The 141,423-nt window shown below is 37.0% G+C and overlaps 15 protein-coding genes across 17 annotated transcripts; 6 read left to right on the top strand and 9 right to left on the bottom strand.

Annotated features, from left to right (window-relative positions):
* Positions 1-2,518: 2,518 nt before the first annotated feature.
* LOC106659905 (protein regulator of cytokinesis 1-like) lies at positions 2,519-5,957 on the bottom strand. The gene is made up of 11 exons (XM_014382663.2): positions 5,575-5,957; positions 5,194-5,326; positions 5,014-5,112; positions 4,812-4,952; positions 4,623-4,739; positions 4,233-4,550; positions 3,901-4,124; positions 3,665-3,809; positions 3,431-3,589; positions 3,106-3,366; positions 2,519-3,033 (listed from the first exon to the last, which is right to left on the bottom strand). Exons 1-11 carry the CDS (start codon positions 5,586-5,588, stop codon positions 2,740-2,742), a joined length of 1,905 nt encoding a protein of 634 aa, XP_014238149.1. The 5' UTR covers positions 5,589-5,957; the 3' UTR covers positions 2,519-2,739.
* Positions 5,958-6,836: 879 nt separating this feature from the next.
* Positions 6,837-10,990, top strand: LOC106654145 (DNA replication licensing factor Mcm2). Its single transcript, XM_014373909.2, has 15 exons — positions 6,837-7,138; positions 7,211-7,371; positions 7,452-7,615; positions 7,688-7,767; positions 7,843-8,025; positions 8,088-8,299; positions 8,363-8,555; positions 8,628-8,831; positions 9,058-9,289; positions 9,353-9,603; positions 9,671-9,835; positions 9,917-10,237; positions 10,312-10,494; positions 10,565-10,720; positions 10,799-10,990. The coding sequence occupies exons 1-15, from the start codon at positions 7,136-7,138 to the stop codon at positions 10,925-10,927; spliced, it is 2,637 nt and encodes an 878-aa protein (XP_014229395.1). The 5' UTR covers positions 6,837-7,135; the 3' UTR covers positions 10,928-10,990.
* Positions 10,991-11,091: 101 nt separating this feature from the next.
* On the bottom strand, positions 11,092-12,197 carry LOC106654223 (zinc finger CCHC domain-containing protein 10-like). The gene is made up of 3 exons (XM_014374035.2): positions 11,980-12,197; positions 11,717-11,860; positions 11,092-11,637 (listed from the first exon to the last, which is right to left on the bottom strand). Exons 1-3 carry the CDS (start codon positions 12,015-12,017, stop codon positions 11,334-11,336), a joined length of 486 nt encoding a protein of 161 aa, XP_014229521.1. The 5' UTR covers positions 12,018-12,197; the 3' UTR covers positions 11,092-11,333.
* Positions 12,198-12,332: 135 nt separating this feature from the next.
* On the top strand, positions 12,333-15,940 carry LOC106660354. The gene is made up of 4 exons (XM_014383293.2): positions 12,333-13,614; positions 14,017-14,176; positions 14,260-14,602; positions 14,798-15,940. The coding sequence occupies exons 1-4, from the start codon at positions 13,518-13,520 to the stop codon at positions 14,861-14,863; spliced, it is 666 nt and encodes a 221-aa protein (XP_014238779.1). The 5' UTR covers positions 12,333-13,517; the 3' UTR covers positions 14,864-15,940.
* Positions 15,932-19,659, bottom strand: LOC106659339 (leucine-rich repeat protein soc-2 homolog). The gene is made up of 2 exons (XM_014381850.2): positions 19,295-19,659; positions 15,932-18,976 (listed from the first exon to the last, which is right to left on the bottom strand). Exons 1-2 carry the CDS (start codon positions 19,427-19,429, stop codon positions 17,357-17,359), a joined length of 1,755 nt encoding a protein of 584 aa, XP_014237336.1. The 5' UTR covers positions 19,430-19,659; the 3' UTR covers positions 15,932-17,356.
* Positions 19,660-22,048: 2,389 nt separating this feature from the next.
* On the bottom strand, positions 22,049-30,540 carry LOC106659767 (polypeptide N-acetylgalactosaminyltransferase 2-like). Its single transcript, XM_014382451.2, has 10 exons — positions 30,084-30,540; positions 28,213-28,400; positions 28,020-28,139; positions 26,976-27,074; positions 26,281-26,348; positions 25,791-26,042; positions 25,412-25,627; positions 24,935-25,154; positions 23,501-23,711; positions 22,049-23,427 (listed from the first exon to the last, which is right to left on the bottom strand). Exons 1-10 carry the CDS (start codon positions 30,171-30,173, stop codon positions 23,158-23,160), a joined length of 1,734 nt encoding a protein of 577 aa, XP_014237937.1. The 5' UTR covers positions 30,174-30,540; the 3' UTR covers positions 22,049-23,157.
* Positions 30,541-34,519: 3,979 nt separating this feature from the next.
* Positions 34,520-36,341, top strand: LOC106658634 (protein fuzzy homolog). Its single transcript, XM_014380700.2, has 5 exons — positions 34,520-34,845; positions 34,935-35,327; positions 35,400-35,597; positions 35,673-35,872; positions 35,968-36,341. The coding sequence occupies exons 1-5, from the start codon at positions 34,768-34,770 to the stop codon at positions 36,326-36,328; spliced, it is 1,230 nt and encodes a 409-aa protein (XP_014236186.1). The 5' UTR covers positions 34,520-34,767; the 3' UTR covers positions 36,329-36,341.
* A 10-nt stretch (positions 36,342-36,351) lies between these two features.
* On the bottom strand, positions 36,352-39,503 carry LOC106658705 (inorganic pyrophosphatase). The gene is made up of 8 exons (XM_014380825.2): positions 39,260-39,503; positions 37,806-38,041; positions 37,601-37,687; positions 37,463-37,526; positions 37,314-37,376; positions 37,023-37,236; positions 36,843-36,952; positions 36,352-36,632 (listed from the first exon to the last, which is right to left on the bottom strand). The coding sequence occupies exons 1-8, from the start codon at positions 39,462-39,464 to the stop codon at positions 36,601-36,603; spliced, it is 1,011 nt and encodes a 336-aa protein (XP_014236311.1). The 5' UTR covers positions 39,465-39,503; the 3' UTR covers positions 36,352-36,600.
* An 86-nt stretch (positions 39,504-39,589) lies between these two features.
* On the top strand, positions 39,590-42,603 carry LOC106660208. Of its 3 annotated transcripts, none has more exons than XM_014383129.2 (7): positions 39,590-39,608; positions 40,527-40,615; positions 40,695-40,928; positions 40,996-41,184; positions 41,253-41,784; positions 41,854-42,130; positions 42,203-42,603. In XM_014383129.2, the coding sequence occupies exons 2-7, from the start codon at positions 40,543-40,545 to the stop codon at positions 42,344-42,346; spliced, it is 1,449 nt and encodes a 482-aa protein (XP_014238615.1). In that variant the 5' UTR covers positions 39,590-39,608; positions 40,527-40,542; the 3' UTR covers positions 42,347-42,603. The 3 variants fall into 3 exon arrangements, with proteins under 3 accessions (XP_014238615.1, XP_014238605.1, XP_014238624.1); XM_014383119.2 differs by lacking the exon at positions 39,590-39,608 and adding an exon at positions 39,759-40,439; XM_014383138.2 differs by lacking the exon at positions 39,590-39,608 and having other exon boundaries at positions 40,546-40,615; positions 40,717-40,928.
* Positions 42,592-45,702, bottom strand: LOC106659352 (uncharacterized protein C18orf63-like). Its single transcript, XM_014381913.2, has 8 exons — positions 45,566-45,702; positions 45,354-45,492; positions 45,118-45,295; positions 44,853-45,030; positions 44,681-44,777; positions 44,210-44,488; positions 42,913-44,140; positions 42,592-42,816 (listed from the first exon to the last, which is right to left on the bottom strand). Exons 1-8 carry the CDS (start codon positions 45,700-45,702, stop codon positions 42,635-42,637), a joined length of 2,418 nt encoding a protein of 805 aa, XP_014237399.2. The 3' UTR covers positions 42,592-42,634.
* A 205-nt stretch (positions 45,703-45,907) lies between these two features.
* LOC106657886 (ATP-dependent RNA helicase WM6) lies at positions 45,908-50,215 on the bottom strand. The gene is made up of 10 exons (XM_014379618.2): positions 50,111-50,215; positions 49,224-49,452; positions 48,813-49,033; positions 48,436-48,619; positions 48,243-48,361; positions 47,037-47,168; positions 46,821-46,967; positions 46,500-46,637; positions 46,297-46,414; positions 45,908-46,219 (listed from the first exon to the last, which is right to left on the bottom strand). The coding sequence occupies exons 2-10, from the start codon at positions 49,426-49,428 to the stop codon at positions 46,206-46,208; spliced, it is 1,278 nt and encodes a 425-aa protein (XP_014235104.1). The 5' UTR covers positions 49,429-49,452; positions 50,111-50,215; the 3' UTR covers positions 45,908-46,205.
* A 1,291-nt stretch (positions 50,216-51,506) lies between these two features.
* On the top strand, positions 51,507-54,603 carry LOC106650123 (ATP-dependent RNA helicase WM6-like). Its single transcript, XM_023461068.1, has 10 exons — positions 51,507-51,620; positions 52,279-52,507; positions 52,698-52,918; positions 53,112-53,295; positions 53,370-53,488; positions 53,587-53,718; positions 53,900-54,046; positions 54,113-54,250; positions 54,318-54,435; positions 54,498-54,603. The coding sequence occupies exons 2-10, from the start codon at positions 52,303-52,305 to the stop codon at positions 54,509-54,511; spliced, it is 1,278 nt and encodes a 425-aa protein (XP_023316836.1). The 5' UTR covers positions 51,507-51,620; positions 52,279-52,302; the 3' UTR covers positions 54,512-54,603.
* On the bottom strand, positions 54,529-55,636 carry LOC106650141 (U6 snRNA-associated Sm-like protein LSm4). The gene is made up of 5 exons (XM_014367990.2): positions 55,468-55,636; positions 55,362-55,403; positions 55,168-55,266; positions 54,922-55,105; positions 54,529-54,839 (listed from the first exon to the last, which is right to left on the bottom strand). Exons 1-5 carry the CDS (start codon positions 55,468-55,470, stop codon positions 54,757-54,759), a joined length of 411 nt encoding a protein of 136 aa, XP_014223476.1. The 5' UTR covers positions 55,471-55,636; the 3' UTR covers positions 54,529-54,756.
* A 1,569-nt stretch (positions 55,637-57,205) lies between these two features.
* On the bottom strand, positions 57,206-60,350 carry LOC106650132 (WD repeat-containing protein 82). The gene has a single exon (XM_014367977.2). The coding sequence runs from the start codon at positions 59,721-59,723 to the stop codon at positions 58,776-58,778; it is 948 nt and encodes a 315-aa protein (XP_014223463.1). The 5' UTR covers positions 59,724-60,350; the 3' UTR covers positions 57,206-58,775.
* A 2,652-nt stretch (positions 60,351-63,002) lies between these two features.
* LOC106658271 (venom metalloproteinase 3-like) lies at positions 63,003-67,144 on the top strand. The gene is made up of 14 exons (XM_014380540.2): positions 63,003-63,266; positions 63,341-63,401; positions 63,474-63,697; positions 64,036-64,128; positions 64,980-65,133; positions 65,304-65,406; positions 65,498-65,627; positions 65,694-65,836; positions 66,104-66,156; positions 66,274-66,382; positions 66,458-66,601; positions 66,654-66,780; positions 66,857-66,964; positions 67,058-67,144. Exons 1-14 carry the CDS (start codon positions 63,141-63,143, stop codon positions 67,091-67,093), a joined length of 1,611 nt encoding a protein of 536 aa, XP_014236026.2. The 5' UTR covers positions 63,003-63,140; the 3' UTR covers positions 67,094-67,144.
* Positions 67,145-141,423: the final 74,279 nt, after the last annotated feature.

Consider the following 141,423-nt stretch of genomic DNA (forward strand, 5'->3'; position numbering starts at 1 on the left):
CGTTTCCAATAATTCATTTCAACTCACCTGCGCCAATGTTCGTGAGTCAGAGCATACTAACAAAATAACTTATTACAAATTTCATTAAGGGGACAAGACAGTGTTTCGAGCTGATATTTCAACCGCTATTTGATTAGCCATATAAATCGAAATAGTTAAACATTTTTTTTCTTGGTAGTAAAGTAAGTTCATACTACCCCTGATTGACCAAAAAAAGCTCCTACCCGAGCTACGAAATCCTAATTACATTACTTTTTTCATAATTCTAAATATTGTGATTGGATTCACTGACCACGCGATTCTGACATGAGTTCTTCGTCAATATTGATCCGTGGGTTGTGAAAGTCTTCAGAAAAATACCCTCATCCACTTGAGCGGAGCAGAATTTAGAAAAATTGTGTACAGCTCAATTTACGCGTCAAAATACGAAAAATTTTAAGAAAATCAATATTTTATCAACTCTAAATTTTGTATTAAAGCTATTAGAAGATTAACAAAAGTTTTTTTCAAAATTCTGCCCCGTTTAGGTGGATGAAGGTAATTTTCTGAAGACTTTCACAACCCACAGATCAATATTGACGAAGAACTCACGTCAGAATCGCGTGGTCAGTGAATTCAATCACAATATTTAGTATTATGAAAAAAGTAATGTAATTAGGATTTCAGAGCTTGGGTAGGAGTCTTTTTTGGTCAATCGGGGGTAGTATGAACATATTTTACTACCAAGAAAAAAAAATTTCAACAATTTTGATTTATCTTGTCCCCTTAAATCTTCAAAATCCGTGACTCTTCACTACTGTTAATGTAAAATCAATAACAATTTGTCATTCAAGTTTTTCAAATAAATTTTTCAAACGAAACCAAGAAGACTTGAGTCATGCAAACGCGTAAAAATGTCTTTCGTAACAGTAAGAAAGAGAGAGAGAGAGAGAGAAAAAAGATCGACAGGTATATGGGGATGTTGTCAGATACAACTATTGAATTAGGCTATATGTAATTGGGTGAATGCAGGCTCGAAACCAAACGCCTTAGCGTGGGCGTTTATTTCCAACGATGCTACGTATTTGAGAACAACACCTGTGTGGAGGGGGTAAAACTTGAACGCAGCTTTTTGATAAGGTGAGAGTGAACAGGTGCGGCGACGTTCGAATCAGCCGAGCACATGTAGAGTAGGCGTTATTGTACACGTATGGGCAAGTGGCTCGTTTGGGACGTTAGCTCCTCCTACCTGTTTTCCCGAGACAGGTTAGTCATTGTAATTCCGACTCTTCGAAGGCTTTACACTCGCACCAAATTTACTATCTTCCTGCAGAAAGCATTGGCCGTACCGATACTTACAATTCAACTCATCATACAGCTGATGGTGACTTCATTATCTTACATTAACATAAATCATGGTCTCGGACACATTTTTTTCTAAACGAAAATTTTGAAAACTTATTGTTTTTAATATTTCATTATTCAATACTTTAAAAAAGAGTCGGATTCTTCAATAATTTTCGAAATTTGATGCAAATTGAATAAATACGACAGATTTTAAATTTTTGATTGCTTCGGTAAGTAAACAAAAAATTTCACAAAATCTATGTATATGTACGGAAAATTGGTGAAAATAATTTTTTTAAATCATAATGGCCATCGGATTTAAAACTATTTAAAAAATTTTAAAAATTTGTTTTATTGATTTTTATATCTTTGTTGTAATCAATTTTAAATACTTTAAATACAACTTAAAGCTTACATAACAAAAATTTTCAATACATTTTTACAAGATAAGCGTTCAATAATGGAATTTTTAACGAGAATGATTAAGTTTAACTTTATAAAAAAATTGTTACTTGTGGCTGTTGAAAGTAATTGATAAATATTTAATAAATTTATTCTCATTTGTAAAAAGATTTGTTTATTTAATATTTTTAATGCAACGTGTAAATTAAACTGGAGACAAAATTTTTCTGATTTTTTTTCTACATAATAGTTTCTGTAATAAAAAAAGTAAATTCCTTCACCATTGTATTAAAGTTAATAAAAATATTTAATAAAAAATTTCAATCTAAAATAATTCAGCATACGAAAATTGTATTGACTAAAAATGTTTGGCTTACGCAAATAACGTCAATACTTTTCATTTCATATGTATTCTCATAGAACTAAATAGCCGTTTGTTCTCTTCTTTCTAAACGTTAAAAAAAAGGATTGTTTTAATTGACTGACTTTTGACATTTTTGAGTTTACAAGAAAAATGAGAAATAAATTACAGATTGTTGACGCTTAAAAGCGCTTATTTCATTGATCTATTTACTTTAAATTTTTAATAGACTGGTTATTTTGCAACACCTGAAATATTGATTAAATGATTCAGAAAGTAAAAATACATTTTTTATTTTCGACTTGATACTAAATAAAATGGTCTTTACTATATGTACAACAAATTGGACGTAATATAATTAAAAATGTTAATGTCATAGTAGTATCAATGAAATTGAATTTTTCAGTAACAATAAATTATACTACAGTTATTATTTAATAAAAATAACGAATGCCTACAGTTATACTTTATAATATAAAATAAATTTTCTTAAATAATAACTAAAATGCATTGTAATAGCAAAAAAAGCATAGTATAGTACTGCTTTACGTCGATTGCAGTTGTTTTATAACATTAACAACTTTTACAATTATCAACTCTTACAATTATTACTTTGCAACACTTTTTTTCGAAAAAGTGATTAGAAAGATTTAATGCGGCGTTGCTACTATTTTAGGGCTCCGTGGAGTGCTTCGAAGTGATCGCGCATTGCTGGAACCAGCAGGTGTGCTAGCAACAACTTTCCTTCTAACTGGTTTCAAAGGAGTTTTCATGGGAGTTTTCATAGGTGTTTTTATGGTCCCCATATTAGATCCCTTTCTTAAAACAGTTTCTTCTGGTAAAATTGAACTTCTTAGTTCATCCCGATTTTCTAAATGTTCTTGGAAATTTCCATAGGATGATACTGATAGCATGGTATCATTTTTTGATCTTCGAGTCTTCTTCTAAAAAATTGTTTTCAACATAATTTTTTTGGGCATTTTTACAATAGATAGGTCATAAAATAATTTACTAACCCTGCCACTTCTCCTTACTTTATTGACGACAAGGGTAGGTTTATGTTTTTCTGTGCTAACCATACGTTTTTTATTGGATGTATTTGGTGATACATCATAAGGCAGTTTTCTTTTAGCAGCAGGAGTCATTCGAGACATATTTGATGGACCAGGTGTTCGAAGTCTATTAGAAGCAGGAGTAACACGGAGCATACTTGCCCCAGGTGTGCGTTTTGAAGTACTTAAAGGTGTTTTTTTAGCAGACTTATCTTTTGCTTGTTTCTACAAGAAGATTGACATTTAATTATAAATTCTGATTGAAACCATAAAATCAAGTTTTACTTACTCTTGCTAGTTTTAAATTTTCTTTTTCAACTTCATAATTCTCACGTTTTTCATTCATGTATTCTTTCAAAGACAAACCATGAACTGTAAATGCTTTTTTATTTAATTTTTCATAATCTTCAATTAATGAATCAAGTTGAGCTTCAAGTTTAGGTAATTTCTGTAAATATGAAAGTTGCAAAAATGGTAAGATTAATACCCAAAACCTATCAAGATTTTTTCAAAATTTTATTACCTTTTCAGCAGCTTTTCTTTCTTTTTCCTCCATTAGTAATTGTCCACCTCTATTATGATAGCGATCAGGATCATTTGCTCTTTGGTCCAATTCTTTTAATTTTTCAAACTGAATTTCCCATTCATCCAAAAGTTCAAAAATTTTTCTTTAAAAAAGAAATGTATATATATATTTATATATAAAAAATATTTAATCATTTTAGAATAAATCAGGTACTTTATGTACTAAAATCTTACTTATTATTATTGTAATATTTTTTTAAACTCTCTGCCTCCATTTCATGTAGTGTGAGTAAATCATCTGTATAAGTTTGACATTTCATTGCTGTGAAAGATTTTTTCTGAAGTTCACTAAACTTGCATAGCTTCCAGTAGTTTTCTATTTCACATCTCACTTTTTTGACATAGTTTGCAACATTTTCACTTCGTTTTTCTTTACATCTTTTTATTTCAACATTTAACTGAAAATAGCATATTATTTTAATATGAAAGAGATAATGACTTTCTTCATTTTGAAACAATAATTTATGTACATAAAGTCCAAATTAAATGAATTCTAATTAACTTACAGCATTTAATGTTATCCGACTATATCCTGTATAAGTTTCCAAAAAATGTTGACGGTGTTCAGCTGGTTCATCAAGGTAATCCCACAATGCTTTTAAAGTTTCTTTTTTTTCTTGAGCTTCAGATTTTGCTGCATCTACTTGTTCTTTCAATCTTTCTCTTAAATCTCTCAACAAAGACATATTGCTTGGTGAAAAAACAAAGTTGTTGTGATCGTGACAAACCATTCTTTCAAAATTTAATGCAGGAGTAGCTTGAAGATCTTCCATCATTTTTAAAATTGACCTTCTAGAATCTTTAAATAAATCTGATAACCGAGTCTGAAAAAACAATGCAAAATAATTTTATTTTCATATCAATAATATATTTTTTTGGTAAAAACAAAATTATACCATTTCCATTTCTTGTATGTTCAAATAATTTTCAAATTCTTTTATTTCTTGCTCTGAAGGTAATGCATTATTGAAACCAACAATTTTGGCACCAATTTTTTTACATATTTCTGATTCCTAGAATATAATATAACTATCAATAACTATACATTTGAAAAGTTTAATATATACAATAAAATACTATTTTACCTTAGCAAGAAGCTCTTCTATATATTTTAGACGTTGATCTTTTAAATGTTGCAATTGGTCAACTTGTTCTTTTAAAAGGATCTCCAGCTCTATAAGAGGTAAATCATCATAGGCTTCAGTAGCGAAATTTGTACCTAATTCCTGAAGAAAAAGTATAACTATTAATTCAGTTCATATACTTTTGTGTCATACATGACTATACCTTGGAAATTTTTCTCGCTGTGTGAATTAAAGTTTTTACATTTTTTAAGAGGTCTTTTTTCTTTTGATTAGATTCTTCTACCATATCCTTCATCAATTCCTAAAAATTACATTAAGTAAGATGATATTTAGTACAACACATTTATGGAAATTAATAATCAAAAATATTCTTGAAATTTACCACTACATGGTTGAGGACTTGATCTGCATAGGTAGAAAGAATTTTTTCTCTGTACCCTGTTTCTTCCCATATGTCAAACAATTCAGAAATTTGTTTAGCACATATAGATTTTGCTTTTTCTATTGTATTGTCTCTATAAAATAGTAAAAAAATTCGTATGACATAAATGATGTATGTATAACAGCAAAAATGATTTGAAACTATTGTTAAACTCGATTTCAATGTTAATGCAGAAATATATAGTTGGAATGATCAAAATGTCCATCCTATATTAAATATTAGTTGATAATATTTTTTAATATTGAATTTTATATTGGTAACTGATGGTTAGGACAAAATAAGTGGACGGGACCTGTCCGTTAGCATAGTAAGTATATTCACCTGATGGAGCTCATTGTGATCAGTTTCTAAATCCTTTAGTCCAGTTACAATACAACATTAAACAAAATTTATCGGTATCAGACGAAGTTACATTTGTTGTTTACGAGTTTCGACGTTGTATGTTTACTAATTTAACCCACCCCGCTTGCCCAAAACTGTTAGATTTCACGACGAGTAGGATCAATCACGAGATAAGTTTACGCGCGCGTTATTGCATTATGTTCGTGTACACATACTACTGTATAGCTATAGAAGATGACCCAGCGCAACGGTAACGCACCGTTTGGAATTCACTAACGTTTATCCTGTTTTAAATTTGTACACGAGGCGCATCCTATTGGTTGAAACTCAACTCTGTCAGGAGGCTCATATGTGAAATGCGGGTCATTTCGAATCCAAATTACCCAGATACTCTTAAACAACTGACTTCAGCGCAGTCTCGTGTTCGAAATTTTAGTTATAATTAAATTTGAAATCCTCCCAAAAGGAGGGGCCCAGGGCATGTAGGATTACATTCTCGTATTCAATACCTACTGCTATTGCCCTCTCGATGTCTTTTTTAACTTCAAAACTTTAAACATATAAGAATGAAAACTATTCGAAAAAAGTGAAATTTGCGAAGAAGAAAAATCGCGTTGAAAATGATCCCTTACGAAACCGTTAAATGCGTTTAATTTTGTCTTAAACGATATACTTCAAAACTTAGGGTTTTTTATGGACTGAAAAAATCGTGAAAATTGACGAGCATTATTTATACTTTTTTTACACAACTTTAAGTCTAACAATATGAATTACAAATATTTATTTTCTTAACTTTTAAGTCTTGCTGTTTGCTTCACTAATAAAAAATAAAGTAGTAGTAACCCATGCAATATCATTTGTGAATAAAAGTTTATTAAATTTTTAAAAATAACGATTTTGATTTAGGATTCTTAAACATAACAGTTAAAATTAATGTATGTAAAAAACTTTCATTTTTTAATTGAAATTGTTTTTTATTATTACATCTTATGATCCCGTGAAGCCTCGTTAAGCCATAAAAATTTCAGTTGACTGCGATTTAACCATCGTTGTTGCAGGCTAAAGTTCAAGTTTCAGATAAATTTGTAAAAAATTTAATCTCATTTATTTAAATATTAAGGAGAATACAGAGATACGTTCAAATTTTCTGCTTCATATCAGACGAAATGTATAAAATCAATTAAAAGTTGAAAAATGTATTTATAACAGTATCGAATTCGTTAACTACTTTAATCGGAAAATAATATCAAATCTCGCATGTTCACTCGCATTTTCAATGCTGGCGATACTTGTTCCAACACTTCCAACTTCCAGTGGCTGTAGAGCGGCACCACTGATCGAATTTTAACCCCCACTTATTGTAAAAGTTTTAGCCGGTTGCCGCCAATTTCTGCTTGTTTTGTGCGTCTTGTGTGACTGTAAACACACTAGTTGCTGTTCCTTTCAAGTTTTTTTTCTTTTTTAATTCGATTTAATCGAAGGGTTTTTTACTGTTTTAAGTTAGATTTCCGCATACTTAGTTTTCCATTTTTTGAAAAAAATGGTAAGTTTTTTCTTTATTGTAAATTTCTCTGATCCTCTAAGATGAGGCATTCAATTATTGTTTTATTTTAAGAGTCAACCGAGTTCTCCAAGAACAGATAGGCTTGAAGCTGCTACATCTCCTGCTCCAGATTTTGATGAACCATTTGAAGATGAAAGCCGTTTATTGGGTAATGATGACATAAATGAGGAAGAAGAAGATGGGGAAGAACTCTTTGGAGACAACATGGAGGCGTGAGTATTTATTCAACAACCACCTTCATTTTGAACTTTATTAAAGGAAATCTAATAACCATGTTTTTGAATTTCTTAAGTGACTATCGTCCCATGTCAGCCCTCGATCGTTATGATCCTGAAATTGTTGACGATGAAGATTACTCTGAACTGTCTCAAGGAGAACGTGCAGCTGCAGAAGCCGCCATGCGTAAGAGAGACAGGGCTGCAGGCATTGGTAGAGATGACAGAGATCTTCTTTATGGTAAATTATAGATAACATATAAACTAATTCATGTTAGAGTATTATTAGTAATATATCATTTAACTTGATTAGATGACAGTGACGATGAGGATCTTTCTCGTAAACGTCGCAGAGCAGAAAAAGCTGCAGCTGGAGAAATTGATGAGACTGAAGTAAAATGAAAAAAAATTTTATATTATTATGTCTTAAAAGAATGCACTTTAATTTTTTTTTGCCTCATTCATCAGATGACAGAATCAATTGAAAACTTAGAAGATACAAAAGGATATTCAGTAAAGGATTGGGTAACTATGCTTGCTCCAAGAAATGAAATCTTCAATAGGTTCAAGAACTTCTTAAGGACCTATACTAATTCAAAAGGGCTTCATATGTACAGTGAACGCATTCGACATATGTGTGAAAGCAATCAGGTAATTAAAAAAAATTAATTAATATCTTTCAAAATAGTTCAAATAATTAACGTTTATTTTAGTCAAGTTTTATTGTGGAATTCCCCGTTCTTGCTAGCAAAGAACATGTTCTTGCTTATTTTTTACCTGAGGCCCCATTTCAAATGTTGGAGATATTTGATGAAGTTGCTAAGAATTTGGTACTCACAATTTTTCCTAGTTATGAGAGGGTTACAACAGAAATACATGTCAGAATATCGGAATTACCTCTTGTTGAAGAACTGCGTACTTTTAGGTAAGATTTAATAATTATTTTTAATAAATATTACAATAACAAACTATTTTTTTAAATGAATAGGAAACTTCATTTGAATCAGCTAGTAAGAACATTGGGTGTTGTAACAGCTACAACAGGGGTTTTACCGCAATTGTCAATTGTGAAATATGATTGCAGTAAGTGTGGATACATTTTAGGGCCTTACACTCAATCTCAAAGCCAAGAAATTAAACCTAATAAATGCCCTGAATGTCAAAGTAGTGGTCCATTTATGGTAAACTTTTACTATTAATTGGTCTTAATTTGTCAAGAAGACTATATTTGTAATCACTAAACCATTTTTCAGATTAATATGGAGCAAACCATATATAGAAATTACCAAAAAATTACAATTCAAGAATCGCCTGGAAGAATTCCTGCTGGAAGAATACCTCGAAGTAAAGATTGCATTTTATTGTCTGATTTAGTAGACCGCTGTAAACCAGGAGATGAAATAGATTTAACCGCCATATACACTAACAGTTTTGATGGCTCTTTAAATACTGAAGAGGTAAATGAAATTTTAAAATTAGCTTTGAAAAAAAATTGTTTTTTTCTATAAATATTTCATTTTTTTTTCAATTTTTCTCTTCAAAAGTATATAAATAAAAGTATAAGTCTTAAAAAGTACATCTGAAGATTTTTCAATCTGTTACTTTTATTCATATTTTTTATATTAATAAAGTTATTGCATTTGATAGAGAATTATATTTCAAAATAATATTATTAATTTACAGGGTTTTCCAGTTTTTGCCACTGTACTTTTAGCAAATCACTTACAAGTTAAAGATTCTAAAGATATTGTTGATTCTCTTACAGAAGAGGATGTCAATAATATTTTGAAACTAAGTAAAGATCCTCACATTGCCAATCGAATTGTTGCTAGTATTGGCCCATCAATTTATGGTCATAAGTTCATTAAAAGAGCATTAGCTCTATCAATTTTTGGAGGAGTTTCAAAAAATCCAGGTAAGTTTGCTTGCATTTGACATGATGCAGTTATTATAAATTGAGTTTTTTAATTTTGTGCAGGTATGAAACATAAAGTCAGAGGAGATATAAACATATTAATTTGTGGTGACCCTGGTACTGCAAAATCTCAATTTCTTAAATACATTGAAAAGATAGCTCCAAGAGCTATTTTTACAACAGGCCAAGGGGCATCTGCTGTTGGTCTTACAGCCTATGTCAGAAAATCTCCTATGACTCATGAATGGACTTTAGAAGCTGGTGCATTAGTACTTGCTGATAATGGTATATGTTTGATAGACGAGTTCGACAAGGTATATACATTTTTTACTTTGAATTAATCATTGAAATTTGGTTTTAAAATTGTTTATTCTGTACAAGATGAACGATCAAGATAGAACGTCAATTCATGAAGCTATGGAGCAACAGAGTATTTCTATATCCAAAGCTGGTATAGTTACCTCTTTAAATGCAAGGTGTGCCGTTATTGCCGCATCCAATCCAATTGGAGGAAGATATGACGCTAGTTTAACATTTTCTGATAATGTAAGGTTTACTATTAATTAAATTGTAAAAAAATTTTCTTTTCAATTCGTTTTATATATGTTCTTACATTTTTTGCTTCAGGTTGATTTATCTGAACCAATCATTTCTCGTTTTGATATTTTGTGTATTGTCAAAGATGAAGTAGATCCTATGCAAGATAGGCACCTTGCTAATTTTGTTGTCAATTCACATATTAAACATCATCCATCAAATTTAGAAAAAGTAGTACCATCACAACTGGAAAATAGTGCAGTCAAAGAGTCTGATGAATTTGAACCATTAGATCAAGATGTTTTAAAAAAGTATATTGTTTATGCCAAGCAAAATGTACACCCAAAATTAAGTAATGTTGATAACGATAAAATTGCCAAATTATACAGTAAACTTAGGCAAGAAAGTAAGGTAAAGACACTCGCATTGCAGACTTTCAGAAAAATCAAAAGTCAAATTAATCTAGATTTTAAAAATCATTTTAGATTACTGGAAGTCATCCTATTACTGTACGCCACATTGAAAGTATTATACGTATGGCAGAGGCTAATGCCAAAATGCATTTGCGTGAATTCGTAAGAGAAGAAGATATAAATTTGGCTATTAGAATGGAATTAGAAAGTTTTGTTGAAACGCAAAAGTATTCTGTCATGAAAGATATGAGACAAGTAAGTTAAATCTAAATTAAAATTTTTAATTCAATTGAAGTTTAACTATTTTTGATTTATTTCTTTACAGGCTTTCCATAAATATTTAACATATGAGAAAAACCACAATGAATTGCTTTACTTTGCACTTCGAGGGTTAACATTAGATGCACTGGCATTTAAAAAAGCTATGAATAAAGATGCTATTACATCAGTAGAAATTCCTGAGAAAAGTTTACTTGAAAGGGTAATATATATGTATTATATGATTATAAATAATTTTTAATGAGTGAAAAAATTGTATTAAAAAAAAATATTTTTTCAGGCTAAACAATTCAAAGTGTATAATCTTGCACCATTCTACAAAAGCAACTTGTTTTTGTCTAATGACTTTTCATATGATTCTAAAAGAAAAGTTATTGTACAAACTCTGCATACTGTTGATGAAGATTAGTTTTTTAATCATTTTTATTCATGTACAATCATATTTTTAAAAAAATATATTTTGCTTTCTTTATTTTATTTGTATATTTACTGTTTGCTGTGTTCCTTTTACACAGTTTCTAGCTGTATCTCATCAAAAATAGTCAATTTTGATAAAGAAAACTAAATAGTTACTAGATTACTTTTAGTTTTTGCATGATTTTTTCAATAATGATTATAGAAAAATGTATTCATTAATGTTTTTCGTTTTATCTATGAATTAGAAAATATAATTTTTCAATTGTTGCATTTTTTGCATGAATCTTTTCAAAAAAAAATTATTTAATCATCTTAACTACTATAAAAGCTGAGTGGTGTTCATTGTTAAAGGTATAAAATGGTAATTTAAAAATTAATTAAATTACATCTCATGAATTTCAATGCCTTCTTTTTTTCTTATTTGACTTTGATTTTTTGGCTTCAATACTTGAAGTGCTACTGTCACTACTAGAGTCACTGCTATCTGAAGAAGTACTGGAGATGCTATCACTTGAATCAGATTCACTATTAGACGAACTACTGCTACTCGATGTGCTACTGCTACTATTACTATCACTGTCACTATCGCTATCGCTGTTGCTATCACTGTCACTGTCACTGTCGCTACTTGTGCTGGATTTATCCTTTATTTTAAGTTTAGAATTAGTAGACTTTTTTTCTTTTGATTCTCCTTCTATGGCTCTAAAAGTAAACGAACAATCTTTAAACGATGTATATAAAATGAAAAATGATATAATACGCGTTAATATAATATACTCACTTAGCGGGTGCTTCCAAAGATTTTTTTAATTGTACAGTTCGCGAAGAACGGTGCAGATATTTTCTTTTTCCCTTGCACTCATAGCTCCAATGTCCCATAGCGAGGCATTTTTGGCACCTAACATTTTCCATAGCATATGGATCTCTGTAAATGAAATTATGAAGGAATCATAAAAAATTTGAAAATATTTCAGTAGCATTTCAATATATGGTATAATATTCATAAAAAAACGTGAAAAATGTACAAAAAAATATTATACGCACGGCTTTTTCGAAAATTTAGTTATTATTCCAGAACTCATTATGAGATCGTTATGATGAAATAGTGAAAACTAAAATCGTCTGAAGTTGATAACTATTGAAAACTTGAATCTAGGACCAACTTCTTGTTTTGGGTTATATTTACAGAAAACTTGCAAATTGGAATATATCCTTTGTGTCTATATTCTTTATCTAGTCTAGAATAAATGTACGTATTACAGTGTATAAGTAAGCCACGGACTCAGTAGTCAGTTGATGAGAAATAGTTAACCTCCAGAATATATTTAAGCTAAGTTAGTTTCAAATTTTACCACAAGGATTGGCACTGTCACTTATTTCTTCTGGTACTCAAAAAGGATTATTATATTTACTCCTACATTTATGTAAGAGAGAAAGTTTAAACTCATAATTTATTATAACTGCATGCGTTTTAATCATAAACATTACTATTTGTTTGTTTCAACAAAAATAGAATTTGAAATGGAACAGATGGAGAAATCCTTCATCTAATGACGTCTGAATTTTTTTTTTTTGCTAAATAATTTAAGTCTTAACACTCTCAACTTTCAACATATATTTTATTTCATACTTTGATAATTTAATATAAAAATAAAATATAATGATCGGCGTTCTTCATAATTTCGTTATTCAACGCTTTTCGCTCGGGATAGTAACAACCGGCTTCCAACAGATGGCAGATCGCTATATCTGTGCATGCACATTACGGCCGCATCTTTTAGGCTGTTATGTATTTTTACCAAAGCTAAAAACATATTTAAAAATCTTCGTGGCTATGGAATTCACATTTGAACGCCAATAAGCTGTACTACTACACTGCTGCATCTTCGTTTAACAAGAAGCTTGTTTAGTTTAAATATTTTCGAAATATTTTGAAATTCTTTTTACTGGTGCACACTTCTGCGCAGTCTTATAAGTTATGACTCTTCAATAACGATCGAGAGATAAATTTTGATTACTATAAAAAATTATTTAAGATTCCACGATTTTGTTCCTGGAAAAAACAAATGATACTACTCTAATACATTAACAATTGGATGATAACAGTTTTCGATTTTATGACAATTTGATATTGTGTCGAATGTCAAAGTGTGCTACTTAACGTTTAAACTAACTTTATTCAACAGTATCAAGTTAAGACTATTAACAAGTTACTCTGCAGTGATTTTTATTGTAACTTTTTGTGCTCTTTGTTTAGTGCTCTTTTTTTTAAGTGCTATAATATGAATATTGAGAAAAAAACTCAATTATTTAATATGCATTTGAATAAAAGACATTTAGAATTGGTACAAAAAAAAGTCAGACTGCAAGTATTGCAAGATTTGAAAACCAATAATGGTATAATTATTCAGCGGAAGATGAACATTTTAGAGTGCGAAACGCGTGAACTTGTAAGGAAAAAACTCCGTACTTAAATATTTTTAAAAATCAAATAATACATCAATATATTACTTGAGGATAAAATTCAAAAAGAAGTGTGGGATCTTCAAAATCAGCAGTGCAATCAAACTTGGAATTTTTCCATGAAACACAAATACATTTCGATACTAAATGAGTTGCCAAATTTTCCAAAAGAAGTTCCTTTTGCTTGTGGTTGCAATGGCCGTAATGTTGAAAAAGGTTGATCGTACATTACATTCTCTTTAAAGTTAGAAGAAATACAGTCTACAAAAATAATTTTTTTACGTAGAATTTAATAGTAAACTATGTAAAAATATTATTTGCACGAGAATTTGCTTTTGAGTCGTTTAGCCAATCAAATAAAAAAAAAATTCTACATTAAAAAAATATTTTTAATTTTTTCTTCGTAAACTTACCAATCTACAAAAAAAAATTAACAAATTTATTTAAACTATTTCTTAAATGATTTTAAAAAGATGTGAAGATTTTTAATCTCTTACTTTTCATACAGATCGTTAAAATTATCCGTCAGCATGATTGAACAATTCATCCATCCATACTAAAAAGTTTCTTTATTCTTATTAGACGTAAAATTTTTATCTATATGAATTTTTTATTTAGAACGAAGAATAAATCCTCGGATTCAAGAACTATCGAAGGAAATTGATAAATTGGAAACTACTTTTGAAATAGAAAATGGTGGTATGTTAAAAAGTGACTTGACCAAAGCTGATATTAAATTGCAGAGCATCACCACTGATGAAAACTTAGAAATACAAATGTAAAACGATTATAATTATAAATCGATTATGGTGATCCAAATTATTATTATTATTTAATAATCAAGTTTTTATTTTATCACAGCTTACAGACCTCTTTAGTTACCACAGAAAAACGAATTAGTGCCTTGCAAAAACAAATTCAAGAAAAATTTGATTTAAAAAACATTAGGAATACTTATTCAAGGGATGAAAAACTTAATAATAATTCATTTCATACATGTACTAATTCAAGTGTATTGGAAGTAAAAAAACTGAATATTAATTCTGAAAAATCACAATTACCTTTTAAACTGGCAAATCAAAGATATAAAGAAAATAACCATGGATTTTTAACAGCTAATAATTACATAGAGAAATTGGAAGAACAAAATAAATTGGATAAAACTTCGTCTCTCGAGCAAAAAATTGGTATTGTTGGTGGTAACGTAAGTACAATGATTATTCACCACGCGAAATAGTATTTTACTCCTTACAATTGAATATCATATCACAACGGTTGAGATTAATTGGGTTAATAAGAATTCATTTATTTCATATAACTTTAATAATTTTTACGTCAGGTTTACTTTAAAAATTATTTATTTATTATTCATGACATAATTTATAATACATTTTTTCAGATTCGAAGTAAAAAAACATTTGTGTTCAAAACTAGAAGTCTCTTAACTCAAAAATCAAAACATTAATCATGAAAAATACAAGATTAAGAAACATTTAGCATACAACGACACAGAACATTATAGTATATTTTATGAATATTTATAGTAGTCTGATTTTGATATTGACATACATTTCTTCAAAGTCTAGAGCGAGCATAAAATTGTTCATATTTTATAAATTTTTTTCTCAGTACACCATCCGAAAAGACAGTTCATCTCACTTTTTTCATAAGAAGATACTAACTGTGAAGATGAACTTTTTAAAAGGCATTTTCTAATAGTTAGGCAGTGCCATAGGTCTATAAAAAAGTTAGTGAATTCTCAGAAAAAAAAGAATTTTAATTTTGACCCTGGTTTTGAAATCACCTTAAAAATCCGAAAGCTCAAGATTCTTTAACATCATAAGTTAATGACAATTCGTTTTTTCGCAGCCAATTAATTGCACTCCATTGTGCAACCCTTTCTTAGTTATACAGTCGGTTGATTTAAAAAAAACATCGTGTTTATAAAAATAATTGAAAATAATTATTTTGATTATAAAAAGTTTGAATTACTTATAAATATCTGAATAAATTGTTAAATGTTTGTACAATAAAAAAGCGAGTCAATTACTTATACCCATATTTTTAAAATAAGAATACATTTTGCAAACAAACAAGAAAAACTCTAATTTTATCATAAATATTTTCAGTAATTTAAATACAATATTTATTTTCAATACTTACATTAATAACTTTCGAAAAACATGTAAGTGTGTTTTCTTCATTTTTTTCTAATTGATAGGATCCAAAGTATAATAGTATCTCCAAACATTTTATTTAAAATTGTAATTAAATCTTTAGTTCTGAAGCCATAAAAATTACTTTTTGTGAGTTATAAGAAATGTACACAACATTTATTTTGTTTCAAATATTTTTACTATTCAATGATCAAAAACAGATACACTTATTTACCGAACAGTTTTTTTATCAGTATGCACTTTTTGATATAAACTTTTTTTACTCATTATGAATCATTAGAAGATATTTTTGCTATGTAAGTAATTAAAAAAATATAAAATTCTAACGATAGACGATAAAAAACTTTAATCATCGAAATCCATGTGTCAAATTTATAAAAAATTGTTGTGCATTTTATGTACATGTGTGAATAAATTTTGTAACATACATTTCAACTTTGCTAAAATCTTTGCCTCATAAAAGAGATCAATTATCACAAATTTTTTTTCTATTTTTTACAATTTGTTTTTTTACAATTTAAAAATTATGTAAGAATATTTCAATTTTATGAGTTTATCAACAAGCATAAAACCTGATACATGAACTAGAATATAATCACATTTTACTTTTTGAGATCTATTCTAAACACATGAAGTATAACACATTCAACTAAAAAGTTTTCTTTGTAATATTTTTTTATATTATAACTAAATAGTAAAGTTCAGAAAGCTCTCCTTAAAACTTGACACTTATTTATTTATTTTTTACTTATGATTCATATATTTTCTCAACATTTTACTAATATTAACATAAATTGATCATATTATAATTATAAGTAGTATGATGATAGATTCATGCAGACATCTGGTTTTGAAACATATTTTCTTTTAAACTATTATAATTATTTTCATAATAGTGGTCTGAAAGTGGCATGAATTCAGTTTTACTATGTTTAATAATTGTTTTCTCTTTTTGAGTAAATTTTTAAAAATTCTCAATTTTTTTCATCCAGGAGCATTCAAAGCAATCCAGGAATTGACAAATGAGCCTTAAAATTTAGAATAGAAGCTATGAGTAGAATTAGTAATGAGTAGAATAAATATCCTATAATTAATTAAATACCCTGAGCAACAATCATTTTTGTTAACTTCACTAAAAACTGTTTAATAATTGACACATCTTTATTTTGTATTACAGTGATAGTTATGTACATAAATGTTAATAAATATTTTTTTCGCCTTACACAATTGTCTAATGAATTAAATACAAAATATTAACTAATTAATTAGTTTATGATTTATTTATATTCACTTATAATTTTGTGGGTCATTTATAATAAAAAGAATTATAAAAGTAATAAATGCAAATAATGCAAAGTCTTTAAAGATAATTTTTGCAGCAATTTCTACAGCAAGTATCAATTATCATAAACAATGTTGTAAAAAATATTTTTCTGAACTATGAGTAAAAGTATGAGCACAATCAATATTTTATCTTTGTATTCAAATGAGAGATCTATGGTTATTACAATTCTTATAATAGAAATATTTATTAAAATATAAAAATTATAAAAAAATTATAAATTAATCAAGTTATACCAAAAGATTTAGGAACATTAATCATCAATTTGTAGTTTTGAAACAATTGATATAAATAAATTAAGAAAATAAAACAATCTTTGATTGAAATTTTTGTTAATGATTGATTTGTATTCTTATAAATTGGTAAATTTTTTGAAAAGTTGTCTAATCATTATAGAATTTTAATGTTAGTATTCAACATCCTTAAAGTTAACATTCTGTTACATTGATCTATAAGGACCTTGCATTTTAAGATATTGAATAACAAGAGAAGGTCCACCTACAACGATTTCTGAAGGTATTTGTGATAAAGGACAATTTTCAATAGACATAATGCTAAGATTTGTGCAAAGTGCAAGTTCAAAAGGTAAATTATGCAAATTTGCATTGTCATTGATGTAGAGAGAATCTAAGTTTTCCAAAGTTCCAATTTCTTCTGGTAAGTAGTTTAAATTATTTTCCCCAACACTGAGGTATGTTAAATTTGTCAAATGGCCTATGGCCCGAGGTAATGAAGTGATCTGGTTTGATTGTAATATTAGTTTCTGTAAGTCTCTTAGAAAGCCAATTTCATTTGGTAATGATTCAATTTTATTTTCTTCAAGATCGAGAACTCTAAGTTTACTAAGATTAGCTATACTTGAAGGAATGCGTTTTAATAGATTATTAGATAAAATAAGAATTTCTAAGTTTTGAAGATGCTGTATGTCATCAGGAATTTTAGTTAATTGATTGGTACCAAGATTTAATTCAACCATATTTATCCAGGTGCCTGTGTCTAATGGCAAAGCTGTCAAAAGATTTTCTTTCATGTTCAATTTTGTTAAATTTTTGGCCCTTGAAAATATTCCATAAGGTATTTTATCTATTTTATTATGTTCAAGATTGATAGAATGAACATTTGTGAATTGTGAAGGTCCACCTGAGGGATAAGCCATGAATGCATTTCTGGACAATGTAATTGTTTTTAAGTTTGATAAGTTGGACAGTAAACCATCTGGTAGCTGACAAACTTGATTTCCTTCAACACTAAACTCATCCATCAGTTTGCAATTCGCTAAAGACTTAGGAATAGTAGTTAACCGATTGTATCGTAAACCTAATCTTGTAACAGCAATAAGATTGCCTATTGCGTCAGGAATATCTATTAGCTCATTATGTTGCAGATCAAGTGTAGACAACTGAATACAATTACCTATTTCTTTTGGTAAATGCTCCAAATGATTATGTGATACATCAAACGTGACAAGATTGGTAAGTTTTCCAATACCAGCTGGAAGTTCTTTAATTTTATTTTCTCTCAAACTTAACATTGTCAAGTTTGTCAAGTTACAAATATTTTCATTAACATATTTAACTCTGTTAAATCGTAAAAATAATGTAGTCAAAGATGTAAGTTTATATACTACATCTGGGATTTCATTGAGCTTATTATGCCTTAAGTCAAGAACTCTGAGTTGTTTTAGATTTTCTAAAGTGTCTGGCAAACTGGTAAGTGAATTTTCACTGAGAGCTAAAGTTTTCAAATTTGTTAAATGTCCAATTTCTGGAGGAAGAGTTACTAATTTATTACCGTAAAGATAAAATTCTACAATATGCGTCAAATCCTTTACACTGTTTGGTAAGTTTGTAATGCTTGATTTACTGAGATCTAACCGTTTAAAACCTTCATCTCTACATCTAATAAATTCTTTGGCAACATCTAGATCAGCTTGAATTGGTTTACCTTTTTTTATTGTAGGTTTGGGTTTGTTTGATTCTGGATGTTTCACAGTTACAGTTTTTTTTGTATCACCAGAAATCAAAGTGCTCGAGAGCTTTTTATCTTTCATATCTTTATCCTGTATGAATAAAAATAAAATTAATATTTCCTTAAAATAGAAAAATTGTTTTTCAAGAGAATGAACACATTTTTTTGAAAATTTTTAAAATTAAATAATATATGATGAACTATTAGTAGCAATCAGTTGGAAATAATTAAATTTATTAGTTCCCTACTCATATTTTATTCCTATCGCGTAAAATTGCACCAAAACTTCTTACTTTCCAAATGAGTTTGCCAATGTAAATTTGAATAGATGAAAGCATTAGATAATAAATAAAAAATAAAACAAATTGTCAACCGTCATAAATTAGATATTAGAAATGGAGTATCTGACCTGTGAAGTATTAGTGGCAGCAAAAGGTTGAGTGTCCTTGAGAAGTTCACAAACTTCGGGCATGTTATCGCTTGCAGAGGCGGCAGTAGGTAAGCCGCAGCCCTCTAGATACTCCGGTATATCCTGTTCCTTCATAAGCGTATTTTTAAGTTCAAGGTAAATACAAATTAAATCGAGTAAATCAGACAGTTGCTGTCAACGCCGGTTTTCAGCTCAGTCGGATTTCGTATGAAGCAACATCTACTCAAATTATATTTTATTGACTGCAACCTTGACTGTCTTGAGGTGATAGCACAATGTTACTACGCTATAGGCGTGTCTTTTCTAATATACACTTATAGTAAAACTTTTATCATAGCATAGACCGATCGAATTCTACAAATTTCCGAATACCACAGAATGGAGGAGCTTTGGACCGTGGACGTGAAAGCAATGACGTTCGCTGGCTATATACTGTTACTTATTGCTTGACAGCAGATCACTAAACCCGAGAATACTAAACTGACAAAGCTCAAGTAGCTAGGTAAAGCAGTGATTCAAGCTGCAATAAAGTGTACAGAAAAACTTTGTTCCTACATAGAAATTTATGGAAGAAATTGTCGATTGAATGATTCAGCGCCCTCTATAATTATATCGAGACTTTGAACTATTGGACTGCTGAGTGCTGAGATGAGAGACTGCTGGGTTATACTAAGAAGTGTTGCTTCAGCCTGCAAAGTGCAATAATGCTGCACTCCTTATGTACACATATTGCCAAGTGCGGTGCGGCTAACGCAGCTTGAGCAATTGTCCCGTTGGCCTACGAGGCTCACGGATTCATTTTTATCACGTTTTATGTGTTTACTTCATTGTTACAGATCATCAAGAGGAAAATACTTATGATTTTTCTAAAAACTCAATAAAAGCGACAATTTTTTTATGAAATTAAACGTACCATGAAATGATTAGAAAAATTTTTTTCGTGTTAATGAAAACTTTGTTTTTTTTAATATAGGGTAAACCTCCTAGTATCCAACCACTTGGTAAAAATTCTTACTTTCTTTACTTTTAAAATTATGCATACCAAATACGTTTAAAAATTTTTTAATAGTAAATTTTGTAACAAGTGCGCGAAGCAGTTGACTCATCCAGGAGTTGTTTTCACCCGAGCGTAGCTCGCTACGCTCCTGTATGAGTCCACTGCTTCGCGCACTTGTTACAAAATATACCATAAAAATACCCTTTCGATAACAAAAGAAGGTAGGCTTTCGAATGAAACAACTTGATAAAAAAAGCTGGTAAAAATAAATTCATATCGTCTAGTTTCCGACCACTATACTAAACTGTTAATGATCCTAATCTTAGAACTCTTTTGAATTTTTGTTCCCAAATATTTGCAGCATTATAACTACATATAGGTATCTTGAAATGCTTTAGGAATCTAGATGGAGACCTATAGATGGTCTATTTTACCGAATGGTTCAGTATTCGACCAAGGTGGACCACGGTAGAGTTTTAGATCATATAAAAAAAAAGATTTGATCATTTATAAGTGTCGCTATAAATTTTTTCTGAAAATATAATGTTTAAAAAAGTGAAAAAAATGTTTACTGCATCATAATTTTATTTTAATTACTATTTATTCAAATAATAGCTCACAGTGGTCAGTTACTAGAGGGTGATCAGACACTAGAAGGTTGACCCTACTTCAGATCGAAACAAGACCGAAGATGTATATGGAAAATTTATTGCATATGAGGGTTTTGAAAATAAAACAAATATTTGTCTTTCAATAATTATAGATAAAGTACTTTAAATAAATAATATATTTTTTGAATGATAAATGATTAATCATTTTATTTTATGCAAATTATACCCATCCTTTCATATCTATTACATACAAGTTTATTAGAATACTTAAATATTCATATAGTTTACATAGTGTAATAAATATATTATATTTACAAAAAGTTAAGCAGTATACCTTAATGCTGTGATATTTTAATACTTCAATAATTGGAAAATTATTAGATATTTATACTTTTTAAAAGTTATATAAAAGTTAACTTTTTTCAATTACCCAATAATTTTCATAGGATTGTTTGAGAAGTACCAAGTCCCTATGATCTCTTGAAGTTATTGTAGTGTAAGAAGGAATGTATGATTCATGAGCTGAATGTAAACAATTTTATAAGAAAAATCTAAGTTTCTTTCATTTTCAGTCTCTAATTTATGTTTAATGGTTTTGTTCACTAATAGTTGAACATTTATGAAATTTTATGAAATTTTATGAATTAATAATACTTCTCAACATACAAAATTCGTCCAACAACGTAAGAATTGACTCATTTATGTACAAAAATTCGCTCTGAGATCTTGTTCAATTTGTTCACACAATAATAAAGACAAGCAATTATAAATTATTAAAATGTAATTGTTGAAACAAGTCTCTGATTTTTAAAAAATATTTCTTATTATTGATTAAATGAAGAAGAGTTTTTTTTATATCTTTGGATGTTATGAAATTGATTTAATAACCTTATTTGATAAGTTCAATCGGTTCAGATCGGAAACGATTAAACTTCTATTTTGAATTCGTTTTATGCTTAATGCTTATTACATTAGATAATTACAATATCTACTATTTTACAATGGTACTCTAATATTTTTGAAAAAAAAACATGATAAGATTTTGAGTATATTTTTAAAAAAACTCATATAATTATGCGAGAAAATATTTATCGAATTATATATCCTTTTTTTTAATTTTATCACGAATTAACATTTCTTAAATTATTATTGGAAGAATCTTTCTCAAAAGAACTTAAGACTTGATTATGTATTTTTATACAAAATAAAAATAAGACGTATTACAACGAATCTGTTTCCTATATAACATTCTCATTTTTCTTACAATACTGTTATTTAGCGGTCTAATACATCGGTCTAACGCGGCAGTTACTGTATTTAGCATTCAGGTTTCTCAGGTATGTTTATAATTCTTTATCTTACGCACGAGTCAAAAAAATGAATAAATAAATATTAAATAGATGTATATTTACATATCAAATTAAATCCAAACATTATTTTAGCGCATGGAAGTAATTTTTAATTTTATAATTAGTGAATTCTTTATTTGTACAGACTGCAGTTAGTAATACCAAAATAGTCCAGGTACGATTCATGGGCCATGCAGAGAAAAACATTCATAGTGGTTTTATTTTTTACAATTTACTTATTGTAAACTCTCATAAATAAAATGCATAAATTAATTTCATATCAAAGTACAATTTCTTTTTACAAAACTTGAGAAGAACCCAAAAATAGCGTAAAAATTTTAATCAATTTCTTGAAATACGTTTGAACAGCGTACACTTCAATTTTGTTTTCTGAAACTTTTTCTAAATTTTTCTCTAAAAAGCCTTAGAAAATATCATAAGAAAAAAACAAAAGAGTCTTTGAGAAAAATATTCAATTGAAGTTGCAGAAAACGAGATTTATCTAGCCCCGGATCCCTATAGTGAAAATTGTTGAGAGGAGTACCCGCCAATGGGCTTGAAACTAAGAAAACTTACTATAAATACTTTTCTTACGGACCCCACGCTTTCACGTGGACTTTTGGCAAATCTTTTGCAATTGAATAAAAAAAAATTCTATTTCAACATACAGTAACAGATGAAATCAAATAGAATCCTAAGACTCTAGAGATGACTAATTTTTTTACGTACACTTAATTTATTTTCTGAGTTTTTAGTATTTACTTCAAAATAACGACTTTTTTCCTATCTACATGATTAGGTAGTTGAGTAATCGAGAAAAGAGCCATTGAATTATATGAACCGCAGTGCGAACTATTTTTTTTGACGACTTTGGAGCTATCAAAATTAACGTACATGATTGTAAAGATGCCAGTGTTGGCTTTCAGTATTTGAATCACACTTCTCGGCAGTGAGACCACGCTGTGCATGATGACGTGAATCCAAGCACACAGGAATACGAGCATGTCGAATCAGACCACCTTCTAGGTAACGCCATCGTTGGTTCTCACTGCCATCGCAAATTTGCATCAGCAAAGTTGTTCCTTTCGCGTAAACTGGTAGTGTTAGACATAGTTCGTGATGCTTTATAAGTCCGTCTTTCGTTAAACTCCATTCCTGTGAAGAAAAAAGTTCAAGGCTAGCTTTGATCGAAAACATTCTTGACATTTTTGAGAATATCTGTACATACTTGATTACCGCCAGTATCGTGGCAAGGATAAAGACCGACACTACCATCTAAAAGATGGCCCATACTATCCAAGCAAGCTGTACCTTGTTTTAAAGATCCTCCAGGTCCTCCTTCACTCGTTGGAATTATCAACTCAGGGTACACATACTTAAGATACCAACTGAATGGTTTACAATGCAAATGACGTTTCAATTCTAATCTATTTTGAATGCTGAAAGTAATTATTTAATTTTTAGTGTTTAGGAAGGCTTTGCTGTTATAGTAAAATGTTGAAAAAAATGTAATATTCTAATCAAGTTTTTCCAAATACCGCAATAAAGTAAAAATTTCCAAATTATAGTATGTGACTGCATCCAAGCTAAATTATTTATGCAGTGCGATCGAGACATTTCGCACCGATTGCCTTTTTTCTAGTTTACTGGAAAAATTACCAGTGGCTTTGAAAAAATATTAATTATGTGCAAATCAATATCGTGATGTCGAATGAAGGGTAATGAATGCTAGAGTCCAAAAAGCATACGGCTTTTTTTGCCGGCTGATATTGCCTCTACTTTTTCTTTCCGAGCGACAAGTCACCAAGCGTGGCAGCAAAACAACGTTTTTCGGCCGTAACCATAGTACATAAGAATATTTGTCTTGGACATTTTTAAATAAAAAGTTATTCTAGCCATTTTTTGTCTAGGCATATTTACGAATTAAAAATCATTAAAAATTAAGAAAAATAATACTTTATATTACTTTTCAATAAAACAAAAATGTTCATTTAATTTTTTTCTAATGAACCGATTATAACTTTTGAATATTCAATAGCTTTGTTTTTCCATTTAGAATGGAATGAAAAAAAATGTTTTTATCTATTTTCAATAGTTTACACGATATTACCGCATACAAAAATTAATTTGCTTACAACTTTTGAGAGAATAAATTTTGAGAAAATCAACCTTACAACACCGATTCAGCGTAAAACGCCTAAAAACGTTGAGAAACGCCGTGGAGTCAAAAATTATTACAAAAACCCTGCGAGCATCTAAACTATCACGTTCTTCAGACGTTTGGGCTTAATACTTTTTACACGATTGTTTCTTCCCGTTAAAATTCTAGAAGATCTTGCTAGAATATACGTTTGACTTAGAAGCCGTTTTCCAGCTTTGTAACTTAATAGAATTTTTCGCTTATTATAAATATTTTTTCAAAATCACTGATAATTTTTCCAGTGAGCTAGAAAAAAGAAAATCAGTGCAAAATGCCGTGCACATGCACCTTGAATGATTTAACTTAGATGCGGTCATTTAAGATGTGGCTCCATATATTTTTTGCAACGATCATCATTGTTTGAAAACTACAGACACAATGCTATTTAATATTTTTTCTTCTTATCTTCCATTATTATTCTGCCATTATAATACTACTTATAGAGCAAAAAATAATACTCACTTTCCGTACGGTATATTGCGTGCCAGGGGCACAGCGTTGTAATAAAACTGTTTATAGTCATCCATCCAAACTTCGGCAGCTCGTCGAGTGTTGCGTGCGAAAACGTTTCCACTACCTCCTGGGAACGAGTAAGGGTGTCGCTTGCGAAAAACATGACCAACTCTTGAGCATGGAATGATTTCTAAGCTGCCTCCGCATTGCCATACTCGAAATGATATTTCTGAGACAATAACGTCATTAATTGTAAATTAATTTTTTTAATAAAATAATCATCATTAGAAAATGGTTGTAATAAAAAATGAAAAACTTTTATTTCATAAATTTTCAATGAATCTCTATGAAAAAAATTTGTCTCGATCAAAGCACATTTAATATAGTTCGGTATTGACTATTATTTAGGTATTTTTATGATGCAGAATAGAATTTTATTTGTTATACAATCAAAGGTTATATGTAAAATTTAATAAAAGAGCTTACCAAGATTTTCACCGCCCCAAACATCCATTTGAGTATCGTATTTTCCAAGTTTTTCGAAGTATGCTTTACTGATAACGAAAAGACCACCGGCTATCATAGGTGTTCTAATGGCTTGTGTTGGATCTTTTTGTCGCACTTGACGTTCTGCTTGACTTAAGTACTCCCACTTAAACACAAGACTCCAATCAAACCCACCCCTTAGATCAGCTGAAGCACCTGTACAAATGTAAAATAAAATATTTTTTTTACATTTAGAAAAATAAATGTCTTTTTCGTAGGATGCAATTACACTTTCTCGTTAAATATCTTAAAATTTTTGAGATAGTAGCAGAAGGATAAGTATTCATTCAACAATTAAGGGGAAATTTTCCATACATACCTATATATTGGAAATTATCCATGCTTATGACATCGATAACGGGGCAAACTACTCGAGTGGGGTCTTCAGCAACGCGCTCAAGTAACGGCTCTAACCAGTTGACATTGCACTCACAATGGGAATCTAAAAATGTAAGTACTTCTGCCGACGCAGCATCGGCTCCTTTCACTCTTGATCTCATAAGACCCTCGCGTTTTTCATTTCTGATTACTTTTATTTTATGAATTTTAGCCAATTCCTCTCCATCCTCAGCTGTAATTAAATTTTATTTTTGCATTAGATCAATGAAAAATGTTGTAAACTAATTATATATAAAAACAATTTTTAGTAAAAACATATTTTAGATAAGAAGTAGATCATAAAAATACTATTACTACTTTATCATATTTGAAAATTTAAAGCAGTCGTAGAAAAGCCGATTTTTACAAATTTTAACAAAATTTTACTTTTATAAAAATAAAAATGTAAAATAATGAATTATCATACTTACGATGATCACTAAAGTCATCTACTAATATAATTTCTTTGATTAAATGCTCTGGACTTCTATTTAATACACTGAAAATGAGAAAAAATACAATGCATGTTTTTGTCTCTTGATTTCACAACATTTCAAGTAAGACAGATAAAATATATCCAGGGTTCAGGAGAAGCTTAAAATGTAAAAAAATTCGGTTTCTGATTTTGTTTCAATGTAAACTAGAGGGGTTCAAAAGTTTTAATATATTTCCCGTTCTTTGTATACGTTAAAGACTGTGCGAGTGCTTAATTTTTTTAGAGTACTCACTATAATTTTTAGTTTCAGCTAAATAAATGATACAATAACAAAACTATGAATGTCCCCGTGCCCTGTGCATGCTCCTAAGTATTATTTACATGCAGCGCTCATATCTTTATGCATATTGACACTTTTTACGAGGATTAACACGTTTATATGTTGATTTAAATGGAAAAATGTTACTCTTCGCAAAAGGACGTCGATATATTGTATATACAATGTTTATATATTGTAAAAATATCAGCGCTATGAGCAAATAACACTCCGGAGCATGGACGTGTAACGGGGACATTTATAGGTTTGTTGCTGCATCCATTTACTTAGTAAAAGCTAAAAAAATCACGAGTTCTCGAGGTTTTTTCAAGTACTCGCACACCTCTATAATATACACGTTATCTTTTATTTACCTTACTATTGTTCGGAGCAGAGTGGATCTAGCTTCATTATGGAATGTTATAATTACTGAGGTTGGTGATACGTTTTGCCGCCACTGTTTCAATCGACACCTAAAAAACCATTGAAATGAATTAATCAAAAAACTTCGTTTTTTTTCACATTGTAATTGACATGTAAATTTGATGTTTAAAAGTTAATGTTGACTTATTGATTTTCGTAATATTTAATTAAAGTTCATTGGATTAAATTGAATATTGTGCAATGATCACGAAAGCTAACAATTTTTGTAATATTTAGTAAAAAAAAAAAGAATGAATCTGTCAACCAATGAGTTAAGGGGACATTCTAGTTTACACTGCCCATAAATAAACGATTTTTGTGAACTTATTGTAAAGCATAATCGATGTATAAAAGAATCAGTCGTTTGGGGTAGAATAAAGTAACTTTTAAATACGCATTATACCGAAGTGCCAAAGCGATGCCTCTGCTGGCGGCCACGATTTAGATCGAAATATTTAATTAAAATATATTAAATAAAACAATTTTTTTCTTCATAAAGGTACTGGCTATCGTTGGAATCAAAAAAATAAAATATTAAAAAAGAGCTTTATTTTGCGATTTTTAGCTAAAAAAATACTTAGTTGCGGCTTATAAATGTTAGAAATTCCAACGATAGCCATATATATTAGGAATAAGCAGTAAACATTTCAGAAAGGTTGGTCAAGTATATTTGCTGTAGGGTCGCCGCCAATTACAAAAACGTTAAGTCCAGGAAAACACGATCAAATCTTTCTTTTGCCATGAAATGCTGCGTACTTATTTGTACTCAATCCTGAGTTTGATTAATTTTATAAGCGATTTTAAAATGTAATAAAAAAAATCAATTTTCAAAAAGTTATAAACCAGGAATGCTTTCTTAAGGTTGGAAATGGATAATTGAAAATTCGTCAAATGATTGAAAGTTTAAAACTTTAATATAATTTTGTTCGAAGTAGATAAAAACATTTTCTGATGTTAATTTGAAAAAAAAACTTAAAAAATGTTCAAGTACATACATTGGACTGCGTGTGTCCGGGATATCTCGATTGCTTGGTAAACCATCTGAGGCTTCCTGGTTGAATTTATTTCTAGCGTATGGATCTTCTCCGACTCGTAATCCACCTCTTGAAATGTATCTATGAAAAGAAAGATCAAAATTAAAAAACTTCATTTTGGTTTATTTAACATATGATCGGGCTATTCTAGCACCTTTGCTCATCGAAGTAATTCCAAGTAACTCGAAGATCTGTAGTTGAAGTACGTGTGGATTCCGAAGAAACAATGGTAGCAACAGTTTCGGCTTCAGGAACGGCTATAGCGGCATCAACGTACATAGAACTTCCTAACGCTTGTCCCGAAGTAACTGATTCTTTCAAACGAAGAGCTTTATTTTCATTCTAAAGAAATTAAAATCCATTATTTTAATAAGCTACTTTCAAATAATATTTTTCAAAAAAACAAAAAATAGCAGTAATGTCGAGGCCGCAAATATTAAGGAAAATAAATACATTCCGATCAAAGTTGTTACTTATGCTTTTAAGGCTCTTATGTCATTTTTATTGAATATACCTAACATGGTTTTGTTTCTGAGCACCACGTGTCAACTTTTAGTAGGTTGTAGGTTTTCATGATAGAGCGTAGTCATTACATTGTTTTTACTATAAATAAGTTATTCACTCATGGCAACCGCAAATTTCCCTTTTTTATGTTATATACTGGTTATTATTACCAAATTAAAAACGCGACACTGGGTCCGAAAATTGAACGATATCACGCTTTGCAATTCAAGAAACCGAAATTGGGTTTCGAAAAAAGTTTTTTGTTTTTTGAATTTTTTTGTTCAAGTGCTTCCTTTCATCGGCGATGATGAAAAACGATGAAATACATTTTCCAAAAAGAAAAAAAACGCGGAGTAAAGGTAGAAACATTTTCGGAAATAAGGACCAGTCAATCAATCAAGTATTTATTAACTTCCTGATGTTAGCGAAACAACCAACTGTTTGTGATTCATATAGTGGACTATCTTTGTCTTACTTTAGAAAGTGATTGGATTTTGTCTATTTATAACATAAAAAGGCAGAATCAATTACTAGTAAAAATTATTTCGAATTTGTCTTTGAAAATGCAAAATTATCGTTGAATCAGAAGTACCATTAACTGGAATTTGATTCCCTTGTAAAATCAAACGTTCGCTTTTCATAGCAGCATAAGTTCCTTTCAAGTGAAAGGAGATCAAGAATGTGAGAACGAAGATGCATTGAAAAAGAGAGTTGCCTCAATTTCGATGTACGTTAAATTAATACTAAGTATCTTGGCACTGCAACATATTTTCATAAGAATAAAAATATACGTTTCCGAAAACGAGGAATTTCAATTTCAATCAATTTTGAACATCTAAGTGCAATTAAGCCGCCCCTGTAAACGCAAAAAGATACTTTTCTCCGTAAATATACAATTTTCGAACACAATTTTGAAATAGAGCATAGCGGAAAGTTCACGATATTTTTGTTAGTTGTAAATCTTATCAAGGAGAAAATTTTGGAACTCATATATTTTTAAAAAGATACCCAATTTATTTCTGCACTTTATGAAATGGCTTCACGTAATCGATTTTTTTCCATGAAGTGGAGAAAACTTAAAATATTATCTCAAAGACTCTCAAAATTGTTGTTATTTTTATGTCATGATAAATTAAAGAGCTTTGGCACTAGCATCAAATGAAAATTTTGACTTGAAGTTATAAAGATAGTTCTAGTAGTTTCAATAGTGTTCTGTAATGAATAAATATCATACGATATTCTATATTAACCGACAACTGTAATTTTATTCAAGTTTGTGAATTAATAAATAAATTTTTTCTTTACGTTTAGCTTGTTCTAATGTAAAATTGCAAAGAATTATAACGGTGGTTGAACAGACAAGATCACGCATTGCAACGGTGAAAGTTGAAGGGTGAATCAGAGCCGGATGGAGTAAGCAGTGGTGAAGTACCAAGCGATGATTTTTTGCCAACACGTTTTATGGAAATGCGCGCGCATCGTCGTCCAGGAGAACCGTTTGACTATATAAAGGAGACCTACCTTGTTGTCTCGCATGGCGTGGTAATAGTAAACAAAGCCAAACATCCAAGCGCAGGATAATAGCAAAACAATCTTGATGTTGCGCCTCATCGTGATGATAATACTAAAAAGAGCCTTTGACAGCTGTGGCCGGTGTTTAACCTTCTGGCAATAGCTACCCCCAAAAGTAAGGTAGTAATGAATTAGACTCCGCTGCAGCCTTCGATTGTTGCTTCCAACTTGGAACTATGACTTGATAATTGCACTGCATCACGAATTCATTACTCCACTTAGAGACAGGATATGAACTAATGATGACGATGATAAGAACTAGAACTATGGTGTCGAAAATACTATAACCTTCGTTTCGAGTGCTTGAGAACAAACATTTTTGCCCTTTTATTGTAAAAACCATTAATTTAACTACATCGTGACCAAATTAAATATCTGGATAATCGTAGCTTGCAGACTGTCGAAACGATACTGGTGCAGTATCCTGTATCGTTCGCAGCAGCACTCAGCAGCAGCGAGAGCTGCTGTTTGGTGCTTACCGCAATCGTCTGCCCGTGTCAGGATGTATTTGCTGTAGACGCGACTGCGTACGTACTGCAATTCTCTTTGCTTTCTCTCTCTCTCTCTCTCTCTCTCTCTTTCATTAAAATCGCTCAAGTTTATCCAGATACGGTGGATAGAGCTGTACATATAGAAACTCAAATTGAAAAAATTGATTTAAAATGTAATTTTACATTTCATTACATTTTACTGTACTTTACGTATCAACATTATGTCAATATTGGAATGCCATAATGCAACCAATGATATTAAATTTTATCTTTGTAATTACTTATTATTTTTAAGTTCTTTGAATAAAACCATTTTATTTATAGTTGACTATAATCTATCTATCGAATTTGCTAAAATATTGAATCATTGCGTTGTCAATACAAATGTTGTTGCTTTTAGTTCTTATAAATGGTTTGAGAAAATTCATTTTCGCATCGTATCTCTGTTTAGTTAGTGAACTAACAACTTACAAGGAGAACTTCTTACTTGCGGGTCACAAATCCTTATCAAACAATTTTTGGGAACTCTCAGCTCGTAAGCACGAAGCTTTCTGTGCTTAGTTTGATTCCATAAGTTTGAAGCTCGTTTTTAAAATCATTTTCTTTTTTCAAAGCTTTTGCGATTTTTTTCGAACGACTAGGGAAAAATGCTAAAACATATAAGTCATAAAATCAATCAAATAATACGAATTAATTTTTTCAGATTTTTTAAAAAAGTCTATAGCGATGTTCAGAGGCCCAAGATTGACGTTTTTTCACAAGGCCCAGCAGATTTCAGCCATTTCAGAAACCTCTAAAAGAAGGTGATGGTCAGTATAACGAAAGATAGTTCTTTCCCCTAAAATTGTTTCTTTTTCAGATAAAAAATCGCTAAGATTTAGTAGAGAAAACATCCTTTTTAAAATGGACTCTAAAGCCGATTAGATCGAACTATAGGCATAGGAGACTTCATATTAAATATTCAAAGAAATAATTTGGTAAGGATCTGTGACAAGAAGAGAAGCTAGGATCTATTTTTTCGGAAATACAATTATGCAGTTTTATTACAGATGCACCCGTGAATTATTCATCTTACTTGTACTAATATTTAAAAGTATATTTTTAAATCATCAATTCCTTGCGGGTTTAAAAAAATAAATAAATATATAAATATTTCATGGTCATTTGAATACTTGTAATTCAGAATATATTGTTGCACAATTTTTCACTGATACGTACACTCAACCTGGCGTATGCAAAAACTGATTTAATTGATCTTTTATGTAAGGGTTCGGGAAAGACAACTAGCTGTAAATTTAATTTTTAATTCTAACGTGATAATTTTCGATGTCAGTATAAATTTATTTATTATTCTTTAAACAATTTAATATATATATATATAAAAGTTTATAATGAAACAATTTAACATGGCTGGCATGAATTGAGACTCTTGCAGGTCAATTTATTCGTACAGACAAGTACCATGCATAAAGATGAACGAGCTCAAATAATTGAAGGACTGATTTCGAATCAATGCAAAAAAATTAAAAAAATGCACTTTCATAGAGATTAAAGGAACAAGACGTATTAAAAATAAGACGAAACATCAACTAGATTATAATAATAAAAAAAAATAATAATAAATACGTGAGAAAGTGTACAACATACTAAATACTGGTGATTCATTGTACGATAAACAGTTAGAAAACTGAAAAATATAATATATTGCTATCAATTTTAGCTGCTCTTACAGTCACGTAAATATAAAACTACTCGAAGGAATTTACCAGATTGTGAACACGTGCGCTCGGTTGCTTTCACCGAGGTGTTGCGAAGATTTGAAAGCCAATGCAAGAAGATACCGAGAGTGCACGGAGTATCGGAGCCAAAATTTACATGCTCCTTGTGAATTAACTTTCATTTGTTGGCTTGCGACATGTTTGCTGGATGTGATGAAAGTAAGCATAACTGTATCGAATGATCTCGAACACATAAACATTTATATGCTAATAATATAAATAAATAATCAATAAATTATTCATATAAACTTTTCTTTTAAATTGCAATTAATTTTTAATTATCAATCATAGAAATATCCGTTTTGCAGATATGTATTGTTTAAATTAAATCTAAGTGAATTCAAAGATATCATAAAAATATTGAGTTCAAGCCACATACATCAATTTTTATCAGTTGTTTTCCATAATTTTCAAAGACGTATGTACCAAAAGCCAACATTTTATTATATATTAAAGCTTTTTATTATATGTTTAGTTTTTCTCCCAAGTCAGAATGAAATAATCCAAAATTTAAGTGAAATAATCCTAATTTACTTTTTGGCAAATTGTAATTTACTGATTGCTTCGTAAAAAAATAATTCATTTTTAGTAAGTAGACTTTTTTTGAAATTATAACTGAGAGAACTGAAAAGTGAAATTGCCTCAGTAAATTAGTCGGAAAAAGTAAAAATTTTGCTATATTACGGCTTTTCTTAAGTGGTTTTCCAAATGTTGAATAAATATATAAAAATACTATTAATTAAACGTTTTTTTTATTTCATTGAAGATATCGTGAGCTTACAATTTTGGGAAAAAATGTTTTATACTTAAAATAAACAATAACAGCTCTAACATTATATACCACTCTTATTTTGTATACATTCGAACAAATGTAAACATAAGAACTTTCAAAACCAAATTTATCGGACATAATTAAACTATTTTTGATCGACATATTTTAAAAATATTGGTGAAAAATTTCCCAGATTATCAATAAAAATTTGAAACATAATGCGATATTTTTTATAATATTCTGAAATATGTTAACAATTTCAAAGTATAATTAGAAATTAAAAATGGTATCTCTTCGTAATATGCTTCATCCTGTCATGGTTTTTGATTTAAATACCATTAATCTGAAATAGAAGCTTCATAGTCTAAATGGAACTCGAAATCGAGGCGATTCTAGCTGAGATTATGTCCCGATATTTATGCGTGGTATGAAAAATTTTTACTTCATTACCGCGTTATTAAAACAGTTTCGAATATGTTCCAATTACTATTATTTTTAATATTACATAGGGAGTCTTAGAGTAAAATGACTAGTGAAGGGCCGCACCTATAAGAATACTTTTTACTTTACTTAGTTATAGAAATTGTGAATAACGTTTAATAATAGTACATTACGTAACTGAAGCGGGGGGTTATCTATCTTGCAATAGCGTCAGTTTGCAGCCCAAACGTAGCGAGGGTTGCATTGACACGTCACACGAGTTCTAGATTGACAACCGCCCGTAGTATTTTCATCACTGCGTGCGGAAAGTGCTACTTTCCGTACTCTCTACGCTCGGGCTGCAAACTGACACTTTTCGAATGAATATTTATTACATTTAATCAACAAAGCTAATAATATTTCTCAAGAAATAGTTACAAGGGTATACTTTTTAATATTTTCATTTTCGTATAAGGAACCTTCTGTCACTTTTAAAACTCGATGAAAAACTAGACGAACCATTTTACCGACTTGTTCAGTTCTGGGCCAAGGTAGAGTTATAAATCGTATAAAAAAAGATGCAACATTTAATAAGTGAAGCCATACATTTTTGATGTGAATTTTTAAAAGAATGAAATTAATAGAATCAGAAAAAAGTATTTATTTCGTCAAAATTTAATTTTTATTTCTTTGAATAATATCTTTAGCTGCCCCATAACTGGGGGAAGAGGAGGGGGTCGTAAGCGTAACTAACCTTTTTGTCCTATAAAAATTTCGAAAATTTGCTTCAAAAAGCTTGCTAAGGAGGTGCTGGGCAAAAGAGCGTCGCATTCGAAAGGGCGTGCATGTATCGCATCATGAGATTGTACATTCACCCATCAAACTTACCTTTATTTCTTATATATACATAATGTATGAGCATAAGTCATTCCAGTTGTAACTTACAATATACAGCAATATTATTAACGAAATAGTTTAGTACATAATAATACATCATGTATGATGACTTGTCTAGAATTTATTTTGTTAATTTTGATATTTTATATCAATCTTAAATGAAACCTAACATGGGACTTTGAAAACTATTAAAAATATTTGAAGAATTTCTTTTTATTCAAGGCGATTTTTTAAAAACTATTAAAATAATTTATTTTTAAAACGACTTAATCATCATGACAGCTCATGTAATGTGTCTCACTTCATCAGGTGGAATTCCTTTATTTGTTAGAAAAAAAGGAAATGGCGATTTGGTAATAATCATTTTAAATTTTTATGTTTGTTTAAATTTTTCGGAAAGATGCTTAAATTTTGTTTTTATAAAATCCAAAATTATTTTCAGATGACTTTCTCAAAAATGGCATCGTTAAATGGAGTTCATATGTTTTTAAAAACACATAACATTGAACTATTGAATACAGATATGCCAGATGCAACTATTGTTTGGAAAGAATTTCATAAATGCATTATTTTAATTGCCATTGCTAATGCTAGTACCAAAAAAATCATTAATGAACTTCTTGAAGCAGTATTCAATACCATGATACTATTTATTGGTCTTAAAGATATTCAGCAACCTAGAAGTGTTGAAAGATTAAAAAGAGATTTACGCTCTTGTTATCCAGTAATAGATAAACTTTTAGAGTGTTCTGACATAGGTGATGCTATGGGATCTAAATCAGATTTGATTGATCTTACAAATTGTATCATGTGCTCCGAAAATCATTTGCTTCAAGTTTGTGTTAATTTTTAATTTAAGAATGAGTTTAACAATAAGAAAATAAAGTTTTAACTCTTACCTTTGCAGGTCTGTCTGGAAGGTTACATGGAATGTTTGGAATCATTATATGGATGTATGCTAATACATAATTGTATTGCTGTTGCTACAAATAGTTGGTGGTCATTGGATTTGATTGAAAGAAAATTACTAATGTTAGCTACAACATCAGAAAACAGTAGTACTATTAGACAGTTGCCAATTTTTTTACCTAACAAAAGCCCAAATGTTAGTATTATACATATCTTTTCATAAATTAACTTTAAATTGTCATTAAAAAAAAAAAAATAATAATTTATCCAGATAGCTTATCGTTTGGTAAATGTGACTCTGGTTAATAACATAAGAATTTTAGCTTTATGTGGACCTAATCCAGAATTGTCAGAAATAGAAAAATTAACACTTCAGATTTGGAAAAATAGTACAGACTTATTACAAGCTTCTGAACAATGCTATCCTAGAAATCTTCCAGCATCCATTATTTTGGATACAGGAATATTGGGGTATTTATAAAATCCATGATATTTAACAAATATAATTTATTCATAAAAAATGGCAACTTTAAAAGATAAAAATGACTTATTTAATTTGCTTTCAGGTTTTTATTGGTCAATTATAAAATAGGAAAATATGTCTTAAGTAGAAATACTCAACATCTCAAAAACTTCATTTCCAGTACCCATAAATTAGATACTTTGAAAACTTTTTATAATCATGCGATTGAAATTTTTTTAGTCTCAACCACTGAAGAAAATAAAAATGATTTAAATTGCAATAAGGCATCAGCAGGTATGAGAGAAACTTACTGGTGTTCGGAATACCATAAATGCCATGCATTAAAAGAAGCAGATCATATTTTTTGTGTTTTATATTCATCAACAGTACCATCTCACACAATGAGATTGTTAACAAAAAAAACATTGAAAACTTTATTATCTGATAAACAAGTTTGTTGGTAATGGTTACAAGGAAAAGTTTTCAATAACTGTGTTAAAATAATTTTATTAATTATTTTTACCAAGCATGAAAGATAATTCACTTTGTTAATAGTTCCAGTTTTGTATACAAGCAGTATTTTTTTTTACAATAATAATATACTGCAGCAATGGAATGAAAATCCTTGAAAACCTTCTTAATCTATCAATCAAAATTTACTAGGATGCACAAAACTATACAAAACAGGAGTTCTGTGTTGACTGACACAACTATTCTTTGTTAACAGCTAAATTCTTCATAGTAGATGAACGTAATGCCATTTATCAACTGAAAATACCAAAATTTGATTTATTGCTTGTGTAAGTTGATCATACATAAATTTAAATTCACATCATAATTGTTGGTTTTTAAAAATGTTTAAGTGCTATAATTTATTAATCAATTTGTTGGAAAAATTAATTTTATCAACTGAAATAAAATTATAAAATTATAAATTATTTTAAAACAAACAAAAATCAACAAGTACTTGTAACTTACCAATTGGATCAATAGGTAAAGCAGCTTGTGGCTCTGGAGCTTTGTCAATAACTTCGTTAGCTGCCTCTGATGTAATTTGGAAAGGACTATCAGCAACAGTCACATTAGAGCTGAAAAATGAAATTAATTTTAAAATATATTAAATGTTATTTGAAGATAATTGTTGTATATAAAACTTACCATGAAATATTGCTAGAAGTGGTTTCTTTTTTAATTAAATTTTGCCAATGTTTATGAACTTCTTCAATAACATGTAAGGCAAATTCTCTAGGTTTTGCTTCTCCATTGAAAGCAAACTGATTTTCAGGTTTTCCATCAGGAATTTTATAAATTTTAAACCACTCAATTGATGCTTTCAATAAACCAGGGTAATGTTTATCTATATCACTGACATCTGAAAATGATTAATAAGAGTTATGAATTGAAAGAAAAATAGAAAATAGACAATAAACAAATTATAAAAGCTCTTACCATTCATTTGATTAGCTAGAGGATCATTAACATCAATGGCAATTATTTTCCAATCAGTTTCTCCTAAAATATAGGATAAGATATATAAGATAACATTTCAGTGAAGAATCAAGTTGAGGATAAGATTCCTGATAACTTATATGTAATACCTTCATCAATAAGAGCTATTGTACCAAGCACTTTTACTTTAATAACTTCACCTCTTTTTGCTACCTGAATTGAATTTTAATTTTTTATCAAATAAATCATTCAAATGGTGAAAAATATTAAACATTAAAAAAATTTACCCTATATCCTATCTCTAAAACATCAATAGGATCATTATCTCCTTTAAAACCAGTAGACTCATCCAAGACATCAGGATTTTCCCAAGTCTGTAATAAAATTTAAAAGTATTTTAGTGTTTTTAAGATTCATGTAAAAATTTAACTCTGGGCTACTTGGATTATTTTCAAAAGCAACATATGATAATATATTTAACAACATTTTTACCTGTGGAAGAGCTCCATAATTCCAGATATAACCATGATGTGGGAAACAATTAGCAACAAATCTAAGATTTCCTTTTTTAACATCTTGTTTTATGGGATTGAGAGTTTCTTTTAAATTAATTTCCATTTTTGCATTGGTCCATCGTGGTACTTCCACCACCATATTCATTATTTTGTTTGCTTTATCAGCAAATAGTGGAATATCATGCATTGGTGAAATAAACTGGTTTTCATTTTCTAGAAAAGAAATCATGAATTTTAATTATTTATGTGTGTTTTAATTAACGTTAAGTCCTTGCTATAAAAAACGATGAAAGAAATCTCGAGAAAGCCAATAATATTTCGTTCATGAACGAAAAATTTTGCGTTTAATTTAGAATAATTTTCGGTAAAGATTTAGAATAACTTTGATTTCTGAGAGAGTTACTTGCAACTACCAAAACAAGCCTAAGATTTTCAAAAATTAGCGAAGTTTTACCTAAATTTTTTAATATTGAAATTGCATTAAATACGTAAGTTAATAAATAACGAAACGATAGTAAGCGATATCGTTTGAAAAATTGACGTTAGATTTAGCGGAGATTCTTTTCAGTGTCACGGCAGAATAGTTACTACTCATTTTGTGCAATGTCATTTATATATTGTTTTTTTTTTAGATTTATTGAAAGAAAATAAACACTACATTGAATGCCTACATTTGTCTTAATTTTCGATTCGAGATTTTAATTTTCTTTATCTTTCCACACAATTGAATAAACGTAATGGCATTTTAAAAAATAAAAGCCGGGAGAACTGTCAATATGATTGAAAAATTTTTTGTGTCGTTGAACAGAAAAATACAAAAAGTACCAGTGATTTTGATAGACGTTGATAATTTGGTGGGATTTCATTTGCTCAATATAATATAAATTTCACGTTTATAAGGTGAAACGAATCCACTTTGCAAGCACGTAACATAAAATATCGACGTGAGAATAATTAACGCATGCCACAGAGGTTAAAATACGAAAGTTGAATTTAAACTTGTAAATGACGAATTATCTTATTTTAGATGTTCAATCTATTATTGTAATGGCATCGATGAAATTAGTCGCTAAATTCATTGAAGTTTGATTTATGCATAGAATATATTAGTTAAGCTCCTTGACCTTCGTATGACGCTTGTATCTGCGACAGTTAAAAACGCGGAAATACAGACTCAAGTGATAAAAAAATTATTGCTTATCTTAAGTTTTACGTCAGCATAGACAAAGAAAACGGAGATGCTAAACTGAGGATATTGCAAAATCGAGGAAAGATTTTTAAATGAAAACTTTCTAAAAAGGGACAATAACCCAAATGAAAGTAAAGATTGAGATGTATAGAACGCAGGTATGCGCAAAAAGGTTAGCTAATAATTCAAGGTGATTCGCTGACAGGGACATATGAGAAATTATGAAATGCTGATAAACTTACTAAAAAAGAGTCTATAGTCGGTCGAATTAGGCGCCCCTCGCTCAACAGTACTATAGCTTGCAGACATTCTGTTAATGTTTAATAGATTACGTGGAGATAATTTAACAATTGGATTAGAAAAAAATTTGCAGGCGCTCGAGCCAGTCGTGTTCAATCTGCCACCGGCACGTAACACGTGCAACACTACTGCTACGGACATATTCATGTATAACGCGCGACCACGCAAGCTGCTGCTGGCTGCGGCGCTCGCGTTCGGGACGCCGCCACATTTTCATCATATCCTATGCTTAAGCCACGCAATTTGCTTTTTTCACTACACCTAGTCAAATGTGTCTGGTATTTTTGTGACGTAGGTATTACGAGTCGATATATATGAAAGTGTCATGGAGCGGGGCTTATTTGTATTTCGCCCCTCAGTTAACCGAGCGCCTGCTCGGTATTCCCCTCTGACGATTAATCTAAATAGTCAACGCGTAAGCACAATTGCAATAAGCTCTAATGTCATACGATTGCTTGACTCTGGGATGCATCGAGTAAGCTCCAATATTTCCTGGCAATTGCGTAAAGCATTTTTTCGTCGTCGACGTTACAGAAAAGTTTGGGCGTTATATGTGCAACGTCACAACTTCATGTAGTTAAATTAAAATTAATTTGATGCTTGCTTAATGATGCAAAAAAATTGTCCAGGCCCTGATAAAAAGATCTCTCAATCATGCTGCATTATAAGATCTATTGTAGGGTAATAAGCTTATTGAGCCTCGTCAATTTTGATTAATTTGAATTAAAGCTCAGTTAAGTAATGCAGCTTTCATGGACCGCATGTTTCTATTTTCCCATGTGTTTGTTTGGCGGTAATTAGAAAATAGTATTATGATCATCACGAAGTTGAATGGAGCCGCTTGGGAGTCGTGCAAAAGCGCTAGTTTTCCAGGACTCACGCAATGTGAATCAAATAATAGAAAATTATGCAAGATGCAGAACCGGCGCACATGTAGATAAAGTTCCATCTCCCGTACTTACGAAAAAATATTATGTTACAAGTTATCGCGATGGTAAACTTCGCTTTAATGAATTCAATTCAATGTTTACAATTAATAATTTTCATGTGCGCACTCATCCCGTATTGATGTAAACAAAAACAAAGAGACATTTTTGTTATGAATTCCTGCAGCATTTACACGTGAGACAAAATTGCGTAGATCAATCTTAAACTTTGAATACATAAGTCTCTTGTACTAACAAGTATTCCATATTATAATTCTTATAGGTTTTTGTGATCCAAGATGACAAATCTTACAAATACTATGAAGAAACATAGAGTGGAATTGCAAGTGGTTGACATTTTGAAAACTACAAGTTAGTTCATTCTTTATTTTTCAATTTTACAGTATGTTTAAAAATACCTCAATTATATCATCTTTCTTTTCTAAAATAGACTATTCTCTTAACATTGTCAGTAGGCATAAAGAAAATATTGTACATATCAGTGCTGCTAACAATTGTACAAACATAATAAAGTGCATCCTAGGCAAGTACAATAAATATTGCTTAGAACGTAAAAATGCTTTTGGTTGGACGCCTTTGATGCATGCTATAAGAAATCAGCACTTTCAAATGGTTCAATTATTATTATATTCTGGTGCAATTGTAAATGATTTTTCTTTTTTGGGTAAGTATACAATTTTTTAACATAAAAAAAATTCTGTCCTCATTTTAATTTGATTCTTGTAAAATAGGATTATCTGTTCTAAGTTTGGCATGTGCCATTAGTGAAAAAATGTTTGATTTAGTTTATAAAAATGATCCAGGAGCTTTGGAAAATGCTGCTCATGATGATATCAATCCATTATGTGTAGCTGCATTAAAAAATGATAAAAATCTATTTTTCAAACTTATAAGCCTTGGATTAAAAGTTGATACAGCCAGTAAGTATTTGAGAATTTTAATAAAAAATTTTACTGTCATGAGCTACTTAATTATTTTAATATTTCAGATATTTTTACTCATACAATGATGAAACGTTCTTCTGTACCAGAAATTGTTGCTTTAGCTAAATCACATTCATTCATTGAAGATTATTGGAATGATTTAACTGACATTCACGATTTTGTTATTTGTAGAGATAATGACAGTATTTTAAATGCAACTAATAATGTTATTAGAGAAATAGATATAAGTAGCTCAAAATTAAATAATTTTATCCCAGCAATACACATAGATAATTCTGATACAAAAAATTGGTTGAAATATTCCAAAAGAGAAATAAAATCTTTTCAATATCTAGAATCATCTGTAAATGACTACTTATCTAAAAATGATGTATCACCTATGCTAACTTATTCCAATAAATTTGTATTTCCTACATCGCCTAATGTATTTGTTGCTGAAAATAATTCCTGCCATGAATTTGAAAAATTCAAGTTGGATATTGGTGACAAAGGTATTCCTTCAGAACTTTGTGATGCTAGTTCAAATGTTGAAAATAATCTAAACAATGATGAAGTATCTCCATTAGTTTTGAAACGGTACGTGAATAAAATCAATATTTTTCATTTGTAATTTTGATTAAATTGTTGTTTATTTTAATATTATAGGTGCCAACACTCCCGACCACCCAGTTTGAGGCTAAGAAGTGCTAGCAATGATTCTGATATTACATTGAGTTTCACACCAAAGTTTAGTCCTAGTAAATCGCCTAATGCGCTACATAATAATGACGAAGAAAATGTTTTTGATGATTCAACTCCAACACCACCTAAATATAGAACTCCACCAAATGGAATAATATTAGATCCTGGAATTAGGAAGCTCATTCATATATTAAAAAGATTTGGGTTTAACAAACATATTCCTGTATTCATTGCACAAGAAGTAATTTTTATTGATTCATTACAAATACACTGTATTATAAAGTTTTTGATTCTAAAAATAAAATTTTTTTAGGTGGATTTGGAATTGTTTTATAGTCTTTCTGATCGAGATTTGCAAGAAATTGGATTTGAAGAACAAGCTGACAGAAACAAACTATTGTGTTTTATTAACAAATATAGTAGTACATTCAAACAGCTTTATAGTTTTAATTTCTAATTCTTAGAATAAAAACTAAATATCATACTCAAGCACTACCATTAACACAAAAGTTGATCTGCAATAATATTTTCAATCACTGATATTTCAAGTATGTTAATTTTGGTTTGTTATATTATTCATTTTTGTAACTATACTTTGATTATGATAGAAAATTTTCTGTACATATAATTATGCACCAATGCTTTTTAAAAGAAGTCACATGTTATTTTTGAACTAATTTAAAATTTTAATAAATTATATTTTTAAAATTTTAATTTTTTCAATACAATTTCTTACTTAGTCAATTTAATCATTATAATTATTAGCTGGATCAAATGTCAAAGCTTCAGTATAATGTTGTTTATAATTTTCATACTTGCCAGATTCTGACTCATTTGAAGATTGAGAAAGAATGTTCTCAAAACTGCAGTTGTTCTTAGTATTGCAATCCACTTTCAATGATTCATGTTCATTTTGAATTATATCTTCTGAAAACAGAAACATTTCATTTAAATTATTAAATAATTCAATTTCAAAGCAACAGTTTTAGAGAAGTAAATAACTTAATAATGAATTGCTTATACCTGAGCAGAAAAGTTCCTCGTTGATTTCTTTTACAATATTGTATTGCAAACTGTCTGTATTATGTGATAAGTTTGTACATTTTTTATTTTGAGAAAATTGGCTTTTTTCATCATTGGTTTCCTGAACTATGCGATTTTTCATGATCTGCCAACGTTGTTTGCATGAATTTAAATCTTGCTCTATTGCCTGCAGTTTGGGTTCTTGAGTATCTTTCACATTAGAAAGGATGGACTTTTTTAAAACAAGGTTTTCGAATTCATTAGTTTTCTGAAAATTGATTGGAAAAACCAATTTTTTCTCTGGCCCATATGTCTTACTTTCCAAAACATTTTTTGAATCTTTATCATTTAAAACGATGTCGTTATTGGAAATGGAAAGTATTTTTTGTGTACTTGAATTTTTGAAATAATTCATTTTTTCATCTTTTTCCTCTAAATTAAGTACTACTTCAGGTGACGGGGGTGACATATTCATTGAAATAGTTTTGAAATCATCTTGCACAGAATTACTACTATTGAAACGATTCAAATTCAAAAAATCATCTTCATCTTGAGTTTTATTTTTGTTACTTTTTGAACATTTTTGTTTCGTAATTGACAACTTGTTCTTTACTCGAATATCAGTTACTTGCGGTGGTTGATTTCTGGAACTTGATATTTTTGAATTTGAATATTGTTGCTTGTAATGGTTTCGAATTTTTTTCAAATTTTTCCAGTCCAACGAAACGTTTTCTAAACTTCTAATAGTTTTTGGATCAACATTTTTTTTAAAATTTTCAGTTATCTGTTTATACTCATCTATAAAAGATTCAATAGCTACACTTTTATTATCATTAAACATATTCTGATTTGTATCTGAATCATCATCATCAGAATTATTAGCATTTTTGTTAGGTAAATCATAATATGATATTATTTCTTCATTAAAAGAAGGTATTTTTTTTTCACTCCAAGAATTATTAAGCGTCAATAATTTTTCATCGTTCTCACCAGAGCGGGATAACATAAAATCGGGTAAGAGTGAAAAATGTTCAAACTTATTCTCTTTTTTTCGTTTTTGTGATTTTTTTTGATTCTGAAAAGTTAAACGAGGTTCCTGCGAACTAAAGTTATTCATTGTTTTGTTAAGACTGAATATTGATGATAAATAATCTAATGAGTTATTATTTAATTTATCCTCAGTTGGAGTAAAAAAATTACTACTCAATTCATAACAATCCACGGTATTCTAAAATAAGACTACACGTTTATATCGATTATTAATTAAAATGAATATCAGCAAATTATTTATACATACATAATTATTTACCCTTTTAGTTATCACACGCGAGTATTCTTTTTCTTGTCGAGAAGAATTATTAATTTTTATCACTTCGCCACAAATCGAATGAATTGATTCGGCGAAATCTTTGATGAATCTTTTTGATACGTCATCTTTATTTTCACACATGAGGTATTCAGGTAGTTTAGACAAGATACACATTTCAGGATAAGTGAATGGTTGGTCTTTACTCATCGGAAAAACGACTTCGTAAAAGAGCATATCCTTGTCAGTTTTTGGTAGCCGAAATGCATACTAAATTAAAAACTATGAGTTATAAGTATGTGAAAATTTTATATTTTAATTGAAAATTATTTTAATGCTTTTTAGAAAAAATTTTTTTTCTTTTTAAAAAATATTAAATTCATTTTGTTCCCCTTACAAAAAAAGATTCAGGCATATATCCAATTATTTTTGTCAATAACAGAAAATTTTTAGTATACGAACCATATTTTTCCAATGTCTACGTAGATCTTGATAAGTTGAAAAGGGACAGCTACTTGGAATAGTTTTTGATACAGATACTAATTTTCCTCTTGTTAGTCTAAATGAAAATTTCATTCATAAGTACAGTTGATGAAACTACAAATGATTTTAATTTCAAACGAATGATACTCACTTAGGTAACACATACACATCAGAAGTGTTGAATAAACTTAAATCAATTGTTACAATAGTAGAATTAGGATTAGATTTGAAATTTTCTAATATATTTTGTGCAACTGGTAAAGATTCTAGTGACAATGGCTGTAAATTTACTTTTGTAGGTGATAATTCAAGTCTGCTATTGCCATCAGCTAAAAAAGATGTTGGTTTGATAAATGAGGGAATCGAAATGTTAAAAATTTAGCGCTCAAATTTTATAGAAGAAGAGTATCCTTTACTATCAAATAATATGTTCCATGTCATCGCATCAATCCCCGATGGCAGTGATAAAAAGTCTGATCCTTTCAAATAGCACGATCTTGCAATCAAATTCCAATGAGGTGCTAACTTAAATGCAAAAGTATATTTCAAACATGTTTGGTAAATTTTTTCATCAACCGTCTCTGAAAGGTCGAACTAAAAGGAAAAATAACGATTATATTTGTACTAGAATAATTACAACTGGATAACGTACCTCTATTCTAAGATCGTGCAAGTGTTTTTGTAATCTACCAGTGTTGAAAAATTGTTTGCTAACAATGACATATATTTTATTATGGGCTTTCTGTATGGATGGTGAAGCTATACAGTTTCTTACAGTGTGAATTATCAATCTGTAATATACTTTTGTATAATTTTTCAACTATTTTTAACACAGATTGACTTTTGAAATACATATGAACGTACCTGCATGTTAAAATTTGATAGTGATATACTGATTTTACTATTGGATCGCGCGTATTGAATGGATCAATTTTACAGTCAACGCAAACCAAATTTTCGCGAGAGGGCAGTTTCAGACTAACTTCGGTCTTGAGTGCCATTTCGATACTGAATTAAGGTTTAAGATAATGCCGTTGTGTTCTAAAAAAAGAACCCGTTTAATTGTACTTAAAAAAACCGTTGACATATTTTCAAATATTTTTAAACGAAGTCATGGAGCCGTTAATTTTAAATTTTCGGAATTGCATTTCCAATCCATTCGAATGTAATCAAAGGTAAGGAACAGGAATTAGTACAACCAAAAAGTTTCTTCATCAAAAAAGTAAGTACAACTTTTTATTATAAATCAAAAGTTCGAGTTATTTACAAGTCTTAACGGATAAACAATCTTAAAAATGTTATGAGTAATTGATAAAATAAAACTAAAAAATCACAATATCAAATGAATTTTATCATTAAACATTTAGAGGTTATTTTTGTATTGACTACAAAATCCATGATAATGAATTGATCATAAAAGCAAATGAAAATTACACATATTTTTAATGAAATTTTACACTGATTAAGTTAGTTCCATAATTATTTAAAATTAAAGTAGGCCTTTTTATCGTCCTTCAACTGAAAAAATTGAAAACACAAATTTTAATACATTCATTGTTTCTGCATAATATGTTATAATATTTGTCAGAACTTACTGTATGATGCAAGATCGATTTCATCTGGTAGTTCGGTGATGTTAACGTCAAATCTTTCTTGTACGTCATTTAATATTTTTGCGTCGCCTTCGTCGCTGACAAACGTAATAGCCAAACCCTATATCATTAAAATTATTGGTTTGTAGCATACTGAGTATGATGCATGAGGAATATCATTATGAAAAAAAGTATGAAATATTTACCTTAGTTCCGAATCGACCGGCTCTAGCTACACGATGCAAATATGTGTCAGAATTTTCAGGCATATCATAATTAAAAACTATATTGACTCTTTCAATATCCATTCCTCGTCCAAAAAGATTTGTTGCTACTAATATTCTCTGAAAAACAACAAAAAAATTAATATATGATTCACTCTATTATTTTATTTTCAAATAGTTTGTTATTTATAATACTCAGGGAGAGAGTTCAGACTCACGATGTGATCAGAATTAATTAAATTTCATCATAATAAATGTTATAAAGTAGCACAAAAGATATTACAAATATATTGAAATAAATACCTTTTGGAAATCTTTGAATGATTGATATCTTGTTAATCTTTCTTCTTGAGTCATTCCTCTGTGAATCCCAATAGCTGGGAAATTTTGCTCAGTCAACAGTTGCGCCAATGCCATACATCTTTGAACGGACTTGACAAATATGACAACCTGAATTGATAAGAAATAAATGAGAAATTATTGACAATAATTATTCTGTTGTAAAGTTTTTTCACTTACTTGGTTGAATTCTAAGACATCAAGTAACTCAAAAAGTTTCTTATTTTTTTCATTTTCTTTCAATTTGACATAATGTTGTTGAAGACCGTGAAGTGTAAGTTTTGCTTCATCATCGACATAAACTTCCATGGGCTGTAAAAAATTGTTGATATTATTTCATTTCTATTCATCAAAGCACTCCTATTCTATTTTCCTAATTAATCAAAATCTCATTAAAGTTTTATCCGATAAAATACACAATCAAGAAACATTGATTTATTGATTTGATCAACTACAAAAGCTCTGACTCATTTAGTAATTAATCATTTACTTTAGTTTTGTTTCTTTCATTATGAAACAGAAGATAACCTAATCTCAACACTGATTGAAGTGTTATAGTTATTTACATACGAATTAGTGATCCAACCTCTAGATGTGCCAATAAACAAGAACTCGTCGGTCGCCTCAACACACCTAAGGTGTCATACCCAGGAATGATCAGCTACTTCTACTGTCTTGTAAATGACAAGCAATTGCTCAATCACACCGTATTTGCAATTGTCAGCATGTATAGTGAGGCCATTGCTTTCAGTAGTACAAACATGCGCTCAAAAGAATTTCGTTTCGGACTTACAAATGTACATGTAGTGTACAATTTATATCAAGTTTACGAGTACACAAGCCAGATTCATCTACATTATCTTTCAAGTCTTCCATGCCAGTAGGAAATTGGATATTCTGATCTATTTTCAAGTAACTACCCACAACAGAAAATTTACTTTCGTAAAATCCCACCCAAGTCTTCTTGAATATTTCTTTCTTGTTATCTTCTTTCTTCAAATACTCGGATCTTGATGCCCACCCTCCCCAGATTTGAAGTGTTTTCAAATGTTTTTTTAATTTATAATAAATATTGGGTAGATCAAATATCACATTAGGCTCTTATTTAATGTGATATTTAAATAAGTTCAAATAAAAATGAAAGTGGGAAAATGACTTGTAAAATCAATTATCTCATCTAACGGCACGAAGAAACTGGCATGAATCGAGTCATAGATAATCAAATAACTCAGAGGACATCTGCAGAAGTCTTTCCATTAATGGATTCAACCTTCAGAATTCAGCCTTCTTAATCCGGTATATCTACCCTACCCCGATGTTTCTTAATTGATATTTAAGGACGAAGTTGAATTTGAAGATGAAATTGTAGAAGTCATCACATCTTACATCTTGCATGAATTTTTTGCAGACTGGGCGAATTTCCTTTGACAATGTAGCGCTGAACATCATAACTTGTTTGCCATGGGGTGTACTTCTGAAGATTTCTTGAACATCTTTGCGCATATCTAATAACAATTAAGATGATTTATAAATACAACATAATAGTTTGAAACTCATATTGCATAAATATATTACTTACCTAGCTGTTCAAGCATTTTGTCGCATTCATCAAGAACAAAATGCTTTAAATTTTTCAAATTAAGCTTTTTACTCTTGATAAGTGCTAAGATCCGTCCTGGTGTTCCAACAACAATATGGGGTGTGGTAGTTTTTAGAACTTCCTCATCTTTTTGAATAGGCATACCACCAAAGAACACTGAGACCTGCAAAAAAGTCAATACAACACATCAATAAGTGTCATTCAGATTGCAATTTATATGCAACAGTAATTTGTAAGGATTCAATCAGTAGTGGGTAGTGGTAAGATAAGTGTCATCATTATAGGCTAAGATAAATGTAACATCATTTGAAATCCTCATGACTTAAAAGTTTAGTTTAAACTCAAATTTTTCTTACCTTAACTTGAGGCATATATTTGCTGAACCTCTCATACTCTTTGCTGATTTGGAATGCGAGTTCTCGAGTATGACACATGACTAAAACATAGACCTGTTTTTCTGTCAATTCAAGCTGTTGCAAAGTGGCCAACACAAATACAGCTGTTTTGCCCATACCAGATTTTGCTTGACATAAAATATCCATACCTAGTACAGCTTGTGGAATACATTCATGTTGAACTGTAATAAAAAATGAAAACTTTAAATACACCATAAAAGTAGTAAATATCAGACACGTATTTTTTTTTATATTTGTCAGGATAGATATTTGCAATCATTAAATAATTCAGTTGTCCCTATCTATTGGTATCATCATTTGAAAGTGTAGAATTCATCATAACAATATTATTATAAAATAAATTTTTTTTACCTTCCGATGGATGTTCAAAACCGCAATCAACAATTGCGCGCAGAATTTCTGGTTTCAGTAGAAAGTCTCTGAAACCACTGCTGTGGATGGACACATAAGTTCCTTTGACTTCCTTTTTCTTCTGAACAACTTCTCCGTTACCTTCTACAATCTGCTCAGTCTGCTCCTCGTCTTCGTAGTCCAAAAGATCATCATTGTCGGCCATTTTGCTTAGCTCTAAATTTGTTTCCTGAAAAAATAAATAAAATATACTGGTATAAAATCTTTGAACAAGAAGATATTTTGGTCAGAAAGTTCTAGCATGCAGTGTAATTGTTCGATCGATTTTTTGCCACGTAGATGGCGTCACACGTTCATGTACGAGCATCAAGGGGTAATAAGCGTTTCGTCTACAACTACTATGCTACGTGTACAGAAGATGCAACGAAAGATTCTAATACATGAGTGATGAAACGTTGCCGGCGTCCATAAAATGGCCAGCGGCTTATACGTTTGATTGATCTCTCTTGTACAAGCCTTCGAGAAAATCATGAGGTTTTGTGGTTAAGTTTGAAAATCAATTTCAAACGAAATGAGTTTATTGATTTTAATTTTAATATGAAAATATCGAGATAAATGTAGTACGCCATAATGCGGTTTGAGAAAATATTCTAGTCAAATCGAAATGAACGTTAGTTCAAGTGAGTTGCCTCGTGGCATTTCGTGGATCTAAGGTCAAGCAGGTTAGCAACGTCGGCTTGTGTTTCTAATGAAAAGGACTTCACTAAATAGAGTAATAAAATATTCATCGGAGAGGGTCAACAATAGCATAAACTTGTAATTTGAGAAAATTTAATTTTGATACTTGAAATGATTGAGGATTATTCAATGGATTTTTCATCACTTACTTATTATGTCGATAAGATGCAGCGCGTTGGACCGGCAGATTGCTGAAACTAGTGGTCCTTTACTGAGTTACAATTCACCAACGACTAAACTGCGGAGAGGCGAAGAGCGATGGCGAGACCGACGCTCTCTGAAGAGTTTAGTGGGGGAGGGTAGTAGGAAGTTGAGCGGCGTTCCGGATGTATACACTGTGCGTGCTGCCCTCTATACACAACTGCTCTGTTCAGTTGAGAGCTATTCAATTTTTGAGCGGGAAATGATCCATTAATTACTATACTGAAACCTCTTTTATTCCAACAAAATCAGTTTCTAAGCATTTACTCTGGGTTAACATCGATTCTGTCCGATGGAACGCCAGAATTTCCTACGCTTAAACACGTTCCACCTCTCTGTTGGACCAGACAGAATCGATGTTAACCCAGTGTACCACTGTACAATACTTGACAGATAAAAAGTTCTCTGAAATTATACATTATTTTTTCATTCCTTCTTTTATGAGAATAGTTTTATTTTTTTAAAGAATTGAAAATTTAGTACAGAAATTAAAAAAAAAAGTTAAACTTTCAATTGAGAATACTTGAAAGATAAAAAGTTCTCTGAAATTATACATTATTTGTTCATGCCTTCTTTCATGAGAATAGTTTTATTTCTTTAAAGAATTTAAAATTTAGTACAGAAATTAAAAAAAAGTTAAACTTTCAATTGAGAATGAAAATAAATTTGGCAGATGCTAAAGTACCCTTAAAATTTAAATATTAATTTAACATGAATTATGTAAGGCATTACTATTGTCGAAACCGAACTCACATTGTTGCTATGAAAATATCTGAAGTATTCAAAATGAATTGGTGACAGTATATTTTTATCAATAGGTAAAACGTGTATTATGAAATGAATTAATTTAGACTTATACTGCCAATAAAAAAAGCGATATTGTTATGAAACACCACAGCGCGCGCTAAATATTATAGCGTGGATGTACTATGTATAGGCAAAGAAGATAGACACGTATAGAAGCACAGAACTATAGGCGCGATTGAGGCTGGCTCATATGGTACCAAAACCAACTTCAAGGGGGCGCGGCGAGCAACCNTGGGTTAACATCGATTCTGTCTGGTCCAACAGAGAGGTGGAACGTGTTTAAGCGTAGGAAATTCTGGCGTTCCATCGGACAGAATCGATGTTAACCCAGAGTAAATGCTTAGAAACTGATTTTGTTGGAATAAAAGAGGTTTCAGTATAGTAATTAATGGATCATTTCCCGCTCAAAAATTGAATAGCTCTCAACTGAACAGAGCAGTTGTGTATAGAGGGCAGCACGCACAGTGTATACATCCGGAACGCCGCTCAACTTCCTACTACCCTCCCCCACTAAACTCTTCAGAGAGCGTCGGTCTCGCCATCGCTCTTCGCCTCTCCGCAGTTTAGTCGTTGGTGAATTGTAACTCAGTAAAGGACCACTAGTTTCAGCAATCTGCCGGTCCAACGCGCTGCATCTTATCGACATAATAAGTAAGTGATGAAAAATCCATTGAATAATCCTCAATCATTTCAAGTATCAAAATTAAATTTTCTCAAATTACAAGTTTATGCTATTGTTGACCCTCTCCGATGAATATTTTATTACTCTATTTAGTGAAGTCCTTTTCATTAGAAACACAAGCCGACGTTGCTAACCTGCTTGACCTTAGATCCACGAAATGCCACGAGGCAACTCACTTGAACTAACGTTCATTTCGATTTGACTAGAATATTTTCTCAAACCGCATTATGGCGTACTACATTTATCTCGATATTTTCATATTAAAATTAAAATCAATAAACTCATTTCGTTTGAAATTGATTTTCAAACTTAACCACAAAACCTCATGATTTTCTCGAAGGCTTGTACAAGAGAGATCAATCAAACGTATAAGCCGCTGGCCATTTTATGGACGCCGGCAACGTTTCATCACTCATGTATTAGAATCTTTCGTTGCATCTTCTGTACACGTAGCATAGTAGTTGTAGACGAAACGCTTATTACCCCTTGATGCTCGTACATGAACGTGTGACGCCATCTACGTGGCAAAAAATCGATCGAACAATTACACTGCATGCTAGAACTTTCTGACCAAAATATCTTCTTGTTCAAAGATTTTATACCAGTATATTTTATTTATTTTTTCAGGAAACAAATTTAGAGCTAAGCAAAATGGCCGACAATGATGATCTTTTGGACTACGAAGACGAGGAGCAGACTGAGCAGATTGTAGAAGGTAACGGAGAAGTTGTTCAGAAGAAAAAGGAAGTCAAAGGAACTTATGTGTCCATCCACAGCAGTGGTTTCAGAGACTTTCTACTGAAACCAGAAATTCTGCGCGCAATTGTTGATTGCGGTTTTGAACATCCATCGGAAGGTAAAAAAAATTTATTTTATAATAATATTGTTATGATGAATTCTACACTTTCAAATGATGATACCAATAGATAGGGACAACTGAATTATTTAATGATTGCAAATATCTATCCTGACAAATATAAAAAAAAATACGTGTCTGATATTTACTACTTTTATGGTGTATTTAAAGTTTTCATTTTTTATTACAGTTCAACATGAATGTATTCCACAAGCTGTACTAGGTATGGATATTTTATGTCAAGCAAAATCTGGTATGGGCAAAACAGCTGTATTTGTGTTGGCCACTTTGCAACAGCTTGAATTGACAGAAAAACAGGTCTATGTTTTAGTCATGTGTCATACTCGAGAACTCGCATTCCAAATCAGCAAAGAGTATGAGAGGTTCAGCAAATATATGCCTCAAGTTAAGGTAAGAAAAATTTGAGTTTAAACTAAACTTTTAAGTCATGAGGATTTCAAATGATGTTACATTTATCTTAGCCTATAATGATGACACTTATCTTACCACTACCCACTACTGATTGAATCCTTACAAATTACTGTTGCATATAAATTGCAATCTGAATGACACTTATTGATGTGTTGTATTGACTTTTTTGCAGGTCTCAGTGTTCTTTGGTGGTATGCCTATTCAAAAAGATGAGGAAGTTCTAAAAACTACCACACCCCATATTGTTGTTGGAACACCAGGACGGATCTTAGCACTTATCAAGAGTAAAAAGCTTAATTTGAAAAATTTAAAGCATTTTGTTCTTGATGAATGCGACAAAATGCTTGAACAGCTAGGTAAGTAATATATTTATGCAATATGAGTTTCAAACTATTATGTTGTATTTATAAATCATCTTAATTGTTATTAGATATGCGCAAAGATGTTCAAGAAATCTTCAGAAGTACTCCTCACAGTAAACAAGTTATGATGTTTAGTGCTACTTTATCAAAAGATATCAGACCAGTATGTAAGAAATTCATGCAAGATGTAAGAATGTGTTTTAACTCCTCATTGCCAAACTATTAGATAATTTAATCATATATTTCTTTAAATATATAAATAGAACTTAATTTATTTTCCTGCAGCCAATGGAGGTATATGTAGACGATGAAGCAAAGTTAACTCTGCACGGTCTACAACAACATTATGTCAAACTGAAAGAAAATGAAAAGAACAAGAAGTTGTTTGAGCTTTTAGATGTTCTGGAATTCAATCAAGTATGTATGATTTATATTTAATTTTTTCTGATCAATATTTGAAAGTATTTATTAAGTATTGACCACATGCATGAAGACAATTATATTATGGTTGTCTGAATTGTTGAATGATTCATACATGCGATCAATACGTAATAGATGAACTCAATACCTTTGAATCTCATTCAATTTTTTATTTCAGGTAGTTATATTTGTCAAGTCAGTTCAAAGGTGTATGGCATTAGCACAGCTTTTGACAGAACAAAATTTCCCAGCTATTGGTATTCATAGAGGAATGACTCAAGAAGAACGATTAAGCAGATACCAGTCATTCAAAGAATTTCAAAAGGTATACTTCTGTTAAATGAAACTTTTACTATGTAGTCAAAAAATGTAACTAAAATTTCTTTCATAGCGTATATTAGTTGCAACAAATTTATTTGGTAGAGGGATGGATATTGAACGAGTTAATATAGTGTTCAACTATGACATGCCTGAAGAATCGGATACTTATCTTCATAGAGTAGCGAGAGCCGGACGATTTGGGACAAAAGTAATATATTACATTATAAAAAATACTACAATAACTTTATCTTTAATGAATTGTGTAATTTAATTAGGGATTAGCTATAACATTTGTAAGTGATGAAGCTGATGCTAAAATTTTAAATGATGTTCAAGAACGCTTTGATGTTAACATTACTGAGCTCCCAGATGAAATTGACTTGGCTTCATACAGTGAGTATACATTATTTATGAAGTTATTTAATTACACTATTGAATTTATTGTTATGTTTCAGTTGAAGGACGATAGAAACAAGTGACTATACATAATGAATGTAATCTATAAATTTATTTCTTTACAATCATCAACTTGTGCGTTGAAGTATTCTAGCATAACTTGACTATGAATCAGAAGTATTCCAATTGATGTTTCAATTATGTCTTTTGTAAGATTAATAATTAAGTTGATAAATAAATTGAGTATTAAATGAGAAAAAAGTGGATTTATTATATTATTGTCTAAATTCTAAAAGATAATCTAATTTTTGTATTAAACTAATTTTTTAATTTTGGTTTTTGACCTCCACCACCTCTGCCCATTGTTGATGGTCCTCTTCCTCCTCTTCCAGCAAATGCGTCTGCGAATAAAGAAATCATTGAAATAAGTACAGATTTTATTATTTGGGTTACTGATATAAGCTTTTTCTAATATTGACATACTTCTATTGTTTCCACGACCACCTCTTTGATTTTGTCCACCTCTGCTTTTGATGTCTCCTCGTCCTCTCGATTTCATTTGTACATCTTCCTTGACCATATCTATTACTTCATCAGGAATTCTAAGATACTTAATTGTACTACCTCTAATGTAACATTCTGGCATTCTCCAAAATTTATCACCATCCTAAAATAATAATTTGAAATTAAGAAATTAAAATAAAAACTTTGAAATAACAAATTATATACCCTTGAAGTACAAATAACTTCACGCAGATTGATATTCATCCAATTATCACAGCTCACTAGGTGGCCATTGTAAGTTTCTCCATTTTTCAATTCTACAAGCTAACATTTTATTTTAACATTATTAGAAGTACTTAATAATAATATATGTAAATATAGTAAACAAATAAATAATTTGTTCCATGTTAAAATCTTACCATTGGATGATTTTGAGCTGTACGTAATAACGATAAGGGCAACTAAAAAATATCAATATATATAATTTTAAAGCATATAATTTTTATAGTAGGAACAGATGCTCACCATGATTCTGATACTCGCTCACAAAAGATTGCAACAATTACTGTAATAGTTATTTAGAAACAAAACATAACCTTCACTGATTCACAAACAAAACTTGATGTTTTCTACTAATGATTACAGTATTACACACTTCAATGTGTTCAATGATTTCCAAATCCCAACACAACGCCACCTATGTTCGTAGAAATTATATGCGTGAATACTGAATATCAATGTGCGCGTACCGGGCGCTGGGCGGGCGGCTTTCCTCAAAAATGACGAGATTAGTCTTATACATCTATATACAGATTAAAACTTGAAATAAAAATATTGGAGCATTGGAGGTGATAATTTGATATTTATAATTACAAGGATTCCACCTTTAGGTCACAGATCCTTACCGACATATTTTTAGTCAGCCCTCTACGCTAATGTTGATCCCATGGGTTTCGATAGGCTTATTTTGAATGTTTGTTTTTTATTCAAATATCACTTTTATTTTTTACTTGAAAAAAACGACTCAGGGGAAGAATATTAAGAAAAAAAAATCTTTGAATCAGTTGAAGAATGCGTATCAATTTTCAAACCATCTATCACCCATTTTCAGAGGTCCAAAGTTTACTTTTTTCTTACAGAAGTCAGTAGATTTCAGAGGTCTCTGACATATGGGTAATAGACTGTTTCAAAAGATTAGAAAAAATTCATTTGTTGGTTTCAAGATTTCTTTGTTCTTAGCATTTTTCCTAAAAATTGAATGATCTCTTTGTTGGTTTAATTGAAATTTTTAATAAATAATCGATCTCACTTAGAGCGCACAAATCGCGACGTACATTGTAAGTACACAGTTTCTATCAGATGACAGGGACATGATTGTTGCATGTTATTGAGAAGATATTTATTAATTTATTACTGCTCTTTTTTCAAAAATATTAACTCTGAAATTATTTCATTGAATTATTAGTACATTTTTTTACTTTTCATGTAAATCTTATCAGTTATTTTAAGGTGTCAATATCTATAAATTTTATAAGTAAAATAATTAATTTCGTTTGACTTAATACCTTAATCAGAAGAGCCCCCGAAAATTTACGAATCATAATAAAGAAACTTTAAAAATATAATATTATAAGTTTTTTTATTTATTTATTTTCATTTCAAAGAAGATAGGGACCTTCCCGTAAACAATCGACAAACATATTATCCATGGTTATTTTATTATAGTATTCATTAATAACATCAAATCTTTATTAAAAGTTGATTAATCATATGAAACTTGTAAAAATTATGAAGTAAGGGTAAAATTATAGTAAAAATTCAATGTTATTCTCAGCAACAGAATTTCATAGTATTTTCATATTTTTCAAGGCGTTTTTTTTATTATTATTTTATCATATTAATGAGTCTTAAATAGATCACAATACTTTTTAGAAAAGTACTGTGCAGCAATAATTTCTGACGTTTTTGGAATTTTTCATTTTTATTCTTGCTTTATAAATGTGAAATATAAAAAACTTCAAACCAGATGCAGAGTTGATTAATTTGTTAGAATCATTGAATTTTCAATTTTTTAGGAAAGTTTATTCTTAAGCTCGAAAGTTTTAACTTTTTTTCCAAGTTAAGATGCAAGAAAAGAGATCAATCAATTTATCTTGCTTATTCTTTTTTTTTTTTTTTTTATTAAAAGAGAAAAAAATGTGATGTATGGATAAATAAAATCGTCAATGATAAAATACCACAATTTGAGGCTTATTCAAACAAACATTTTATAAATTGTTATTTATTTGCGATTTTTGAAAAACTGTATCTTAACATATTTTAACAATAATACATTTGCGTATTAGATTCTACCTATTCATATAAAGAATGTATGTATAATTCATTGTATAATTGTATTATGCGTAACATAGAGAGATCAAAAAAGAGAGAATAAAGAAGAAATTTTAAAGTAGGGCCTAATCATCATTGAAAAAGCTTAATCACTTGATTTGCAGGCAGTTTTCAATCAGAAAAAACATGAGTAAGGTACACTTTTATTTTCAAAATTCTTTATAAGATATTGTTTCTTGATTCGTGTACCAAGTTTTAACAACTACAGTTAGAAAAATTTGTATGTTCTTATTAAATAATTACTAGTGAGCCTTGTATGACATATAATGCATGTCACCAATGGTTTTATGAATTAGAGTTATATTTTACAGATTAAATTTGTTTATATAAACATACTATTTTACATACACACTCGAACACACTTACTTGCTTATAGGCAAGTTACATTTTGACAACTAAATTTTTCCATCACACATTTTATTAAAATCAAAATGATAGTTCTAGCTTGCAATAAATAATTTATCTATTTGTTGAAAATTTTGGAGCGGAAATGATAAATGATCAATAATCTTCACAGTATTATGTGTAATGGAGTTTTTTAACATTTATTAATATAATAATAATCAAGTTTTATGCATTCTATTGGTGACTCAAAAATAATATTTTTCTATTGAAATTTATGCATAAAGCTACATCATTCGTTTCATTACCAAAGTTTAATTAGTCACTCTGAAATATTTATCAAATAAAGCTATTTTGTCTGTCAAAAACAAGCAGTGTTTTTATAAAAAATTGAAAAATAGTACAACATATGTTACATAAGTGGCTTTAACTACATTTATTATCAGAATACTTATGTAAGGATATGTTAAAGCTAGTATAAAAATAACATTTATCAAGCAATTTTTTTGTATTACTTATTAAATATCTATTCAAACAGCAACCTAAAAGTCTTTTTTTGGCTTTTAAGTAGCATCTTTAATACATATTTAGTAGATAGTAAAAAGCATGCTTAAAATTAGTAATTTTTATTTTTACTTTGGCATTTCCTTATCAAGTTCATCAAATAAACAATAGTTTTCCATGTAAAACAAGAAAATCTATAGATAAATTATACATGTAACAGCTAGAATAAATTATTTACTTTAAAAAAGCAACTATGATTTTAATCTAATTAAACACAGCTTTTGTAAGATTAGACTCATGTGGACGATATATATATGAATACTTGAGTACATAATCAATTTTTCAGTTGACTTTTATATAAAACCTAGCCACTTTGAATGATAAATTTGTAGCAAAAAATGCTACATACTTAGCAGTATAGTTTATCACTAAAACACAACAAAAATACATAGTTGCATGTTTTCGACGTATTTATCTGTATTGTATCAAAAATTATGATAAAAATCTTGACATCAATCTGTCTAGATCTACATCTATTTCCAGAAAAAATTTAATAGATATACTGTTAAAGTTTACTATTAAAAAGTCGAATTAGTTCAAGCCATATCTTCAACCGTTGGTAACCAAAATGCCATGTTTGTACATGCAGATGCTAGCATCATGTACTTTGGATTAAACTGGACACATTGAACTGGAGCTGGGTGATCACCATTTAAAACACAAACTTTGTTACCAGTATCAGCATTCCATACATGAATTTTACCATCTGTTGAACCACTAAAAACAAACTGAGAGTCTGGGCTAAAGCTAGCCTCAATAGGTATGCCTTTATTGTTGAGATGTCCAGTAAATGTTTGCAGAGGAGTACCATGGAAAGCATCGATTAGCCTGATGACGCCACCATTAGTGGATATGAGGATAGTTTTGCCATCTCTGCTGAATTTAAGTCCTGTCCAGTCACATTCTTTCTCTTGCGATAGCTTGAAGTTGGTAAACGGACCTTTATCAAAACTGCGCAAGTCATACAGTTTAATTGATTCAGAATTCACGCCTGCAGCAAAGATGAGACCTTCAGGATCATAAGCTGCAACTGGTCTACCTGATACATTCATAACACCATGACAATTAGGTGAACGTAAATCCCAAAGTCGAAGAGATTTGTCAGCTGAACCAGAAAGAAAAGTATCTTCGATAGGACTTAGGCAAAGAGATACCACTTTCTTAGTGTGTCCTGGAAAGTATCTGATGTACTTGTTATCATGAAGACTGAGATACCTGATAGTGTCATCAATCTTTGTACTACTATGAATAGCTGTGTTCTTAGCATGAGTAAAGTGAATAAGATCTACACCATACTTTTTGGAGTTGACCGTCCGGGTTTGTGTACCCTTTTCACAATCATAAATAACAATTTGATCATCTTCAGAGCACGAGATGAGGACGTCTCCGGCGGTAGAAAAATCTATGCTGTTGATGCGATCAGAATTCTCCCGAAATATTTTGGCTACCTTAAAACTTCGCACTACTGTATCTACAAGCTTCATGTTAAGTGAAAGGAAGAACTGCAGGGTTCAATGATGATGACAGTAGTAGTTTATGCGCCAAGAAGCGATGTAGAATGTAGAAGAAAAGCCGAAAACGATGACGTTAAAGGTACAAAAGTCAGCAATGATAATGCTCCAAGTGTCGTCAAAAATTGTCACTAAAAATATAGGCTTAATTTTCGTAAAGCCAAAGTAATAACCAGAGAGTGCATCGCCATGTTGAAGGTGCTTCTAAATGCTGAAAGGAACAATTGGTCCTTTACACACTAGCTTACTAACTTTCAGCTTAGGTTATTTGGTCGTGTTTTTTATCGAACAACGAAGCTCGCTGAGTATGAGCTTAGGAATATGATAAGTGCAAAACAAATGCAAGCTGCTGCTCAATGAACACTGCACGTATTTGCACGACGAGTTTAGCCTGCACGTATAGTCCTTGCACTGTCCTATACCGAATGGCGATTGGCGATTGTTACTGCAGTGGTGACTGTTTCGCCGCAGACAATGCTTTTCTTATATATAATGTGTGTTGGCTGTTGCAAGAGCATATATAAGCAGCGCACTTGGACTATTATGAGTACAGGCTATAAAACACTATAGGCAGACAGGTTTGAGGCTACGATCACTATACCTATGTGTAAAGTTTATGCCGAAGTTTAGTAGGTGGCGCCCATCCAGACTTGGTAAAGTTTGAACGTCATTATATAGCACATACACGCCCGGCGCGCATAGACCGGCGAAAGACTTTTACAATCCCTGATCCAATATTCATAAAAGAAAACATATGCAAATTCTGCAAGTAGGGTATTTGTGAGATCGGATTTTCGACGCTCTATTTACAAGAATATCTATATTGTATATACACGTATCTACATACAACACTTTTAACATCTCTAATTCGTTGCGCGCGCATTTCAACTACGTTGCTGCTCTGTGATAAAATGAATAAAATGATCGCGTGTCAGTTACAATGCAATGCTTTGAATTTAGAAACCCGATACTTTTGCTTCCTCATTGAAGAAGTTCTGTGATGGATCCAAACTCTTGTCAATTTTTTTCACTCGTTTATGCGGATTTCATATTCGTAAATTAGCCAGAATTTTCCACTGATTTCTGTAAGTATCTGCGTATGTATGTGTGTGTGGATATATGTATGTATGTGGAATGAGTTTTCTCATAAGCAGTACGACCAATCCTACTGAAATAAATTGCATTTATGGTCGATTATGTTAAGGATGAAGCCGGAAAGGTTTTTTTTCGACCTGTTTAATATTTTTAAAGTTATTAAGAATTTTCATGTTTTTCTTTTTTTTTTTTTTTTTTGAAAATTTCTTTTCATGTTTTTTTTCCAAATTTTTATCGAGGGTTAAAAAGTGTTTCTAACATTTCTAAGCGATAATAATAATAATATTTTCATCTATGTTTTTCGAAAATTTAAGTTTGGAAAATTGCTTTAATAGCAATTATAAATGAAATAGGAACGATAATTTTTTATGAGGACGCTCTTTGCCAATAAATTTGCAGCGTTTTTTTTTAAATAAAAAACACAATGAAATAAAATTATATTACAAAAAAATGTCTAGATCACGAATCACACAGAAAGTTTTTAAAAATCCATATTACAAAAAAAAGTGTAGAGACTTTTACATTGACTTGAAATTCTTTTCCACATTTCCAAAAGGAAAATAAGTGCAAGTAATTTTTTTATTTTTCACAAAAAGGTAAACGACCGGATCTTCTTGACAAATTATTAGAATTAGGCGAAGGCATTGTTTTTTTAAAGACAACATTACATTGTGTGACTAAGTTATATCATATGTGACTAGTGATCTCACACTTATTATAAACAAAACTTGTCCCAGCACCCGCCTTCGGTTCATGTTGCAACCCATCTTTTCGATGAAAATGCATATCCGTATCAGTTTCATGCAATATTTTTCATCATACAGTGCACAGGAAGTCGATTGTAACATTTCCCACTGTGTGGAGAGTAGCACTTCCCGCACACTTTGATGAAAGAAAAGTTGATCGTGACATATAGTTCAAAGCTCAAGCATAATGAACAGGCAATTTAATCACAATCGACGATTTAATTAGTTATTTAGAATAATATGAAAAAAAAGTACGTAATTTTGAAAAATCTTCATTGCGGACATAAGCGCTTTTTTCATTTTATAGCCTCACGCTAACTTAATTTGTACGTTCTTTTTTTAAGATATAAGTTACCTTTCATTACGATGTAAGGCTGGCCTGCTAATAACGAAGGCTTTACAATAATAATGTGAAACGTATGCGTAACGAACGTAGAATAATGTGCTATTTAGAGTACTTGTACGGTAATGGTACAATATTACACAACTGGGGCGGGAGATTATCTATCTTTCACGAGTGTCTTACTACTTCTGTGAAGTAGCACCTCCCGCATTCAGTAATAAGAACTTTTATTAAAGTTTTAGATTATGGTTTTGTGACAATGTATGCTTGCATCAATTGACAAACAGGAAAAAAACATTCATTTCACAATGTATTGTTTCAGAATTCTGTTGAATTAATAATCACAAACTTTGTTGCATGGGAGTAATTTTTTTAAAAGCTACGCAAATGTCTTCGATTTTAAGATTATTTTACTCTTCATCGAGCTTTAGTAATGTATAATTGAATGTAGTTAAAAAATATATATTATGTTATAAGTTAAAATAATTTTAACTATTCAAAATAGTTTACTTTTTCATGAAATTTAAGATTTATCCGACGCAATACATATTTTAATGTTAAGAGTTTAGTAATAATAATAAAACTTTCCAATTACTGCTTGCATTAAAAATAAGCGTTCTTTACTTTAGTTTTTTAAATAGTAATATTATGAGTCGACTTGTATTTTTTGGAAGTAGACAATTAGGTATATCAGTCTTACGCAGTCTTAAAAAACATAATTTAATAGAATTACGCTAAAAAAGAAAGTAGTATACTTAAAATAGTAGATCTTACATGAAAAAAACTCTGGTGAAATATTATCAATTATTATAAAAAATGTATCGATTAATCTTTATTAAATTCTCGAATGCCTATTAAATCTTAATTATGTTCTATTATTGACATTTTAAAGCATTGAAATTTAAACATTTTTTATTTTTATTCAAACAGCACATAATTTTAACTCGGCTTATATTATTTGAGACAGCTTGATTACGTGAAACCCGTATGTTTGTTGATTTATTTATGAGTTTTACGGGGCTACCTGTGTATGAAACCTCTGAAAAGAAATCAGTCGGTTATGTGAACTCTTTGCGTGTTACACACTAGAACGTTCTTTAGTAAAATTTTACAGCTTATTTGAAAAATGACCTGGTTTTCATGGATTCGTTTATAAAATCAGAATTAAGCACATTTGTTACAGTTTGATAAAAAGTAAATATTGAAATGACGAATAGCACAAAAAAATATGACGGACTCTCACCAATAATGTCGTTGATATACAGTTTAAGAATATTTTTATTCGCACTAGTGTTACTCGAAATAGATCTAAGTCATAGCTTTAATGTTAAAGTAAGTGCTTTAAAATTCTTAAAAAATTGAAAAAAAATTTTTAATTAATGATAACGAGTGATATTTATTTTAAGATTCAAGATATGTTGACAGATGATGAATACTTGAAAATATTCCACACCGATCGAAGTGAAGGTAAGTTAAAATTATATTCTTGCGCTTATTCTATCACTTCATGTAAAAACGAAAAATTAATCTTAACTCCAGTTCCAGATCATGAATTCATTCGAGTGAATTCTTCTCCGGTTGTCCAACTAAGAGAAAGATTATCATCTCAAAATCGTATTTTATCTTTTACGGCGTTTGGTCGAAGGTATGACTTACAACTTCAACTACGAGATAATGTTCTCATAGGAAAAAATACGCCTATTTGGCATGCTGACATTGATCCTGAAAATTCTTCACACATTATTTATACTCAACTGCCAAATGTAAGAGCTTCTATAATTTATGTGGTATATTTATTTTCGTGAAAGTAATATTTATTTGAAATGATTTCGAATTTTTAGATCCAAAAATTATACTTTCACAAATAATAAAAACTGTACTATTTTACAGTAAAAAAAATTTATATCACTGATTAAAATAATTTCAGTTCTTTAATTTATTGGATAATAAAATATTTTTTATCTTAATCGCTTGTTATTCCGGAATATTGAAACGTAAACTAAATTTGTCAAAGAGTAAAAATAATTTTCATCGTACTTAATCTTGAAAAATGCAATACAACCTTTTTTAATTTTTAATATTTTAAAATGTATGTTTTTAGGTTTTGGATGATATAAGTGGAATTTATCAAGACTTGGACAACATGGTTTCTTTATTAGAATCCTCTTCTAATGTCAGCGATGATGTATTTTACGTGAGATAAATCAATTTTTTCTTAATTTGATTGAGCTTTAAGGATGTTTGAAAGTGTTAAAAATTTGATTTAATTATCACAAAGGTTTTTTCTTTCTCTATCCATTGCAATTTTTAAAATTCCAAAATGTTTATTTTTTACCCAGATACAGCAGTTAAAGTGCTGGTCTTTTTTGCATACTTTACTAGTTGAATTTTTTTATTTTGTTGCATTTTTTTGCTGTTGGATGCTTTTCAAACATGCGTTTACTTGTCATAATTGATCCATAATTATCTTGCATAAACACCTAAGCACAATTTATTTTCCATTTTTCATTTTTATTGTAACTCTCATCATAAATAAAATTACTCATTGTTAGTTGACTTATGAGTTCGATCCTGTTGCCTGAATTTTCAATCGTAAATTGATGTTCTGAAGAAGTGCATACCATCTGAGTGCAGTAGCACAAATAATTAGCGCTAAATGTTAAGGCATAGATAAATGCAATACTTTAAAAAATTAAATGCCAGAAAATGAATAGAAAAAGAATAGTACATTACGTCAGTGTTGTAGTTTAAATCAATTTTTAATTTAAATCCAGTTTAATTCACGAATCAATATTGATTTTTGATTTAAATTATTTTAATTCAGCAGCATTTTCCGCGTGCCGTGATGAAATAGTTATTAATATACAAAGTATAAAATAATTTCAACTTACATAGTATAAAAAAAGACTCACAGAAACATCTGTATCACAGTAAAAAGTCTATACTGCAAAATTTAAAAAAATGCAATCGAAAGGTCGAAAAATCCTTGCCTGAGTCAAATATTGTTACACAGTAATGTTATTTTATGGGTTCAATATTTTTCAGGATGGAATTATATCTAGCGATGTCGCTATTAGTCCGTTGCCTCAGCGATTGATCGGTATAATTTCTAATATCAGTGATGATAATGCTATGATAAAAGATCATGTAGTTTATAAAATCAAATTTGAAAATTTAACATCCGATGAACATTATTCAGGTAACAAATTAATCACATTAGTACTACTAACAATAATTAACGATTACTTAAAAATTATCAATTTCCGGTAAATATTATTTCTGCGTATCCTATCAGAAAATTTTTTGTAAGTTAATTTAAAAAAATAAATTAAAGTTTGATTATTGTAAAAATATAAAATTTAACTTTAGCTTCTGAAATTGAGAGAAAATATGATTCACATTCAATACGACAACATCCTCTGGATACTTTTTACCCTGAAGTATTGGTTGTAATTGATGCTTCAATGTATAAGTAAGTGAGCTAACATGAATCATAATACCGTTTTCGTGAATAAATAAGTAAAAATAAAAATTTTTAATGGGATGAAAATCATATTTCATAGGCATTTTGGCAAAAAACCCCATTTCGCTCTGAATTATTTAGTACCATTTTGGAATGCTGTGGATTTACGGTACAAACTTTTAAATTCACCTGAAGTCAAATTAAATATAGCTGGAGTTATTTTGTCACAGGTAACAAAATTGACGCTAACATTCGAATTGAATACACTTATTATATAACTTCTAATTTCATATCAGGATGAAAAGGCATTAGCTTTTTTACACTCAAATATGGATGAAAACGGGCGAATACATGCTAAAAAAGCTTTATTGGACGCAGGACAGTTTTATTATTCAGATACTTCCCTTGTTTCAAGAGATGTAGTAGTTATTATGACCAAGTAATTAAATGCACATATAATGATACAGTTCAATGTAGTCTTTTTTAAGATGAACTAGAAATGAAAAATCTGATAATTGTTTTCTGATACTTTTGCTTCGTATAGGGAGCTGTAATATTTTGCGAATAACGAAGCAAATTCGTTCCCGAAACTGTCAAGCAAAATATTTAATTGAAATTTCAGAAAAAAATTTTTGCTAATTTTCATTTTTTGGCCGTGTTAATTATCTTTAGATATAATTTATGATATATATTTTTTTATTAACAGGCACGATATTTGTAGTGTAAAGTATGCTAATTATTGCAAGTCATCGGCTATAGGTAAACAATTCTTTTATGCTTTAATATTTAGTACAAATAGACAACTAAATTTGAATAGTCAATACATAACATAAATTTGCGTTATATATAACACACTATATACATTATATATTTTAGGCAAAGCCTTTACCGGTAAAGCATGCTCAAAAAAGAAGAATACAGCTATTCTTGAGGATAATGGTGGATACGGTGGGATTATAACTGCCACTCATGAGATAGGACACTTGTAAGCTTACATCACATCTAACATATTTGAATATTTATTGCAATTATCTAATACATAAGGTTAAAATATTTAAAGATTGGGGTTACCGCATGATGGAGAAGATGAAGCTGCTGAATGTTCTATCCAAGATGGGTATATCATGGCGAGTGCAAAATATCGTTCAGTCAATAGTTTATGTTGGTCGTCGTGCAGTAAAAAAATTTTGGAACGATTTTCTAGGTAACTTTGACATTATGAGAAACAATATAAATTACTCAATTAATATTTTTAGTTTAACAGCTTCAAATTGCTTAGAAAATAAACCAAAGAATTTAGGTGATTCTATTAAGCAAACTTTGCCAGGAAGAGTACTTACGCTCGAAGAACAATGTTTGGCTAGAGGCGGAAAACCTTGTGTCGTGAGTTGAGAGAAGTTATTTATTACATCGAAAGTGATCGAACTATTATTTTTATCGATTTTTTAATTATTATCAGTTTAATGCAACGGTTTGTTGGAAATTATATTGTACTAAGTCAATGTTAAATAAAAAATGTATTGGAAAAGCTCCGGCTGCTGAAGGAACAACGTGTGGAGATGGTTTGGTAAATATCTCTCAATAATGTTATCTAAGATAATACACATTAAAATAATTATAATTAATTGCAACTGTAATCAATAATCGATATTTTGATTAGTATTGTCGAAATGGAGATTGTATTGCTGACGCCTAAATGACATTCAACACAACCCTCTTTTGGAAGACACTTGCAAGAATGAACGAGACAAGTTTTATTTTCATACTTTTTTTGGTGATTATTTAAATTGAAGTTTCAATTTATGTATAACTTATGAAACCAGAAATATATAACAACTTTATATACTGCAGCATAATTTTGATTCAAAAAAATGTTTGATTTATTAATAACTTTGTGTAATCTGAACCACATTATGGACCTTCAAAATTTTTTTTAATATCAGTGTAATGGTTCATAACATTTTTACTCTTTCTAATTAATGAAGCAAGCTACAATTGTACCTATTGTAGAAAATTAAAAATCTACTCTATCGACGATTTTAGTAACCCACTCTATTTCAGTTCGTCGAAAAAAGTATAGATGTCGTTGATAACTCTACGTAAGTAAATGTGTGTTCATAGCTATGTAAATTTTTAAATACCAGTATAAACCTTATATTATACTACTACTATTACTACTACTACTTCTAAAATATTATTTTTTTTCTATTCATTCGATTTCCAAAAATTTGATATTTCATAGATTTTATAGGAAGACCGAAAATAAAGTCTACGAAATTTATTATTTTATGACTTTAAGAATAACTACGTGTTCAGTATTATCGATATAAAAAACTATTTGAAATTTTTAAAGGGGATCCTACATTGCTTTCACCATTCATTACCGATAAAGAAAAGTTACATTATCTTTTATTCAACGATCGATTGTCTCATGGGTCATTGTTTACTATTACTGTTTTTGTTTTGAAAAACGAATAAAATTTTTGAAAACAGATCTTTTCAGCATATATTTGTTAGAAATAGTTTGCCAGGATAATTAGACTTATCAAGATGTTAACTATATTACTAACATGTCGTTTAAATTGTCCAAAACACTTTTGACAAGCGTCCAAAAAATATATGGGATTTTTCCAGCCTTCCCCAATGTTTGGCATTATTTCATAAATTTTTTTTTGGTTGGTGAAAAAATTGTGATAAGCAGTTAATTGTCATGTAAACCCAAAACTTTGAAGGGATGCTGAACAGAGTCATTTTAATTTTTCCGAATAAATTTCCATGTTAAAATGTATTACAAATTTTCGATCGTATTTTTATGAAAAAATGAATGAAACGAATGCTTTTTTTATTAGATGTAAAGAAATTTATGCACAAAAAAGGTTTTGTGTGCGTAGAATAAGAATCAGTTATTCTAATCAGTTTTGATTAGTTGGAAAAATGAAATTTTAATATAATCGGATCCACATCAATTGTGTCTTATTCTAAACTTAATAATGGACTTCTTTAGAATCTGATGTTTTGGCCCATTTATTGGCGAAACTGTGTATTTTTTAATGAAAAAATGTTTTAAAGGTCTTGCGACTATATACAAATCTGTTAGTTCAGAAATTTTATGATAGTATTTTTAATGTTAATAGCAATCAAAAAATGTAGGATGAGAAAAATCTCTTTTTTTTTCGATTCGTTACTTGTTAATATCAATTGGCATGTATGAATAAACAATATCATAATTTATGTAGCTACAGAAAGTACTTACGAAGATCGTTCGAAATTTTTCTCTTTTTAATCCTGATCAGAGTATTATTAACTGAACTATGTAACTTTCAAGTTTAGTCGTTTTTTTCACAGACATGACAAAAATTATTGCAGGAGAGTGTAGGTATTCAAATTTTCAAGAAGTATTTAATAATTTTATATTTCCACTGTTTTAGTATACAAATTACAGCGATAGAGCAAAGTTAAGAAAACATATAAAAATCACGAAGTTATACCCACTCGTGCCGGCATGGCCGGCACTCGTGTCCTTTTCCGCACACTGTGCGCAAAAAGCTAGGCATATGATGCATACAAAATTTTTTGTGCTACCCCAACCTAAAGTAACATTTTACTCCCGCTGAGCAAAACTAAAATGTTACTTTGGGCTGGGGTAGCACAAAAAATTGTATTTGCACCTATGTAGCGAAAAATGAAAGTCTCAGAGTACGTGATTATCAACCTCGGCTTCGCCTCAGATGATAGATTACACGTGCTCTGAGACTTTCCAGTTTTTCACTCCCGAGGTGCAAAATATACTATTATGCAATAGTAAGCGATAAATACTTTCATCTTAAACGAGGCATTTTACCGCACACCAGTGCCCTCGTTTAAAAATGAAAATGCCTCGTTTAAAATGAAAGTATTTCTCGCTTCCTATTGTATAAAATTTTGTATGCAGCACGTGCCCAGCTTTTTACGCACAGTGTGCGGAAAAATACCCACTCGTGCCCTAAAACGCCTTTTGGGTACTTGTTGCATAAATAACTATTTCATACGCAAAAATATAATTTAGTTTTTTAAATAAACCAATCTACAATTTAATATTTTCAACTTTAATCAGTAATATTAAGAAGATACTGAAACTATCGATTGACGATGTTCAAATTTTAAAATTTTTTTTTTGTGAAAACAATGAAGGTATAGGTTGTTATGTTGTTGCGGAGGAATCGTAATTCCGCTTCAGAAAAAAGTACAATGAATAAATAAATAAATGCAATGGAACTCGGCCATAACGAATTCGTCCATATACATTATCATATGTGTTATCATAAACAGTAATTTCAGAGTTTCTACCTAAGAAAACTATGATTGCTAATTTATGTTCATTGGAAAAAAGATGATTTGATATTACTGCCAACGAAAACCAGGAATCATAATTTAATGTATTTATACTTATATTCATATATTTATGTATTTTTACATTACGTAGCCAATTCAGCAGAGTAACAGTTTTCGAAGTCAAAAATGAAGAGCTCTAATCTTGCCCGTATTTTCAAACGTCAATTTTTTCGCGAAAAATTGTTGAGTATTTGTCTGATGTTAAACATATAGATTATAATTTGGTAACAGCGATATTTTCGATGAAAATTTGATCGAAAACTCAATTAATGCGTACAAATTTGACGTCAAAACAGAAGATAACATACTTATGTCAATAAATACGTTCAATAAACAATTAGTCTCAACTTTACGCTTTTACCGTTTACTTGTATGCAATGTCTGAATCTAGAAAATAGAAGAGATTGGCAATTTACAAATGGGCTATTCCACGTCGAGTGTGATAAGCCCACAAAATGATATTCAGTCTGAGTGTGTGCTCCTAAAGAGTATATTGAAAAATGAAACTCCTAAAAAACTCAGCTCTTTTGGTCCATTCCTAATGGATCTAATAATGGGGCACAAAGTTGAATTTTCATTTTTCGATATTATTCTGCTTATAATTCTGCTTTTCTGGGGTGAATATTAAAAATTTTTACATACCAGCGGCCCGAAAGTAGCACTTCCCGGCCGCCGCGCTAAACGGGATATTGCTATTTTCGGGCCCGGGGTATGTAAAATCGTATACTGGCCTATACCGGGAAAAAAAGAAAGCCTCAGTGCACGTTCTAATCGACTTCGGCTTCGCCTCGGTCGCTTATTTCACGTGCCCTGGGACTTTTCTATTTTTCCCGGCCTAGGACAGTAATATACTATTAAATCATTTTTTTATGTAAAATTTGATGTAGATTTATAAATTGTACTAAAAATCATGTTTTTAACCTCAACATCAAATACAACTTTTTACCAAGTGGTATAATGGCGAAGTCAAGAGGCACAATTTGACAGCATACGAAGGACAAAATAACATCGTTTTTCATGAATTTTCCTTGTTTTTTTGAGATACCGAATGCAATTTACCAATGTGTTGTCAAGTTGCCGATTCTAGCCGAAGAAGCCGACTACTAAAATATATTGTCCCCAAACTTGAGCCCCAAAATTGTTGTTATACATGGTGTTCCAGAGATTGGGAATAAGTATGGATCCTAGGGTCCGTCTGCCTTGATTTCACGGGTCTCTGCATCATCATCCGTTATCCATTTCAACATTTTGCTAGTGAAGTAGATATTAATGACCTGGATCGGGTATACTGGAACCCCCGCCTTATCCAAGGTATTGAAGATGTGGTTCCATCATAGAAAATAAAATGTGTTCTTTACGTACTCTTGCGGTATTTAGTACTCTTTGGTGCCGTAGTACCATCTCTTGCCACTATCGACTCTTTCTGCAGTGCTTAATACTTTCTGGATGGCGTCGTCTGTTGACCGACCTCCTCGGAATTTAAAATGCAAGTCCACCAGTCCTGCCGGAACCTCAGTGTAGGCTCTCAAGCCGTCTGCAATTTCCTATCCGAAATCTTGCATGCGGTGTCCAGTACGTACAGCGATGAAAGCTTTGAGATAGGCTTGCCTTGCTTGATTTAACATCATGAAACCTTTGTCATTTCCATCACGCTAGAAAGCATCCTTCGACTCTAAGGCACGCCTTGTAAACATCGCAGGAATTATCTAAACACGTATCCACGATCCTTTCTCCTCCAAGTTTTGACACTTATTCAGACGCAAACTCCTCGAAAACGCTGACCGAAATTAAAACATTTTGTCATGTAAAAGTAAAATAAGACTTATTAAAAAAAATACAGTGTGTACAATGCCGACCATTATCTTGAAAAAAGAGCGTTAAGGTGGCTCCAGCACATTACTATAAGTAGATATGCTTAAACTTAGAGAATATCTTAATATTGAATTAACAATATAAGGTTGGTACTCGATTATTTAGTTACTTTTCACTGAAGCCTTAAAAAACGTATGTTTTCACTGAAATATGTACGATTGTTTATTAAAACAAGTTAAAATATACTCTGCAACAAGCATTATCGCAACAAAAGTTTTTATTGAAGTTTCGTAAATTTTCAAATACTTTTATCTCTATCAATTTTGAGCACATCAAAACGATTTTTTAAAGTAAATTTCGAGTTATCAGTTTTACTTAAGGCTGCTATATGCCTATTACTTTTATGCTAGAATTAGCTTTTAAATAACATTATTTATTGATAATATACTTTGGAAAAAATGAGAAAAAGTATTGTTTATACTAAATACTAAATCATTTACAACAACATAGCAGTTTTTGAAAATTGTACTAAAATTTTCTATTACTTCTTCAATTTTCATTCGATTTTGATCAGCGTCAACTCATTCTCTTAAGAAACTAATTGTCTACAATCGTGACTTTTAATAATCGTAAAATATTGAATATTTATTATGAAAAACTAATTTTTAATGAAAAATTAATTTAAAAAGTACATTATCAATGCATATTTATATTATTATCATTGCATACTAAGAAAGCGTTGTAAACAATATTATTTAAAAGCTGATTCTATCGTATAGAGGGCTGCCTTAGGACGTTAGGGACGCAACCAAGTTCAAATCAGCAACTATCAAGAAACAGCAGAAAATAGATACTTGATTTGACTAGGTGGGTCGGTGGTATCATAGGCTCAAAGCCAATAGGGCGTTTTCCAATTGTCACAAAAAGGTCACTTTACGGCTTGGTCTGGAGGCAAAACAAACAAGGTCTCTCATTTGTTTAACCCACAATACCTTGCATATTTTACCTCCAGGCAAATTGTAAAGTGGCCATTTTGTGACAATTGGAAAACGCCCTATACGCATGCTATCACGCGTATTTTGTTTGCTGCTAACCTCTCAAATAAGATTGAATGTAGAGCAAAAACGAAATTTTTTTATTTTCATAAAATTACTTTGAAATATGCTCGTTAATATACAGTATAACCGATACCAGTTGAAAGGTAATAACTTCATCTTTAATTACGTGAAATTTGGTCACGATCTTCTATTTTTATCTCAAGTTCACAAGTTTTTACTTAAAATCGTGTGAAATATCTTGCACGCTTCTATGATAGCCATGTTAAAAAGCGTACTTTTGAAATTAAAATTTACAACTATCAATTCCCGAAGTTTCAACTTCGTGGCCCATCGTGACCCAAAGATCCCCAACGTCCTTAAGGGGACAAGCCAGTGTTAAATCTTGTAAATTAAAAAACATGATAATTAAATATTAATATTGAAATTTTTTTTTATTTCGTTGAAAAATTATGTTTTTACAAGTCATTATACATTAGATAACATGTCTTTCGTACCTTTAACAACTGAAATTGGTCCAGGTTTTATTTATATATTCTATTTCATTTAAGGGGACACATACACCTTAAAATCGAAACAAATTTTATTATAATTTTGAAAAGAACTTTTCCTCCCCTTTCCGTAGCATTATTTGAAATATCAAAATGTTCATTTTTGAATATTCATTTCTACAGCCACTTTCATGGGTCTTTTGGCATTTTATGTTTTTGCAAGATGCACTTTACTTCTTGTAACTTTAAGAGCGAGCCGTTGAAGCTTTAGTACCAGGGTCGCGTACACTTCTTCAGAATATGAATGGTTACTACACGGTCACTGCCTCGGGTGAGCCAATCTGATTGATCTCATAGGCCGCTTTGTACAGTGCTGAAGCATACTTTTATTTTAATTTTATGGTGTTTTTGTTATCACTGTCATACATCTAATGATTGAGAGTGACCTATGGGCTTGATTGTCTCACTTGAGGCAGTGTCCATAACCTTTCATGTTCTGAAAAAGTGTTCGCGACCCTGGTACTAAAGCTTCAACGACTCGCTTTGAAAGTTACGAGAAGTAATTAGGCGCATCGTGCAAAAACGTAAAAAATGCGTACATAAAACAAATACTTTGAAAATATTTTTTATTACTAATCCAAAAGCTTATACATGTCATTTAGTCGTTAATCCATGAACTTTCAGAATCACAAAATTTCGCTTCGCTTAAAAAGGTGATTTTTTACATGTTCTGGATCTTGAAAAGACCTCGCTTTTAATTTAATGCCCTTTGAGAATCCGGTCTCAGATTTAATTTGATGCTTAGTTAAAAAGTTATGATTGTTTCAACACAAAAAATGCAGAATTTCTGCAGAACATCGACGTTGAGAATATTTTTGAGAGAGAGGTCTGAAACCTCTAAGAAAAATGTCAAATCTAAGTCTCTGAAAATAGGTAATGGACGGTTTTAAAAATTCTGAAAAAAATCAGACAGGTTCTTTGAAAAATGTCAAGACTTTTTTATTCTTTGTACTTTTTGTTAAAGTGCTTCGATATCGATATAGAAAATAACAAAGATTTTTTACAATGTGAAAAATCCTCTAAAAAATGGGCTCTAAGGCCCATGAGATTAAACTAAACACAGGAAGCTTTAGTATTGGGTACAGGAGACTCCAAAAAATTTTGTAGCAAATCCATGAACCGGAATTGAGGTGGTTTCCTTGTTAGAGAATTTTTTGAGACCCCATCGATCTATATTAATGAAGAACAATATGAAGAAAGTAATGTGATTGGGATTTCAGAGCTTTGGTAAAAGTTTTTTTGTTCAATCAGTTGTAGCATTAGCATATTTTACAATAAAAAAAATTTTTTTTAGCTTTAATGATATAAAAGGCTTTTATAAAATATCAGCTTAAAATAGTATTTTGACCCCTCAAATAATATTTTAAAGTGCGATAAAAAAATTCGAAATTTCTGAAAAAATCTGTGGATATTCTGTGGATATGAAATTTAAAAGAAAGAATACATCTTTTTGTGTTCACTAACCGACGTCATTTTTGGAATTCAAACATTTTGATAAATTCACAAGTACTTTTGAGCAAATTTGAAGATTTGTTTTTTTTTTTTTGCTTTTTTTGCCTCTAGTGTCGGTCCTTTCCGAGATAAAAAAGAAATCAAAACATTACTGCCCTAGGCCGCAAAAAACAGAAAAGTCCCAGAGTACGAGTAATTAGTGGCCGAGGCGAAGCCAAGGCCGATAAACACGTACTCTGGGGCTTCCTTTTTTCGCGGCATAGGCCTGTATACTATTTTTCATTTACAGTGGCCCGAAAATCGCTCTTCCCGCTTTGCGCAGCGACAGAGAAGTAGTCACTTTCGGGCTGCTGGTATGAAAACATGTTTTATTACACTTGAATGGTTCGAAAAATGTTTTTTAACATGTTTTGCACGAATTTTTTCAGAATTTTTCGAGAACATTTTGCAATTTCGAAAATGACGTCGTTGGTTAGTGCACGCTTTGAAGACGATGTGAAAAAATCGTAACTACAGAGGTTTTCATTTTAAAAGATAACGGCAGAGCGAGGTTACATTCAACTTGGTAAATAAGTGCTGCCGTAATGTGCATGTTATTTTTGATCAGATACAACGTAGCAAAAATTTTATTTTTACTAAAACATTCGTGAAATCTAGCTAAGCAGAGCCTACATTCGCAAATGCAACAAATTCTTTACTGTATTTGAATAATAATTTTGAACAAGTTTCACTAAATCTTCTAAATTGTTAATCTAGAATTTCGACAAACAGCCTTTTTTTCATCTAGGTTTACTGTGCCTTGAGATACTTTTTTTAAATTTGTTACGTAAATCAGGTACGATTTTTGAAAATGCTCCCTACAGATTAAAACTTTTTCGTGACTTTTCTATGAGTTTGAGAATAAGAAAAGTGAGAAACAAGACGCAGCAAAAGGCTAAGTCGAGGAAAGGGTTTTAAACTCAGGTTCTACCGGCTAAGCCGATATGCATTCATTATAATAAGAAATGTAGAAACAGATAGCTTCGTGGATGACGAAGAAGTCGAAATGCTGTACGCGCGAAGTTGAGTGAAAAGTTGGTGAGCGCAAGTCTGCTTATCTTTCAACTGGTAAATTTTTTATTATTCAAGAGAAACACGCTATGAGCACAATATAATTTCAAGTTTGCAATCATATATGAAGCTACTTCCACAGTAAATTTATTAATTTTGTTGACGATTTTGTTATTTGGTGGACCCTTTACTCATTCAATCTATAGCTTTTTAATTTTTTTAGTTATAATTAATGTTTCATTTTTTTTCTTTCTTTTCTTAAATTATAAATTTGCTTTCTAAGTGTGATAAAAGTCATACCTATCTATCCACCGAATTTAGGTTTTCTTAAAATTCGCATAATAAGTTAAAAGTAATACTTTTTTTTCATACTTATAAACTACTTGAGTAAAATTCATTCTCAAAGTCGTTAGTTTCTTAAAGTTAATCTTTTAATTTTTTCCTAAAAATATTCCAATCTTTGTAAGTATAAAGTCTCTTCAAGAATGGTAAGTTTTAAAGATGTTTGTAAATGTCGCGATGTCAAAATGAATATGCTATATAAAGCGTTCAATATATTATTTAAATTTTTTTCAACATCACGCACGCTTATTAAACATTTATTTGCATTAAACTTGGTGCGTTATTAGGCAGCCAAGTTGACAATTGAGATAATTATTTTTATCATTTTAATGCACAATTGTATTTCAATGATGAAATTAAATGAATAGTACGTTAAATATATAGTTGATATTTTAAGATATTTTTACGATGACTTTATCTTTCGTTAAAAATTATTATTTTCTGCAGAGTAATTCATGAAAAATAGTATACACACATTATATAGTCAGAGCCTCGGTGCAAGTGTTTAACTGACTAAACCGTTGATCAACTTTGCCCAAGACCTTTTCTTTTTGTTCACGGCCTAGTTATGTATAAAAAATACGATTGTTAAATTTAATAATTATAGAGTTGTTTGATAAAGAAAAAAAAGTATATACGGTAACGCGATCATTCAGATTCTGTATAGTTGAGTATCATATAGGAATAATGCGCATACGTGCGGAAAAAGCTAAAGAAGAAACTCGAATAGTAGCACGAGGGCTGTTTTGAGCTTAAGCGCTCGCTGATCCTCACTTGATGCGACAGTCTTATCCCGGGGGATCTTTGATCAATCCATCATTGTATAAAGCCTGTTATAACTGTGTGTGTGTATGCCTGTATAGATATACACCGAATTGTGTGCGTGTCTGTATTGTTCGTCACATACCTGTGAGTGCGTGCAAGCATATTGCAAGACCAAAATATCAAAAGAGGTCTGACCCAGTAGCAAATCGAAAAAAAAACGGTAGCTTACTCAATCGACGAAGACTATGGTTATTTCATCGAAAATGGCATGTTTTAGATGAATCGTGTAATTGCGTCGGACAAAAAGAGCTGTAATGAAAATTGCGAGGGCAAAGAAAATGAGTGTACGACGTAAAAGGAGCTTTGAACGGATTGGCAAAAAAAAGCAAGTAAGCAGACAGGCAGCTAGGCAGCAGACAAAGCTTACAGAAGCAAAGCAATATAAAAGCTGGAGTGAGAAAATGCGCTGGAACAGGTGACACAGCTTGCCGGCAGTTACGACAACGGCAGCTCATATCGCATTAAAATTTAAACAGCCGAAAAAAGAAATTCAATCTAAAAGGGAGCTTGCTGTGCAAAGCTTTTTCTATGAGGAGAAAAAACGCATGGCAAAGCAACACAGAGAGCAACAGTAAAGAGAGAGAGAGAGAGAGAGCAGAGACAGCAGTAGCAGTAGCAGCAGCCGCTACCACAGAAGGGGCAGGATGGCTTTATGTGCTCGTGTATATAAATATGCAGTATATCGCTAGGCGGAAGTCCGCTGACGTACCTGCTGTGCAGTACATAGAGCTCGACGTCGTGCGTGTGTTTGTGTGCGCGCATGGGTGTACATATATATATATTGTATATATACATATAGAACGGAGCTCGTCTCGCAGGAGCTTTTGAAAGCTTGTGACGGATAAAGCTTGGCATGCAGGCTGGCGCGTGTTATATAAGCAGCCGGAACGTAGACTGCTTGCTGCTCGGAGCTTTACGCCGTGCGGAAGGCAATACATCGATGTTTAGCAACCAATAAACCGATCCCTCAAAGAGGGCTTTTATCGTGCAGCGAGCGAAATCGTGGCAATGGCATATAGCAGCGCGGCAGCGACTGCGAAAATGACGACAAGGCGGTTGCTGCTCGCGCGTATCGAGGCAGTTTGATCGTGAGAGAGAGCGAGAAAGAGCAGCAGCCTATATGGTATTGCTTGCCCTCAGCCTATGCTACACGGTGGTATGCGCGCCCGATGATCAAGTATGTGCGTCTTTTGCTTTTGCTTCTCTCTCTCTAGAAGCGTAGTATACGTCATTGCTAGAGCCAGTTGAAGCATGAAGCTTTTACGGCTCAAAGTAAAAGCATTTATATTGCTGCTCCACTCAGCTATAACCGCTTCACACCCGCCACCGATCCTGTGGTTTATACCTATAAGCGACTGAGCCTGCACACGCTTAACGCCGCTTTTATGATAATAACTCCCAAGGATCGTTGCATAACGTCACGCTACCTCTTCTCTCTCTCTCTCTCTCTCTCTCCACCATATACTTTTGCGCTCGCTCGCACTTTTTAGCTACCTGCTAACTTTTGTCTTCACGTGCACGCATTTTTGTATCTTTTTCATTGTTTCTCCCTGCTGCTACTTCGATAACTACACCTTTTATACGTTATTATAGCTCTTTTTTCTTCTCTCACTCATTCTTTCTTGGCTTCTTTCGAGTTTTACCTTTTCGTTTTTTATATTTTATTTCTCATGAATCGATTACTCACTTGATAGTTTTCTGAATCATTCAAGCGCTTACTCGCTAAGCAAAATCGAGATTCCTTTAGGCCATGTCTGCATGCCGTGGCCGTACTCTCGAGCGTGACTCAATTATCGCGTTTTAGCGTTTGGTAGTTATGCATGCGATTTAGCTATATCGCTTTTCGTGAGAAAGATTTGTGGATTCATCGAGACGTCACTGCCAGATATGACGCTGCTCTCTGTGTAGTAGGGAAATGCTACAGTTCTATGATATACAGGCCGGCGCAGGAGCAGCTGCAAGAAGATTCGCACAAGTAATGTCAGCCTGTGCCTGCGTGCAAGTGTCACTTGTGCTTTTTGCCAGCTTTTTCAAAGCCCCGCAGCCGAAACCAGCTTATGGCCGCTATCGTTTTCTTTCCTTATTTCAAGCGTCCTTAGAAACTAAGCCTCAGACAAACATAAAAACTGTCCCGAGCAACGGTAACGCTTGCCACTGCTATTCTCTACAAGAGAAGCGAAAAAATTGACTGCATACTTTGCCAACCAATTTGTTCAAAGTTACAGAAAGCTCCTGTATATCTATATAATACATTACGTTTACATCGGTCCAACTTTTATGTGCAACTTAAAGTTCAAGTAAAACTATCGGAAGCGTGAGAATCGCGAACGGCAGTTTAGTCGACTTTGTAAAAATCTCGTGGCAAGTCGTGCTTTAACAAACAATAATTCGAGCAACGAGAGTGGATAATGATGGGTTTACTTGTCCAAGATGTGCAGCAAGCTCGGGCAAAAGTAAACTCGGCATTAGTTGCAATAGTTTACGAGGCTTTAAGCGGAAGCCATTGGAAAAGGTAGACTAGGTACCAGCGAGTATCTACGGAGATCAGCAGCAAGGAAAACAACGAGGCTTCTTCAAGAGTGCGTATGACTGAGCATGAGTTGGCACGAACGAACGCAGCAGCCCAACTAAAATGTAATATATTGTATATTTAACATCGGAGTCAAAGATGTATACGTCTGAAAAAGACTAGCTAGTTCCAAGAGAATAAATAAGAAAGATGGAGTGAAAACCGGCCACAAAAAGAAATATGTTTCTATATATAAATATATAGCTGGTATTCGCGCGTTTGTGTGTGTGTGTGTGTGTGTGTGTATGTGAGTGTCTATTATGGCAAGGAGTCGAGGTCGATGAGATAAAAGTAGCAGCCTTGATGGAGCGCCTAGCCAGAGAGAATTTCTTGAGAAAATACGCTCAAGTGATCATCGTGGATGTACTCTTGCTCGCTCCCATCTTTTACTCTGGATGCCTCTAGCCACCGTTCACCTATACGTAACATAGAACATGGCAGTAGCAGTAGCAGTAGCAGCAGCAGCAGCGGTAGCAGTAGCAGTAGCAGAGATGAGAAATGAGAGAGAGAGAGAGAGAGAGTAAAAGCATATTCTTTGAACAAGTGCTTGGATTGACTCGGAGTGAGGCGATTCGGCTGGAGCGAGAGCAATTTCGCCCTCTCTTTCGGGTGGATGGGTCTGAGAAAGGCGAGCTGGGCCGAGACCACCCTCATCGAGCTCACGCCTCTGCAAGTAGCTGGCGCAGTAAGTCCTTCGGGCAAACACGCGAGCTGCGGCGCGATCGCTCGTAGGTGGGTCGACACTTGTCTCGCTCGGTGGCTCGCTATCGCTGCCTGCGCTGACTTTTTCCGCGGAGCCAGCGGCAGCGCTTTCACCCGGCAGCTGACGTACACCGAGAGCAAAGCTGAGACCAGCGCCTTATTGGTCGCTCGCGCCGCAGGCATAGACCAATCCCCGGGCCGCTTGATAACGGCGCCGCCGTGCGCCCGATCCGCCTCCTCAAGATGCGCCGTTACCTGCACCAGAGCCAGCAGCAGCAGCTCCGAGCCTTTGACTGTGTCTGTGCACACACACACACACATGCACGCGCACACACTCTTAGAGTACATTTTTACAAGTGCAACCTTTTGCAATATTCTATGACGCCTGCTGTAGCCCACCCTCTTGAAACAGCCCTAGTACTCGCATTTACAGCATCGACGCGATCGTTGAAAAGTTGCTCCGAGTCGAGAAGAGAGTCGCTCGTCGATGGTCATCGTATCGCGCCGATATGCCCTCGTGTCATCGACCCAAAGCTAATATTCAAAAGATAAGACTACTAGTCTCTTTGCAAAGACTTTTATTCATATTATTATTATTATTAATAATTCATTGAGCAAGACAATGCCGTATACGACAAATTTTACGTAGGCAAAAATACAAGATATCTTGGGAAGTACGACGAGCGTAAATATTTATGGAAGGTAAACAGAGAGGTACAGAGAGTGGCAGAGAAGGTGCTGTTTTTCGGTAGCAACAGCTACCGAGAGATGAAGCTTGGTCGTCGATCGGGTCCCCTGGACGCAATGGACGCAGGCGGCACACGGATTTAATCGGTCGGTCGATCGAGTGGCCCGATAAGCGGGTTTCGCGAGCGATGCACAATTGGCGTAGAGAAAAGAAGGGGCTGCTCGCGCGGAGCCTATACTTACGGGACACGTCTAATAAGCGTGGCGTCCGAGTTGCTCGCACGCAGGGATGCCTGCTAGCTGCCAGCCGCTCGGCCTCGGGATCGATGCACGAACGTAGGCGGCATCACGTGTATGTGGCTGCGAGCGAGCCTCGACTCAAGGATATCGGCCTGGAACGGGTACGAGTGTGTACGAGCAGCGATCGCGAGCAAGCTCGAGGCTGTGTTTTTCAAGGATTTTCGTGTTGTTGGTCGCTTGACTGCTCGGAAGCACGAAGGATCGCTGGCGTTGCTGGCGTCGACACGCAAGCCGCCGACAGTAGGGCTCGTTCGCACGATCGACCGATCGATCGGCTGGCCGGGGACTCTCGGAGCCTCGACCTAGCTCGAAAACTCGCCATCGCCCAAGCAAGCAGCCGAATAGCCTAGCGTGCTTCTGCTACCTATCGACGCGCAAGCTGTGCTCGTTCGTACGCCTTATATCCATCGCTCGAACAATATCGAGGAAAGAATTTTAATCGGCCGGATCACGCGCTTAACGGGAATTACGATGCGACACGTAGCTATGCATAATACAGTAAAAGTTGACAGAGCTACTAGCGAGAAAGATAAGAGAAAGAGTGGAGAGCTCTTGGAAAAAACAACTGAATCGTGAGATGCACCGAGTGACCGTGACGGACAATAAGTTGGCGATCAATGCGATGCGGGGAGGAGTCGCTCGTCACCATCGCCTCACTGTCACACGCATTAATTTCGATACGTGAGTCTGTAAGTTTCATAGACGATTAAACGGCGTACTCGGAAGTTGGCTTTCTCGGAGCTCGGACGAGGTAGGCTGGGTCGCGGATCGATGATCGGACGAGTTGGACGCGAAGCACATTGCATCGGCTCGTTACATCGAGCGATCGAGCACGTCGGCAGGCGCACGGGACGTCCGACTCGGCGACAGATGCCCATTGGCCGGCATCGACTCGGCTCGTCGCTCGGCTCGTCGCCACTTCTCGGACGACTAGGCAGCTCCGCCTCGTTAATTACCAACTAGCTGGCTAATTAATCGGCCGATGCGTCGTCGCTCTGCTTGACCAAACATACGGTCGCGGCGGCCATCCGGTCCCGGGGCGCGATTTACGGGCTGCTCGAGCTCGAGTCTCGCGATACCCGCCGCGCTGTATAAAGCGCATAATGCGCGTATGTGCGGTGGCTCGCGCGGAGCCGCCAGCGGCCAATGTGCAGGCCAATGTGCAGCGGCCCGTGCGACTGCGGCAGAAATTTCTTCGGCCGCTGCGTACATGGAGCGTTGCGAATCGGACGGATCGTGCGCTTCCTCGCTCTCCATGCCAATGGATGATATAGCGCTCCGAGGCAGTGCAACGTCGGATGCCGCTGATAATCAAAATAATAATCAGCGCGTATAGCCGGCAGCGCGCCGACGAGCGAGAGTAGGAGCCGAGAGTAGCGCGCGCAGAAACGGCCGCACGGAAGGCCGAATTACTGCCTGCGCACACTGCACCGTGCTCCAGTCAATACATGTGTATATGTATAGTATACGTTCGCACGCATGTATCAGAGTCGCTCGCAGCGTATCGGCATATGCGCGGCAACACCCACGCAGCCGACTCAGGCCGCACGCACACAACGACGCTCGTTGCAGAAACGCCTGGCTCGAGCGCACCTACGCACACATCGCTCCTATATACAAATGTTGCAACGGTAGCTGCCGTCCAAGTGTGTGTGTACAAGTACGACACATACACGCATAACGCACGCAGACACTCGTGCACGTGGCAGCAAAGCGTGACCCTTAATGAACTTTGATTCGCCCTAACTGCTTCATTATTATTGGCGTAGGCGCTGGAATATCTCGCACCCTAACTTTGACGCTCGCGCCGGCCCGCTCGGCTTCGCAATGGCTGCTGCTGCTGCTGCCTCTCGCCCGCACACGCCATGGCGATCCTCGATATATACGCGTAGTCGTGTATTATATCTCGTGTACCTACTGCACTCGGATATTTGCACAAGTTGGCGCGTCGTCCCCGTCGTCGACTCGGCTTCTCCTGGTACGCAAAACACATTTATCAGTGCGCACGGCGATAGGGACGACCAGGACGAGCTCGCCGCTCCATCTCCCGAGACAAGACCGATTGAATTATGCTGATTTTATGCTCTTGCTGCGCGATATTTTACTTTTCCTACTGGCTTTTCTATCTGCCTCGGCTATTCGCGTCTCTTATGCTCTCTTATGCTCTCTTATATTCTCGGCAGGATCGTGTGTGCATGCGTGCGCGAGCTGTTTTGCTTTTGCCGCGCGCTCCTCGTATACCGTAGCTCATGTATGCGTGTGCAACGCGATCTCGCAGCTGCAGGGCCAACCCAGCCAATATCAATCAATATACCGTTAACGTTCAGCCACCGCTGCTCCTGCTGCTCATTTCATCTTCTCGACCGTTTCTTCTTGTTTTTGGATTAACGTCGAGTTGCCATTTTGAAGAGGCCAATTTCCTAATTCGGATTCTCGGAGGCAGCCTGATTTATATCTGTCTTTGGCTACAGGCTATATACCTATCTCTCTATACTCGGGCCAGCTATAATGTGTTTTATACAGCAGCAATACCTTTTGGCTAAAGTAGTTGGCTCGACGCTTTTGGAGGAAGCCTGATCGCCAAGCCGAGCTAAGAAACTCGCAACGGCAAATACGAGTTTTCGATTTCGCCTGCTGCCTGCCTATACCTGCCTATATACCTGCCTATATATGAAATACTCTCGAAATCCGGCTGAAAAATAAAATTACGATTACATTTTATGACGCGACGCCTCGGGATTCTCCCGAAAACTGAAATGTCCACGCTACGCGCGGCTCGTGCTATGCCGTGTGCAGCAGCCGATATTTTTGCTCGCCTTTTCGACGTCCTTTTTTCTACACGATTTTTTTCCTCCACATTTTTTGTTGTAACTCGTTGCGCGCTGAGCAGTGCAGGCAGCGGCGACGCGAGTTTCTCGCTGCACGACGCACTCCGTGACGCCGCGACGCTTGCTTGTTTTTCTACACATTCACTAATTTTGACGACTAAGTTTATCACTCGTTTTCTTGTCGCAAGTAGGTCACACATCTATAGGTATTTAATATATTCCGAGCGTTAAACGCGCTCATATGTGCACGCACGCGCCTGCCTGCTTGCTTGCCTGCGAGTTTCTGTCGCTCGGCATAAATCCACTTTTTACGATTTGTCCTTGATGTAAGGCAATGCATCAATTGTCCGGCACTGCGCTATGCCAAGCGACTAGCGTTACCGCAGCCAAGCTCGACTTGTCTATTTCTTCACAAAGCGTTCAATTATGCGTGATCTCGCTGATAGGAATTTTATTATATTGATTCGCAACATTGTATAACATTTTACAAGGAAACCGGCTATCTTTATTGCGTCGTCGTCGTCCACGCAATTATTTGTTCTCGCACAATGTAATAACATCTCGTTTGCGCTTTCGTTTGTTTTTCACAAACATCTAAATTATATAATAGTTTACTGCTTATTGTTAGGTACCTATTAGAGTTTCGCGCCTGGTCAATTTTCATCTCGTGTATCTTCTCGATTCGTAAGGATCGAGCTACACCCAAGATTCATTCTTAATCCTATTTGATTTAAATTTAGTGCCATTGATTCAAATGAGGATAATGTCGAAGATTAGATGAATGAAAAATTTCAAAACAACTTTTCAAATTTTCTAATGAATGTTGTTTTCAAAATCTGTCAAATCCGTGTCTAATTTCGCTTATACCTTGCCGTCCGACTTGCTTTTTACAAATACGTATACAATAGAAATCTTTGCTTTTCTAATCGCAGAAAAATGATGAAACACCCGGCCGTGTTTAATCGACCTTGAACTCCAACATGACCAGTGTGGTGTGTAATATAAAAAACTTTCTTTGCATCTCTCCACGTGCCTCAAATATGAATGCCCCTCGCACGCTCTTCGCGACAGGTTCTACTGTACGTATAATACAATGTACTGCCATACCACAAATTTGGATATCAAATGCACTGATCGGATTTTAATACATGTACTAATCCGGGAGATAAGATTCCATGAGTTCCGATTCGGATGAAGTTAGTTTTTTTTATCGAAACGCCACTTACAATTACGTAATACCAGTACAATAGAAATTGTCTTGAAAATAAATTTTATTTCATACATTTCACGGAACGAGAAAATAATTTCTCTGAATGTTTCTTCTTCATAACAAGGCGGAGTCGCTTGTCCTCGTAACAACACCACTAAAATTATTTTGAATCAGATAAGTGTGTACGTAAATTGTCCATTGTGTTTATTTAAAAAAAATGATATTTCCAATTTGTGCATGATAAAAATAGATGTGAATAGAAATTTTAATTTGTTATGGATATGATTTTTTTAAATAAAAATATATTTTTTGTGAACATTTGTTGCCATCTTATTCTTAGTGTGCGTCAAAAAACGAAAAAATTCTACTTTTCTATGCACAATTGCCATGTATGTTGTTTTGGTACGAATCAAGTTTCCGTTTTATTTTATTTGTATTTACGCACGCATTCCGTGGAAAATAATAGTTATTTCCGATTTTTATACTCAGCAACGGTTATTTGCCAAATGAACAATTTTACAATTTTAAAAATTTAAAAGAAAGAAAAATAAGAACGAAAATGTTAATTTGCAATGTTTTGAAACTGTATGTATTGTGTAACAATTGCGGATACGCTACTTAAACAAAATGCAGGGTTGTCGGGATCGATCGACTGTCCTACACTCCGTGCTGAAATTAATTGCTCTTAAAAAAAAACAACCAAGCCCGCACAAGTTATATATACCAGGTTTTATTGCACGAAAACCTTAAAATGTTTTGTATTTTATTACGGGGCTAGTTTTTACTTACGAAAATAATATGTAAATGATACTAGGAGTATCGCCCTTCGCACAAGAATGAAGCTTTATCGTACAAAAACAGAGTATTTTTCTCAACAAAGCATATTTTGTTGTTTCAAATTAAAAGTGAGTTGGGGTACCAACAAATGTTGTGCTAACAAAAATCATATTTTGTTGTTCTGCAGACATGACGGAAAGTCTCAGTTACATCGAATAACTATTAGTTTTCATCAACAAGGGTTTTTTAGTTACAATAATACTGTTTTTGTAGTATAAACAGATTGTTTTGTATGTTAGTGTGTTCACGTCTGAATTTGAATAATTCTATTGAAGTGGAAATCATTAAGAAAAGAAACCAAACTAATTTGTCATCAGGAGTGTCAAAAATGTAGTCGAACAAAAGAGAAAAGATTGTGTTTAATATTTGTGAGTGGTCTTTATAACAGATTCACACATTATAGAAGCTATAGCGGGGAAAAGCATAATTGCTGATCTGAGTAATTGTACTTGTTACATGCATTTCATTACTCAATTAAGCGTAATGAGTCGTTTAGCAGCGACTGCTTACATAATTTGCAGTTGGCGCGTTACGTATTTGCATTTATGCGTATACACAACGAGCGATATTACTCGCGAATGAAGGCAAAAATACTTAATTCTCAGTACCCGCAGCCAGAAGATTCTCTCGAAGCTATACGCTAATTCATTAACATAAAGTTGCAATAATAGCGAGGACCAGTTACGAAGATGACCAAAAATGTTTAGACTCTCAAAAAAGTCATATATATTTGATTCGGAGATAAATTTCGAAATTCGGCTTGCGACGACGCTCTCCGGAGCCCAAGAGTTGACGATGGAAAAATTTTTTTTAATTCAAGAAACATTTTATACTATATAGCTTTCGGATCCATTCGTTTTAAAACACTCATATATAATCAAGCTATAGGAGCCACGATGCTTAACAGGTATGCTTTTTCCCGAAATGATGAATACCAGCGCGTCGTCCCAGTCGTAGATGTCGAAATTGGCCGAAAAACAAGTTTTTGACCGCTGTACCGTTATATAGCAGGCTTTCTCCGTATGAAATATGTGTATTTGTGTGTATCTATTTGTGCGACCATGGGACGTCGTCGGACTTGCTCGATCTCTCGCCTCCTCATCCGCACGCAAACGCGCACACACACGAACGCACCTATGGGGACATGTAAACTAAGAAAATTTTACTTTCACTCGGTTGCTGTACGAAATAGTCCGGAATTTTGACATCCACGTACATCAGACATTCTCTTCACGCCTTTTTTTTTCTACTACCTATGAATTAAGTGCTCTAAGCTATATATCATTCTAAAACCCGTCGCTTTCTCGTTTAGGACATTGGAATTCGTTCCAAATCTTGATAGCCCGTATTTCTCAAAAATGTCGTCAAAATTTGAGGACACGGCATAACTGTGAAAATTTACTTTTCTCGATCAATTCATATCAATCGACTGAACCAAGGTGTGCGAGTCTAGAAAACTTTTAATTTTTTTCAATTTTAATTAAAAATTTTAAAATATTTTTGTTCATGTTAAGAAAGTAAACTAAATGATCCAAACTGGTTAACAAATGTTTCGTATGACGAAAGAAATCTTTTAAAGAGACAATTATGTAATATTTGTCTTGAAACTTCATAATAAACGACCTTCAAGCTGACCATTAAAACTCTTAGTTGAGAAATTTGACAGTGATTTTTCTTTTCTACCATCAATATATGACACTATCATTTACCTGGATCAAGTACACAATGTAATGTACATATTAATAGTCATAATACCTTTCGGTCATTCACATCTGAAAAAAAAGAAATTTGAAGGACAAAAAAAATTTTTTTACACGATGTTTATTTTGAAAAGTAAAAAAACAACAACAAATTATTGAAAAACACAATGTCATTAACAAATAAATTTGATCCTTGGCACATACACCATGGTGCATTCGCATCTTACTCATAAAAATTCATATTCACGCGTTTGATCTTCTTAATTCAAGAACATGACAGGTTTACGTGTATTCGTATGACTTTTCTGAAAAAAGAAATGAAATATGTATGAAGTGAATTTCTTATTAATGTCATTTAATTGTGTCCACATTCAACAAAGCGGAAGATACGCTACTGAAAAATGAAAATAATAGAATCTTCTTTTTTTGGTCAGGTGTCATTGTATTCACAAGAGTCGTATACAATTGATATATTTTCGAATTAAAAAAAGTTTCCAATGATTTTTTTTCTTCCGAAAATGATAAATTCCAAGCTAGGAAATCGTACACTGAATACATTGAGTTTATTATTATGAACAATGAAACTTAATTTTAGGATACAATAGTTTATATATTTTTGAAGCCAAAAGCTTTTGTCGTCAATTTTTGTGAAAACTCATTATTATTAATCGTCTTAATTGCAGTGTGTATATTTTATTACGGCATCATAGGTTGATATGCTATTATACTATAACTACGTAGTCTGTGAAAGCTGTGGCAGTATTCATGGCACCTGCATTACTAATGATTGTTTAGATATTCAATTTAATTTTGTAGTGTTTGTATAAATGCTGAATGAACACCATGAACATTTTTGCCTTTAATTGAAGATATAAAAATTGTAGATAAAAATTATGCAGATTAAAAAAAAAGTGTGACGTCGCATGCCGGGAAACTTTGAAATCACTACGCATTATTGTAGTTATTGTATTGTATTTTCAGTTCATGTCCCATTTTTACGGATTTTTCAAATAGTAAGTTTTTCAATATAGATAAAATATTCATTTTTTCTCGCCTTGAAAACCATCGAAGACTAGTTTATTTAGCGAAATGATAAAATTCACAGGGACATTGTCAATGTAGGTTAATTTTGTTCAAATGTAAGCATTTAGAGGGGCAAAATTGAAATTCGCCATCGAGATTTCGGATGGCAAGCGTGTTTATCGTAATAAATAAGTTTGAAAGAGTCGATAAAAAAAGGAGGAATGCGATGGCGAGGAAATGATTATTGATTTTTGGCTTTGGCAGCAGCAGCTCGGAGCATCGATGTAATTGCACGGGTCGAGCGTCAACATGTTGATCCGCCTCGCAATGCACGGGCGACGGCCGAGTACACAGAGAAATGTGTGCGACAGCGGCAGCCTACAGTATTATCGTGCTGCGCGATGCCTAGATATATAGAAAGTGACAGGAGGAGGAGGAGGAGGGTAACGGGGGGAGGATTGGTAAATGAATGAAATACACGTAGATGCATACAATTCTCGCGATCATTGAATTTCGCGCAGGTTCAATATGGTTAGTTGATTAAAAAAAATACAAAAGTGTAAATCGATCGGCTGCGACGCGATGGTAGATGTGTTGGCCCATCGAATCGAGGCAATATGACACAAAACGAAACATTTGCGTTGACTGGCTGCTCTGCTTCTCCGTGCGCGCGCGAATTTGTGCCGCGATACGTTTGCTCGTTTGCAATGCAAATGTGCACGGCTCGCATATACGAGCTCATACAGTCTGCAGCGGTAGCGGCGGCGGCGGCGGCAACGGCCTCCTCCATGTCTGCCGATGTGTGCTGTTGCTGTCTATGCCTATGTGTGCTCACGTAGCAGTATTTGTCCGTGTGCGTGTGTGTATTTACGCGTGCTTGTGCATGTGTCGGTCGGGAGCCACCCTCCGAGCAACGAGCGATACGACACCCCCTGGCCCTCGAACGACGATGCAGCAGCAGCAGTCCATTGTATATTGCTCTCTTCTCTGCACGACGATCGAAGCGTGAGCGCTAGCTGCACTGCTCTCTCTCTCTCTCTCTCTCTCTCTCTCTCTGTGCTTTGCGCTGCACTGTGTGCAATCCTCTGCGGGTGCGCGCATAAACACACGTGCACCGCTCAGCCCTGACACTGACTGATTATTCTATTGAGTTGGAAAACTTTTAATGTTGTTTACACGTAGCTTTTATTGTAGCAAAAAAGTCGCTTGTCAGCGGCGCCCGATATAAATGCAATCGCAGCGCGTTTCGAGCGTAGACTTCGAGTTTGGAAAATTTCACCCGAGTCCTCGATCGTAATCGAGAGATGCGAGAGCGAGGCTCGTTTGACCCGATCGCTAAATATTGCCACTTTGCGTGTTCGCTCCAAAGCCACCTAGAATCCGTGAGTTTCAAGTTCAAGCGAGCTCGAAACAATTTAAAGCTTACAACGTCGTGTTGTGGTCGATGCTGCCGTCTCATGTTGTTTGGCAGCGAATGACTTCGATCGGAGCCACCTTAGTGATATTTCACTGACGCGCGTCCGAGCCAACGAGCAAATATTTTATCAAATCGCCATCCTTGCAGCATAGTTCAAAAGCGATGCTCGGAGAGCCTTTGCTCAATATTCGAATTCGTGACTTGTCTCGTGTGTTTCTCGCGCCGTATCGATTCCAACTGTCAGATTTTACCATCTCCTTTTCTCTCTTTAAAACGTGCTCCATTACATTAGGAGCTCGCGCTATATTAAGCAAAACTAATCTGTCTAGAAATTAATAGGGACAAATTTTTGCCATATTTCGTTAGGCTTGTTTTGCATTTTTCTCCAGCGCTCGTCGGCATATCGTCCGTCCGTGTGTTTTATTTCTCTTTCTCGCTCCCTCCGCGCAGCTCGTTCTCGGCTACTCGTTGGCGCGCGGATTGGTTGCCTGCTGCTGGAGTACGGAAAATAAAGCTCTTTTCGTTTCTCGCTACTTTGCCTCGCTCTCCGGCTTTTTCTACCAACGGGAAAGCTGAAAGTTCTCGTTCTGCATAAAGCTCGCTTTTCCTTGGCTGCGGAGAGCTAGCTAGGCCCCGCGCGCGCCACGAGAGCAAAGTAAAGAGAGCGAGGCGGATACGAAGCGCGCAGCAGCCGAGCAGCCGAGCAGCCAGCCAACAGTCAGCAAACGGCTTCGCAGCGAGACAGAGAGAGAGAGAGAGAGAGAGCCTACGAAGCGCAAGCAAAGTGCTTTAATATCTTAAGTAAACCTCCTACGAAAAAGTCCGCCTGGATAAAAAATAAGTCACACAGACGTCCCCGCGATGCTCGCCTCACTCTGTCAAGCAGGCAGTATATAGTATATACACGCACGCACACACACATACACACCCACACCTTCACCTAAATATACCGCGCGACTGCGACTGCGACTGCGACTGCGAGCTCGAGCGAGGAGAGACGTATTGAACTATGTTGGTGCGCGGGCGTGTGTTTGCGGGTATGAACGAACAAAGGCTGCGCGACGCAAACAGCCAATTCAAATCCGCCAGGAGAGTTTAAACAAAAGCCCTCTTCTTTTCTCTTTCTCACTGTCTCGCGCGCGCACACTCAGCTGTAGGCGCTTGTTTTTTTGCTCTTTCTCCGCCTCATCCTTCTCTCCTCTTTCGCTTACTCGTTCTCTCTCTCTCTCTCTCTCTCTCTTTCTCTTTCTGATTCTCATTCTTTTGGTTTCTCTCGCTTTGCACTTGTAATACCGACTCGTCCTCGATTTGGTCGCTCTCGCGAATAAATATACGGGCCAGCTCTGGTTTAGGTGCTACGCCCGAGTCGAGAGAGAGAGAGAGAGAGAGAAACTTGGCTTATTTTTTTTTCTCTCTTCTATACTTGTATGGGCAGGTATACGCAACAAGGAGTGTAAGGCAGTTTACTTGTACGACGCCCCCATGACTCGAGCGAACCGATCCCCATGGCCCATCATTCCTTTTGTAATTTATAGCTGGCTGCTCGATCCAATGCAAGCGGCCAGAAAGCGACCGACGACGATACCTTCTTTGCACTTGGCCCAAAAAAATTAAAATAAAGCACAAAAAAAGGTACCGGAAGACATGACTTTTATTCAGCAGTCATACGACTAATAATAGCAACGAGTTTGCTGCTATCGACGCTCGAGTAAATGGTTTCTTTTTCGGCACGCGTCCACGTCTGCGTGCATGCATAATTATTGAATCGTCACGAAGCCAAGCCAATATACCTTCTATACCTATATATACACCTCTATACGTATACCAAAAGCATGTCTTGTAGTTGGGTCTATGCCTGGCCGGTTTTTTATAATTCAAGCGACGGAAGTTACGAAAAAATGTCTAGTTGTGTCATCGATATATGAGACTCGTTCGCAGCTTCGTTCTCGACGATCGACGACGTTTACTTCTTTATTACTACTATTATTATTATTCGTATTATTATTTTTATCGCTGTTATTATTATTATTATTATTATTATTATTATGGTTATATTGGCGCCGAGACGACTTTTACCGCGAGAAAAGCCGTCGCGTTTTTATAGCAGTTTTTCCTCTTCGACCTTCGGAAACACGCATGCACGATGTTGAAAATTCATGGCATTTTTACATTAGTCTTTTTAAAGTTGCACCACAGAGCGAGTCGAGTCAAGTATTTTGCAAGGCTGCTGCGCCAACGAAGATGTAGTCGTTGGAAACGAGCGTCTTTTAATATAAAAACATATTGCAAATAAAGATAGGAAAATTATTGAATAAAATGATTTGTTTTATGGTGAAAAATACGTTGGTCCAAGGTCTGCTCGAGCGTAAGCTTTTGATAAAAGCAAGAAATATGGAGCGTCGGTCGAAGCGCGACGACTCGATGGACGTATATATGCGTCGGAGGAGAGCTGGCCAGAGATCGCAGAGATGGGCAGACGAGTTGACGAACGTCGGCGAACGCGCCAAACTGCGAGTAGCAAAGAATACTCGTTTCTTTAATGAGAGATAGGACGCGTTAAGGTAGGGCATACGTTGGCCGATGCATGTGCAGCATGCAAGTGCGAGTATACGACGTGCTCGACGTTGCTTCGACGCTGCTACGTATAGGTATAGTCGAGCTACATTGGCGAGGAGCGGCAATGGCGTTCTGCCCTGCGGGTCTGCTCGCTTCAAATCGAGCTGCTGCTGCTGCTGCTGCTGCTGCTGCCCCTTTCCTGGCGTCATGTACACTTTTTTTGCCGCATGCGATTCTCTTATACTGCGGGCTTGAAATGCTTCTTATGTAAGTAAAAATCTAAAGTGACTACCAAGATCTAAGTTTTAATTAGTTTATCTTGGCCGCGTGACTATTGAATATTTATAAGCGAGCTCGGGCAGGAGTGCGGAGAGGCGAGAGCATGCCAGCTCTCTCAACCCCGGTAGCCGCTCTCCAGTAGCAAAGATGCTAAGCAAAGGAAAAGGAGCGAGAGGAAGAAAAAGACGACATTGACGTTGTGGCGGTGAATAAGGTATAAAGGACTACAGACGAAGCTTCCTTTGGACTTGCTCTCTCTCTCTCTCTCTCTTGCTCCTTTCGCTCTCTTGATTTCGACTCGCTGTTGCGGTCTCTCTTGCGATCGTCGACGGAAAATGAATCAGACCGAGTCTGGTCTTTGCGCTTCTCTCTCTCTCTCTCTCTTTGGCATGCCAGATGTCTTGAATCCAAATCCAATAGAGTTGTGCGAAATTTTCAATTCAAAAAGAGCGTGGAGCTTTCGTGCGCCGTCTGCTGGTGTGTCGTATAGTTGGGCACTGCAGTTGGTCGCCGCCACCGCAGCTTTGGCCACCCTCGCAGCTCGGCGCGTCTATTTATTCATCATATATATATATACGTATCGCAGGGCCTGTGCGCTTGTCTCGACACGGAGCCCGAAGGGCGGAAACCTGAAATTGATGGTGTATAGTCGCGCGAGAGCTTGGAGCTATATACGCACCAAGAGAGATAGAGAGAGAGAGAGAACCTCACGCAGGATTAATCTAATGTGTTATTGCACTCTCCGCGAGGCACGTGTAGACAGAAAACCTGTTTTTCCTCCTCCGCGATTAAACGAGCTCACTGGGTGCGACGTACTGCAATTTTTGCGATAACACACGACATTGCCCTGGAGCGCTCTACGCTCGAGAGTAGGAGAGCGAGGCAAGAGAGCTCGATCGCACTTGTTTATTTGCGCGCGGACATTACGTGCTAGGAAAATATTTGAACGCCACGGCTAAGTACGCATGAGTAGATCGTGTGTGTGTGTGCAAGTGAGACTAGTCTGGTCTGCGCGCAGCTAGCTTGCTGGTAGCCGAGTGCACGCCTTATTTGATCGGATATGTATATGCGCGCGCCCGCCACCAGCAATACCAGCAGCAGTACCAGCAGCAGCAGCAGCAACGGCGGCCCGTGTATTTTGCCACGAGTTTTGCGCTCTCGCCAAGCGGAAAAATTACTCGGCTCGGGAGCGATGCGTTGGCAACGATAGCGAGCCGGCATATCGGTGGCAGCTCGAGTCGAGATCAACCATCTGAAAAGCTCGCTTGTTGTTTCAGGTGAGTCGTCGTCGTCGTCGTCGTCTATCTCCTCCTCGTCAACTCACTCCCGCTGCCCGATGCTCCGTATTCGCTCGGTCGACTCTTCTCGATATCGCTGCGGCTGGCGCGCGCCTTTTTCCCGCGCGATCGCTGATGCATGCCACTGCACGCTGTGCGCTCTCGGCTACCGGCGACGCTGTCCGCGGGACATTTTGCAGACATCCGCTTCGTTCGTCCGCACGCGCTGGCTAAAGTATTGCTTTATTTTCGAATAAAGTCGACGTCGCGTCGTCGTCGATCGGCCGAGCAGCTGCGCACCGGCTTTTCTTGATCGCGCCGCGCACTTGTACCTGTACTCGCCGACGTACGGCCTTTCTCTCGGCCAAAGCTTGCCCAGCTCGCACGGAGCTTTGTCGAAATACGTCTGGCTCGTTAGGCCGCGAGGAATCGAGCTCCGAAGCGAACGACGATTCTTCGCGGCGCACACGCGTAACGTCGCGTAACATCGTCCCGGCAGTATCGGGACAAAATAAATATACGCGAGCGAGCGAGCAAGCTAGCAAGAAAGCGCAATCAAGCCAATCGGAAAACGAGTCGAGTTGGATCTGGCCGTGTAAACACGAATGAAGGATGGAGAGCTGGCGCCAGAACTCGCAATTTTTTGCATATAAAGATGATCTGCCTCGTTCCTTGCTTCGTGGAGCGCGTGCGGCGCGTGGAATTGTGAGCTGAAATAACGTGCACGCGCCAAAGAGAGAGAGAGAGAGAGAGAAAGAGAGAAACGATTATATACGGGAATGGAAGTGAAATTCGCAGATAAAGCTCTACGTATAATGTGCGGCTATATTTTTTCAGTGGGCACTATTATTATATTTAGTAAGCCAAGCTGAAAATTACGCTTCCGAGCCCTTTCAAGAATTCCGCGGATGCTGCCAGCAATAAACAGTGAATCACTATTTCGCGGGACATTCGCGTGGAGTGCAGTACTGTAAGGCGCGGGCACGGCTAACAGGTCGTTACGCGCTCGCACACACACACACGCGCACACGTACGTATCAAAACCATTATAGCAGCTCGGGACTATATAGCCAGTAGTATGCGGTATGAAGAAATAAAGCCGTAATAATTATTAGATCATGAATAAATCATGCCAAGGCTATTGCTGCTACCGCTACGACTACGACTTGTCGCGATTATGACAGATTCCTATTTATTCTATTAATGCGATTCGCAGGCAGTTTGTTGCTCGCAACCAATGACTTGTCTACTCTTTATAAACCATAAACGCAGACAGAGGCGCGAGTAAATGCACGTGCGTAACGCGAAGCTGCGCGAAAGCTTAAATGGCTCTCGATGCAACGTGTCCTGGCGGCTCGATCGCGTCCGAGCCCAACATATCGATAAATCCAAGTGGCCAAGAGCTCTCTGCGTCCGAAAGAATTTCTGCCTATAGGTATAATACGTTGGCAGTATATATTATATGCGAGGCGCAGCGCAGGTGAGTTGGATCGGATGCGGCGCGTCGAGTCGAGGAATGACGAGCCGAGCGCGACTCGAAGAAAGCAAACGAGCTGCAGCAACCGGGCGATCGAGTTACAGGCCTGCGCTCGGCTAAAAATGCCGCGGCTATCGAGTCTTTACTCCATTAGCGTGCGATTGCGCGCGCCCGTTCAATTATCGGTTCGTTTGAAAAAGAACATCCGGCTTCTGTTCTTGGGCATTACGCGCTACACGTAGCGCACGTATACACGACGCTCTTGCAGCGTCCCGTAACGTAGCTATAGATATATACTAGCGCGCAGCTATACGCCGATACACGCCTACAGTACAGCAAATACATTTATTTATTTATTTGTTTGTTCGCTTATTTATCTCCACTGGCGCGTCTCTTGGAGCGTCTCTTGGAGCGTCTCTTGGAGCGTCTCCGAGCGTGTGCCGAGCATGTAAGTATAAGTAGGTATGTGTGTACGCCGCTAGAGTGAGAGAGAGAGAGACAGCACGAAAAGGACGACAACGGCCAGAGTTGCAGCAGCAAGAGTATGGGGGAGAATGCGAAGGATAAGGAGAAAAGGCACGAGTAAGTAAGTAGCAGCCGGCGAGGCAAGCGCATGAATGAAAATTACTGGTCTGCGGAGAGGAAGATTAAAGAGCAGTATCTGCTAGGGCATATCAGTGTCGGCGACTGAGGGGGAGGAGGAGGAGGAGGAGGACGAAGACGAGCGAGCGAGAAACAGACGAAGGAGGATGAGGAGCGCGCCGAGTACGAGGATCAGGAGGATGAGAAGGAAGAGTATGAGGAGGAATTGGGGCCAAGCGGCAGGAGGACGAGGAGAAGGAGGACAGCACATACAGAAGCAGCAACAGCAGCATGAGCAGCAGCGTGAACCAAAGGGAGAGAAACAGGAGCAAGTCCGCTCTCGGCAGCATCGATGTTGATCTCGTTTATTTTGCGCCCGGACGAGCGAGAACCAAGTATAAGCGTATATATATACGTAGTCGCTTGCGGTGTACGTGCGCCGCCGCCGCCGTATAGGCCGCAGATACCTCGAGTATAAGTCGGACTCGGAAGGCGAAGCAGCAACATGAACGGCGGCGGCCCGCCGGCCGTAATGGGAAAGCCGTGCACGCTGCACGATGGGTATTTGCCACCCGCATAAAATGAACCCGTTCACTGCTGCTTTTAATTAAGGAAACACGTGAACGAGAGAGAGAGAGCGAGCTCACGCATGCAGTACACAAACTGCAGTAGCCGAGCCGAAGCGTGCCCGTCGCGTTTGTTGCTGTCTGCAATTCTGCGCAAGAGAGGACGAGAGAGAGAGAGAGAGAGAATCCAACGAGCTCGAGTCGGGAGGAGACGCAGGAGGATTTTTTGCGGCGTCGCGCGCGCGCACACGCAAGGAATATCGCACTCGAGAGTTGCGAATTGCGACTCGAGCCACATGCTGCTCGTCCGCTGCTCGTCGAGCAATCTCTGCGAGAGCCGAGTTATACTTATAAAGTAGCTATTACTCAAGCGAGGCGCGCGCGCGAGAACGACTTTAATCACGACGGTGGCAGTCGGCGCGCCGACTCGTTTCGACACCGCTGCACTCGCTGCGAGCATTGCAGTTATTGCTGCCTCCTGCCTGCCCATATAGTTTCGCTACGTAGGCGTGCACTACTATATACCTCGCTATATAGGCGTCACAAGCTCTACTAGTGCAGCGCGTTATAAATAACTGCGCGCTCCGTACGGCATTCCATCTTGGCAGCGCGCGTTATACTCGTTAAGCACATTACACGCTTTTATTGTGGCTTAATGCGTGAGCGAACGAGCTTGATTGATTGAAAATATTGCTGCCTCACTCCGACGAACGATCCGACGGAAAAGCCGAGTAGCCGCTGCTGGCCCACCAACGGGCCCCCTCCAACGAGTCAATTAATTTCGCCGGCCTTACGTCCGCTGCATATAAGCTTTATAGCTACACGAGGAAGGCTTCGTTTTATTGTGGGCTCGCGATTCGACGAGCTCCCGACTCGATGATGGATCGAATCGTAGCTTATACCTATATGTACTTGGTTATTGGGATGCAGCGGAGGCCCGCCCGAGGATGCACCTCTCTCGCGCGCGCTGCAGCTTTTCTATGAATCGCTCGCGATAGCATCGCTGAATAACTTCAATCGATAGTTTGTTAAAGGCTCGAGCCTCGGTGGGCGAGCTTATCTCTGCCTATGAGTCTCGCATTTCTCTCGGTTGGCTCTCGGCTCGGTCGAGCTCGCTCCATTAAGTGCTCTCACGGCCGATTGCTCGCTATACACACAACTAGCACAAAGCAGCTCGATGCACGGGGAGCTCTGTATCGGTAAATCGGCATATATGCCCGTAGCACGTACACGGACGGGGCCACGCGATCGCGACTCTATACAAGCGTGCGCGGGGCTACGGGAAAGAGGCGATCGCCACTCGGGCCGGTTGACGTCTTTATCTGCTCGTCGTCGTCGTCGTCGTCCTCGTGGTGCAGCAGCAGTGCAGTAGCAGACATAATAATACTGCACGGTCGCGCGCGTCACGCTTTCACACGTGGCCCGAGTGCTCCTTAAGCCCCCGGATTAAACGTGCAGCCATCGCAATTCAAAAGTAGTAAGGATGCAGGCGCCAGTTCTCTCTCTTTCTCTCTTTAGCCAGCTCGAGCTCGAGCCAGAGGTTAATTAGGACTGAGCGAGCTCGCGTGGCAGATACCAATCGCCTATTCTCTGAAGCCAAATGTCGTGGACGGCCGGCCAGCTCTTGCTGCTAATGTACATGCTCATTCTCGGATTTATCGATGCTATTTGCTCGCGCGTCGCTGCTGCTGCTGCTGCTGGTCTCTTCATCTACCGAGCCGAGGGGCCCGAGCAGCATATAAGCAAAAGAGAAAGAGAGAGAGAGAGAGAGAGAGACGGTCGCCGCTCAGGAATGCGGTGAACACGCTGCGCCGATCCCCTCGCCTACCTCATACAGCTCTACCTACTCGAGGCGTGCTTCGAGCCGTACGCTCGGATCGCTGCCTCGAGCTGTTGCTGCTGCCGTCGCGCGCGCGCGAAGGTCATCTCGAGCTGCCGCTACTGAATCGTTGCTCCATCGTGACTAGCGATCGCTCGCTCGCAGCGAGTATTACGCGGAGGATATATAGTACGCCGAGCGAGACACGTACGCTAGCGAAATATTGTGCGTATGTCACCGTCTCTCTCGACGCGCATGTATAGGCCTACTTGTGTTGCAATGACCACTATCGCAAGAGCTCGACGATCGATGCTGACTGCCGAGGACACCGCGCGTACCATAGGCCAAGGCGATCCAAGCTTTTCTCTAGCTTCGATACGATTCTAGAGGCAAATTGCCGAGCCTAGCCGAGCCGAACCTTGAGCCTGCCTCGGGCCACTTGACTCCTACGGCCAAATTCTGCCGATCCAAGAGGTGTTTTATTTATTCAGAGCACGGCCCAGCCGCCGCCGCCGCCGCCGCCACTTCCATAGCCATGCTATTGTTTACTCCGATCCCTTTAACTGTCACGTTACAAAGCTAGTAATTAGTGGCGCGCACAAGTGTTTGTCGAGCTATTGTGAGCCGGGCCCGGTGACAAAGAAAAGGCCAAGTGCGCGCGCGCGCGGCCGGGGGTGCGGCTCGGCTCGGCTCGAGCTGGAGAACCTTACGCAGCAGCGCGCCACATGTACACCGTATTATAGAGCGAGCATATAGCGGAGCGGCCGCATGGGCGCAGCAACCTGACGAGTCGAGCCGCAGCAGCGGGGCAGGGGTTGTGCAGCGCAAATCTCTATGGGGCAAAGAAAAAAAAAAAACCTTACAGCGAGTCGAGGCTGCTGCGGCTCGACGACGTCGACGAGGCAGACGAGCGCTGCGACGATCCGCCAGCCGGTGGCAAGCTCTCGCCTCGTGCACACACACACACATACTTGTATAATAATATATACTAGCACTAGCTAGCAATACCAGTACGCCGCCCCAACTGCGCGTGAATGGGTTGGAAATGGAAGCAATAGGGATCAACTAGTATGCAAATCACATGTAAATATCGCTCACTCTTCGTTGCCACCCGAATAAGAGATAGAGAGCAGAGATACTAGTCTCCGTCTCTCTCTCTCTCTTTCGCTCTTGCATGCGCGACGAGCTCACTCGCTCGTTCTGTCGGAATCGCACGCTACACTTCTACTTTCTCTTCTCTCTTGGTGTCTCTACCGATTCGTCTCTCTCTCTCTCGTTCTGTCCGGGTGCGGTTCGCCCTCATCTGCTGACACCGCGCGTTGAAGGGAAGAAATCAAAGCACCGAACAAAGCGCATAAAGAAGCGATCACACAAACTCCTGTCCCCCTCGCCACTGCCGCCCGCCTTGCCTCTCTGCACCCGCTCAGCCTCTCTCGCTCTCTCTCTCGACTCTTTTCGCCCTTTGTTTTTTTGACTTCTCGCTTAACAAGAATCTCGTTATGCGCTTTTCAGAGCTTTTTCCTCGCGTTCTCTCTTCATCCATGCCTCCCGCTCTCAATCTATTTTTTTCCTTCCTTTATACATGTATACATGCGGAAAAATACCACACAGCGCCGTACGTAGGTACGCCTGCAGCTCGACGGAAAAATATACTCGGAACCGAATTAAAATCATTATTATTCCTCGTCGTACGGAGCTGTCTGCCGAGCGATCCTTCGCTATGACGAGTAAACAGACGTATAGGTAGCGTTCGTCCGTAAGCTCCGTTCATTATTCGCGCGAGTATTTCCTTTAGCTCGGTGATTATTGCTGCAGGATTACTCGAGCGGTTGCTGCCTGCCTGGCTGAGGCCGTAGACTTAAAGCTGTGCACTCGAGGGCGCAGGTTTGTCGCGCGATGCCAGGATACAAGTTCGGCGTCGACTACACGCGCGTACCTATACCTAAATATATATGTTGTATTATGTGAGACTCGAGACAAGCGTAAGCGCGAGGCCAAGTCGCTAATGAAAGCTTCAATGACTGCGAATGCCGTGCATTAGCGCGACAGCCCAGAGTATTACTCGCGGAATTATCAGAAGACTTCTGTCTTATTTGCAGTCTCAGGTAAGATTTTGCAAGTTCTCTCTGCGCAGAGTAATGAGGGAAGAGTCGAGCGCCAAGCAGCCGCCAATGTAGTAGTCGCACTGCCGAAACTGCTAAGACCTTCCTAACTCCACAGGTATTTCGACTCATTCCTAGCTCCTCTTTCAAGGATTACTCGAGAAGAAACCATTCTGAGAACTTGGCTTCACTTTACTCTCTCTCTCTCTCTCTCTCTCGTCACCGTAGTCGTAGTCGTCTTCGTATTCTCGATATACATACATACGCTCTTTTACTCGCTCGTCTTAACTAGAGCCTTCCTTCTTTATACTCTTATTTTGTTCGCGGCTTTTCTCTACTTCGACTTCTTCCTCGGCAGAATTCATTTCGCTGCTGCTGCTGCTTCTTCTTCTTCTTCTTCTTCCTCTTCTTCTCTTTCACCTTCCTCTTCTTTTTACGAATATATCAAAGAAAAAGCTCCAGAATTTAAGAATTTCAAATTTATTCAGCATTTACTATATTGCCATCGGTATAATTATTGATATTCGCAAAGAGTCTTTTTTGTGACTTTTTATTTTTTAATTTGAATAATGTACACACTACTTTAATTTGAAGCTCATAACGGTTCGTCTGAAAAGAGGAAAAACTATCGATGAATATGACGAATGGACTGCAAGGGATAAACTGAAATGTAAGACGACATTGTGTAACTTGAACGTATTTTGAGTACAATTTGAAAAATTATCAGTGATCAGTTTGCGCTTTTAGTACAGCGCAGTATGGCTGTCTGTAAAGCAGACTCAATTACTCTCGTTCGCGAGTCTCTTTCTTGTTTTGTTTTCTCTCTTCTTGACTCGATATTTCGCTCGGGCTGTTTATCGCGCCTGCATTAGCATAAAGCAATCATGTAAAACCATGCGATATCTAACTCGTGTCATTCATGACCGTTCAATTTTCTCGCGTCATTTTTCAAGAGTAGATAAAAAAATAATTATAGCACGATTAAAAAGTTTGATTTACAAGTAGATAAACGAACGATTTAAGAGAGCAAATGGGATGGCTCGAAATTACAGCGGATTAATAAGTAAGTGTAGAGGCAGTGAATACAATAATTTTTAGCGATACTTAATATGGGTGTATAAGAGCAGTAAATTAAATTAAGTGCAGGGTTCACATAAATCTCGTCCATTCATTTTGAATTTCATGGAAAAAGCGAGGCTGGGCGAAAAAAAAAGTCACGCGCAGTTAAAAAAGAAGAGCTGCTGGGGGCGAGGGAGGGAAGGTAAGCGCGTACGGGGATGAAGAAAAAAGTAAGTAAGCCCTGACAAATGGCGGTCTGATGCAAAAGGATCAGAAGCGACGGGGCGAGTAAGAAGAGTAAATTGCGGCAGGACGTAGTGTATAACAGGAGCAGCAACAGCCACTGATCCCTGCGACAATTTCCCATGCAAAAGAGTTGAAAAGGTCGTCGAGTATAGCCGCTGGCCGCCGCCGGCGCGCACGGAACACGAAATAATCTCGACTCTCTTCTCTCTCTCTCTGCACTGGCGTCATGACGTGTATACGTGCCAGGCAGCGGCAGGCTGTGCTACCCTGTAGCGCGTTACGCGCACTCCCTCGCTCACGCACACACGGCCGCACTTAGGCAAGCTCACGCACACGCGGAATATAAGGCCGACGAGCGTGTACTATATATTACCGTACATTTCGCTGTACGTGTACGTCGAGCATAGCGAGGGAGCAAAGCAGGAGGAAAGCGAGCTCTTGGCCGCTTCGTCGTCGTCGTCGTCGGCGTCGGCGTCGTCGACGTTGGCTAGCCGCCGAGAGAACAGGGGAGCGCGCCGATGTGCCGACGTGCCGTTTTAATAATGTCGCCCAAGAAGAACAGCAGCGAACCTGGAATATGAGGCTTTACAAAGCTCTTCCAGTTGGACTCGCACGGCTCCGAGAGGGAACGCGATAAAAAGAGGTGAGTCTTGCCCCACCGAAACCATCCTGAAAACAAGCTGCGTAAGAAAGAAAAGTTTTAGCCAAAGATTGCCACAGATACTCTTAATTGCCTTTTCTGCCTGTGCGTCTCCGTACGCTTGCCCGCAGCTAGCCGCCTTCCCTTATTTATATTATATATTCCTACGCCTACCAACGCCCGATCTGAGCATTCAGCTTAATCATTTTCACACTTGCTACATTATTCTTGTTAACTTATTAACGATAGCGACAGACAAAGCTAAATACACTTCGGTATACACTCTATATACCAACGTAACACTCGTAAGCTTGCGAAACCCTAGAAATTGCAACATTTCAACATCCGGAATTGACAACCGGATCAAAATAACGATGTTAACAAAGCTAAAACCAACTTCATAATGTATTCTACGGTCAGAACTTCATATCTCCCCACACAATTTTTTATCAGCTTCTTATTTACTTTCATCTATTTTCATTGAATTTTTTAATTCTTCACTTTTGAATCTAGGACTAAACGAAATACCTGACTTCTATCGAAATTTCTTCAAAGGACAACTGAAGACGATCAAAAAAATTGCAAACAGTAAATAATAAAAAAAAATGACATTTTTTAGATACTCACTCCAAATTGTAGACAATTTTTTTAAGCAGTGTTTTAACTGAATTTTTTTCCTGACTCGGAAGTGACTATCAAAAGCTTAATCTTGCTCCATATAAAACTTAATAACCATCAGTTGAAATTTGCATCCATAATTCTTTCACAGTCAAAATTAACTGACACGTAAAAAATTTCAATTACTGCGTTTCGAATCATTTGAAAAATTATGTATTTCCTATTATTATAAAAATACAGATTGAAGACAAAATATATAGGTAGCAGATATTCAAATGAACTTGAAAAAATAAATTTTATCACATTCAGTATTTGCATTAGTTTAATTTTTATGCAGACGCGGTACTCGATTGCACGGAAGTAGAAAGATTTGATCAATTCAATAAAAAATGATTTTGGATACTACTGGTCTTATTTTGATAAAGATCTTATCTCTTGTAGCATCTACAACATTACAGTTAATTTTAAAATATTGTAATGTGTAAATATCTACAATAGCTGCTATATAGACACAGTACATATTTATTTTTACACGAACAACTAGATTATACCGTAAAAATGTTGTTACCAAACTTTCCAGAATATGGGAACAAGGGCGCAAAGGCTTGAAAATACTACACTATTGAAAGAAGTTCATCGCAATAATAATGACTTTTTAAGAACATTAAATCGTTCATCAAAATTATGACACAATAGATATGAGTAAGCTAAAAAAAGTATAAAACAAGGGGAAACATTTGATGCATTACGTAGAAGAAATGACAAGGAATCTGCACGAGATTCGAAATTTTATTTTGAACCCTAAAATCCTTAAAAACTATTCTAGAGAATATCTTTGATTTGTAACAATAAATAACACATTTAGCAGTTAAAAAGTTAATAATGCATTAGTTCAAAATCATCAAAAGTACGAAGAATATGAGAAATCCATAAAATAGTGTCATAAATTGAGTAAATATTTTTGAGGATCTCTCGAAAAAATTATTCGTGAACTTTTTTTTAAATTTAAGTCTTAAAAAGTTTTTAAAAAATTAGTTGATCTGAAAAATAATTTTAAGACAACCATAAATTGCTGTCCTAACTTTAATCGTTGTTTAAATTAGTTTTAAGAAATCTCTGTTTAATGAAATATTTTATGTCTAAATAATATTATTTATTTACGCTTGTTTTTTCATTTTCCATTTGCTACTATAATTAGTTACTGAATAATTATTTAACAATTTCAATCATATTATTCAGTCTCCGACCAAAATTATTTTGCTGGTTTTTTACTGAAATTCTAAAAGAAATAATACATTGAAAAATACAATAAGTTTATCATATTAAACTGTTTGAAAAATGATAAAAAATAATTTCTGAAAAAAAAACGCATGGGTAGTCAGCACGTGAAGGTACGTTTCATGTAAAGATTATTCTCTAGGAAAAAATAGACGAAAACGTATTGATAAGCGCTAGTGAAGACGGTTTTGTTTTAAAGAGAAAAATAATAGAGACTGTTGCGGTACATAGGTACTTGATAAACCTAATGAGAACAATGGATTTTAGAAATTGATACCAAACAGATAAGCTACATAACATTATGTGGTAATACAAATTGAAGAGTATAAATATCTTTTACTATTTTATAATTTTTAACAAAGTTCAATGTTCTGAAATTCGTCAAGAAGTTTTGTCATTGATACGTTGTATATTTGCACTTTGTTTTTGAATGGTGATTTGCTTATCAACAGAATGAATACTAAAAATATCACAGATGAATGCCCATTAATCTGTCGTGGAGAATATCACGTTTTCAAGCAAAATGGCTCCGAAACGGTGTTCGTATTGTTGCAAAGAGTCGATTATTACAGAAACATTGATACAATGGCTCGACAGTTCTTTGACAGGTTATTTTGGTTGAATACATGCAATTAGTATTGAAAATGTTTCAGATGTTGTGGATCGATTTTGTGAAAAAGCCCTGGGGATGCGTTTTTTACATGATTTATTATTTTTACGAGTAGGTAGGCAATATAAGTGACAAAAAATGTGGCAGGCGTGCATGCGTGACATACAAACTAAGGGAGTTTCTTTCACGCAGTCAAGCTAAATGTTTGACCTTGCCATACTGTGAGCTCCCCATTTAAAAAATTCATTAATAAAGCCCCTTTTTTGCGAGTTGTGTAGTTAATGCGCAGTGCGTATTTTCTAGTTGTCTTCGACACTTAATTTTACAGTGACGTGGCGAGGTAAAGTATTTATGCTAGTATACCTTGGAAAATGTTGTAAACAAATTATAAAATATATGTAAAAAGTAATTAAGGCACAATGGTTCGGGGCGATCGATTTAGAGAAGTAAAAAAAAACGAGATGCTCGAATGGAACACTGTCTCGTATTTTTTTGTTGTTGATCCAAGTGCGGTAAGCGATTTATTTTAGGGTGGGATCTACTCAAAACTGCCAAATGGGGAAACGCGAAAATCGCTATGGGAGTCATATTTTATAGATTTCTCCGTTCTAATAAGGGTGGGCCATAAGATAACAAAGAAAGAAGTAGGTGCTCTCGTTTTCTTTCGTAGCTTAAGGATAATACCATGGAAATAAAATGGAATATTCAGAGGCAGCTTCACGCAGAGACAGATGCGTGAAAAGTCGTCGTAGCCGAGGCTGGAAGCTCTGCGAGCGTCATAAAAAAAGCCTCGCCAGTCTCGTTGAAATCAGTGAAAGTTGCGCGCGACGATTTTGCGAATATAGACAGCGATATTTTCATTGGCAAGAGTATAAGTTATGCAGCGAAAGGTAGGAGCCAGGACAGGAATAGTGCACAAGTGGCTCGAGTGTTTCCAGCGACAAGCGATACGCTCGTCCAATACAACGGCACGCCCGGAGAAGTAGCATGTATCGGCGGAGACTCGTTGTTAAAGTGCGCGCGGCGGCAGTTTACATTGCAGAGCTGGAGGGTTGGGATTATATGCCTAACATAAAGCGAAGTCCAGGAATCAAAACACACTGATCTGCGGCACGTGGCATTGATCTCGTACTTCTCGTCGCTAACAAAGCGGCCGCGCGCGAACGAGCGAGGCAAAAGCGAGACAAGCGCCTGCCTTGTTGTATCAACTGGTATCAGAGGGGGCGCGCGCGCCTATTTTCAAGCCTTCCATTTAAGTCTCTTTCGGTTATTATGCGGTGCCTAAATTGCCAATCGAGCCGCAGGTCTCTCTTAGTTTCGGGTACGGGTGAGCTTTTTAGGCGAAGCAAGCGGAGTATCGCGTATACTGGCCGTCGAGTCGCTAGCCCAATCGATCGACGATCGGCCTAAGCTGGACAAATGCCACCGGTCAGGGCTCAGGGCCTCGGGCACGGACGAGGGAGTACTGGGGTTTGCGACTGTAACAAGAAATTGGAAGCAACGTCGCCCGGTCCGTATTATCGATTTTCGTGTTTACCGTAAAAGTCCTATATAATGAACGTCGTCGTCGTCGTCGTCGTAGTCGCTCGTACAGTCGTGGCAGTCATCGGCCGCAGCTCCGGCACGTAATTCGTATTAATCTTAATTTAGCAATCGATTCAGGCTACGTTATTTCTAAAAAGTGCGTGGTAGGCAGCGTAGAAATGTAGAGAGAGAGAGAGAGAGAGAGCAACACAATAGGCCGAGCGGCGGGCGTACGTGCGGTGGGGCGACGGCTGCGTATCGAGAGCAGGAATGATGAAAGAGCTTTCGGAGCGCGCGACGTGTGTCGAATCGATGCGATGCCCCGTACGCTTGTATATACGCGCGCCGGAGAGGAGAGCCCGAGTCTGAGTATACGCGGAGAAGACGAAGAATGCCTGCTAGGATTTTGATAGATAGATTCGAGTCGATCCTTTTTCTTTGGTCCGGGCCTGGATGCGTGGCCGTGCGTACGCCTCGTCATCGTCGTTAGTTCGGGCCACCGTGCGCCGGCCTAAGCTACCAGCCTAGCTAGCTGCTGCTCTGCCTCGGCTAGTCTCCTTATACGCGCGCAAGAGAGCTATATCAGCTATATCGGGGCTATATCCTCGATACTAAGACGCCGTCCTGTTTTGGGCGATGATTCCGTGTCAGCGTCGCGTTTCGCTTTGACTGGCTGGGCAGCTATAGCACGTAGCCGAGCTAGTACAGCAACTAGCTAAAGCAGCACCTACGCCCCAAGAGTTGGTTCGGCAACCCCCCCTTGCTCGCTCGCTCGCTCGTCCCGATCGACTCATGCCAGAGCCTACGGTATCTGCGTATATATATCTGCGCCGACGGATCGACGTGTCAAAGGGAGGTATTTAGCGACGAAGGGTCAATTTACCGGGGTGTGATTTCCAGCCGGTCGATCAGCAATGTATATAGTTGTGCGCCTAGGGTTGCGCCAGTCCGCCAGCGCCAGCAACAACAGCAGCTCGCTCTCTTTCTCTCTCTCTCTTTCTCTCTCCCATACGTACGTGCCCGACACGCATATATAGCTATCGACTGTGCAGTGTACCGCGGCAAAGCCGCACGCGCTCGCCGCCGACGCCGCTCTATATAGCTATATATCTAAGTCGGACGTGCGTGCACGTTTGTATATTGTATTTTGGCGAGCTGGCAGCAGCGAATCGATATATAAATCCGCCGGCGGAGCAAGTCGACTGCCGAGGGGTGCTCGCTTCCACGGCTGAGTGAGAGAGAGAGAGAGAGCCAGCACCGGGCGTACGTGCAGCAGCTACCCAACCGAGTGGGGATGACGGCTATGATTTTTCTCTCTCTCGCTACGGACCCACGCCACCGCCGCGCCGGTCATTCTCTTATTCCGTTATATTATCGCTCTTCCTCTCTCGCTTTTTCCCCTTTTTTCCCTTTTTTTGCCGCTTTAGGCCTCGATGCCAACTCAACGAACGCAGCCTACATTTCCCGCAAGCGCCCGGTATAACAAACAACCCATGCGATTATTCCTGCAGCATTTTTATAGCCAGTCGTATGAAAATAATTTCACTCCCATAACTTGTTATCACTCCCGTCAAAAGCTCTCTTTGTCAAGGCTTTTTTTGCGGATCCTTTGCGAAAATCCAAATCATGCGTACGAAATATTTCCCATCCGGAGCTTCCACCGATGACGAGCTCCCTACGCAAAGTCATTGATAGGAGATTTAACCACTGAGTTATACATAATCTAAACTGAGTTATGGCTCGTCGAATGCCAGCGAATTTCCAAAATTCGTCCGTCGTATCGATTCGCTCGATTTCTGGGCTCGAAAAAGCATCCTTGTGCGGTTAAGAAAGCAGCACCGAACTTACGAGGGCAAAAAATTAATTTTATGCCACTCGCATCTAATTTAATAAATTATATTATTATGAAAGCATTGAGAGAATAAGTGATTACCTTTTGTAGATATAATGTTATCTGGTCCGGCGGGAAACGTAAATTATCATTGCGCTATCCCCACTAATGGAGAAATGTGCGCGCGCGCGCGAGCGAGGGGTTAGCGTGTAGTAGTTGCACCCCCGATTTCCCGACTCTTAATTATTAATCATCTCTTAAAGCTCGCAATCGCAGAAGCAGTAGCGCGCGCCGAGCCTACGCACACCGGCGGCGCACTATGACATGGCGGGCGCTAATGTCAAAGATCCGTTTATCATAAGTGAGCTATAAATCCTATCGTGATAACTTATTCAGCAGAAAGTTATCCCTCAATGATCAAGTTGCTTCATAATTTCACCGGCATCAATCACAATCCCTCTATTTATATTATTCTCTACATACGAATCTCATGGAGCCAACTATGATATTCGTATGCAAGCCAAACTAACGTCTTCATTCTTCTTTAGATAATTCACTTCGAGTCGACTCGTCTTACGTCCATCCTTATAGTGTAGTCAAATGATAATTAAATGATTTTCATTACAAGTGGAGCAAAAAAATATGATATTCACTTTTTTACAAAAAAGAGGCTATAATTACATTCACGCTGTTTTAGGTTCACAAAAAATAGTTTCTATCGGTCCCTCAAAAAAATGTTGTCGTTCGATCTGATCATCGTTGCAAAGGAAGGAAGTGAGCTGGGATCGAACGAGCCATGGTACGAGTTCGCATGATCGCTATTTATACATTTAGATATAGGAAACAAAAGAATAAATTATTGTTTGTAACGATATCTCAATGACATATTGAATATGTAAGATACAGGAGTTAGGCGAGTTGATGAAGCAAAAGCCGTCGGATAAGATCGTCAGATTATAGAAGAGCTTGAAGATATTATTGTAGCTTTAAAAAACTTGTGATTTTCTTTCTTAGTTTCAGAATAGGTAATGGTTTCGAGATGAAATGTAACCTTTACTGATAACATTATACTAACTTATGCGAAACAAAGAGAACATCATCATTTACGATTTGCAAATAGATGATTATCAACAGAAATTGTAGGATAAATGATAAATAAATAAAAAAAGTATGCGTGTACGTATATGTCGATAAAAAAAGGAGAAAGAGAGGAAGAGAGAGAAACATAGAGACAGATAGACACATACGTATATCCATGGGCATAGGCATGGATGTAGCGCGCGAGCCGGCTAGGGGTGCAAATGGAAAATCAAGGGGGTGCGAACAATGCGCCGGAGATTTAGCGTGACGCGCGAACGCTGTAAAACCACCCCCTGCGAGTGTGTGTGCGTGTGCGAGTGTGTTGGTGTGTGCGCCAGCCTGCGTGTATCCGCTTACGGCGCAAAAGAGCGTCCCTGGTCTTGTCGAAGCACGTCATTGCCTTTTAGATTCGCCCGCGCGCCAAATATCTCCGTCGTTATGTCATGTACTGCCTGTGTGCGCTGCGGTTCCCCGTATACAAACCCAAATACATTTTGCAAATTTTACTCATAACTCAGTCAGAAAACCGCATTTCAAATCGCGACGACATTTTCTCGGGTCGCTCGTCGACTTTTCTCGACGATTCGCAGCTCTTTGCCTCGTTTTCCACAAAACCACTTGAAAAGCGACTTTTTCCTTCTTCTTTTTTATTTTATTTTTTTGCCCGAGAAGCGTCAACTCGATTTTAGATTATCGAGCTGGAATCGGAAAAGGCCGTTGAATAGGAAAAGCACCGAATCAAGCTCGTTGCTAGTAATGCAAAATCGTAGGCAGTGAGAGTTTGCGAAAGCTCGTGGCTGAAGCGACAAAAACAAAGCGCAAAACCGAGCGTCAGAATACAGAGGCAAAAAGCCGAGGGCAAGTTTGAGCCTAGGAAGGTCACGCAATGACTCCCCAGCAAAAGAAGGACGCAAATGTGCGTGCGGCCGTACGTGCCTTAGAGCCGGGGCCGGCTGAAATCGGCACGAGGATTAACGTAAGCGCGGCGCTCAGTGCGACTCGTGAGCCGAGCCGATATACCTATAAGGCTGCCGAGAGAAGAAGATGCGCAGAAGAAGGCCGTAAGTATAATCGGGCGCCCATCCAATGAGGTGGGCATCGGGCCTCGGGGGATCAGCCGCTACTAGATCGTCGGTGGCACTGGTCGGTGCGGCCTCTCTGCGAGGAAGGGCTAAGACGTTACGCGAGGTAGATCCGAGCCAGATCCAAAGTAGCAGCAGCAGCAGCGCCAGGCGAGAGTCGAGCGACTCGAGGGGACGAATCGGTACGTGACGTTCTGCCCCTGGCGTCCTCGCAATCGCGTCTGTCGCTGCTCTTTTGCGAATGGCTTCAAGGGGGTTCTTTAGGCCGACATAAATATCGCTTATGCCTATATGCGAGCTGCATCGGCGGCGTTATGGCAACCCGTGGCGCGCTGGCGTAAGCGCACACAGGCAAAGTGCACACACACGTATAGGAGCAGGAAAAAGGCCGGCGCGTGCGAGTCGTCGCCGGGCCGCTCGGTCGAGGCTGCTCTCCGGCCGGCCGGCTACGGCAAACATGGGGTCACGTGCTCGCCGGATATATTCGCGCTACTTAATGCGAGCCACTGCCACTGCTACTGCTACTGCTGCTATAAGGTAGTATAGTAGGTACAGCCACACCGCCACCGCGCCGCGCAGCCTAAATACGACTCTGTGTCTGTGAGAGTGTTTGTACATGGAAAGTTTGTAGATCGACTGACTTTGCTCCCCTCGGATTTAGACGCGCTCGAGTCGGCGGCGGCAGCGGCCACTCGTCGAGTCTTGCGCCTATGTGCGTAGGAGATGCGTACTGCAGAGCCAACGGTCCAGAGCAGCAGCCAATATCGCCCCTGCTCGATCACGTGCCTCTACTCTCTCTCTCTCTCTCGTACAGGAGATCTCGTCGGAATCACTGGCCGCTGCTGCGTCGCTGCGTCGCTGCAAGCTCTCTACACGCTTCGGGTTATTGCCTTCCATTCGAATGCCTGTGACGAGCCCCGCTCTCGCTCTCTAATATATAATAGCAAGGCATATAAATAGGAGCGTAGGAGCGCTCGGCGCGTGCAGCCTCCACGTCAATGGGATCGACACGTCCTTTTTATGTGCGCTCGGCTCATCCACCCTCATCCGCGCTCTAGCTCCGAAATTACGCCCGAGCTCCGATCGACTAGCAATACTTTCGTCGTTATACGCGGGGCTCCTTTTCGCTCGGCGTGTCGGCGACCAAGTTTTCCGCCGAGCAGTTTTCGGCCTGCAGTCCGCTTATATACTCGCTCTCGCTCTCCACCTACAGATATATGAGCACGTATATAGGTAGTGCGCCAGTCGCAGGGGGTAGCCACCCCGAGCCATCGTCGACGCTTCGTCGAGTATGTTTGCGTGGCCGCCGCCACAGCCACCGCCTCCGCCACTACTGCTGCTGCTGCTCGCTAACGCGACAATAATGGCCTCCGTGTGGGCGAGACGAAGCAGTCGAGCTGGCGCAGTTGCATCGCTCCCAGCCCGACACTGGCTGATGACTAGAAGAGGCCCTGATGACGAGGGATGCTTCGAGGGCTGCGCCAACATAGCCAAACTGCTGCCAGGCTCGTACTTGACTCGTCGCTCGTTTCGCTCGTTTCGCTCGTTTCGCTCCACTTGCCTAGCTCGAGTGCTCCCTCGTCGCTGTACACAGACAGACGTGCAAGTCTGTCTCCGTCGACGCAGCGCCGCCGACTCCGTGGATATAAAATCATATACAGTAGGTATGCCGTAGGCCGCGATTCTCATTGACGCGCGGCCCGAGGCCAAAACTTGCGACCTAATGGAGCGTGGACGAAACGAGAGGGATCCGATAAAAGTCATATTTAGCGGCTTGTTATTGTGTACGATAGAGGGAGATTGCGGGGACGTGGCTCGCTGTATAAGATAGAGATGGGCGCATCGGACCTCCCCGTGACGAGGTTCCCCGGCTCATCCGAAGCCACCGATCGACGCGCTGGCTTTGGCGCGTGCGGCTGCTTTTTTTTCTTTCCTTTCGATCTCCCACTGGCGCGATGCACTCGTTTATTTCTTGCTCTCGATCGCGCGCGTGTCAGCTGCACCGAGCGGCCATGATTGAGTGAGCCCTTAGTCATCGGCGCGCGGATACTGTAATGACCCTGCCGATCGCTTAGCCAAGGACAAAAGCGTCGTCGCGACTCAGGGCCGCGTGTTGTACTTGCATACCGGAGCCATAAACTTTCGGCCGGTCCGTATACTCGGGCCGAGGGTGGCTCCTACCGTATACCGACGAGCTCCCGCTCGTGCGCGCGCTGCTTTAATTTTTTTTGTTCCTGCCTCGCTTCTTTGCGATATACACTCCGCCGGCAGCACACATATAAATATATGTATATCCTATATATACATCCCGTATATATAAAGTAGCGGCCTGTGTGCGCGTGCCGCGCTTCGCCTGGAACGAATCTTCAAGGATTTATATTCTATTTATCTTGACATTTTCGAACTGTTATGCGCGCTTCGCTTTCTCTCAAAGTTTTTTGATAAATCGAGCTTTCTACGAGGCGTGCTGGCCGAGCTCGACCCGCTCCCTCTTTTTTTTCCACGCACTGAGCCAGCAGCCGAGCACAAAGTTATGCTGCGCCCGCCCGCCCGCTCGCTGTATAGATTTTCTGCGTTGAAACTTCTGTCAATGGTCCTCTTGTGGGTAATCCTCTGAAAGCGGGATAAGTGTCTTGCTTGAATTGAAAGAAGCTTTACTTTTTTTTACGCCTTTCGTTAACTTTCCTAATATATTTGTTCCTGCCACTATACTTTGCTCCCGTTCAACTTGCGCCCTGGGCCAACGGCATCTATATAGCTGCGTACAGCACAACAAATATGTTTGCGCTGAACGCATCATCTTTTCAAAAAGTTAATGTTCCAAAGCTAATGTTTGGCCGATAATCATGACTCTCGATCACAACGGATGACCACTTTAGCCTGTAATGTTGCTTTTTTTCCTATTCTATATGAACGATTTAGTGTTTTTGCTTGGAAAATACTTTTCATCGCCACCCACACATCGAAATACCATATTTTTTAGCCCTGACATTGCAAAAACCACATGTGAATCCCAACGTTTTAGAAACAAATAATTTTTTTAACAAAAACAAGTTGAAAATAATTACAAGTTGGCAAGCATAAAGCGAGAGAGAGAGAGAAAGATATAATGCGTAATAAATGGGCGTAAAGAAAAATAAAATAGAAACGTAAGGTCTCGGCATCGATCTTCATCCATCAGCATCAGCAACAGCCGTTGTTGACGTCGGACTATAAAAATGACGGATCCATCTTTTATTTTGCGGCTTTGTGGGAGCTGCTACTTGGTTTGCATATTTTTCTGCTACATCCGTTGGAAAAGGCGCGTTATCCGTTGATGATGCATCGACGAGCGGGTGTAGAGTAACTTTGGAATTTAATCAAGGGTCAGTTAATTTTTTTTTCATGTTTTTCCGCAAATGAACCATTTAATCCATCGATGCCATAAAAAAGAATCGTACGTTGACTGGGTAGAGCAAGGAAGGATTTTTCCAAATAATGATACATGCTGAAATTTGTATTAATACGTAATTAAAAAAAGAAGAAATTAGGGTAGAAAGTCGAGCCGATACTTAATACGTCACGAAGAGATAGTAGAAGAGAACAGTAGATTTATAAGGATGAAAAAAAAGGATAGGTATCGCCGTGTGATCGGCGCGCAAAAGAGCAGCTCGGACGGTATCAGCAGCAAGTCGGAGTCAGACGCGGACTCGTTGATAATAATCTTCTCAATAAAGGAATTGGCTATATAGCAGTAGGTGGCTCGAGGCGAGAGATCATTAATTTTATCGCAGGGACAAAACGTTACTCGTCGGTGCAGAGAGTCGGCGTTGAGCAGCGGCGTCCCGAGTCGCGGCGCACTGTGAGAAAAGCGGAGCACGCCCCTGATCGCGGGGTGACGCTGCGCGCAGTCACATGCAGCACGTATAGCCTGTTTGCTTTTGGTATTTCGGGGGCTGCGCATGCGGCTGCTCGTGTGCCGAGCGCAGGACTTTATCGGCGAGCGCGTAAGGCATGCGAAAACGCTGGCCTCGCGGTCGTATAGCGACCTTATATTATAGTCGCTATATATCGGTAGTAGGCGCGTTTGCATGCTCGTGCAGTACACACACACACACTGAGACGCACGCATTGCGGAGCAGAGTCGGAGCCACGTGCGAGCGCGGCTGAATTGATCGGAATCTCCTCGCGTCGGTAAGGGCCGTATACAGCAGGACGTTATATACGTAGGCGCAGGAGCGAGAAGAAATATTCGGGACGCGAGGCAGGCGGTAGGCAGGCAGGCAGGCAGGCAGGCAGGCAGCAGCGGACCGGCGACGATAAAAAGCAAGTGGGATCGCATCGAGCCCGGAGACTGTATCCTCGGATTGCGCGTGCCCCCGTTTATTCGGCTTCTCTCTTTCTCTCCCCCCGGTAGCTTGCTTATATTGCGTGAGCGGCCGCGTGTGTTTGTCGAGCGCGCCTATATACGACGACAATAAAGCCTTCCGTCGCCCGTGCAGGCCCAGGCCTTTCGAGATAAAGTTCAAATTAATTGATCACGCGTGATCCAGCATGCGGCGCAACCCTTCCTTCGAGCAGCCAACGACCGCCGCATTCTTTCCTTTCACGCTGCACGATTCTTACATAATAGATATTGTGACTCTGACTTGTCTCCGCGCGCACGCATGCGGCACACAGGCACTCCACTCGTCATTCCACCGCCCAACGCATATCGCATCTAGATACGCTGCTTATATCCGTGCCACGCACATACAACAGCGTCAACATTTCTTTGCGTTTAATACACCCCATTGAACTCGACCTATCCGCCACTGAACTTTCTCTCTCTCTCTCTGCTTCTCGGCCCTACGTGTCGATCTCTTATGAATTCTAGCTCGTTACTTTGAACTAGAAATATCGTCGCTCGATTGCAAGATAAGACTTGCCTCGCGCCCATGTCCTTTCAAACTCATTGTGATTTGCACTGATTTATTAGTATGCGACACATCCAACAATGACATGCGTCCTATATTACTAAGGATCGTCACGGAACTGACAGCGAGTCAGCAAAAATTTCCAGGCAATGGCGTCATTTTTTCTGACAGCTTACACCAAATACAAACATTAATCGAGAAGGCATGTCGTTCGTGGCACCCGAAAGCACCGAGTAGCTGAGATAGAGAGAGAGAGAGAAAAGAAAAACGAGTCCAAAGGACAGAGGTAATGCGCACGCTGGAACGAGTTTGCTTTTTTACATGTTTGAAAAAAGTTGAAACGACGGAATACGATCTGCGAGAGGGAGAGAGAGAGAGAGAGAGAGAGAGAAAGGTGTTAAATAACTTTGCAGATAAGTGTAAAAAGGATTAGTTTTTCATCGAGCCAAGCGAAGGAAGGATGAATTAGCAATATTTATTTATGAGGTGCGAAGCGAGCAGTAGCTCATGGGGCGCTTTGATGTCTCCATTTCTCATTTGTTACCAATGCTGCTGGCCCTGATGCGTGTCTACGCGCCAAAGCGTGTATCTTTATACAAGTACATGTAATTGTACGTGCGCCTGTGTATCTTATATGGCAACGAGTAGCAGCTCGAGCGAATATAGACCGTCGCGTATAGACGTGCTTCCACAGATGGAGCAAAGGCTTCGCGTCGTGCAGCGATCGGAGTTTTGACGCCGCGGACACGCGTGTAAGTGCGCGCTACAAAGACAGATTCGAGTTGACACTTTCATTCTGCATCGATGAATTCAGCTCTCTCTCTCTCGCTCTCTCTCTGTTTAACGACCAAAGCCTAATCTCCGATTGGGTCTATTTGCAACACGCACGTGCGATTCAAAGAGATTTTATTTTGCGCATGGCCCATAGTCCAATGATGCGTGATACGACAAGGCTTTCTCGTTCTCTCTCACTCTGTCTTCCTCTCTCCCTTATATTCTCTTTCTCGCTCTCTCTCTCTCTCTTTCCTGCATGAGAGTTTATCGCGTTGCCGTATATACACTGTCCTGAATTGAAACTGTAATAGGCCATTTAAATGCAAAAACTTCTTCCTTGTCTTTGCTTTGCGCGCGCGCGACTGCACACTCCAACGACTCCGAGTGTGTAGCAATCGAGAATTAAGTTTGATTAAAAAATGGAGCGTGCGGCAACGCGCAAAAGCTGCAGTAGCATTACCACCAGAAGATTCATTTCCATTACAGACCCGAGAGCAGGTAATGCCGAGCCGAGACTCTTGATGCTTCCTCGTCGTCGCAATTCTTACGTGTACTTGCGCTCAAGGAGCGATTTCTACCCCCGTGTCATACGCTCGTGTGCCTCGTACTATTAGACCGATCGGACGATACTCGACTCGCAGCCTCGCGATCCATCGAATCAACATTGCTCATCATCGCGAGTCAAGCTCGTATCGGCCTCGTGTAATTCCAAGCCGATGATAAGCTCACAATTTTCTGCTCCAACCAAACGTTTGCGAAAGTCTGAAATGCGAGAGCGAAGCAGTGAGTTTAATGCGAAAGAAACAGCGAGTCGCGTCGTGATCGATAAGCTTTTTGTCGCGCGCCCATCGAGCAAGTGAACAAGCAAGCAAAAGGAAAGAAGTAGAAGAGACGCGCGAGGCTAGACGAGCGGCCCAAGTCGATAGAATTCATATTGGTCTTGTATGAAAGTTGTTGGAAATATAATCAAAGTTTCGTAGCGGCGGCGGTGGCGCGTCGACGGCGGGTGCGAACGTGTAAAGCGACAGCGGGGGACCAAGTGCGAAGATAACTGTCGAAAAGTCACGCTCGAGTGAATGAAAGCTCGCTTCGACGCGCTGCTATATGAGCTACGTACAAAGTCCGGCCGGTAGAGAGAAAGAGGGAGAGAGACGAGCGGGTAGGAGATGGGCAGAGATAGCTCTTTGGGTGGCATAAGGCGAGCAAAGATGCGTATCTGAGTCGAACTATTTTGCAGCAACGGACGCCAGAAGGGAATTACGGGCTTCATTACGTTTGACAATTATGCATTAATTTAGGAGCGCGAGCGTGATACTTCAAACGTTTTTATTCATTGCGCGTCGAAGGGAGAGACAAGCAAAGAGAGTGCATGTAGTAGCTCTCGCATAGGATAGCTGGCACTACAGCGAGTAAAGGCCAGGTCGCAGGCGCTTTATATATTTCGCGCGACAGTAGTCGCTGGCTGTAGGCGCGGAATATGCTATAGGTGTCGGGCGATCCAGTGCTTTGGCAACTTTTCTCTGCGAGCGACTGCGAGCCTGCACCTTAGGCCTGCGCGGACCTCGTCAAAGAGCTTGCGAACGATAATCTCGTCGCGCGAGTCTCGCAGTCGCTCGCATGAATATATAACGAGCGCGTCGAGACTGCAGCTCATTACCACTCAATTTCGCACTTTCGTTCTGCACTTGTTTCGCAGTTTTTTTCACGGACCAACTGGCATAGGTCTTCTTAATCGGAGCCAAGACGTTCTTACGTTGAATATATTCCCGAGATGAAGATGCGGCTGCTGCTGCTTTCACACGGAACTATGGTCCGACAAATTGTTGCGCAAAAAACGTCACGATGCAGCACCTTCGATTCTCTCGCGATCGAGCTCGGGATTGTAACGAGCACGCACGGTCTTGGCTCGGGCCGTCATGGCCATGTTGGGCGTGCGAGCGTGCGTGCGTACGTCTCGCCGTGCGGGCATTGTCGCAAACTTGTAGCGGAGCCGAGAGGGGTCACGATCAGCCGAAAGAGGAACAAAGCCCGAGCGACAGAGAAGGAAAACGATCGGCACGTGAGCAGAAAAAAGAAATTATTCCGCTGTTATTTGGAGATGAACTATTTTGATTAGAAGAAAAAAAAGGTGAAGAGAGAGAGAGAGAGAGAGGGAACGTGCCTCGCTGCGTCATCTCGTTTCGTAGGCGACGATCGCAACGTACGCCTAGTACGAAATCGATATTACTGGCTGGGCAAAAAAGGTGACAGATTGGAAACCGCACTTAAGTACACTTGTATAGGTTCGATTCCGATTCGACTGGACAACTACGTAATTTTAGTAGGTGTAGCGTATTAACGTGCTTGTAGGGTGGCTTCGATGCTATTAACTAATGTCACCCCAACTTTCGGTCTGACAGTGTGTACCTACGCGCGGCCGACGCAACGCCATATATTTAGCGTACTTGCGCTGATTGAGCCCGACTCTTTCTCTCTCTCTCAGCTGGTCTATTGCTACTGCTGCTTGTGCGTCGCCTGTGTATACAGCTCTGCCCGGCTTTCTGGACGTAGAATGAAACGAACACGCGTTCGCCGCGCTCGTATACAGCTCGGGACAGTTTAAGCCTTGATATATCACCCAGCGACACTCCCAACTTCTGTCGTCTGTTTCACAAGCTTTTCTTTTCTGCTCGTTCTCTTTTTTCGCCTCTGTCCACGCTTGTACGTGGTGTGCAGTGTACGGAGATTTCAGCCCGGCCATATGTCCACCGCCGGCCAGCTTTTACGCGCCCAGCCAACCAGCAGCTCCCGATTATATAAGAACACTGCACTTTACCTATGCTCGAGCCGCTGCTTTATCAACCTTTTGCAACAAAACTCCCTCTCTGCCTTCTTTTATCTTGTTCGTTTTTTTCTTTCTCTCTCTCTTTTTTTTTTTTTTTTTACTAGCAAAATGTCGAAAATAGCTCTGCTTCCATCACGTAACTCTGTACAAATTCGACCTGTCGCGTCTCTCTCTTTTTTCGTACTTTTTTGTGCAGTTCGCATCGAATTACAGCAACAGTTCGCTGCGCAGAAATATTGATCCAGCAGTTATCAATGACGGGCGCCCGTGTCGCAACGAAATCGCCATCATATTTGTATTTATGTGTATATATTATATATACACGCACAAGCACGTTATGCACGTAGTTGCACATTTGCCGGGACATGTATTTTATTTTGCAAAACGTCTGTGGCGCGGCATTATTTTGACAAAATTTGCGACTGCTGCCGATGGAAAAGCATGACAATGATGTATATTCATAAAGGAAATTCCTGTCAAATACGGTTTGTCCGCTTTTTCGACGCGTAAACATCAATATCCTTTCACGATTTTGTCGGCAGACAAGAGAGTTTTATTTTTGACTCTTTTTATTTTCCGACCTATCCATTGGATATGCGCGCTGTAAACATCTCACACAAATGTTTTAAATGCTCCATAGATGTGTATGAAATTTCGCCCCCTCGCTCGATCGTCAATCACTCTGCTCGCCCTCGATCGTCATTTTGTCGCTTCTTACGTGCGAGCAGAGAATTTTCAGCCGCAGACCGGACAGCCAGCGCAAAGATAAAACAAAGGAAAAGATAAAACAAGCCAAGCCTCGGCGCACTGCGCTGCATCAACAGTGAGTTGGGAGGTTTTTTAAGCTAATTATCCGCGCCAGGCCGCAAACTTGTGTCACGGATAATTAGATACGAGCTACGAGCGTAAGGTGCGCAAAGAGACGCATTATACAGCACCGATTATACAGCGCCGCTGCTATATACCTATGCGTACGTATAGATTTATATATGCGATGGGCAAACACGCAGCGCAAAGCAAGGGCGACGTATAAAGCACCAGCAGGCCAAAACATCCTAATAATATGAGTTTTTAGCGTGGGTACTTAGGCAAATACGTGCGGACATATATGCGCAGCAGGGGAGAACGAAGGTGGGAAGCGGGATGATACATGTGTGCGTGTGTACGTATAAAGTGAACGGCTCTGTGCGATATCGATTGTAAGTGTGTGCCTGTGTATATGTCACAGCTCTGCATTTGCTTTTATAAAATACGCTCGGAGCTGCATGTAAGTATATTACGTTGTGTGCGCGATTCGTCTGCGTGCTCATCCCATTTTCTCGCGTTGGAACAAATGAGGCCACATGTTCTCTCGACTTGACTGCTCGAGGGCGCATTACACACTTACGGCTGCACACATGTGTGCCTTATAATAATCTATTGGTGCGAGTGTGCCTTACACTTAGCTGGCTCGCACGCAGTCACCGAATCTGCATCTATTGCCAGACCGGCTAATCCTAATGCTGTTGCTGCGTGTTACTGCCCGAAGATAGCCAAAATAAGTGCGCGCACATGCAATAATCCAGCCACCGATGCGTGTGCGACATCGGCGTTGCTCGGCTGCTTAGAGCAATGCTTCGAATCACTTCCCCTCTTTATAAAAAAAAAGGTGCCTGGGACCGAATCGACCGTTTGGGACAATTTTTTTTTTTGCAAAAATTTCCAGTTTCAAAATTTCCATTTGTAAAAATCTATTTACGTTACGAAATTTTACATCAAACTTGAGGTGATCAAATTTTACGAATCATTTCTATTTCGCTGTACTTTTAAATGAAATAGTTTAAATGGATGGTTTAAACTTGGATGTGAACATTTTGATTTGCTATTTTGAATGGTCCCTCAAGGTTTCAAGAGTACTTTTTCGTACGAAAAACTCAACGTTTAAAATTATTTCTAAAAAAGAATAGGACAATAAACATCTTTTGAAGCGGAGTGAAACCCAACGAGTTTAAGTGTCGATGTTTTGGAATTTCCCGGAAAGAAAAACTCTGCTTAAACGTAATCTGAATATTTACGCGGTGGCCACTGGAGCGAGTCTCGAAGCTGCACCTTGCGAGCACTGAACGATTCCGCACTCGTCGCCGTCATTGTCGAATAACAAGAATAGAGCCGTGGGGAGTGCAGGACGGAGCCGCGCATTCTCGGCTGCAGTACTCGTTCTGGGACTATTTAGGCTCTGACAGACATCGCTGGTCTTGGCTCATCGCGCGCCTTCACTTACATATATACGAGTATGTTTTCTCCTTCACTTAGTTGAGTCGAACGCAAACCATACGCTTACACTTTCTTTCATCTCATCCTCGCTGACTCGGCCTAATTGCTCTTTGCACTCGCAGCTCGGCTATACATATACTATACATACAGCCATTTGTGAGCTTCCCCAACGACCAGAGCCAATCTCGAGAGCTGCTTCTTTTTCTATGTACCTATGTCATTCTTTTTCTCGTACGCGCTTACACTCTACCTTTTTCATGTGCTTTTACGCTCTCTTCATTGCGTAGCCACTTTAAGACCACAACGACATTGTGTACAAGACATTCAGACAATAACGCGTAGGCTTCGGCGCTAAAGAAAACTAGTACAATACAGTCAATATTTGCTTGACGTATATGGACATGTTCGATGTCATCTAATCAGTCATCGACCTCCGTTTTCGTGAATTATCTCGTAATCGCTTTCTGTCACTTACCTGAAAAGGTATCTATTTTCAATTAATAATCAATCTGTATATTGTTACTACTCCAAAAGGGTGATACAGATCAACTCTCATTGTCGTACGATCAAACATGCGGAGACAAATACTTTTTTACATGTTGATTTTATAATTGTTTGCTCTATACGTGTCTATACGCTGTTGCTAATTTTTTCTTTATTTTCAAAGAGAATAAATGCAAAGATAATATGATGGATCATTAAAATGACTTCCTTTTTGTAATGTTTAATAATAATTGTACTAAATCACACATGTTCATTTATTTTATAGCCGTAAAATTGACTAATTTTAAGTCGAGAAATTAGTAAAATACCTCGAATAACTAGGTTTAAATAATTTTTATAATGTATGAGTATGGAGATTTTAATTTATTTTACAATAATCATGGGAGTTAATATCATACTACACGTACAATTTTTCAATACAATCGAGACAGGTGAGATTAATGAATATCTTAATTTGTAGATGAATGCATGAATACATATTTATAATGCCTTAACATATTCGTATATCATCAACTTTTTTACCTGTACGAAAATCAGAATGATTAGCTGAATGTTTTTGTATATTATGATAAGTGTGCCATGTAGTAGTCGATAATTATCTCAAAAAAAATTAACTGACTTTTCAGTCATACTTATATACGTTTGAATGAAATTTACACATTTTTATGCAGAACTTCATAATCGAATTAAAATATGAATCGGTTCTCAATTATACTTTAAACTATGTAAAATATCTGTATTTATCATAAGCTTAAATCTTTATTTTTCTAGATAGTTATTAATTGTCTTCCTCATCGCGGAAGCGCTGTGATCAAATTCGCCTTTTTTTCATTTTTCTCTCTCGTGTATTTCGTCTTTACATTCCTAAACTAAAACAAATTTGTGACTGATGCCTCTGAGTGAGGGTGAGTGTAAATATTTCAAAAGTAAGTACACTTTTAACTCTTGTTATTTTCATTTTTTTTGCGTTTGTTAAATTTTTTATTTCTGCAGAAATTAAATGTTTTTTTAACCACTCTAGCCGTTATTTGAAAAGATAAGTATTTAATCTTTAATTCAAGGCTTAAAACATTAGGTTTCGAAATATGCAAGTGTCGGGTAATAAGAGCAGTTAATTAACATGATAGGACAACGTCTATTATACCATCGTTGTATACAAAATAGGAATAATCACCTTTTGAATAACGTTTTTACAGTGTTGTGGTTGTTTTTTAGAAAATTCTAAAAATCATCAAAGGAAATATTCATTTATATTTTCAATTTTTTCAATATTTACTCGTTTCAGTGATATGCATACAATTATTGTTCATATTCATTTTGTGAAAAATAATAATCGTGTATAGTCTTTAAGTATATGAATCATATTCTGACAAATAAACTAAACTAAATAGTTATGGTTTAGTTCATCAGAAAAGGTCAAACTATAATACATCCTTCGTCTTTGAAACTTAAGAAATAAATTAAAATAGGATTTTTTTCAAGTATAAACTTGAAAATTTTGATAAGAAAGTAATTTAAAACGTGTATTACTTGAGTAGAAGAGCAATATAGATTGATATAAGATTAGCATAGCGTATGTTCAATTTTGATGAGTATTACAATGCCGGAACCAATGGCTTACTCATTTAATTGAATCTTTGTAAAAAATTTTTTTAATTCACACTTATCGTTTAGGCATCTAAATTATTTTGTGAAATTCGTGAAGAGGATAAATAAATTAGTGGGACAAATGTAATTTTGAGGTAACTGTCGGTCAGGGCTTCCGGGATGTGTACATTTTTTCTCCAAGTTTATTTGATGATCGTAGCAGAAATATACCTCTTTTCCATGTTTATGGTAATTCAATTGATTAGTGATCAAACGTAATCTACGCTAGTTACAAATCTTTTCAAAATAATGGAATAGCATGAAGAAAATTGCAAAATCCGTTACAAAATTGACTTTTACGTTATTTTTTGAAATTTGGCATCTTTCTAGAATACTCGTGGTCGGAAATATATTTTTTTTTAAATTTTGAATCAACGTATATAAATCTGTATTTCATTGAAGTTCAAAACTTCTCTGGGTCAAAAAAGAGAGACTAAATTGTATCCGTTTAAAAAAGTAAAGATGTTTATCGATGCAAATGCGAAAGTGTAGAAGTTCTGTATGAATTTTATAGCTTTCATTTTAATATAGTATACATTGAACCTTGAACTTGAAAAATCAAATAAAACAAATAAAAAATCGAGTTCTTTCTTACTATAAAAACCCCATAAAAAGCTATCAAAGTGATGAAAATAAGAAAAATTTGAATCAGAGGTAATTTCGAGTAATTATCATTCTATTATTCAATAACCCGATTTAATCATTGTTTGAAGAATAATTTACATATTTTGAGTACATTATGTATGCGAAAACAAGTTTTTTTTGTGCAGATGAGTGGAACATTGAACTGCGTGTAAAAATTATATGATATAATGACTCCAACAGATACTTATTTATTCTAATTAATTGATACTCGGCTCTGTTTAAAGCGATTTTAATTGGCCGTAAAAATGATTGTAGTAGCAATGAAAGTAAAGACTTCAAGTGTACCTAGTTGTTATAATTGATAAACATACCTTTTTGACGATCATAAAAATTTGATAGACGAATATTAACATTAATTATTTAAAATGAGAACAAATAGCTTAAAGGGGAGTTGATATTCCATTACAAAGTTGCACACAAAAGTTTCGTTGGGGAAACGAATCGTCTTAATTTTTTAGGTTCGATTGCACTGCATAATTCAGATGACACTTGGAATGCAACAGAGTTGTTTATTTTAAACTGGCTATTACATAAATAATTCTTTATGACAAGGGAGAAAAATTTGATCAACCTGTCTGAACGTGAAACTATGACAAACATAAATCTGTGGTATTTTTTGGAATTAAAGAAAAGGCATTAGGTTTATTAGACGATGAAAAGAGATAAGCCAAGTAGAAGATGGAGTGCTTGGTGGAAAAATGCCAAACGTGGTATTTGTGTTTGTTGTTCTGCTGGTTATGTCTGCAAAAGAATATACGCTTGGGCAGCACATTGGAATAGAACAGTGGCAGTGGCAACGGCAGTAGCAGCTCAGCATCATCATCATCATCATCATCTTGCAGAGTAGATAAAGAACCACCTCGGTCGTAACACTGGTGTAGCGCTTCTTCTATTCTTCTTTGGCCTTTGCCTCGTCTCCATCGGTCGTATATATATATATACACACACTCCCCCGTCTGTATCATTAATACCAGGCGACTCTGTTACATATGGATGAGGAGCAGAGCCAGCAGTAGCAGTCAGAGCTTGAGAGAGAGAGAGAGAGAGAGAGAGAGAAAGAGAAGAAGCCCGAGAGGCGAAACGAATCGGAACGATATACGTAACGGGACGTACTACTACTTCCACTGCCATGGGGATGATGCGCTACGCTATAAGAGTATATACACATACATTTTCTCTTTCTCTCTTGTGCACACTCGCACACACTCACAAACGCAAGCGCGCGCATGAGTATATAAGAGTTTATGCGTGTGTACAATATATACGACCTCATCGACTAAAAGCATTTGTGCTTGGAAGCAAGAAAAAGAAAAAGAAAGAGATGCAGGCAAAAGCCAAAGTCATTACGCTTTACTTTCAACAAACACATAACGTGTACGTATTCATATATCTTTGTTTACAACAAATCTGGCCATTGTCTAATTGCAAATAGTATAAAGTTAGTAATGCAACGGAAGGAAATGCGAGTAATGCGAGTATAGGTGAGATCAATCGTAATTTGCAACTGAGATTCCAAGCGAGTCATAGGTGAGCTTTTTCGTACATGTATTAGCTCAAATAAGGTCGTAGAAAGGATCAGAGGAGGCTAAGCACTGTTTGTCTTGGAATCAATTGTCCATCGGGATCCTTGGACCGGTCAGGGCATAAATCCTAAGATAAGGGCCAATTGCAGTCGGCCGCGCGGTAAGCAGCCTTTGCTCGAGCACTTTGAGACGTGAGCTGCTGTGAGATGGGTTCGATACTTAGTCAGGCATCGAGGAAGCCGATACGCGCGCGCGCCCGGCCTAGATAATTCACGCGTCGAGTCGAGAATGGTTGAAGGAATGAGAGAAAATCTTGCGAGTTGGTTGGTGGTCCAATAAATCTGCTGGCGCTGCTGCAAAATAGCGTTCGCTGTCCAGTAGTACGGGAGAGTTGCTGCTCAACTTTACTTTACTTCGCTTGCTCCGAGCAAAAGGATAAGGGGCAAAAGTCGAACGGACGTTACGGACGCTACGGACGCTGCGGGTGCGTAGGTCAAGCGGCGGCGATCGAGCTCTCTTTCCACTTGGAGCTTGCGGCATATAATACTGCCTCGACTAGATGTTACTACTTAACAAATTGCTACAAATTGTGCCAATCATTTAGTGCCGATTCGCAGAGCTACCGTTGAGGCCGGCCTGCTGCGTGATATATTGCGCATAGAAGGTGTAGGGACGCAGCTCGGGGCGGTGCGGCTCTTCCGGGCGTTGCCAGCCACATGTTGTCGAAGCCCATATGTCCAGCTAGCAGCACTTTTACCCCCTTCCGATGCAGGCCCGAGACGCACAGTAGCAGCAGCAGCAGCTCGTATAGCGCACCACAAAGTAGACAAATCTTTCGCGCGTAACATTCGATTCGTGGTTTCTATGAACCAGATCACCCCCGTCGTAACGACTGCTCTTATAAGATGGATTAAATTCGCCGCTTGTTTGCCCGCCAGCCTATATACGCGTGGCTCCGTTTATTCGCTCGCTGGGTACCGGCTGCGAAAAATATTCTTGCGCCTACGCTTTTACTTGCTTTGCTGCTCCTGCTTCTCTGTTGTACCTTGCTTTACTCTCTCTCTCTCTCTCTCTCTCTTTTTCTCTCTCTTAAGCTTATATGTATATATAATCATGAACCAAGTCCCAATTTACTATAGTAGCACTGACGTTACGTTTTGTTCGACACATTGATTTTATTGGTTAATGCAATTATAGGATTATTTTTCTCGTAGCAGTCATCCTTTATACTTTTGTCTATTGACAAACAATCATTCACTTATTTTATATTTCGCCTTTTCTATTTACTCGAATTTCCCGGCAATTTTAATAGTTTTTTACAAGTTTAATGATACTTTATTAATTTATTGAGGAAATTTCTGAAATTTCAATAACAAGATACTAAACATCGCTACTTGAAAAGTATATTTCCACAAAATATCAATTGAATCGTTATTAGAGTTTAGTATAGTTTTTTTAACCAAAAACTTGTATTTTTAGTAGATTCATTCATATAACGCGAAGACATATAGTTATTGTTACATTTAAAATTTTTACTTTTAATCTTTTTCTTATTTTGGATTAAATATCAGAAGATAAAGTGTGCGATCAATTATATAGATGAAAGCAGCTTAATAATAAGAATCATGATGAATCAAACATATTTTTATTAAACGTTAACATTTCTAGATTATTGAACAATTGTGTTTTTTCAAGTCACTACAAACTTTGTAAAAAAACTATATTGAATAAATAATTGCTTCAGCAACATTAATTAATTTTATTTTATGAACCAATCTTGGCGAAGTTTGCTTTGTTTCTTTTATTTTTATCTTCGAAATGATATAAAATTATTTAAAATAAATTATTTTGATTGAAACTTTATGTGAGTATATAATAAATCACAAAAAACATACTTACTTTATTTTCTTATACTTGAATGTTTCAGAAACATAAACAAAAATTAACTCGCAATAGAATAATTATTTACAGCATTTTAACCTAAAAACCGCAATTTTGCCACTAGTTTTAGACTCTTGTGCTATAAAATATTGAATGTAACTTATGTGAATAAGATTTTTCAGTAAAACTGGATACAGGACTCGCCTTCGACTCGTGTTGCCACCCCTTGTTTTGCAGAAATAGCATAACCGCACCCGTTACATAATATACTATTATGCAACAAGTGCCCAAATAGTATCTTTTGTAACAAGTGCGCGAAGCAGTTGACTCATCTAGGAGTTGTTTTCACCCGAGCGTAGCGAGGATGCAAAGATTTCTGGGTGAGTCAACTTCCTCGCGGACTAGATGCAAACGAAATTTTTAATCCTGTTTGCAAGAAACAAGGGTTTTCTGATGCGTTGAAGGTTAAAAAACCCCGTGTTTCGCGCAAGCAGTGTTAAAATCGCCTTTGCTTCGCGCACTTGTTACAAAAGATACTATTTGAACCCTAGTGTACGCACGAGTACTGGCTATGCCGACGTGAGAAAAGACACGATTGCTGGCTATGTCGGCACAAGTAGGTTGCTTTTCACACACTGTGCGGAAAAAGCTAGGCCCTAAAAAGTGGGCGCCAAAAGGCCCTTTTCGCTATATTACTGCATAAGCAGTATTTTAAAACAAATTGCAACGTTGTTGCAGCTTCTTGAACCAAGCGACGTAAGTGCATCTTATCGTAAGAAATTTTAAATTTGTATCATACGTTTAGTTTGAAAAATAACGTAGACGTTGCGTTCCTCTTTTACTCAACTTAACTAGCAATTGAGTTCGATTAGAAGACGTGCGTTGTAATGACTTTTATTCAAACAGTTTAATTGTTTCGATAGACAAACAAAATTGATTCAAGGCATTCTTTTTGAATTTCAAAAGCAAGTACGATTTATTATTCCCATCTACTATTGATCCATTGAATAATCGAATGATCTATCAAAATGAAATAATTGTGTTTAGCCGCAGGTCATAATAATGTTGTTTCCTTTTGATGAATAGTGTAAAAGAAACACCTAATTCCATAATTTGTCTGTACTATATTAAAAGATGGTCAATTGTAAAATATAGTCTAGATTGAATATACTTTTTTAAATATCGTTTTGCTAAAAAAACATATCCATTTTGAGAGTTGTCCCTTTTTTGTCGAATATTTTTTCTATTTCGCATCCCGATGCCTCTAATTGTTTCTATTTCCAATTCAGAGGGTTATTTTTATGTCATATCTGTTTATGAAGAGATATATTTTATCCAATAATTTCATTTTCTCTTGTATAGTATAAAAAAATATAAATGATATAGACATGAACTATTTAAAATAATTTTTAAAATTTTTCGACGCGATATCATATTTAGAAGTAAATGACTGAAGTAGGATTAAATTAATAAAAATTGTCATTCACCATTCGGATCATCAGTACTGTACACAATGCTACGAATAGAAAATAATGACGTGTATAGAAATAAATGGAAAGGGAAGAAGGGGAGGAAAGAAAAATACCAAAAGTATGCGGACTATGGGTATAAGTATGTGTTTGATCAATCGCGGTCAGATGGGCAATCAACATAAGAAAGGAGATTCGATGGTGATCGAAACAGGTAGGTGTATACAGTATCGATTGAAATACTCGGATAACAAGCTCCGGGCTTGGGCGCAGGCTAATAAAGCAAACCCCTCACCACACAGGCCAACTGAAACGTAGGGACTAATTCTCAATCGCCGTCAGCATATAGTTGTCGCAGTCTTTGTTCTTCGTCGACGGCAATTCGTTATTGCAACGTGTGTTGGCTTGCTTATTGGAAGAGAAAGAGAGAGAGAGAGAGAGAGAGAGAAAGAGAGGGGAAGGGTTAAATTGAACGATACGCACAGGCACAAGCGCATAGCTTACTTTTGCGGCGACATTGAACGAGCTTGCTAATTTTGCTGGCTCCATAGGGTGTGCTGGCAAGAATCGCGTGCATGTGATGCTCCTGTTAATTTCACGGGTATTTAACGCGATTTGCGTGACGATTATTCAATCTCAGCCTAGGTTTATTTGAATTGGTTCTAATCAGCAGCGACGATTGTCAGCTCGGTGCACATGCGTCACAACTTTTGGCTCGCTTTTCTATGTACGCATCCGAGCACGCACTCCCGACAGTTACAGAGAATATCTGCAAAATAACACATGCGTACAGCGTTTATTGAACGAGCTAATACGTAAAAAATTGCGAGTAAATCTCAATAAAGAAAAGCGTCGCTATTACATCATTCGTTAGTGAGATTAGCCGCAGGATAAAAGTATTACAAGTACAATGATGTCAGTGCCGGCGATTCCGCGATTCAGTGATAAGCGTACGTATAATGAGCAATCGTTGGCAGGACGTCAGTAGCTTCGAATTAGCAACAAGGAATAACTACGGCGCGAACAAGGAATATGGACAAGCCGCAAGAATTTGTTTTTTCAATTAAATCAATCAAAGAATAAAGTAGGACGATGGTTACGAAAAGTACGTAATAAGGTAGTAAAGCATTAGTATAGTTGATAGAGAAAATGGCCGAGAGGGGGAGAGAGTAAGAGAGAGAAAGAGAGAGAGAGAGACAGGCACGCGACACACGGGCTGCGGTCGGCCGTCACGCATCGACGAGTAGAGCCGGAGAATGAAGACGACAAGGACGACGATTCTAGTGGTTGCGATTCAGAGCCTCGAAAGCGGGCCGTGAGTCAGGCGTGACCACCGCGTGCGCAAAATGAGATAATAAGAGGCCAACAAAATACGTTCGCCTCATCCTCTGTTGCGATCAGCTGGGCGCGCGAGCGGCTCAAAGGGTGTGGAGCGAGCGAGCATTGCGAAATGCGCGTGATGCAGGACAGGAGGGGGAGGGCGTCTGTGTTTCTCTTTTTCTCTCTCTCTCTCTATCTCTCTGGAGTCGAGTCGAGTCGAGTCGAGGCTCGAGAGAAGCGCGCGAGCACGCAAGTAATGCAAATCAGCCTGGGCGTTGACGATTTAATAGGAGAATATTTGCGGACAATGGAGTGGAGATGAGACGGCGGGACGGGCGGTTTGTCGATGGCACGAGCCGATACGGCCAACAAGTCATACAATTACTTTGGGCGCTTTGTCTGCGGGAGCGCGGCTCACACGCGGCGGCGGTAAGAGCGGCGGTAAGAGCGGCGGGCGACACACACGCATATACGTATACACGTATACACGTACGGCCAGACGCACGGGCCACCGAGGCTCGATGACGCTTCGATGCGTATCTAGCCTGGATCGGCGCGGGGAGCAGGCAATGCGACGCTGCCTGGGGAGGCTGCGTCAGCCTGCGATGTACGCCGTGCCACACGTACACAGGCCTCGGCCGGCATGCGGACTCGGCAGCGCCCAGCCATGTACCAGGGGTAGCGAGCAGAGAGCTCTGGAGTGTGAAAGTTGTCAGGCAATTTTCTTGGCCAGTGCCTCTGAATGCCGGAGATTTCCATCTCGTTCGCGACGCGCATTCCGCTCGCTTGTGTGACTCTTAGACGCGCGCGGCCCCGGGCTCACGGCTTCACGGCTTCACGGCTGGCCTGAGTAAATACCCCCTTCGCAGCTCAACCCCAACGGGTATAGCTCGCTGCAGCTATGCAGCCTCTATCTCTCGCCCCCGTCCCCCAGAAGAGTCCCCTAGAATTGCCAGCTCCAGCAGCTCGTCGGCCCTCGGCGATCGCGCGCCACTGCCTCTTCGACGCGCGGATCTCGGCTAACCGCACACAACTGTGATTATCCTTCCAACGAGCACTTTGTCCTGCAGCCGGCCACCGAGGCTCCGAGCGCGCAACCTGTTTCGTTCGCTGTCTGCGAACCGCTCCCGAGAATTACGCCTCTCTGCGCGCTGATTAAGCTGATGAATCATGTTGTCGTCTTGATTCGCCTTGGCGTTAATTTTCGGCCTTGCACCCCTGCCTGTCGTCGTTTCGTCGCAGCTGATGTATACCCCGCGCGCATCTATTACTGCTCTCTCTCTCTCTCTACCCTTTTCTTCCATCGCAGCTAGCATGCGTCGCTCCCTCCCGCTTTTGCTTCGTGTCTCACACCCTCTCTATACGCTCTCGCAATTCTGCTCGCTCTACACCAACACACCAGTCGAAAGCGCCCTGTGGTTACTGCGGCTCTGTTATCTACCCTTTCAGCCTGCGGCTACCTCTTTTACCAACTCCATTTTACCTCATGTTCACCCGGGAGCCGCAACGACTTCATTTTATTTACATCACCAGCTGCCACACGGCAAATTACTCTTCCTTTATTTAAGAAGCAACAGTTTTATGCTCCACTGCCTGCATTTGCCGATTTTTCTAACTTGGCCGATAATTGTGCTTGTTGTGCTGCTGCCTTCGCTCACTTGTACTTTGTCCCAGTCATTTTTCAAAGCCAGCTCGCTCCATATTGCTGCTTAAGCTACGAGTGTCTGCATTTCATTACGTATTATCCATCGAGCTGTATCCTGTTCGCAGATGTCTCCATAGCCTCGAGCGACACTCACGCCAAAGCAATCGACGATGCTTTTTACCTATTGTGTTCTCGTTTGTCGCCTCTATACTTCGATACATTTTCTTTTTCCATTGTACCGTGACTCGTTGAGATTTTTTTTTCTTTGCTCAAATTTTATCCAGCTAAAAAATTATTAAAACCATGCCAACGGATTGTCCGATCTTCCATCCTCGTTTTTCATGCAAAAACAATTGAACATGATTGAGCTTAGTGGCTTCAACAACTGGAATTAAATGTCCATTGTCAATGAATGCAAGTGATCGGTCAATTTTACTATTTTAGCGTCTAATAATATTCTATATAATCCGCTGTTGGAGTAAAAATCCCAACTGTGTTGCTATTACGACACGCGATTAGATACTTTTCAATTGAGAATGTTCGCGATCAATAATCCCATAATTGAATAGTTGTGATTGCGTTCGAAATTGGCTTTAGTATTGCGATCGTTATTGCATTAAGTCATTTCGTTGATATAAAGGGGGAAACGAGCTCGCGAGAGAATAAAACTATTTTTGATGGAGAAACAACAATGCTTTAGCGCATGCCCCCTATGCATTCGTATGAAACAAAATTTTTGGCATTTTTTCTCGTTTTTTTACAGCATTAAGATTATTTAGTTATAACAATTTTTGTAGTATCATAAAAATAACTATATTCTATAGCAGTAGAGTAAATCACCATTTTTTGTAGAAAGTTTATTTGAAATGTTTATTGTATTGAATAAATCGTAGACTTTTGATTGTCATAATGACAGTAAACACTGTATATAATTCCCGATGTGTATGACCAAAAGAGCAACGAAACATTGAGTAAAAAAAGGTATTTACACAAAAAGCTCACCAAAAATAAATTTCAAATAACCTTCCTACAGAACCGTACAAATTGTAAGCAATTTTAAATAAGAATTCCCAAAAAGTATATAGAAAAACCACTATGATTTAATTCTGGACAACTTTTGCAAGTGGATATAGAAATTTTTACTATCAAACATCTTTTAGGGTATAGTTATTGAATTTTAGTTACGCGGACAGTGGTCTCTCGTTATTCGTAGGTTTGGATTTGCTAACATCCCTCTGTATTGTGGATTTTGCACTCATTTATTTGCAGTTTAGACTGAATTTAAATTCAAATTGTTGACATTGGTTTTTGCTGGTTTTTTATAAAAACTAGTAAAATTTTAGAAATAATGTCAAAAATGTATCTTTTATATAGAAGTATACTATTGAGTTCATTTGACTGAAGTGGAAAAAATTATTATCTCTGCGGATGTAAACAATCAATGATAAAATGAAGCCGTGAAAATTTATTAGAAAGCAAGTCTGCTATTAATATGCAAATTATTGATACCGATCAAAGATGAACTGTTATGGGCGAAGAGATGAAAATTCAAGCAATAGGAAATGGTCATTATTGTCGTTAAAAACCATATCACCAGAACTTTGGTTGGATATTTCTATTGCTGCCGAGGCTATATGAACAATAATAACAATGCAGATAAATATAGACTGTCATCGGTAGGGCGAAAAGATGCTCGAGCGTCGCGCTCAGCGTTGGTAGGCGTTCACGGGCGTTGGTATATCTGGAGCGAGAGTCGTATCGAATGTTATACGAGCGAGTAGCGATTGGTAAGCCCAGCCGAAGAGCTAGAGCTCTCAGGGAGGATCCAGACTCGCTCGGCTAGGTGGGTGCTGTTTCTCGAAAGGACAGCTCGCTCAATCGGCGCAGCAGCCCAAGCCGAAGCCGAGTAATGGCGTGGCAGCAAGCGTCAGCTAGCACAGAGCAGAGACCGAGAGTATTTAGACGAGAATTGGAGCGTCGCATTTTCTGGGGGGGAAAAGCCCGACTCGGTGGGAGAAAGGCTTGGCGAGGCGCATCGAAATAACAGCTACAATTGCATCGAGGATCGCGCGAGAGTACTCGCGTCAAATCTCGTCGCGTCGTTATTCGAGCATTAGCGCAGATTCAGCCGAGAGTGGAACTGTAGGAAGGCTCGTTGGAAAAAGGAAAGATCGCAGGGAGAGAGAGAGAGAGAGAGTAGGCGGCAATGGCTTTGGCAAGCAGTGTCCCATCCGCAGCATAGATAAGCGCGGAGGTACCGCTCCATGCGCTTACTCGATCACGAGTGCTGCGCACGCGGTTGGCTCTACCAATGCGCGCTGCATCGCGAGACTGCGTCCCGTGCATCTTGGTAGAATCGCAGTTGCGACCGCGAGAGGACAACCCCCTCTTCCAAGGCCAGGCAGCCGAGAGATAGCGTCGACCAATCGAGGCGCGCTGCAAGCTCCGCCTTTCATCATCATTTTACTTGTTTTCTTCTACTTCTTTCTTATTGGATGACATTTCCAGCAAGACAAAAAGATTCGCGCTGGCCGACCTCTGATATCTGCACCAAGAGTCGCCCGAGAGTGCCGAGAGCCGAAAACCAACTCGGGCCACGCTCGATAATCGCGAGAGGGGACAAGGAAAAGAATTTCTTTCCTCGTCAAAACGACGATTCGAGACAGACCGGGATCATGTTTATGCACACGTGAGCGCCTGTCGCGCTTAACAACAGCCGCGCGTTACGCGACTGAGCCGCAGAGCCCATGATCCAGAGAGAGAGAGAAATCGCAGTCGTCGTTGGGCAGAGCTTTCATACTTTACTCTTCGACGGGAGCAGGGCCCGATCAACGTTGCTCTACGATATTTTCTCAGCTGGGCTGCTTTTATCAGCTCGATCGAATTGCAAAATGATATATAATTCATAAAGTCTTGCTTGCGGCATTTTTCATTTTTTTACTTTTGAAATGGCCTGGCGACTTTCGTCCAATCTGCGCTCGATGTCACCGCTACCAAATGGTCTCGAGTCGAATGTATCGCCAATTTCTTCTAGGCACACGTACCCGAGGCTATTGCGAGTCTATAATGCGACGATGTATGAAGCGCGCTCTGCCGACATAAGTACATTATTGATTGTTTGTTGGCAAAATGCAACGTTGCTCGGTATGGACACAGTCGCAGTTCTGGAGGCGCAAAAAAGCTTACTCGTGCGCCTCGAGATGGTGATTTTCGTGGGCATCGACTTGGTAGTAGACGCACGAGTCCGTTATGACATCATACAGCGCTCGACTTGAACTATCCGCAAGCCGAGAGCGGCGTCAAAGAAAAGTCGTAAAAGCTGACCTCTGTCGTTACTGCAGTATTGCAAATATAAATGCAAATTGCAGTGCGCGTGGCAACGCGACGAGCCGAGTGCACAGCTACGACGACGACGACGACGACGACGCATTCTGTTATGGACTCGCTTCGCACAAGTCATAGGTTGACTGTAGGCATATATTATTCGCTCTTTCTCTTGTCGAGAGGCTACTATATTCTGTTGGCTCGTTCGTTCTTATGTTCGTTGGCTCGCTTGTGAGCTACTTTCGATGCGTTTCGTGAAAATTCAACAAAATTCACTCTCAGAAGAGCCGCAACTAAATCTCTGATATATCTTTTATATATACGATATATGCACACACATACAAAAATGCAGAGCAACATGCGCACGCGTATATATATATACAGGGACAGAGAGAGAGAGAGAGCGAATATTCGTTTTTTTCTTCTCCATCAGAATTCTCCGGAGAAACAAAAAACGTACGGTATTTACAAAGACTAAAATCTGTGCGGGCAGCAGCTGCAGTAAACAGTGCTTGAGGTAGACAAAAAATATAGAAGGATACGACGGTAGGTATATAGTATGTTACGCGTGCGTATATAGTAGCGAGTTTTGCGCAAGAAGAAACATGGATTCTGGCTTCTGCAAGCGAACGAGCGCGCGCGCGGCTCAGGAATCGGCTGCAAAGCTTGCACATAAGCGTTTGATCTGGTGCATTACAACGCATTGTATGTATATCGACTTTGGCTGCGGTTAAAGAAAAAGATGGGCCCTCAAGAAATCGAGAAAGAGAGAGAGAGAGAAAGAGAGAGAGAGGAAGAAAGAAAGAAAAAGACAGAGAGAAGTAGAGGAAGGTAGGGTCCCGCGTCTGCCTTTCTAGTCTCGATACTCGATGCCGCCCGCTCTCTATACTCGCACACGAGTGCAAAGTGGCCACAAGACAATGTAAAGCTGCTACTGCCGCTACCGCCGCCGCCGCCGCCACTGCTACCGCATACAAGGGTGCCGATGGGAATGCTCATTCGTGTAGGGCATTATGTACATGGATATATAAACACTCTAGCGATTCTCGTTTTTGTGAGATACTTGTTGCGGCATTATAAGCATAGGTACAAAGTCGAGACCAGCTCTTTCTCTCTCGCTCTTTTCGAGCCGCGAAACGCAAAATACGTATACGCGCGCGCCTCCAGCTTGGCCTATCGTATATCCTGCATGGATACCAGATTCTATCTCGGCCGTTCGCGCTATGAGAGCCCTGCTAGATATGAAATGATGCCCCTGCTCGAATATACCTCCAGCTAACAATCACGAGCCTCGAATATAAAGCTACGTCATTGCATTGGGATATTTAATTTTACCTATTGCTCTCTGCGAGTCCGTCTTTTTTCTTCTCCTCGCGTTGGGTGTCGCATTACGGCTTGTCTTTGAAAGCATCGTTATGCACAACTCTGGAACTATTTAAAATCTAATAACTCTGATGGAAAATTTCGGTTGAGACATAGATTTTCATCGAGTAGTTTTGCTAGCGATAGCTCGAGCCGCTGAAATCGGCAAAATGTCTCGTCGCTCCCCGCTCAACAGCTAGTTGTTGCCTCATACTTGTCAGGGAGCGGGTTCGGCTAGTTACGAGCCTACGTACAATACGAGGGCTATTCGTACATCCGCAGGATTGTAAAGAACGTATGCATGTCATTGTAGCAATAAGCTTTATGACGTATTGCACGCATGTGGCTGGCTGTTGTAGGTCGGCCGCGAGAGAGCTCGAGTGAAAAATCAAAGAAAAGAGCAAATGAGCGAGTATAGCGTTGCTGTTGCGGCCGTGTATATGTGCGTGTGCCTCCCAAGCGACAAGTCGCAAGCTCGGGTCTCTCTACTACGTATACAGTAGGCGATGCTGCGGCGCGGGCTGCGCTACAATACTCGATAGTACGCTGCCGCGGTCGGGGCGGCCGCACTAGCCACTCGTTGTCGCCGTCGACAACAAGCGCTCTGGGATTCGGATACAGCATTTTGTTGGCAAAGCAATATAGCGCGCGGCTCTCCGGTATCGTAGCGCGCGCTCCCGCCCCGGCCAAGGGGGTGAAAGCAGTTTACCAAAGAGCTCGAAGCTTTTCCCTAGAATTTGCATGAGGTATTAAACTGGCCGGAGTCGCTCAGTCTATCTCTGTGTTTGCCAACACCAACTGTCGAGGATCAAAGCAACTGCGCCATAGCCAGCTACCATGTATATAGATATAAACTATTCTCCATATATACATGCATGCATACATACATACATACATACATACATACGTATATAGAGTGTACAATACGCCGGGCTGCCAAATACCTCGAGTCGGATCGAGTTTGTGGGTGCGAGAAAGAGAGAGAGACTCTCGCACGTTGTGATGCGCCCTTTGTCGATCAATGATCCCCTTTGGACCTCGTTCACGCGCGTCTGTTACATCGCTCTTATAAGACGTCGGTTCTTACACGCACCGAGCTTCTCTTCTCATACTTGCTTCGTTCGTTCGTTCGTTCGTTCGTTCGTTGCTTCGCTCGCTCACTCGCTTGCTCCCTCTAACTTTACTCCCTTAAAGAAGCCAGATAGCGAGATGTCTACCAGCCGCTCTAGCTACGGTTTTCATCCCCTCGAGCATCGAGGCAAAGCTCGTGATCGTCCCTTGGGGAGAAACCACCGTCGCCGCCGCCGCCACCGCCGCCAACGCCAACGCCAACGCCAACGCAACGCTACTAGCGTCGAGCCGCTGCTATACGTATACCTACGCTTCTTTGACGCAAAATGCCGACACGCACGTACTCGCACGCAGAACCGGGCGCGCGCTTTCTTTAGCCCTACAAATGCCAACGATATTACCTCTGGAAATTTCTAAAGTACTGTTTTTGCCTGCTAGAAAACGACCTCTCCCTCTCCCAACTAATAGCAAATCGTTCCACCGAAAGAAAATTCATGGCCCGGCTGCTGCTACTTCGCCTTTTTTCTTTTTTCTCCGTGCGTGTCTGTGCGTGCTCCATCGCCACCCGCCCGCCACCACCGCCGCAGCTCAATTTCTTCAAACTGACTTTCTTTCATACTCACGCATTCATATTTACCGACAAATTTCAAAAATCTTCGATGCTTTCTTCTTTTATTTTAGAAACCACCCTCACTTGCCTTACTTCAGAAACCTTTCTTCTCATAGATCCATCTACTGAAACTCTTGACTATTACTCCATCTTTTTCAACGAAATACTTCGTCCAGCAACTATTTATCAAATACCAGTAGATAATGCTTATTAGCTCTTCATTTTAACCTTTTTGAATAACCCCATGTTTTATACCGCCTTTAAAAAGTTTTTTACAATTTTCATGCTTATTCTAAATTCTTATAAATCATAATTTTACTAATAAATCTGGCATTTATGCATCTCTAGAACACACAAGATCTAAGAAAAAGAAGAGGTTCGTTTCATATTTTTCAAGAAATTATCTTTTCCGTTTTATAACTTTTTTCAAAACTCTAAAAATTTTCATTTTCCTACTGAAATACAGTTGATTACGAAAGCGTTTTGCTTTACTTTATAAAAAACAAATTTCTTGTTTTTCTGATTTTTCAAAAATTGATTCAATTGTTGAAACTAGCCATTTTTTGTCGTAGCAAACTATTTGAGCTATAGAGTTCAGTTTTGGCTCATTTCTTTGAGAGAACAATGTGCTTAGACGGGAACACATTTTAAATGATCGAACGCATAGATTTGTTTATACGGCTAAATTTCAAGTATTCATGGAAAGTAAAGGGTCGATTATATCCGAGTGTTACTACAAAGTGACCTTAAGAGTCAATTGCGTTAATTATAATTGCTTCAAAGCTTTATGGATATTTTAAAAAGGTTTGTGTAAACTGGTCTCTGCTCGGCAATTGGTTGAAAAGTTCTAGCCAGAAAACATATTTGAAAAAAATACAAATTGCTAATAATCTTGGAAGCAATATTTCAGTAAAATGTTCAATTATTTTTAATATTTAAATTACTTTGAGAGTAAAATATGAATGATAATATTGGCATAACGAAAATTGGCAGAATTATTAACAGTATTATTAGAATATCGAGAAAAGTTACTTCATGAGAGTTATCAGGAAAAAAATATTTAAAATCGTACTGTCTCTGAACCGTGAATAAAAAAGATAATATTTTAAAATTTAACGAGTACATTTTTTCTGTAATTATTTGTATGTATGTTGAAAAAATGATCATGATTCTGAAGCTTTAAATGGATTAAATAAGCACTATATGGATAAAAAAAAACGTAATGTGTACGAACTTTCTAATTATACTAGATTTCTATATATTTACAATGATACATCATTTTATCATTTTAGAATAAAAATGAAGAAAAATATGATGGTTTTTAATAGTTAATAATGAAAGTAATCAATTGTTGGGTTATGAAAGAATAATTTGACAAGCACATTTGTAAAACATTTTTGGAAGAACGATCGTACGCTGATCATCGTCTGGTTTAAGTAATTTTATTTTCAAGTTTCTGTAAGTGCATAAAAGCTAGATAAAGTACGGAGGATGAAAAGTGCAAGGTATGTTTTAATCAAGTGATAAAGATAGCTGGAGTAAGAGAAGAATCGAGAGGAAGCGTATAAAAAAAAAGGATGCCTCGAGTTTGGGTAAGAATTGAAGGAAAAAGCCCAGAAGCCAGAAGCTTGTTTGTCTGAGAGTTCATTAACTTGGCGAGATAGCGTCTCGAGTATCCTCGTCTGTAATGAGTATAAAATCAACTGGATGAAGTCTCTCGTGCGGATTAACGACGCACTCAAGTATAAAGGTGAATGCGAAGGAATAGAAGCAAAAGAGTAGAAGCGAAAGCGGTCATGGTAAGAAAAAACAGGGTATGCTCTGCTAGCGGTAGAGGAGCGCGACAGCACGCGCAACAACAGAGGCGCGCAGCCTTAACGCAGCACATCATCAAGGAGTCGAGGAGAGCAGGAGCAGGAGCAGGAGCAGGAACAGGAGCAGAAGCAGAAGCAGCAGTAGCAGTAGCAGAGGCAGCGGCGGCAGCAGTCGAGAAATGGGCAGAGCTGAACTGGGAGAAACAGCGCGGGAGTTTATTACAACGGTAACGCTATCGTCACGAGCGATTTGCATAAGGGCGATGAATGCTTTTTGCTTTGTAGCATGTATGAACCGAACTCAAATACACTTCCATTTAAAAGTCACTCGCTTATGCTCCCTGCGGTAGCTACTGTGTACATGAAAGTATAAAATGTATCTGCAAGAAATAACGTATACGTGTATGGAGCGAGTAGTGCCGCCGCCGCCGCCGCCACAGCAGCCACCGCAGCAACAGCATGCACGGCAGCAGCAGGAGCACGGCGAGCGACTCCTTTTCGGTCCATCCCGCACTCGAGCCTCGAGCGCACGAGACTTTATCTATATCAGAGCACTTTGGGTCCCTCGAGCTCGAGGCGCGAGAGCATATTATTCTGGCTGCCGCTGCAAACTTTTTCTTTTACCTTGTCGTATCCGGATGATGCTGCTGCTGCTGCAGCATCGCAGTCCACTGGGCTCCTAGCCGGTCTCGGCTCTCTTTCATTCTTGCAGCAGCGCACCTCGTCTCTCTTTCACTCGGGCTTAAATTTGTCAAAAGTCGAGAGTCTACGCTAATTACCCAGGCATATGCCGATTAAATGTATATTTTCTCTGTATATACGTATGTATGCGCAGGAAAGAAAAGAGAGAAGAGAGAGAGAGAGAAAGAGTCTTGTGCAGTTTGAGCGTTGTGTGCGCGAAACCGATGCCTACGCGCGCTCGCACACAAGAGGGGATACACAAGCGACGCTCGCTCGCGCGCGCGCGCGTTTTACAAATTATTCAATTAGTCCCGCGAATTAAGGTATAAATATTCATCGTTCAGCTGATATGCTGCCTGTTATATATACATACGCATGTACATCGCGAGATAGCTTCTCTAGACTTTTGCAGCGCGCTCTACTCTCC

This window comes from Trichogramma pretiosum, unplaced genomic scaffold (assembly GCF_000599845.2).
Source record: "Trichogramma pretiosum strain Unisexual culture from Peru unplaced genomic scaffold, Tpre_2.0 scaffold34, whole genome shotgun sequence".
NCBI lineage: Eukaryota > Metazoa > Arthropoda > Insecta > Hymenoptera > Trichogrammatidae > Trichogramma > Trichogramma pretiosum.

Bases quoted from the DNA above. Each gene is read 5' to 3' on its own strand.
- LOC106659767 (XM_014382451.2), bottom strand. From the start codon at position 30,173: ATGAGGCGCAACATCAAGATTGTTTTGCTATTATCCTGCGCTTGGATG. The intron at 28,140-28,212 runs GTGCTAGAATAG...TTCTTTTCATAG, and splicing joins AATTACTTCGATGAGCAAAG to ATACATTTCAAGAGGTGGAT. The intron at 26,043-26,280 runs GTAAGTATGATA...ATTTAATTACAG, and splicing joins AGATGACTTTAGTGATCATC to CTGAGGATGGAGAGGAATTG.
- LOC106650123 (XM_023461068.1), top strand. From the start codon at position 52,303: ATGGCCGACAATGATGATCTTTTGGACTACGAAGACGAGGAGCAGACT. The intron at 54,047-54,112 runs GTATACTTCTGT...TTTCTTTCATAG, and splicing joins CATTCAAAGAATTTCAAAAG to CGTATATTAGTTGCAACAAA. The intron at 54,251-54,317 runs GTAATATATTAC...TAATTTAATTAG, and splicing joins CCGGACGATTTGGGACAAAA to GGATTAGCTATAACATTTGT.
- LOC106660354 (XM_014383293.2), top strand. From the start codon at position 13,518: ATGAAACACAAATACATTTCGATACTAAATGAGTTGCCAAATTTTCCA. The intron at 13,615-14,016 runs GTTGATCGTACA...TTTTTTATTTAG, and splicing joins TGGCCGTAATGTTGAAAAAG to AACGAAGAATAAATCCTCGG. The intron at 14,603-14,797 runs GTAAGTACAATG...ACATTTTTTCAG, and splicing joins TTGGTATTGTTGGTGGTAAC to ATTCGAAGTAAAAAAACATT.
- LOC106658705 (XM_014380825.2), bottom strand. From the start codon at position 39,464: ATGAATATGTCCGTAGCAGTAGTGTTGCACGTGTTACGTGCCGGTGGC. The intron at 37,377-37,462 runs GTATTACATATA...CCTATATTTTAG, and splicing joins AATAGCTCTTATTGATGAAG to GAGAAACTGATTGGAAAATA. The intron at 36,633-36,842 runs GTAAGTTACAAG...TGGTATTTTCAG, and splicing joins TTTACCTATTGATCCAATTG to TTGATAAATGGCATTACGTT.
- LOC106654223 (XM_014374035.2), bottom strand. From the start codon at position 12,017: ATGAGTTCTGGAATAATAACTAAATTTTCGAAAAAGCC. The intron at 11,861-11,979 runs GTGCGTATAATA...TTTCATTTACAG, and splicing joins ACTAAATTTTCGAAAAAGCC to AGATCCATATGCTATGGAAA. The intron at 11,638-11,716 runs GTGAGTATATTA...GTTTACTTTTAG, and splicing joins TCTTTGGAAGCACCCGCTAA to AGCCATAGAAGGAGAATCAA.
- LOC106659905 (XM_014382663.2), bottom strand. The intron at 4,740-4,811 runs GTAAAATAGTAT...ATTATATTCTAG, and splicing joins TAGAAGAGCTTCTTGCTAAG to GAATCAGAAATATGTAAAAA. The intron at 4,125-4,232 runs GTAAGTTAATTA...TGCTATTTTCAG, and splicing joins GTCGGATAACATTAAATGCT to TTAAATGTTGAAATAAAAAG.
- LOC106658634 (XM_014380700.2), top strand. From the start codon at position 34,768: ATGACAGCTCATGTAATGTGTCTCACTTCATCAGGTGGAATTCCTTTA. The intron at 35,328-35,399 runs GTTTGTGTTAAT...TTACCTTTGCAG, and splicing joins CCGAAAATCATTTGCTTCAA to GTCTGTCTGGAAGGTTACAT. The intron at 35,873-35,967 runs GTATTTATAAAA...ATTTGCTTTCAG, and splicing joins TTGGATACAGGAATATTGGG to GTTTTTATTGGTCAATTATA.
- LOC106659352 (XM_014381913.2), bottom strand. From the start codon at position 45,702: ATGGCACTCAAGACCGAAGTTAGTCTGAAACTGCCCTCTCGCGAAAAT. The intron at 44,141-44,209 runs GTATGTATAAAT...GTCTTATTTTAG, and splicing joins CTAAAAGGGTAAATAATTAT to AATACCGTGGATTGTTATGA. The intron at 42,817-42,912 runs GTATAAGCAATT...TTCTGTTTTCAG, and splicing joins CGAGGAACTTTTCTGCTCAG to AAGATATAATTCAAAATGAA.
- LOC106659339 (XM_014381850.2), bottom strand. From the start codon at position 19,429: ATGAAGGAACAGGATATACCGGAGTATCTAGAGGGCTGCGGCTTACCT. The intron at 18,977-19,294 runs GTCAGATACTCC...TTATTCATACAG, and splicing joins CTGCCACTAATACTTCACAG to GATAAAGATATGAAAGATAA.
- LOC106650132 (XM_014367977.2), bottom strand. From the start codon at position 59,723: ATGAAGCTTGTAGATACAGTAGTGCGAAGTTTTAAGGTAGCCAAAATA.
- LOC106654145 (XM_014373909.2), top strand. The intron at 7,768-7,842 runs GTAAAATGAAAA...CTCATTCATCAG, and splicing joins GAGAAATTGATGAGACTGAA to ATGACAGAATCAATTGAAAA. The intron at 8,026-8,087 runs GTAATTAAAAAA...CGTTTATTTTAG, and splicing joins ATATGTGTGAAAGCAATCAG to TCAAGTTTTATTGTGGAATT.
- LOC106660208 (XM_014383129.2), top strand. From the start codon at position 40,543: ATGACAAATCTTACAAATACTATGAAGAAACATAGAGTGGAATTGCAA. The intron at 40,929-40,995 runs GTAAGTATACAA...CTTGTAAAATAG, and splicing joins AAATGATTTTTCTTTTTTGG to GATTATCTGTTCTAAGTTTG. The intron at 41,185-41,252 runs GTAAGTATTTGA...TTAATATTTCAG, and splicing joins ATTAAAAGTTGATACAGCCA to ATATTTTTACTCATACAATG.
- LOC106658271 (XM_014380540.2), top strand. From the start codon at position 63,141: ATGACGAATAGCACAAAAAAATATGACGGACTCTCACCAATAATGTCG. The intron at 65,837-66,103 runs GTAATTAAATGC...TTTTATTAACAG, and splicing joins GTAGTAGTTATTATGACCAA to GCACGATATTTGTAGTGTAA. The intron at 66,157-66,273 runs GTAAACAATTCT...TATATATTTTAG, and splicing joins TTGCAAGTCATCGGCTATAG to GCAAAGCCTTTACCGGTAAA.
- LOC106650141 (XM_014367990.2), bottom strand. The intron at 55,106-55,167 runs GTATATAATTTG...TTATTATTTTAG, and splicing joins AAGTTATTTGTACTTCAAGG to GATGGTGATAAATTTTGGAG. The intron at 54,840-54,921 runs GTATGTCAATAT...CTTTATTCGCAG, and splicing joins TGGTCGTGGAAACAATAGAA to ACGCATTTGCTGGAAGAGGA.
- LOC106657886 (XM_014379618.2), bottom strand. From the start codon at position 49,428: ATGGCCGACAATGATGATCTTTTGGACTACGAAGACGAGGAGCAGACT. The intron at 49,034-49,223 runs GTAAAAAAAATT...TTTTTATTACAG, and splicing joins TTTTGAACATCCATCGGAAG to TTCAACATGAATGTATTCCA. The intron at 46,638-46,820 runs GTATTTATTTCA...GTTGTTTTTCAG, and splicing joins CATTCAAAGATTTCCAAAAG to AGAATATTAGTAGCAACAAA.